Source organism: Chenopodium album, chromosome 15 (genome assembly GCF_948465745.1).
Source record: "Chenopodium album chromosome 15, dcCheAlbu1.1, whole genome shotgun sequence".
In the NCBI taxonomy this organism is placed as follows: domain Eukaryota; kingdom Viridiplantae; phylum Streptophyta; class Magnoliopsida; order Caryophyllales; family Amaranthaceae; genus Chenopodium; species Chenopodium album.
This window is the reverse complement of record NC_137848.1, coordinates 48047099-48190191: the sequence shown is the minus strand read 5'-3', so window position 1 is coordinate 48190191 and position 143093 is coordinate 48047099. Positions and strand designations below refer to the sequence as shown.

The 143093-nt window shown below is 35.5% G+C and overlaps 16 protein-coding genes, 1 long non-coding RNA gene and 2 pseudogenes across 17 annotated transcripts; 6 read left to right on the top strand and 13 right to left on the bottom strand.

Annotated features, from left to right (window-relative positions):
• Positions 1-18588: 18588 nt before the first annotated feature.
• Positions 18589-20222, bottom strand: LOC145582401 (zeatin O-xylosyltransferase-like). The gene has a single exon (XM_081639399.1). The coding sequence runs from the start codon at positions 20205-20207 to the stop codon at positions 18804-18806; it is 1404 nt and encodes a 467-aa protein (XP_081495525.1). The 5' UTR covers positions 20208-20222; the 3' UTR covers positions 18589-18803.
• Positions 20223-32394: 12172 nt separating this feature from the next.
• Positions 32395-34007, top strand: LOC145582400 (zeatin O-glucosyltransferase-like). The gene has a single exon (XM_081639397.1). It carries the CDS (start codon positions 32465-32467, stop codon positions 33884-33886), a length of 1422 nt encoding a protein of 473 aa, XP_081495523.1. The 5' UTR covers positions 32395-32464; the 3' UTR covers positions 33887-34007.
• Positions 34008-34545: 538 nt separating this feature from the next.
• Positions 34546-36166, bottom strand: LOC145582399 (zeatin O-glucosyltransferase-like). The gene has a single exon (XM_081639396.1). It carries the CDS (start codon positions 36017-36019, stop codon positions 34616-34618), a length of 1404 nt encoding a protein of 467 aa, XP_081495522.1. The 5' UTR covers positions 36020-36166; the 3' UTR covers positions 34546-34615.
• Positions 36167-42326: 6160 nt separating this feature from the next.
• LOC145581330 (zeatin O-glucosyltransferase-like) lies at positions 42327-43749 on the bottom strand (annotated as a pseudogene).
• Positions 43750-54615: 10866 nt separating this feature from the next.
• On the bottom strand, positions 54616-55472 carry LOC145582398 (uncharacterized). The gene is made up of 3 exons (XR_014099871.1): positions 55411-55472; positions 55269-55331; positions 54616-54710 (listed from the first exon to the last, which is right to left on the bottom strand). It is a non-coding gene; the product is annotated as an uncharacterized LOC145582398 (long non-coding RNA).
• Positions 55473-57352: 1880 nt separating this feature from the next.
• On the top strand, positions 57353-58954 carry LOC145582396 (zeatin O-glucosyltransferase-like). Its single transcript, XM_081639395.1, has one exon. The coding sequence runs from the start codon at positions 57368-57370 to the stop codon at positions 58790-58792; it is 1425 nt and encodes a 474-aa protein (XP_081495521.1). The 5' UTR covers positions 57353-57367; the 3' UTR covers positions 58793-58954.
• An 813-nt stretch (positions 58955-59767) lies between these two features.
• On the bottom strand, positions 59768-63632 carry LOC145583252 (uncharacterized). Its single transcript, XM_081640446.1, has 2 exons — positions 62440-63632; positions 59768-60075 (listed from the first exon to the last, which is right to left on the bottom strand). The coding sequence occupies exons 1-2, from the start codon at positions 63457-63459 to the stop codon at positions 59980-59982; spliced, it is 1116 nt and encodes a 371-aa protein (XP_081496572.1). The 5' UTR covers positions 63460-63632; the 3' UTR covers positions 59768-59979.
• Positions 63633-67210: 3578 nt separating this feature from the next.
• Positions 67211-78919, bottom strand: LOC145582395 (transmembrane emp24 domain-containing protein p24delta7-like). The gene is made up of 4 exons (XM_081639394.1): positions 78613-78919; positions 76085-76294; positions 67775-67851; positions 67211-67629 (listed from the first exon to the last, which is right to left on the bottom strand). The coding sequence occupies exons 1-4, from the start codon at positions 78823-78825 to the stop codon at positions 67485-67487; spliced, it is 645 nt and encodes a 214-aa protein (XP_081495520.1). The 5' UTR covers positions 78826-78919; the 3' UTR covers positions 67211-67484.
• A 701-nt stretch (positions 78920-79620) lies between these two features.
• On the bottom strand, positions 79621-81344 carry LOC145582394 (zeatin O-glucosyltransferase-like). Its single transcript, XM_081639393.1, has one exon. The coding sequence runs from the start codon at positions 81275-81277 to the stop codon at positions 79862-79864; it is 1416 nt and encodes a 471-aa protein (XP_081495519.1). The 5' UTR covers positions 81278-81344; the 3' UTR covers positions 79621-79861.
• A 2266-nt stretch (positions 81345-83610) lies between these two features.
• LOC145581329 (uncharacterized) lies at positions 83611-85042 on the top strand. The gene is made up of 2 exons (XM_081638352.1): positions 83611-84355; positions 84411-85042. The coding sequence occupies exons 1-2, from the start codon at positions 83611-83613 to the stop codon at positions 85040-85042; spliced, it is 1377 nt and encodes a 458-aa protein (XP_081494478.1).
• Positions 85043-85168: 126 nt separating this feature from the next.
• On the top strand, positions 85169-87824 carry LOC145581328 (uncharacterized). Its single transcript, XM_081638351.1, has 2 exons — positions 85169-85537; positions 86313-87824. The coding sequence occupies exons 1-2, from the start codon at positions 85169-85171 to the stop codon at positions 87822-87824; spliced, it is 1881 nt and encodes a 626-aa protein (XP_081494477.1).
• Positions 87825-87860: 36 nt separating this feature from the next.
• On the top strand, positions 87861-88526 carry LOC145581327 (uncharacterized). Its single transcript, XM_081638350.1, has one exon. It carries the CDS (start codon positions 87861-87863, stop codon positions 88524-88526), a length of 666 nt encoding a protein of 221 aa, XP_081494476.1.
• A 5735-nt stretch (positions 88527-94261) lies between these two features.
• On the bottom strand, positions 94262-96044 carry LOC145582393 (zeatin O-glucosyltransferase-like). The gene has a single exon (XM_081639392.1). The coding sequence runs from the start codon at positions 95910-95912 to the stop codon at positions 94482-94484; it is 1431 nt and encodes a 476-aa protein (XP_081495518.1). The 5' UTR covers positions 95913-96044; the 3' UTR covers positions 94262-94481.
• Positions 96045-98761: 2717 nt separating this feature from the next.
• On the bottom strand, positions 98762-100283 carry LOC145582392 (zeatin O-glucosyltransferase-like). The gene has a single exon (XM_081639391.1). The coding sequence runs from the start codon at positions 100190-100192 to the stop codon at positions 98762-98764; it is 1431 nt and encodes a 476-aa protein (XP_081495517.1). The 5' UTR covers positions 100193-100283.
• Positions 100284-109261: 8978 nt separating this feature from the next.
• Positions 109262-111505, bottom strand: LOC145582391 (zeatin O-glucosyltransferase-like). The gene is made up of 2 exons (XM_081639390.1): positions 111133-111505; positions 109262-110687 (listed from the first exon to the last, which is right to left on the bottom strand). Exon 2 carries the CDS (start codon positions 110666-110668, stop codon positions 109931-109933), a length of 738 nt encoding a protein of 245 aa, XP_081495516.1. The 5' UTR covers positions 110669-110687; positions 111133-111505; the 3' UTR covers positions 109262-109930.
• Positions 111506-112529: 1024 nt separating this feature from the next.
• LOC145582390 (zeatin O-glucosyltransferase-like) lies at positions 112530-114144 on the bottom strand. Its single transcript, XM_081639389.1, has one exon. It carries the CDS (start codon positions 114142-114144, stop codon positions 112720-112722), a length of 1425 nt encoding a protein of 474 aa, XP_081495515.1. The 3' UTR covers positions 112530-112719.
• A 6187-nt stretch (positions 114145-120331) lies between these two features.
• On the bottom strand, positions 120332-122941 carry LOC145581326 (putative disease resistance protein RGA3). Its single transcript, XM_081638349.1, has one exon. It carries the CDS (start codon positions 122939-122941, stop codon positions 120332-120334), a length of 2610 nt encoding a protein of 869 aa, XP_081494475.1.
• A 2009-nt stretch (positions 122942-124950) lies between these two features.
• On the bottom strand, positions 124951-127566 carry LOC145581325 (putative disease resistance protein RGA3). Its single transcript, XM_081638347.1, has one exon. It carries the CDS (start codon positions 127564-127566, stop codon positions 124951-124953), a length of 2616 nt encoding a protein of 871 aa, XP_081494473.1.
• Positions 127567-131972: 4406 nt separating this feature from the next.
• Positions 131973-134342, top strand: LOC145581324 (protein FAR1-RELATED SEQUENCE 5-like; annotated as a pseudogene).
• The last annotated feature ends 8751 nt before the right edge of the window (positions 134343-143093 follow it).

Here is a 143093-nt window from a genome sequence, read left to right as displayed (position 1 = left end):
TCACTTTATAATATCAATGATTAGTAATATTATTATTAATTTGGTCAAAATCATGTGGTATTATTGTTAATTAGTGTTAAATGATATCATAATACTTACATTATTAAGTTAAATTATCATTATTGGATATCTTATTGGGTACCCGATAACTAATCCGAAAATCCGGGTACCCGAACTTTTCGATTCGGTTTATGGATATCACTTTTAGTGATATTGGTTATTGGTTACCTGAACCATTAGTACTAATGGTATGGATACCCGTCCCATACTCCCATGCTCACCCCTAGTATCACTGGATGATTAAATAGTACAATTAAACATTCAGTGGTACTATGTATGTAACACCCCCGATTTACTAACTAACAATAAATAAGAAATAAAGGAAAATAAACAACCTTTAATTAAAAATTGCGGAAGCATACACCTAAATTGGAGGTATTACTATCCACTTGACAACCTGTCAAGTGTCAAGGTTTACAAAATCCCAATAATTATAACTCAATAAACTAAGTGATCTATTCATACAACTATAATTTACAACCTCGTTATAGACACTAATTAAAACACTTGAGGTCCTTTAGATTCGATCAATTGATTAACCTACACACTTGACTGCTCACCATTAAGGACGAATTTCAAAATAGATCATCGCAGGGTCACCATAAGAAAAAGATATAGCCGCAAACACAAATAGCACAACAAAACAACACACACGTCAGCTAAAAGCTGAGTAATCACGACATACCAGAATACAAAAAATAATAGAATAATTAACATTACTAGTTCACTTAAACAATGTAGATTGAAACTACATTACACATTGTAATATGAAAATAACCTCTGTCAATCCAACCTCGAATAATAGTACGAACATTTATTCAATTAACTCATCTATCCCATAAGTGTGTCATGCGTGCTCTTTGTTGTATACCTAGCCTTGGACATGGGTAATTCAAATAACAAACCAACAAGTATAAAAATTTAAATACTCTCAATAACCAGAAAACACCTTAAATCATGACCAATATGGGTCAAATCCTACTGTAGGGGACCATAGAAAAAAAAAATAAAGATTGTACCTCATTCTTAACTCATGATTATCATCTCCTTTTACTATCATGCCAAGGAGTAAGGTCTATGATGAATAAAAAGTAATACCATAAGTGCACGGTGTCTGTTGTTAGCAGAGACTTAGCAAATACGGGTCGAATCCCACAGGGAGATAGGTTCTATTAGTTTTTGTCCAATTATATAAACTATTTCAACAAACGAAGAGTAATTTGATGATCAATTAACTAAAGTAGGACAATAATGAAAATAAGGTTGTTCTCAAATAGATTAAAGTCTAGGGCATACGTTCGGTCCACCATGCTTTTACCAATCCAAGAAATGCAAACAATCCATTAATAAACAAATTATGTCGAATAATTAAAGCACTTGTTAATCCTACGGCCGGGAATTAACAATTACGAATTAACATATGTAGTTCGGTCGCTAACATAATCAAATTCGCCAATTGTAATTAAGCCTCTAAAAATATGATCTTTCAATTCTAATTTTTATTAGCTAAATAATCAACTCATGATATTGGCCAATTACATGAATCAAACAATAAAGCAAAAATCAATTGGAATTATTCAAGCCCTAATCCATAAATATATAAATAATTAAGCACAATTAATCTAGGTATAAACATGGCTTCCCTCACTTAGCCCTAGAAAACGACTACTCACTCATAATTGAAATAAACAATACAAAGGAGATAAATAAACTAGAATTCATAATTAACAGAATAAAGAACGAAAGATTGAATGAAATACCTCAATGATTGAATTAATGGAGAATAATAAACTAGGGTTCTACAATGGAGAGAAAACTAGGAAGCGTTTAATCTAGAAAAATAAAGCATAAGAGGCAAAATAAAATCCTCTCCTGTATTTATATTTTTGCCTCATCCTAAATAAAATAAATAAATAAATACATAAACTATAATGCTATTGGATGATAATTGATGACGTGGCACGATACTCGACTTGATCACGTTAAACGACCAAGAAACGCTAGATCTGCAACGAGCTATAGCTCGTTCATTGAGTGAGCTCTCACTCACTGATATCGTGAAAGATAGAAGGGCCGAGCTATAGCCCTCTAACGAGCGAGCTATCGCTCCCTCGTCGAATGTAGCTACTGCCTTGGCGAGCTATAGCTCGCATAGGACTTTGCATATGGCAGTGATGAGCTAATATGCGAGCTAGCTGGCGAGCGATAGCTCGCAGCTTCCTTGGCTTGCAACATTACTGAGCTAGTACTCGAGCTTAGCTCGATACAAGAATGCTTAGCAACTCGAATTTTCAATGCACCAAAGGTCTAAAAAGATCTCGAACTTGCAATAGGGACTACAAAACAACTTCGATTTGCTTCAAGGAATCTACATACATATATAAGCACAAGGTTAATGAATCATCAGCCTCAAATCAACATCCCTCCATCCAATGACTATTCGACAAATGCTGAATTCTTCCGAGAGCGTCCAAATAGCTATGAGAACTACCTGAAACATTAAGAAAACACAAACGGAGCATAATACAGCACGATAGTGATAACCTATGCATAATTGACTCTAAACTAACGACTAAGAGACTAAGAAGTAACTAAAAAAACAATGAAAAATGTGCCCAACAATCCTATACAAATATGTTTTATCAAATTCCCCCAAGCTAAACTGTTGCTTGTCCCTAAGCAACACTAGACTCAAGATGGAGAAACAAGACAAACAAGACTTCCAAAGAACCAGAATAAGACCGACTCGACTCTCGAACAAACAATCAAACCAAAGTTAGCGAAACTGAAATCTGGCTCGGATACATATAGAACCACGTAGCATTCATAGTCCTCCAATTAACTCTCCAATCTAGAGGCCACAAACAGTCTCTTTCCAAGCTAGTCTCCGCCGATTTTCTGTAGATATGCTGAAGTTGAGCACGAGAGGTGCTCTACCAGCTTATGGTTATAACAAACGCTCAACCTATACCATGTCGACTCGAAATGCAACAAATACTCTTTAACTTTGACTCAAAACTCAGTTCACTCAATCATAACTTATGCACGAAGATCAAGAGGTCTTTATGAGGGTTGTAATGGGGCTAGGGTGAGAGGTAGGATAAACATTTTGGGAAATGTGAGAGTTGAGCTAGCTGGGAGAGTGGTAATAATAGTATATAATAACAACACAACCAAATGCATGTCAAAGATAACCTTGCTTAGAATCTAACCTCTCCATACACCATAAAAACCAAAACAAAAATCACTATACACCAAAGTAATTTGATTTCCTCTTCTTCCCTTCTTTCTTTATAGTTTTTTATTTATTTATTTATTTATTTTTTATTTTTTTACAACCTTGAGCTTCCATTCAAAATCTCCTTTATTGCACCACAAAGCATACATTTAGCCAAATAAAACCACAAATCACAAGATAGACCACTCCCCCAAGCTAGGATTGGGAATAGTAACCAATTGAGGCCAAAGGCTTGTAATATGGCTAATTCAATGAAGGGTAAAGCTCAAAATGGGTAACAATTAAGGAGAAAATGTACAAAAATAACATCTGGAGGCTCAAATAAGAAAAAGAAAGACCTTTATCATTTCAATCATGCACTCATCACAACCAAATTACTACGAGTCTCAAGGCAAAATCAAGATCAAAATTACACCAGGAACTATCACACACAAAAAAAATATAGACTGTTATAAATGTGACAGTCAATCAATCATGTTTCAAAAACTCACATTGGCTTAGGGTCTACAAAAATATCGACTAGCTAGACTCAAAAAGAGCAAAACATCTTTCCACAAACCAATTAGTCGCAGGCTACATTGCTACGCAGTTATCAACATATAAAGCACACCGACCGAATTTCAAAGTCATAACTATGATGAAAAGAAGCTTAAGAGAGTCTAATCTAATCCGCACACGGTTCAAAGTCAAACAAATGGAAAATAGGCACAAGAAAGTATTATTCGAAAACACAACTAAACTAAGAAATCAATACATTTTTTTTCGTTGCACGTAAACTCCCACTCCTAATGAATGGTACAAACCGTACAACAATCCTACTAAAGCAAATAAAACTGCACTATGAAAGCAATTAAAGATAGACATCCCTACCCCAAGCTAAATGAAACACAGTGTCCTCACTGTGAAAAATGCATAAGGAAAAAAAAGGAAAGGGAAGAAAAATTGCTCACTGATCAGGAGCTAGACCGGGAGCAGCATCACCGGTAGTAGGAAGAGGTTCCTCTTATGCAGTAGTGGTGGCAACTGTAGCGGGTTCGTCTCCTCTAACTAAGCGGCGTAGGCTCTTGAGCTCCTTGCGAAGCTTGACTACATGACCCTCGATGATGTCGAATTTCTTAGATGCCTCCTCTCGAAAGGAGGTGAAAGAATTCAAAATAGCTTGTAATGCCTCCTCTATAGTCAATGAAACATCAGTAGTGGCTTGAGAGGAAGTTCTTGTCTCTCTAGGCTCGACATTAGTAACATGTGGTGGTGCTTGGGTGCCGGTCATCTGTGGTAAAGGTTGGGAACCTGACTGACCAGCATTCGCATGGTTTGGAGCAAATAACCATGAATCATCACTGTTTAAATGAGCCTCGATACGTGGGAGGTAAGAGTAGCGCGTTTTCCGCTGTCCTTTCAAATCCCCCTTTAAGCACCAAACATAACGAGTATCACTCCCCCTTCTCTCCAACTCAATCCATTCAAAACGTTTCATCGCATCAATATCCAATGACTTATGTTTTGAAACTGGAGTCTTACCCTTAGTCGATAGTCTCAAGGACTTGGCAATACAAGTAATAAACCCCCCATAGTGGATTTCACTAGATTCATCACGAACATTGAGAAAAGAGCGAATTAAGAAACTCCCATAATCTATATGACCGTGTTTTTCCAGATCATCACTCATTAAGAACCATAGGTGTCGGAGGTCACTAGTGCATACTTGACTCATGTCTTTCTTAGGATAAAAAGCACCCTTAATCAACCGGTGAAGCATCCTCATGGTTGGATTAATAATTGACGATGACTTGCTATGACTAGCTCGCCAATCTCCCCTATCAGTAATTTCAGACCAAAATTCATCAGCATAAAATAGATTCTCCTCCTTGATGAGACCATCAAGAAAAGTGTCGAAATTGTCCAGATGAATCACTCCTTTTTGTTTCCAACCAAAGACCTCGTTTAACCTATCAATTGACATTTGGTGTTTCTCTCCATCAAGTTGAAATGTTATATGCAATTTAGGATAAGTTTTCAAACACCCATGGACTTCAAGAGAAGCCAAAAATTCATATGTCCAGTCTTTATAGGTGTACTCCTCAAAGCTTAGGAATTTCTCCCATGAACAAGAGGATAAGGCCCATAGAATGCTCCCATGTAAACCTAACTTTCCAGCATCTTTCTTTGAATAAAATAGTGTAGGTTTTACGGGACGGGTAAGGATATTGTCAAATCGGCGCTTATGTGCGGGGTCAGGGAAAGAAGGTTGGCTTTCAAATTGAGGTGGGGGAATAGGAGGGGAAATTGTAGTTGGGGAGGCTAATGGTAGAGGGGCTTTGGGCAGGGGTTTGTTCTTGGAGATTGGCTTGCTTTGTGGTATTGGTTTAGTGGCGTTTCATTTGGGATTAGTCCTCCTAGCTGCAGTCATGACTAAAGAATAATCACAGGAACTACTGCACAGCCTTCAACACTTCACCAATTAGAAAGACAAACCAGAAAATCACAAGATTAATATTCAAATCAAGTTCAACAATGTGCAATAAGAATCGTCCAAAAATTAATCAAGAATCAATAATCCAGAGTAACAACCCAAGCTAAGGTATATGTCCAAACAAATCACAATTCACAAATAAGTTCAAAGATAGAGAAGAAAATTGATCACAAAACCTTTTTAAACTTGTCGATTAGGCCCAAATCTGATGTTATCCCCTATATAAATGCTAAATAACAAGTCCAAGACTCCAATTTGCTCCAATATGAATGAAATCAAAAACCCCTATTTCAATTGAAAAAGTTAGGGTTTGCACAAGAGGTGTGATTTGGGGAGAATAGGTGAATTGGTGGTATTAGGGTGGTTATAGGGTGGCTAAAAGAGGAGCTATAAAACTCCTTGAGCTTAGACTGTTTGATAAAACATATTTGTATAGGATTGTTGGGCACATTTTTCATTTTTTTTTTAGTTACTTCTTAGTCTCTTAGTCGTTAGTTTAGAGTCAATTATGCATAGGTTATCACTATCGTGCTGTATTATGCTCCGTTTGTGTTTTCTTAATGTTTCAGGTAGTTCTCATAGCTATTTGGACGCTCTCGGAAGAATTCAGCATTTGTCGAATAGTCATTGGATGGAGGGATGTTGATTTGAGGCTGATGATTCATTAACCTTGTGCTTATATATGTATGTAGATTCCTTGAAGCAAATCGAAGTTGTTTTGTAGTCCCTATTGCAAGTTCGAGATCATTTTAGGCCTTTGGTGCATTGACAATTCGAGTTGCTAAGCATTCTTGTATCGAGCTAAGCTCGAGCTATAGCTCGAGTACTAGCTCAGTAATGTCGCAAGCCAAGGAAGCTGCGAGCTATCGCTCGCCAGCTAGCTCGCATATTAGCTCATCATTTCCATATGCAAAGTCCTATGCGAGCTATAGCTCGCCAAGGCAGTAGCTACATTCGACGAGGGAGCGATAGCTCGCTCGTTAGAGAGCTATAGCTCGGCCCTGCTATCTTTCACGACATCAGTGAGCGAGAGCTCACTCAATGAACGAGCTATAGCTCGTTGCTGCTCCAGCATTTCTTGGTCATTTAACGTGATCAAGTTGAGTATCGTTCCACGTCATCAATTATCATCCAATAGCATTATAGCTTATGTATTTATTTATTTATTTTATTTAGGATGAGGCAAAAATATAAATACGGGAGAGGATTTTATTTTGCCTCTTATGCTTTATTTTTCTAGATTAAACGCTTCCTAGTTTTCTCTCCATTGTAGAACCCTAGTTTATTATTCTCCATTAATTCAATCATTGAGGTATTTCATTCAATCTTTTGTTCTTTATTCTGTTAATTATGAATTCTAGTTTATTTATCTCCTTTGTATTGTTTATTTCAATTATGAGTGAGTAGTCGTTTTCTAGGGCTAAGTGAGGGAAGCCATGTTTATACCTGGATTAATTGTGCTTAATTATTTATAAATTTATGGATTAGGGCTTGAATAATTCCAATTGATTTTTGCTTTATTGTTTGATTCATGTAATTGGCCAATATCATGAGTTAATTATTTAGCTAATAAAAATTAGAATTGAAAGATCATATTTTTAGAGGCTTAATTACAATTGGCGAATTTGATTATGTTAGCGACTGAACTACATATGTTAATTCGTAAGTGTTAATTCCCGGCCGTAGGATTAACAAGTGCTTTAATTATTCGACATAATTTGTTTATTAATGGATTGTTTGCATTTCTTGGATTGGTATAAGCATGGTGGACCGAACGTATGCCCTAGACTTTAATCTATTTGAGAACAACCTTATTTTCATTATTGTCCTACTTTAGTTAATTGATCATCAAATTACTCTTCGTTTGTTGAAATAGTTTATATAATTGGACAAAAACTAATAGAACCTGTCTCCCTGTGGGATTCGACCCGTATTTGCTTAGTCTCTGCTAACAACATACACCGTGCACTTGTGGTATTACTTTTTATTCATCAATTTTTTTGGTATCATTGCCGGGGAGACGGCTAGATTCTTTTAGTTATAGTTTGATTGTTTGAACTGTTTCCATTGTCCCATTGGAACTTCTAGTTTCAATTGGGACATTCTCATTGCTTTCTTTTCTTTTTGTTTATGCCCAGGTCAAAACGAACAGGTGATTTGATCCCTACGGATCTGGACTTGGACAAGACCCTTAGGCAAATCAAAAAACAAGGGAAAGGGAAGCGAAAAAAGACCCACTCACAGAAGAGCTCTACAACACAGTCTGACACACGCAAAGAGATGACTGATAATAGGTGATGTGTTCCTTGACAAGACGATCGAGGAAGGGTATGATTTTCTTGCAAATCTTGCAGCCAATCATTTTTCTTCTCCAAGAATGCGAGTAAAGAAAGGGAAGATGGAAGTTGAAGCCTATTCAATCTCGACTTCTCAGATGGCTCAATTAACTGCAAAGATTGATGCATTACAGGCCACTCAAGACTCCTCTCTTGTATACGTTAATGCTATGTCTTCTCAACCTCTGCAAATTAATTTTTTTTGTGAATTGTGTGGTATACAGAGTCACTTTAGATATCAATATGCTTAGAATTCTCAAGATACCAATCAGATGGAGCAGGTGAATGCCTTTCAACAAAGGCAACCAAATGACCCATATTCTAACACATTCAATCTAGGTTGGAGGAATCATCCATACTTTTCATATAAAAGCAACAATGTTCAAAATCCTTAACCTCAGCAACAGTGGTCACAGCCTCAAAACCCTCAACCTCAGCAATATGTTGTAAGGCCTCCATTCAATCAACAAGGAGCCTCTCATCATGCTCCTCCGGGTTTCAATAGACCACCTCAACAACCTACTCATGGAAATGCTAGCACTCAAGAGCCTACTATGTCTGACCTCATGAGAATGATGACATCCATGAAGCAAAACACTGAAGATAGCATCAAGGAGTTGAAAAACACGACAAAGCATTTAGAGAACCAACTTGCACAAGTAGCAGGTACCAATATCCAAAGGCAACCTGGCCACTTACCAGGACAACCTGTCCCTAAGGAGATCGCTAATGCTATCACCACTCGTAATGGTGTAGCTATGAAGGACCACAAATGCCTATTGATGATGCAAATCTTGAGAAGGAGAATAGCGAGGTCGTAGAGAAAGCCTTGGATGATGTTCCCACCTCGAAGGATGGGAAAGCTAAGACAAGTGATGCCGAGAAAGAGAAAAATAAAGGTTCCGAGCCTTCATCCATCGAGCCAAAGCTGCCATTCCCACATCGAATGCAAAAGACCAAGATATATCAACAATTTGGTAAGTTCTTGGATTTGGTCAAGAACCTTGAGGTAACTGTTCCTTTTACTGATTTAGTATCTCAAGTTCCGATGTATGCAAAGTTTTTAAAGGAAATGATTACTAAGAAGAAAGACTTTGGTGGTGTAGAAACAGTTGCTCTAACTGCAGAGTGTAGGGCTATATTGCAAAATAAATCCCCACCTAAGCTTAAGGACCCTGGTAGTTTTTCCATTCCATGTCATGTAGGTGCATTATTCATTGATAAGGCTTTATGTGACTTAGGTGCTAGTGTGTCTGTTATGCCTCTTTCTGTTTGTAACAGGTTGAATATGGGAGCTTTAAAATGCACACAAATCACCTTGCAAATGGCAGATCGTTCTATAAAATACCCTTTAGGTGTTTTGGAGGATGTCCCCGTTCGGGTTGGAAAATTTTTCATTCCTGTTGACTTTGTAGTTCTGGATATGGAGGAGGATAGAAATATCCCGATCATTTTAGGCAGACCTTTCTTGTGTACTGCAGGTGCTGTTATTGATGTCAAGTCTGGGTCTCTTACTTTGTCTGTTGGTGATGATACAGTGACTTTTAATCTAACCAATGCGATGAAGTCGCCTATGCTTGAGAATACTTGTTGCAGGATTGATGAGATTGTGAGAGATGATACGCCTCGTGAGTTAGCTAATGATCCATTAGAAGCTGTTCTCACCCTGAAGGTTTCTGAAGGAGAAGGAGATGCAGAGATTGACTCCTTGATTCGTGACTTGGATGCCCCTAACACTGAGGGGTTTGAGGTAATGGAAACTATTTGTTCTACTTCTGAGTCACAAGTAAAAAAGGTAGAGTTAAAACCTTTGCCTTCTCATCTTAAATATGCATTTCTTGATGATAATGAGGAATGCCCTGTAATTGTTAGTGCTAAACTCGATGATAGCCAAGTTTCTAAGCTTTTGACTGTGCTTTGCATGCATAAAAAGGAAATTGGGTATAGCATTGACGATCTTACAGGGATAAGTCCTAATTTTTGTATGCATAGAATCAATTTGGAAGAAAATCATCGCCCTTGCATCCAACCACAACGTCGATTGAATCCTAATATGCAAGAGGTGGTGAAGAAAGAGGTAATGAAACTTCTTGATTCGGGCATCATCTACCCCATCTCAAATTCTAAGTGGGTGAGCCCGGTACAAGTCGTTCCTAAGAAAGGGGGGACAACTGTTGTTAAAAATGATAAGAATGAACTAATTCCTACTCGTGTTGTCACAGGTTGGCGTATGTGTATTGATTATCGCAGGTTGAATACGGCCACCTTGAAAGATCACTTCCCCTTACCTTTTATAGATCAAATGCTTGAAAGATTAGCAAAACATAGTTTTTTCTGTTATTTGGATGGATATTCAGGTTTCTTTCAAATTCCCATTCATCCAGAAGATCAAGAGAAGACAACGTTCACATGCCCCTATGGTACATTTGCTTATCGCAGAATGCCATTTGGGTTGTGTAACGCCCCTGCGACATTTCAAAGGTGTATGATGGCCATTTTCTCTGATTTCATTGAGAACATCATGGAGGTATTTATGGATGATTTCAGTGTTTATGGTTCTGACTTTGATATGTGCTTTCATAATCTTTCTAAGGTGCTTAAACGTTGTACTGACGTCAATTTGGTCTTGAATTGGGAAAAGTGCCACTTCATGGTCAATGAAGGAGTGGTACTTGGTCATCTTATTTCTGATCGTGGCATCCAAGTTGACAAAGCAAAAATTGAGGTGATTGAGAAACTTCTCTCTCCCGTGAATGTCAAGGGTGTGAGAAGTTTTCTTGGTCATGCAGGGTTTTATCGCCGATTTATAAAAGATTTTTCGAAAATAGCGAAACCCCTCACTCAATTATTGCTTAAGGATGCCACATTTGAGTTTACTGATGCTTGTATGGAGTCTTTTAACAGGATTAAGGAGGCATTGATAACTGCTCCAATCATACAACCTCCGGATTGGGATTTGCCATTCGAGATCATGTGTGATGCGAGTGACTATGCTGTGGGAGCTGTGCTTGGACAACGAAAGAACAAGGTTTTGCATGCCATTTACTATGCTAGTAAAACCTTGGATGAGGCTCGGATGAATTATGCCACCACAGAGAAAGAGCTCCTAGCTATTGTGTATGCTCTTGACAAGTTTCGAACTTACCTCATTGGTTCGAAAGTGATCGTCCACACTGACCATGCCGCTCTGAAGTATCTCCTAGAAAAGAAAGAGGCTAAACCGAGCCTAATTCGATGGATTTTGCTCCTCCAAGAGTTCGATTTAGAGATTCGAGATAAAAAGGGCGCAGAGAACGTTGTTGCAGACCACCTCTCTCGATTGAGATTTCAGTCTACTTCGAATATCCCTATAAATGACTCTTTCCCTGATGATCATTTATTCTCTGTTTCTTCTATATCTCCATGGTATGCTGACTATGCTAATTTTTGTGTAGGTGGTTCACATCCCCCAGATTTGACTTACCAACAACGTAAGAAATTTTACCATGATGATAAGCGGTACTTTTGGGATGATCCATTTTTGTATCGTAAGTGTGCTGATGGGATGTTTCGGAGATGTGTAGCAGATTGGGATACTCATGGTATCCTTTATCATTACCATAATCTACCTTCCAGTGGACATCTTGGTTCTACTGCGACTGCTTATCGAGTACTTCAATGTGGTTTCTATTGGCCATCATTATTCAAGGACGCTCGTATCTTTTGCAATGCATGTGATAAGTGTCAAAGAACAGGGAACATATCGAAGAGGCAAGAGATGCCACAAAATGGAATTCTTGAAGTTGAGCCTTTTGACGTATGGGGAATTGATTTTATAGGACCATCCCCTTCCTCTAGCGGGAATCGGTACATTTTGGTTGCTGTCGACTATGTCACTAAGTGGGTCGAAGCTATTGCGTCACCAACTAACGATTCAAAGGTCGTTAAGAAGTTATTTAAGAAGATCATCTTCCCGCGTTTCAGAGTCCCAAGAGTTGTTATTAGTGATGGTGGTTCTCATTTCCATCAACGAACCTTTAAGGCTCTTCTCAAGAAACATGGGGTTACCCACAAGGTTGGCTTGGCCTATCATCCTCAAACGAGTGGCCAAGTTGAGGTATCCAATTGACAAATCAAGAGAATCCTTGAAAAGGTTGTCAACAAGTCCCGTAAAGATTGGTCATTGAAGTTGGACGATACATTGTGGGCATTGCGAACGGCCTACAAGACTCCGTTAGGGACAACTCCGTATTGGTTGATGTATGGCAAGGCATGTCATTTACCGGTCGAAATGGAATACCTTTCACAATGGGCCGTCAAGGAGATCAATTTAGACTTAGAAAAGGCCGGTGAAGCGAGACTTCTTCAACTGAATGAGTTAGATGAGCTTCGACTAGAAGCTTATGAGAACCATAGGTTGTATAAGGAGCAAACGAAAAAGTTTCATGACAAGATGATTCAAAAACGTGAGTTGAATGTTGGTGATAAAGTTCTGCTATACAATTCACGACTTCGACTCTTCCATGTAAGCTTAAGTCTAGGTGGTCCGGACCTTTCACCATCACTGAGGTTAAAGATCATGGAGCTATTGAAGTTGCTGGTGAAAATGGTTCCAAATTTAAGGTGAACGGACAACGTTTGAAACTCTATACCGAAGGAGCTTTCATTGGTGGATTGGAGACGATTTATCTCTCCAACCCACAGAATGATACTTGAAGTTGAGGTAAGAAGTCGAGCTCATGACTCTAAATGAGCGCTTATCGGGAGGCAACCCGATATTTAGCTTAGTTTAGTTTAGTTGTTTTCGTAGTTTTTTTAATTTTTGAATTCACTTGAATTCGATTTTTAATAATTCCACTGATTTCTTGCACTACGATGCTAAAGATTTTTAGAGTGGTGTTCAAGATTTTATTAAATGATTTCAGGTGGTTTATGGATGTTAAGTACAGGGGTTTAATGACAAAGGTCAGAAGCTGATTTTTCGTGCAAAAACAAACCAGCATGCAAATAAAGAAATTGTCAAAATAGACCTTTGTCCACTCTTTCAGCCATAACTTTAGTTATAGAGGTTGGATTGATATGATTCAAGTTGGGTTGGAAACTATACTTGAAGAGCTTTCCAAAAGTAGGTCACACGCCTATATATGACTTACGAATCAAAAGTTACAAGCCTGTGAAGTTGACGTTTTACCTACAGCGCAAAGCAGCGATATCTCGTGAATTAACTCGCATAGATCGAGAGCAATCAGCAGCCTGAGCGATAGCTTACTCGATGAACGAGCTATAGCTTGTTGCTACTGCACCCCACGGGATGCCCGAGCGAGAGCTCCTTTACGAGTGAGCTATAGCTCCTCTTTTACAATAGCTCCTCTTTTACAACCCATTAGCAGCTCACATGTTCTAAGTCTACACTAGGCGAAAAATAGGGTTGGCCACCGGTTCAAAACCCCCCTTTGCCACCGGTTTTGAACCGGTGGTTAGTTGGGGGGTGGCAAATCCCAGAAGAAAGGCCACCGGTTCAAAACCGGTGGCAAAACTGCTAATTGCCACCGGTTAACCGGTGGCAATACTAGGTTAAGGCCACCGGTTAACCGGTGGCAATACTGTCCCAAAAAATTAATTTTTTTTTTTTTTCATTTTTTTCACTAAAAATCAGTATACACTTCAATATTGAACATAATATACATTAAATACATAAATTAAATCTGAAAAATTACATAAATATACATAACTTTGCAAAATTACATACATAAATTACATTAATATACCTATTATAAATAATAAATTAATTAAATCTGCAAAATTTAAAAAAAAAAAAAAATAAAATCGAGATCCAAACAGCAACGAGCATCCAACAGCAACGACAACCAAATCAACCCACACCCACCACGACAGCAACCACACCCACCACGACAGCAACCACACCCACCACGACACCAAACCCACACCCACCACGACAGCAACCACACCCACCATGACACCCAAACCCACACCCACCACGACACCCAAACCCACCAGCAACCAGATTAAACCACAACCAAATCAACCCACGAATTCCACCAAAAACAACAAAAAAACAAAATAAAAGTAAGAAAAGAGAGAAATTACCTCGAATTTCACCAAAAACCCCCGAAATTATGTTGAATGTCCGTTATAAAGGTCAAAATCGACCATGAAAACTCTAGATCTAGAGTTTTCATGGTCGATTTTGACCAAAAAACCGTTGGCGGCAATAGTAGGTGTCGTCGGCGGCGGCGGCGGTCGAAAGAGGTGAAGAGGAGGGAGGGAAATCTAACAAGAAAGAGAAGGAAATCGAGATCTTCGTTGTTGTTGTTGCGGTTTTAAGGAGAACGAACAGGAAGAAGGAGGAAGGAGGAAGGAGGAGGAGAGAGAAAGGAGGAAGGAGGAGGAGGTTTTAAGGAGAACGAACAGGAAGAAGGAGGAAGGAGGAGGAGGTTTTAAGGAGAACGAACAGGAAGAAGGAGGAAGGAGGAAGGAGGAAGGAGGAGGAGAGAGAAAGGACGAAGGAGGAGGAGAGAGAAAGGACGAAGGAGGAGGAGAGAGAAACGGCTGAGTGGTGGCTAGGGTTTGGGAAAGGGGGTGGGTTTTATGGCCGTTTTTTTTTTTTTTTTTTTTTCTAAATAGAAAAACCACCGGTTTGAACCGGTGGGATTAATATTTTTCCCACCGGTTCGAACCGAACCGGTGGCAATACTAATCCCTCAAAATCCCGCGCATTTTTTCCCCTATTTTTTCCACCGGTTTTTGAAAACCGGTGGCCATTGGGCGATGCCTTTTTGCTTTTTTCTACTAGTGCTATCAGTCTATAACGCCGAGGCTCAAACCAAGAACAAAATAATAATTTTCAACCTTTTAATCTCATACCTTGATCAAATAACCTTTCACTGATTAATAAATAATATCTCAACAATGACACAAGTTCCCAAATAACATAACAATTCGATTCATAAATATCTCAACTCTATATAATACTAGTACCCCAAATATAATTAATTCTCAACCCAAGATAATACTCTGCATTAATAACCCTAAAACCTCAATAAAACAATACTCCCTATAGCAACAACATTATATAACCTAACACAGTTGTACAATCAATTATATACAACAAAAATAATATAATATTTAAAATTAATCAGATCATATAATATCATAATAATTAATCATATATTCATACAAGATTACTAGTAATAAATAATACAATTCACACATAATTATACAAAATATAATACAAACAACTCCAATATAAGGTTTGTGTGATTACCTTCGGACGAAGCAAATTACTCCATCCAAATTTGACATTGTATACACAACAGACCCATTGCAAAACTATCCCTACTTGTGTATACTTGATGAGACTTGAGCGGTAAGCAAAATTCACATTGGAAGGTGAAAATTAATTGATTTACATGATCAAAATAGTTATATGGATGATAATACATCATAATAAAAGATTCATCAGCATATTTGATTAGAAATCACACGCAAAAGTGAAGGAATGCAATTTGGTACCTTTAATATATATATATATATATATATATATATATATATATATATATATATATATATATATATATATATATATATATATATATATATATATATATATATATATATATATAGGGTCAGGATTCAGTGAGAACCACCCTCTATGTGAGAACTCATCCCTTATGTGAGGACAAATCTCAGCCATTAGATTGTATTAAATCCAATAGCTCAGATTGTTCAACTAGTAATGGCAATAATGTAATTCTTAAAATAAACACATCAGTCCACAAAATCCAAATAATGTACAATTTGTATACTCCTCTTTCTCTCTCTTCAAAGCTTGAAGCTGGGATTACAATGGAGACTAATAACTGAAGATTGACGATTTCTCTCTTCTATTCTTCACTGCTAATTTAACAAATGAGCAAAAACTTAGTTGTTCATTTGTTAAATGAGCAAATACTTAGTTGTTAATTTAACAAATAAGCAAATAGTTAGTGCTCTCATTTGTCAAATGAGCAAACATTTCTTTAATCGACAAGCATTTCTTTGCTCATTTGTGAAATGAGCAACCATTAGTTTGCTCATTTGTCAAATAATTAATTACTCATTTGTAAAATAAGCAAGCACTTCTTTGATCATTTAATTTGAGAAATAAGCAATCAATTTTTTGATCATTTAACAAATGAGGAAATAGTAAATACTTAGTTGCTAATATCACAAATGAGCAAAAACTTAGTTGCTCATTTGTCAAAATGAGCAAATATTTCTTTAATAATTCATTAAATCAAAAGCATTTCTTTGCTCATTTTTGAAATAAGCAATAATTAGTTTGCTCATTTGTCAAATAAGCAAATAGTTAGTATAGTAACTCATTTGAAAAATAAGCAAACATTTCTTTGATCATTTGGAAAATGAGCAATCAATTTTTTGTAAATGAGCAAATAATTAGTTGCTCATTTGTCAAATGAGTAAATACTTAGTTGCTAATTTAACAAATGAGCAAACTTGGTAGCTCATTTATCAAATGAGAAAACATTTCGAACGGAAATTTATCGAAAATCGCAAAAAAAATTGACGAAAACCTTAATTAATAAAGAATTCAATTGACGAAAACTTTAATTAATCAAACTAAAATCAACGAAAATCAAAATTTAATCAATAAAAATCAAACTAAAGTCAACGAAAATCACCTTGATAAAGAATCAAAGAAGCTTGAAGAAGAATTGATAAAGAATCAAAGCAAATATCAGTAAGAAAGGGAGTAGAGAAATTGAAGGAGGAGAGAGAAAATGGCGCGTCCAATGAATGAGGAGAAAGAATACGCTAGAAAACTATTTTTGAAATTATGTTTGATTGGGATAAATTGTAGCCATTGAATGCAATTGATCCAACGGTTGTTATATTTCCTCACATATAATATGATTCTCACATAAGGGATGTGGTCTCATAGGATCATATATATATATATATATATATATATATATATATATATATATATATATATATATATATATATATATATATATATATATAGGGTTTAAGAATATAAATCTTATAGCTCATAAAAGAGCCCGACTAAAGTAATATGAGGTTTTATAAATTTATTAACTAAAAAGATATAATTTAGAATATAAGAAAATTCTAATTTTTATATTTTATAAAATTACAAAATACACGTGTATTACAATATATCCTTCTTAAAACAAGTTTCGTCCCCGAAATTTAAAACAGAAAAATTTAGGGTATTACAGTCTACCCTCCTTAAAATAATTTTTGTCCCAAAACTAAAAGTAGAAAAAAGATAACTTTTCTTTATAAAATATTTAGATAGAGTACTGAAGTATTAGGGTTATTACATATTATCACCCTTAAAAGGGAGTTCGTCCCCGAACTTAAAGTTAGTCACATAAAAAGAAACACATAGCAAACACAAACTGAGAAACACAACTAAAACGGCTTAGCCTAGGTCAATTTTAATCCTAACCCTTAATTAATAGATTCATTCCAAAACCAAAGCTCGCTGGGATATGAGGATCCTTGTGTAAACCCCACAACTATATATTCATCCAGTGGTACTAAGGGTCTGTTCACTTCAGCTTAATTTCAGTTCAGTTCAGCTCCTAATTTTCTTCTCTCATAAAATATTCATTTCATCTCTATTCAGTTCAGTTCAACTCCAGTTAGTATAGTTCAGTTCAATAAATGTGAATAGACCCTAACTACGTGTGGAAATAGTATCACTATATAGTCAATGATATTATATAAGCTTTCAGTGGTACATGTAAAAGTGGTCTCACTTACCAATCTCTCTCCTCTTTTTTCTCACCCCATGTGCTTTTCAATATTTTAGTATTTGTTATGCATTAATGCATATCAAACCTACATTAGTGCTTCCTCAAAGATCCCTTTCTCGTACTAAACCAAGGGAGTATGCAGTAGTCAAGTTTCACATAGATGTTTGGAAAAATTGTTGGGAATAATCCCACCTTTGGGGCATCCGCGAAAAATAATCTCACCTTTGAGATATTTTTAAATAATCCGACCTTTATACTAAATCCGCTCAAAATGATTCCAAGTGACTTTTTATTTTTTCTTTAGAAAATCTAATTTTTTTTTAAATTTTTTTTTTATTTTAATTTATTTTATTTGACCAATCACAGTCCACGTGTCATGTAACTTGTTATAACAGGTTACATGACCGGTTAGGACCGTTTTGAGCGGATTGAGTATAAAGATCGGATTATTTAAAAATATCTCAAAGGTGGGATTATTTTTCGTGGACGCTCTAAAGGTGGGATTATTTCCAACAATTTTTCCTAAATGTTTTCTTGTATAGAATATCTAAAAGTAAATTCACACTACACTCAAAATAATGTAACTATAGATTGTAACTTCTATTGAAATTGAACTGATTTGCCGAAAAATAAAAATGGCAACCAACTATATTGATTTCCTTAGATAATTAAGACATAACCGAATACGAACAAATCTAAAACAAATGAAATCAAACCGATTGATACTATTAATTAAATGGATCTTACAAAAACATTCAAGATTGATTAATACTGCTAATTATTATTATTATTATTATTATTATTATTATTATTATTATTTTGATCTAGAAATTTTCGAAGGTCTACAATAAGGAAAAAAAATTAAACCCGATCCAAATGACGCTAAGTAAGAAAACAACTCGAAGGTAGCATTATCCAGAGATATGCGCAATAAAAGCATCTCTTTCTAAACTAGAAACACCACCTTCGGTAACTGATCCTCTAACATCATCGCCTAATTTTGCAGCTCTATTCTTTATCTCCTTTCCTTCTTGTGATGCCATCAATGTTTTCACCACATTCTCTATCGTGCTTGACTTTACAATCTCACCGCGATGTTCCCAATCTCTCACCATTACACCATTCCTTAGAACATTGCTAACCAAAAACGCGTTCTTTGGTTGATCAGAATGCATAGGCCATGCTAGAATTGGCACACCCATACTTATACTTTCCATACACGAATTCCACCCACAATGACTCATGAACCCGCCAACTGATGGATGAGCCAAGATTTCTAGCTGTGGCGCCCAATCTTTTACTACTATTCCTCTATCTTTTACTCTTTCTTCATAATGTACAGGAAGTTGAGGCTTTTTCTCTTTACCAGCTTCTGCAAAAACGTTGTTTGAATCTGCTTTTCGGAGCACCCAAAGAAACTTCTCTCCGCATCTTTCCAACCCGTTTGCCAACTCTTCGATTTGATCATCAGTCAATGATGTCGTTGACCCAAAAGACACGAATATCACCGAACCCTTCTCTTGTTCGTCTAACCATTTAAGGCAATGATGTCTATTTTTGCCACCTTCACTTTTGATAACAACCGGATGAAAAGGTCCTAAGGCAAAGTATTTTATATGTGGCGTTGTTAGAGATAGCCTCTCCAACAATTGAACATATCTACCGTCTATGACTCTTGAGGTGTTGTAGATCCAACCCGACTCGAACCCGAGAAGTTTCACTTGATTGAGAGCAAACTCCGTCATAGCTTGAGTATGACATCCATCTATACCCGGGATACCTTCAAGGATATCATTTGAATCCAACTGAAACGGCCTATCTTTCTCGGGCATGCTACTCCATGCATCGGCGAAAAAGGTAAACGCGGACGTAGGAATGAAGTTATATGTTTCACCATTCGAAATGAGCTTAATATCTTGGACAACATAAGCCATAAGAATGTCATGGATGACTACTACTCGGTTATACTTGACCGAGAGTTGTTGCAAGAGGTTTGACACGGGTTGTCGAAGATGCATGGAAGCCTCCAATAGGGGTTGGAAGTGTTGAGGAAAAGGGACTAAGAGGTCGGCATTTGGAGGAGGTGAATCATAAGGAGGAAGTTCGAAATCGTGGAAGTGAATTTTTGTTAAGTTTTGCGAGTCCCAACCATTGAGACGGAGCTTAGCTTGGTGGTTATGGATGGAGGAGCCGGCGTAATGGACTGGGATTCCGTAGGAGGTGATGAGGTGGGAGAGGTGGAGGAGTTGGTTGAGATGGCCTTGGATGGGAAGAGGTACCATCACTACTACCACTTGAGGATTTTGGTTATTCATTTTGAGTCACTTTGTTTTCTTTGGGTTGGTTGAGCCTTGTTATAATTTATAATTTGTTGAAACTTGCAGTGCGCACAAAGAAATTTAAGTTGACTAGTATGTATGAGTCAAAAAGTTTAATTGGTGTAGCTTTTTTGTTGTTACCCGTGTGCTTCCAGTTTTGAGATGTTGGCTTCGTGTGAGTATCCCAAAATAGTGATACTACCTCCATTTTATATTATTTATAATAATTATTTGACATAAAATATTAATAGAAAATGTTTAATAATTATAAATAATATTTTTTTTAAAAGAAATAATTACAAATAATATAAAACAAAAGTAGTATAAATTTTATTTGTCATTTACATTCACTTGTTGTATAAATGTCAATAAAATATGGTTGGGGTTTTGTTTTCGTAACGGTTGATAAAAAAAAATATATAAATCAGAAGGTCATCTAATTCACCAAAGCTTCCGACTTCGAATCCAATTCACATAGTCCACTTAATTTATGTTGGGTGAGTCTCTAACAATAAGGCTCAAACACAAAACCTACATTAAACGACATTAATCTGCTTATTTTATTTTAAGAAACGGTTGCTTTGTTTAGCACATGAGCCAACCGACCCTTATTGGTGTTAATTAAATGAGATTTATTGATTGAAAATAAATAGATAAAGAAGAAAAAAATGAGATTGTCTTATGGGGAAATCAAACTCTTATGTAGAGCCAAAGTGAGTTATTATTATTATTATTATTATTATTATTATTATTATTATTATTATTATTAGTATTAGTGGAGTTTAATTGTTACCTAATAGTCAAATATAATGTTTTGTATTTCATATACGTCACAAACTGATCTACTACATTATTATATTCAACCATTTGTAGAGAGACTAATGTTATGCAAAAGTTAGGCTTGCTAGTAAAGTGATTCTAATCTTGTATAGTATGTGGAGCTTTTGTACTGCATCTTTTTGAAAAGTTAGTGATAAATCTGATCATTAATGCAATCATAAAATAAAAATAAAAAAAATAGCAATCATAAAAAAGCGGTGTTATTTGTCGGCCAGAATGCCAGATCTAGACGATGTCTAGACAACTTGTATTCGGAATCTTTTTGCATCTTATTATCTTATCAATTTATCATCAATTCAATGCTTTAAAATTCTATAGCAGTCACTTGAAATTAAAAATGATTGCCACAATTTTTAAAATTCGATGCCTGTAATTTATAAATTTAGTTTTAATTATTAACAAAATTGAAAATTAGAAAATTAAATTAAACTTTTTCAAGAAATAAATAAATTACCCGTCAAAAAAATAAGAAATAATTAAATTAATTTTTAATTAATATTAACATTTAAAAATAATTTAAAATAATTATTTTATATTTAAAAATTTATGATTGTCATTTTTCAAACAATAACCATAAAATCATCCTTTAAGAATTAAAGAGATAAGGCTTTGAATTTCACTAATCTTTTTTAAGGATGGAATTTGTAAATCCCCTTTAAGGACAAGCTTTCTCCGATGTAAAAAATAAATTAAATAATAAAAATAATCCTTAATCATTTAGAATGAATAAAAATTAAACATCAGCTCTTTTTGTTATGAAAGTTCAAACTCTTAAATAAATCTAGCATAGTTGTAACACCCCGTCTAAAACAGAAGGCGAGATGTTAGCGAAAATACCGTCAAGACGGAAATGTCACTCTAAAGGTTAATAAAAACTAAAGGGAATAAATAAATCACAAAAATAAATAAAATAAATTGATCAAAGAAAACTTTGAACGAGGCAGGATAACCTCAAACCGACTATCCCAAGAAAAGAGAAGTTTAAAAGATAACAAAAGAAAGTAAAAACTTTTAAGAACAAACTAACACTCTGCTCTCAGCCCCGACTCAATAGGAACTATTTTTCACCTGCAAATAACATTTAGATTCCACAATCAGTGGGGAGTAACTAGCAGTTCTCCCAAAACTTGTAGAAACACAAAGCTAAGCATAGAGTAAAGCATAGAAGCAGACAAATTAATAATACAACATATATACATGTCAAGCAACAACTTAATAATATAGACAAGATAAACATGATAAGATACATGGATAGGAATATAGTTAAAAACATGCAACATGATTATAATACAAAGTATATTGAACAATGTAAATATATTACCACAAAATTTCAGAGTAAGAACAATAATAGCACCTAAAACAGAACGATAAACTCATATAAACAATGATTAACACTTTTTAAAGGTTCTTTAAAAAGATTAAGAAAAACTCATGTCTAGACTTAAGAAGACCTTCTCAAAATAGTAATAATTTTAAAATAGGGAAATTTAACTTTTCGAAAACTGATCCATAGTGAGGCAAGCATATAAAATAAGAACGCCGGTGAATCCCGCAGCCCACCACCAAAGGTTTGTCAGGGCGAACTTACAGACGATTCCGCAGCCGTGTACGTTTGATAATGGCTAAACTCCTAGTTTTCCTACTCGAATTCCGCAGCCCGAGTAGTTCCGGACGACAACAATTAACCTAGGAAATTACATCTCAAATTCCGCAGCGCGCCCAAGATGTTGGCATGTTCCAACCATTGAATTCCGCAGCACAATGGTTGTCTTACACTCACGAATCATATAAAACAGTAAAAATAGTTCTTCAAAATCATCCAAACACATTTAGGGATCATCAACCCCAGTTTAAAAGACTGTAGGTCTTTACTTCTAAGACCAAAATTCAACGAGAATCCTTCAAAAGAGTTTAGCTTCAAAATTCTTCAAAATATACAAAAAATCATTTATATATCAAACTAGGTGTCACTCTTATTGTCTGGATTTGGGTACGAAGCTAATTATGATAAAATATCACAATACACTCCGTACATAACCCTTGGTGAAGCGGTGCTAAAAACAGTGTTATTCTACTTTAAAGCACAACGACGTCGACAACTTACTTAATAACCGAAAATGGCAGCAACCATACCACTTCGTTACACTTCATAAACACACTCAAATAATGCCAAAATGATAAAATAAAACTATGGCATATTAATCTACATATTAGGCAATATATAGATACAAGATAAGCTTAAATTTATGACTTTAACATGGTAAAAACAACATGACAACGCAGCAGCCCCGAATCAGAATTTCAGCAGCATATTGCACAATAAATTCACTAAAAACCAACCTTAAACCCATAATTGATCTTAGCCCATTAACATACACATTCTAAAAACATAATAGATCATGATAGGCACAAGATTAGGCATAAAAATGAGGCAATACATCACTTAAAACAACTCAATTTCCACGGTTAACAAAATGATCTAGCATTAGCACCTTTGCTTAGTTCTAGCTAGGCTTATATTAATATCAAAAACTTTCCCATACATGATAATTAAACTTAGGGATATTCTTAACATGATACCAGATTATTAATCAACAAGAAAGGCCTAGAAACCAAACAAATTGATTGACTAGGGGTTGTAGGAGTACACGACAACCTCAGTGAGTATAGCAGCAACAATTGGGTCCTTCTAGTGCTTAAATACATGGCATAACTTCCCTAAAATATAATTAAACAATTTAAGAACATACCCATCATGATGCTACACCAATTAGGGTACAAAAGCAACCTAAAACTAGGCAAATAGGGTTGTAAACCCACGGTACAATGACAGCAATTACATAAGCTATTTCATTGAGCATTAGGGTATAAATCATTCTTAAAAACCACCAAAACACAACAATAATTTATGGAACCAAACCTTAATATATATACTACTTCTAGACATGATTATCTAGCTAGCATAAAATCCAGCAATAAAAATGGATAAGTGACCCTTATTTCTCACGCACAAAACATCACACAAACATGAAATTCTAGCACCTTAAACTAGTACATAATTAACCTTAAGTAACACCCTAAAAGTGTTACACAAAGTAGTAAAAGTGTTACTATAGACAATAGATAATATTTTAATGGGTGATACATCCGTCCATTTTACCTAAGGACTTATGTAATAGTTTGGATAACGTATGATAACACTTTTAAAAGTGTTACTATAAACTCTCTCATGTAACACTTTTTTATATTATTAGTACCACTGGTGTTATTTTTTTATCTCTTAACACTTACTTATGTTTGGTATCACTTTATCATACATTGTGTATCACTTTTGCAAACTAATGTAACAGCTTGGTGATTATTAGGTAACATTTTTCAATCATCTTTTAACTTATAGTATCACTATATTCAACATTATGTATCTCTTTTTGCAAACTAATGTAATACCTTGTAAATTAATAGGTAACATTTATTATTATTATTATTTAAAATATGAAACTTTTTTTATTTTTGTCAATATATATAAGTAATATTAACATGTACAACAACCACGAATGTGAAATTAACATATACGATAAAAAATAATTTGAACTGATATAATTTTATATTTTCTTCTAAAAAATTCCACACACACCAATTTTTTTTGTTTGGCTAAACAATCTAATAAGCCAAACAAAAACAAAGTCAACAGTAACAAATTTTCGATCCCGGGAAAAAAATAGAAAAAAATGTTTATCTAAGTTGATCTTGTATTATTTATCTCCCCAAACATCCACAACTACATATATACAACTAATACAAGCATGTTTCTTGTGGCATCATTACTTGCTACTCCAATTCTTCTTCTTGATCTATTTGATCCCATAACCACCTCAAATAAGTACTCATGAAAATCATTAAAAGTATTACAAATTATCATCAAAACTACCTGTCCAATACCAACACCATAAATAAAGCGTCCTACCATTATAATCATGTAATCAGGTTCAATTATCGTAAATAGAGGCCCAATAAGATACTGCACAGTAGTTGTGACCAACTCTTTTCTCCAACGTATAAAAGGATTCAAAAAACACCACATGAAATGACAAGAAATAAACAAGCAGCTTCAAACAAAGAGACAAATAATTAGCAACCTGAATTGCTATTGCAGCATGAAGCTATGAATTCATACATTAAAAGTCGTTCAAAAGAATCTGCATACCATCTTTTAATTAGTAATGTTTGTACCATACCAACAGATTTATCCCAATCTTAATCAGAATATACAGAGTATCAAGATCCAGAATTTGGAAAATAATCTTTTAATTTGTATGTTCTGGTTGAGAGTGAAGCAGAACGAAAATGCGAGGTAAATAATGAAACAGAGGTCCCCTGTTATCCTCACCACTAAGGGGGCGTTTGGTAGCAAATTAGTAAATGTAAGGAAATGGAAACAAATTAAGAGGGGAAAGGGTAATATATAGTGTTGCCCTTACTAGTTGTTTGGTATTACTAAAGAAACGTAAACAATTATAACTAATCCCTTTCCTTTTGTTTGGCATAAATAACTTGGAAACAAATAGCTTTTCTTTTATTTTTTGTTGTCTTGGCTAACTTTTGCTATACATTATACAATGTAGAGCAACACTAATTACCATAATATACATATATATATATTTATTTGAACCGATTACCATAATATATCATATGCTAGATATAGGCAAAGTCACATAAATTATTGATTACAAAAGCATTGAAATTCTAATATTCTCAAATTAAAAAAAATAATTAAAAAAAAAGCATTCAAAAACCATTGAAACATTAACTCCAATAACAACTTAAAACAAAACTTTCTACTTCTACTCTTCAAATCTACCTTGTTCTTTCCCTTTACCTTGGCCTCCTTCGCCTTTGTAAAACGTTTTCCGGATTGAGTAGTGGAATCACTTGCGGAAGAATGAATCGTAGAAGCCTTTACTTTTGCCATTTTTGAAGGAGTTGAATGATCATCCTCTATCTTCTGGGACGTTTTCCGGATTGACTTGTAGAAGAATAAGTATCCGAATGAGTAGAATTCACATCATCTTCTTTATCACTCTCGACATTCAATGGTTGCTTATCAATCTCTTGATCCATATCTTCTATAGCATCAACAAACAACTCACTTGCATCTCCGGTAGCTTTGTCTTTTGCGTATATCTCCGCAAGAGTTTCATAGTGAATGAATGGAACTCCAAACAACCCCTTAGCTTTCTTATGAGTCTGCCATATAAGAGAATACACACATACAATTCTAGAACCATATAGTCGTATTCCTAGTGCTTTGGTCACGGTCCCTGGAATAGTGAGGGGCATGGACTGTAAGGTCCATTATGTCAGTCCGATTAGCAGTCATGAAACCTTAACAAAGAGAAGCCTCCTCGGATTGACATAACTTAGGGGTATGGGGGGTCTTCTGATTGTTTGCTAAAACTATATATATATATATATATATATATATATATATATATATATATATATATATATATATATATATATATATATATATTATATGCACCTATTAACATGTTTTGGACAAGAAATTATACATTTTATAAAACAGGTAGACAGACTGCTCCGATACAGCAATACTTGTACATGACAATGCTACAGCATGATACAGCGAAGTGCAAAACCTTGGATTAACTTAGCATGATTCTATATTATTTGGAAACACTCTTATTTATTGTCACAACAAAAGATAGAAACATTCTAATTTTTTATGCTCTACATGTGGAAGAAATAAAGAGATTAGAACTGGTTAGTTCTCTTATTGATACAGATCAGAAAAAAAAAATTGCATCAGAATACAATAATAGTTCATAATTTCATATATGACAGAATAATGCATCAGAACAGAATATAAGAACATGAAACATATGTATTTTTGTATCTAATTCAAGTCTAAAACATGAAACATATGTATCTTATAGTTCAGTTCCCACAAGTTACCCATCAATAAACACTAATATCACAAACCATAAATTACCCATCAAAAACCAGCAAAACAATAGCAATCAAGTAACAAATATCAATCACTGTATCACTATGCATCACACCCATGAAATGACAAACATGAACAACAACCTACACCACATACACATAAGCACATATAACAGTTTGATATCGAAAAGAACACTGCCTTTGAAAACCAAACCAACCAAAATCAAAAACCAAAGCCATTTCAGTAATCAATTTCAAACAACTGTAGTTTTTCTAGCAATTTATACCAGTTCATCTTACTATAACTAATAATCACATGAAATTGAACAAAAATTAATAATCTAGAGCAAAAATTAGAGCAATATACATGAAACAGATCAAAAATGAACAAAAATTAAAACCTAATTTCAGACAAACGAACGATCAAAATGAACAAACGATCAAACAAAAACCTAATTTCAGAAACAATAATCAATCAAAAAACACGAAATCAAAAGAAATAGAGACCTTGAGAGGAATATCATCCTTGTGAGATATAAAATCATAATACAAACTATTTGAACGAAAAATATACAAATTCAACACATAATCAAAATCTAGGGTTTTTTTCTACAAAAAATTGAGAGATAACAAACCTGAGATTGTGGATTCTTGGTGATTTGAAGTATATAATTGAAAAAAAGTGAGCGAAATTTGGAAAATTGTTGTGAAATTTGGAGAATTGTTGCGAAATTTAGGAATTCACCGATCAAAAATGTCGAAGGAGAGAAGAGTTTGGTTTTTTGTGATAGAGCCAAATAACGTTAATTGTTTCCCCAAAATTTAAAAGGGTGGAAACGGTTACCACAAGGTAACGGGTTTTGTTTCTTTACTTGTGAATCAAACACATTGTAAGTGTAACGGAAAGCTAATTCCGTTTCCACATCTTTAAAATACTCATACCAAACACCCCCTAAAATATAATCAGCAGCAGCAAACTCAACATCAGCTATCGGTGAAAACCATATTCCATTTTTCATATAGACTACTATTCCGATCCCTTCATAGCTAATAAAAAGCAATATACCAGCCTTTTTTTTTTCTTCCCAAATTCATTTTGACCAGGCCTTTTGCTCGAGGTGCTGGGCTTTTATCAGTTTTATTTCTTCTACACGCACTAACTCTCTTAGGGGGTGGCTTCTATCACTCGGTATACTAATTTTCACCTTGACCCATATGGCAAATAATGGTCTCTAAGGTCTATCTTCTAAGATATCCCTTTTTAAAGTCATGTTTGAAGGTTTCTCATTCAAAATATTATACCAAAAATGGGAAGCAAAATCATTTAAAAGAACATTAACACATCTAACTTATATTCTAAACCGACCCTCTTTGAGGATACATGGCCTATATAACTATCAAAAATAAGAGTGTTACAACATCAGTGCAAAAAAAAAAAAAAAAAAAAAAAAAAAAAAACCGAAGTAAATAAATAGAATGCAGAGTATGTGAAATTAACTGAACACGTGCATACACAATAGTCAAGACAATAATCTAGTGAAATCAATTTCCCCTATCCCTCTTTCTTTATCTAATTAGGGTTCTAAATTTGACCAAGGTAAGATTAAATTGGATACAATTATTTTGATTAATAATAAATGTAATTCGGATAAAAAAGTGTAATTTGATTGAAATAACTGAAATTCGATTGAACGATTTGCGTTAAAAAAAAAATTGATTGAATTTTTCTCCTAAAATTAGAACTTTGTAGTTTTTTTTAATCAACCTAAATTCAAATCAAAGAACTGTAATTTATGAATTCTATGATTGAATTATTACTACAATTTTAAATAATTCGAATGAATAAATATTGCAATTACATAGACAAATTCTTCTAGGCCAACCAAACTACCACAAGAGAAGAAAAATTCGAAAGCTTACCTGTATAGTGCAGAGATGGCGGAGTGGGGCAACGGAGCGGTGCGGCAGTTGGCGGTGGAGCTGTGGGTGCGGCGGTGGAGCGATGATCAGTGTAGAGTAGCTTGAGATATTGAACCTCTGACATTAACTTTGAGAGTCTTATTTAAAAAGGTAGGGATTTGATTATAATCACTTAATCAGTAAATCGTAATATCCCTCCTTTTGTAAAAAAAAAAAAAAAAAAAAAAGAAAAAAAAGGTTAACCTTAGTGTTACCATAAAATGTTAACAATATTGAAAGTGTTACATTGTAATGTTACTTATGTTAAAAGTGTTACATTAAGTGTTACATTCTTAAATAATGTTACTAAATTGTTACTTAAAAATCTATTAATTTTGCATTTCAAAAAGTGTTACCAAAACGTGTTACAAAACTCAAATATGTACTTGTGTTAAATCACAACAAATTCTAATATAATCAACTCTAATTTGCACCTAGCCTTAACTTATCCTAGCCATGTTTTCTAAAGCTTGGAATAGTGCTATTTACCTCTTAAATGAAGGCCATAAAATTAGATTAAAGTGTAGCAACGATTGCCCACCCTAATGCCCAAACGAAGCTCTATTTACCCCTTTTTTCTTGGTGTTCTTGAGGATGATTGAGGGTCTGTTCTGTTCACCTTATTTTCACTTATTTCAGGTATAATAAGTTCAGATAAGTTCAGATCAGGTTTAATAAGTTCTGATTAGGGTTACCCAAGTACAAATTACAACTAAAATAAGTTTTAATAAGGCCTAATAAGTTCAGGTAAGTTCAGATAAGTTAAGATAAGTTCAGATCAGTGAAAATCAGGTGAATAGAACTCACCCTGAGTACTCGAACTTGAGGGGGAAAATAGCAGCAATTTACCCACAAAAAACCCTTGATAAATACACGAAAATTTGAGGGAATTTGAGAGGAGAAAAACGCTGTGAAAGTGCAGCAAAATCACATTCAAGAAGCCTTGGTTTTGGTACATAAAAGTTGGGAAATATCAATTATCAAGTGTTTTGGACAACATTTAATTGGTGATTGAATGATATTGATTGAGGGTGTAATTGGGGGATTACTAGGGTGGAAAACTAAGCAGCAACAAGCCCTTGTATAACCGTGAGAAAGAGGAGAAGATGGGCCTTAAGCAACACTTGTGATTACAAAGCAAAGCCCTAAATTAAGGATGCTAATTGGACTATTTTAGGAGGATTAACTAAGAACTATCATGGGCTTAAGGAGAGCAAATAAACAAGGTCAGACAAGCCTAATTAGACAGTTAATTACTAGTCCAAATTCTATCTCGAGCTAATCCTAGTTGGCCTGAAAATCGAGGAGAAGAAATGAAATAAGAAGCAAATAAAATACACATATAATAACACTATTAATAATAATAATAATTGATATTATCATCAACAATAACAAAAATAATTATAATAAGAACAATAATAATCAAGAATAATAATTTAATCATGATGCAAAATAAAATATAAATTTTATAATATAACAGAAATCAGGAAGAAAAGATGAAATATGAAGTAGCTAATAATGTATATATATATATATATATATATATATATATATATATATATATATATATATATAATAACCTTATTAATAATAATATTATTAGCAACAATATCAAAATATTTATAATAACTAATTCAAAATTCAAAATTTAAACGGAAATCAAAGTGTTAGTGAAAATTGCACGTAAAACCTTAGTTTAAATTAAAATTACGGGGTGTTACAATAGCCGTCTAAGAGGGTGTGCAAAGACACCCTCTGCACAGGGCCTCACATTATGGAGGCCCCCCAATTATTTATTTATTTATTTTCACTATATATTTCTCACATCCATTAATCCTACTCTAATGCATTCTTTATGAAACTTTAGTAGTTTTATTATTGCAAATTTATAGCTTTTCATCTTCTAATCTCTCATTAAACTTGTATTAACTTTTTAGATTTCCAAAGTTTAAGCTAATTAATTTTTTATTTTTTATTTATTTATTTATTTTACATTAATAATAAGAATTTTACATTTTAGTTGGTTTTTACAACACCCTAAGTTAGATTAAACCTGCATATATGACATATATACCTCCATTTTTTTTAAGTTTTACACATGTACTATTCACTAGGTCAAAGTTTAAAATTTTGACCATGTCTAATTCTGTATATATGAAAACATTATCAAGTTTGATCTTATTAGATTTTTATTGATCTGAAATTTTAATATATCAATATTGTGTAATTTTTACTCCATACTAATGCACAAAAAAAGAAATTAATGGTCAAAGTAACGATTACAAATCACGTAAAATGCAAATGGGTAATAGTTAGCAAAATAGTGGTAGTACAAGTAAAAAAAAAATAAAAAAATAAAAAAATAGTTAAAGAGATCATAGATGTGTTCTCGGGGGTTTAAATAGTCAAGCTACGATACTTTTGCTAAAAAAATTATCGTAACGATAAAGTTAAACTGCATACTTGATAGGGCCAACATTTTGTGGTAGCACGGGGCCTGCAAAGTATTTAAAACTGCCCTGAAATCTAGTTCACATTAATTTATTGTGAACCTTAGAGACACTATGTCAATTACAGTCGTTTTAGGTGGAAAAAAAGTTATTACTATGTTAAAATAAAAGACATTATATATTATAAAAGCCAGGTTATTTTTTTTTTCTTTTTTTTTTTTAAAATAAAAGTCTATACTCGAAGTGAATATTTATTTTAAGTTAGTACCACAGTCCACAAGGGAACAAAGAGAGTAAAAACTGTACGAATGATTGGTCGACAAATTGACAAGCTAAGTTGTCTTAGACACACACTTCTTGATCAAGCATTCTGGCCGATAATATTCAATAATTCAAACTTTATATTCTGGCACGATATTATCATGTTTGCCAAAGGTTGTCTTAATTGTTAGATTTCGGAAAAACTCCTCAAATTGGAGTGTGTACCATTGATAGATATTATATTTATAATAATATTTGTCGCAGATTAAGATAGATTTTATGTATATTTGTATCCTTATTGTACTAGGTTTCTTAATGTGATTAGGCCTAGCATTGTACACTCTATAAATATTGATCAATGGTACACACTCTAATTTGAGGAGTTTTCCCGAAATCTAACATGGTATCAAGAGCCAGCATGACACTAAGGTTACGGGTTCGAATCTCATCCACCCCTCCTTTAAAGGGAATTAATTCACACTAGGTATGGGTGGGCCTGTGTTGTATCCACATTTCAAGTCCAAAGGGCCTTTCATATAAGGGGGAGTGATAGAGTATAAAATATATTCTTAGACCTCAACCATCAGCTTAAGCTTTTGATTGAGTTGGTCCTTTAACATTAATGATCATTACTTTAGTACCTTCCCTCCTATAAAAAATAAATAAATTCATTACTTTAGTAGTCATCAAATGACACAAGTATTGTGAACATTAAGCCAACATTCCTTCAGTTGTAAACATTATCCTTCCAAAAACCACCAAAACTTAACCACATTAAAAATGAACATCCAAAATGGAAACCTTGAACGCTCAAAAGTGGTAGTGGTAATGGTACCACTACCAGCTCAAGGCCATCTCAACCAACTCCTCCACCTCTCTAATCTCATCACCACCTACGGGATCCCAGTCCATTACGCCGGTTCTACCTCCCACAATCGTCAAGTGAAGCTCCGGCTCAATGGGTGGGACTCAAAAACCTTAGCAAAAGTTCATTTCAATGACTTTGAACTCCCTCCTTACAATTCACCACTTCCAAACATCGACCATCCTAACCCGTACCCAGACCACTTGCGACGCCTTTTTGAGGCTACGATGCATCTTCGTCGGCCCATGTTTCATCTCATCGAACAACTCTCAGTGAAGTATAACCGAGTAGTTGTCATTTATGACTATAGTATGGCTTATATTGTTCAAGATATTAAGCTCATTCCGAATTGTGAATCGTATTGCTTTTTTCCAACATGTGCTTTTACCTATTTTGCTTGTTTGTGGGAAAGAATGCCCGAGGAAGCAAAACCCTTTCAGATAGACCCAAACGATATTCCAGAATGTATACCTTCTCAAGAGGGATGCAATTCAAAAGAGATGCAAAAATTCATGGCTAATCTCTCGAAATGTTTGGGGTTCGAATCGGGGTGGCTTTACAACACCTCAAGAGTGATTGACGAAAGATATGTCGAATTGTTGGAGAAGCTATCTTCAGCAAAGGGAAATAATATAAAGCATTATGCCTTAGGGCCGTTTAATCCCATTGTTGTTAAAGGCGAAAGTGGCAAAAATAGACATCAGTGCCTTAAATGGTTAGATGAACAAGAGAAGGGTTCGGTAATATATGTGTCTTTTGGATCGATTACATCATTGACAGATGATCAGATCGAAGAGTTGGCAAACGGGTTGGAAAGATGCGGAGAGAAGTTTATTTGGGTGCTTCGAAGAGCAGATCCAAAGGATATTTTTACAGAAGCTGATAAATGGAAACAACCTCAACTTTCTGAAGGTTATGAAGAAAGAGTTAAAGATAGGGGTACGATAATTAAAGGCTGGGCTCCGCAACTAGAGATCTTGGGTCATCCATCAATAGGAGGGTTCATGAGTCATTGTGGTTGGAATTCGTGTATGGAAAGTATTAGTATGGGTGTGCCAATTCTGGCCTGGCCTATGCATTCCGATCAACCAAAGAATGCGGTTATGGTGAGCAATGTTCTAAGGATTGGTGTAATGGTGAGAGATTGGGAACACCGTGGTGAGATTGTAAAGTCGAGTGCAATAATGAATGCAGTGAAAACATTGATGGTGTCAAATGAAGGAAAGGAGATGAGGAAAAGGGCTAAAGATTTAGGCGAATTGGTTAGAAAATCAATTGTTGAAGGTGGTGTTTCTTATTTAGAAAGGGAAACTTTTGTTGCCCATATCTCTAGATAATACTCTTATCTTTTATCAATCTTGTTTATATTGTTGTTGTGTGTACTTTACTATAGTTCATTTAATTTGGATCCATGAGTTAAATTTTTTTACTTTTGTATGATTACATTTTGAGAATTGTAGAGCCATAATTTTGGTTAGTAGTACACACATTAACCATGAATGCTTCTTTTGGTCCCTTTTAGTTGATGATAATATCATTTTGAATGATTCCGTGTATTTTAGTTTAGGCTATGTTTGATCATGTATTTTAGCTAGTCTCAATTAATCAATTTAAGAGTTGAAATCAAATTTTAATTTTGGTTTGATTTGCTCCAAATCTTGTCAATTTCAATTGAAATTAATAACAATCTACTTTTTTTTAACTAGATTTTCGATGCTCCTAGCTGGACTGCATATTATGGTATATATATCATATATGCTCCTGGTGCATTATAGATATGTTTATACTCCTTACAACAAGATTGAAGAAACTGAAAATGAAACCAAAATTATAAACATACAAACAGAATACAAATATCAAACACTCGTCCTAGTGAACCAGAGTAATGCATTGGAAATTCTGAAGCGAATAAAAAGGATTTTCATCACTAATAAAGACAAATATAAGCGAAAGTTGCAACATAACAAATATAGAAATACAGGGGAAACCACTAAAACCAGGACAATTGAACCATATACTAAAATTTTGCATTAAAATCTACTTCATTTTTTTTACCTCTTTGAGCATTATCTAGTGATATGAGCAATGAAAGCATCCCTTTCTAAACTAGAAACACCACCTTTGGCAACTGATCCTCTAACAACTTCGCCTAAATTTGCAGCTCTTTTTTTGATCCCCTTTCCTTCCTCTGAAGCCATCAATGTTTTCACTGCATTCTCTATTGTACTCGACTTTACAATCTCACTGCGATGTTTCCAATCTCTCACAATTACACCAGTTCTTAGCACATTACTCACCAAAAACGCGTTCTTTGGTTGATCGGAATGCATAGGCCATGCCAGAATCGGCACACCCATACTTATACTTTCCATACACGAATTCCACCCACAATGACTCATAAACCCACCGGTTGATGGATGTGCTAATACTTCAAGTTGCGGCGCCCAATCTTTCACTACTATTCCTCTATCTTTTATTCTTTCTTCATAATCTATAGGAAGTTGAGGCTTTTTCACTGTATCGGTTTCAACACACACATTGTTTGAATCTGCTTTTCGGAGTACCCAAATAAATTTCTCCCCGCATCTTTCCAACCCGTTTGCCAACTCTTCGATTTGATCATCTGTTAATGAGGTTGTCGAACCAAAAGACACATATATCACTGAACCCTTCTCTTGCTCGTCTAGCCATTTAAGGCACCGATTTCTGTTATTGCCGCTTTCACTTCTGACATCAACTGGATTTAAAGGTCCTAAAGCAAAGTACTTTATACGTCCCTTTGTCAAAGATAGCTTTTCAACTAATTTGACATATCTTCCGTCAATTACTCTCGTGGAGTTGTAGAGCCAACCCGACTCGAAACCCAAGTACTTGGATTGATTCACCACAAACTCTAACATCTCTTTTGTAATGCATCCCTCTTGAGAAGGCATACATTCTGGAACATCATTTGGGTCTACTCGAAAGGGTTTCGCTTCCTCATGTATGCCTTCCCATACACTAGTGAAATAGGAAAAAGCACATATAGGGTTAAAATTATACGATTCACCATTCGGAATGAGCTTTACATCTTGGACTACATAAGCCATACTATAGTCATGAATGACTACGACTCGATTATACTTGACCGAGAGTAGTTGCAAGAGATTTGACACGGGTTGTCGAAGATGCATAGAAGCCTCGAAAAGGGTTACTAAGTGTTGGGGAAAAGGGATCGAGAGGTCAGCATTTGGAGGTGTTGAATCATAAGGAGGAAGTTCGAAGTCATGGAAGTGAATTTTTGTTAAGCTTTGTGAGTCCCAACCATTGAGTCGGAGCTTAACTTGACGGTTGTGGGAGGCAGAGCCGGCGTAATGGACCGGGATTCCGTAGGTGGTGATGACATGCGAGAGGTGGAGGAGTTGGTTGAGATGGCCTTGTGCTGGTAGTGGTACCATCACCACTACTACTTTAGGATTTTTGTTATCCATTTTTGAGTCTTTTTTTTTTTTTTTTTTTTTTTTTTTTTTGGGTTGGCAAAAGTTGAAGTTCCTTAAGCGTTGTTTTTATGTATATATGTTGAAAACTTGCAGTGCGCACAAAGAAATTTATTTGAGTATTCAACTGCGAAATTGCCACTGAAGTGGCCTCAATAATGAGCCAAAAGTTTAATTAGCGTTGCTTTATTTGGGTTTGATTTGCTAGTATAAAGTAATTCAACCACTTGTACACTAATGTTATCAGTAAGTCAAATTTTGTTGAAAAAAATAATGTTATGGGAAAGTTACGTTTACTTAAATAATTCTAATTTTGTACGACGTCCAAAATTGGTGAATAAAATAATAAGATAGGACTATTACAAATTAAAATCATTTATTCATATTTAAGGACCAATTTAATTAAAAGTTAAGCGGATAGTTGAGGTTCAGGAATATGTTTTATACTGTATGCCCCTCACACAAGGACCTTTGTGTTATGTTGACTTCGATACCATGTTAAAATATCAATTCAACTAAAAACTTGTTTGTTTGGCATCATTTTTGGTTTTCAGTTTCCTGTTTTTTTTAAAACCAAAAACCAAAAACAGGAAACAAGAAAAAGGTGTTTTCACTTTTCTGTTGTCAGTTTTCAAAATTATCATGATTTTATTAAGTTTAAATAATTTTTGATTCATTATGGGATGTATATCACATACTTTTAAAAACAAAAAACCAAAAAACAGAAAACCACAACAATACCAAACAAACCCTAAGTTTCTGGTTGAGCCCTAAGAATATATTTGGGTTAAAAACCAGAACATCAAAATGAAGGTTATAATTCATGCATAAAAGATGTGGACTTATAGAAATCTGACTATAGTTGGAACATTATCAAATCACAAAAGCGGTGTCAAAGCGTTTATATTATACTTAATGAAAATTTCAAATTGATGTACTAGACTTATTACTTTTTTTTGGGCACGAATTCAGGCAGGCCGAGTTGGGCCTGTAATGCCAAGCTTTTTCTACCATTTCAAATTTTATGACTCAAGAATGTGAAAGTACAAGTACCATTACCACTCCACCACTACTTGCCTACTTGACTCCACTCTTAAAGAGTATGTTTGGTAAGGGTATTTTCTTATGATTGAAAATAAATTCAATTACATCATTATTGTTATCCAGTGTTTAGTTGGAATTTAGAAGGTTTAAGTATTAAGTATCAATTATCATTAATATTGGTTTTCACCTATTTTGTTATAGCTCTCTAAATCTAATTAAGGAGACATTTATTCTTACCCTCTTGTTAAGTTAAAGTGGTTTTTTACCATTACTAAAACAAAGTAACAAACAAATCAAAAGATAAAGGTTCAAATAATTTCTTCCCCCTCTCTTATTTGTTTCTTTTTTGTTCGTACTAAACGTATCAAAAGAGTGTTGTTCATTGTCATTTTGGTTTTCACTTTTTTGATAGTGAAGTTTTGAAGGTTGGTTTTTCGATGTTTTATATATTTTACTTTTATGATATAACAAACATAGGTGTTCTGTCTTTATGTTTGCCTAATGACCTCACTGAATGCGTCATTTGCAACATTAGTGTCCTTAGTTATCAGTTAGGCAATTTCTAACAAAATCATGCCAAAACTTTGCTCTAAACTAGGAGTATTATACGGGATAGTGTCGACACCGTTAGAACTTACCCAGTAGAATAAGTTATAATGTTATTCCAGTAATTAATTATATCGGCTTACTCTCCATAATGGCCTTCATCACGGCCACGTGGAGAGCTGTTTCTGACCACGTAGATACCTGCTACCTATAAAGTCAACTTGCTACCTATATCGATAGGTGGCATCAGCTTGGTTATCTTCCTATATATAGCCAAGCATAATTTACTATTAAGGTACGATCTCTCTCTCTCTCTTATTCTTCTCATCTCTTTTCTTATTCTTCTTATCAAATTGCTAACTTTAGCATCAGAGCGGTTATCCTCGGATAATCCCCCGAGTTAAATTAGCTAATTTGTGTTGACTGTGCAGGTGCTTAATTGGATGGTAAACCCTTACGATCCCAAGACTCACATCATCGGAACTCACCCGGAACAAGTATCATTTGTACTGTTACATGCAATTGCATGCAACTGTCATTTGTAGGCTACTAGGCTAGATCTGAATACATGGTGTCTATTCACTATTAGATAAGATAAATTGAAGTATGTATGAGTAGGCAAGACTAACGATTATTAGGTTTTGTTCTTTTAAGCTGAATTGAACAAAGAAATAGAACTGAATAAAACTGGAAACAAGTCCAAAAGAACAAGTTATTAGTAGGATTTGATAGATTTAGTTGGGTTATAATATTACTCCGTAATATTTATTATACAAGTATAATTGAAGGATGAGTTGTTAAATATCGAGGACTAATTCACCACACAACTTCAAAATTGGTTACATCTAAGACCAATTACTACTAAAGATTATTCCCTCTGTTATTTTTTTTAGAGGAATTTGTAAAAAAGGACCTTTTAAAGTGGTCGACTTATTGTAAAAGAACCTTTTAAGTGAAAAGTTGTGAAAAATGACCTTTTAAATTGTATTGTGTTTTTAGGGGGTACTTGGGTGAGCTTTCTTGGTGGTCAATGGCGGAACTCCGACGTTGACTTTCACGTGTTAGTCACATGAGTTTTGGCCGAGTCGAGTTCGAGTTGCTCGCAAGCTGCTCAACTCAATTAGCAACCCTAGTTGAAGGTTTGAAACATAGGATCCGAATTTGTGAGTATGTTTTGACTAATGACCTCACTGAATGCGTCACTTGCAATATTAGTGATCAGCTACATAAAATCATGCCAAAGTTTTGCCTAGTATGAAGCTAAGAATCGTCAAATTTGGTATACTATTATCATATTTTTACTGAATTAAAAAAGTGAATAAAAAATTAATTTGCTGAGTAGATTTTAATTTCAAATTTGTCAATTCACCCGCATATATGCAATCCATGATTGGATTTTGTTTCTCCACTAAACAAAACCTACCTCTCGACAGTTTTCAAAGACAATATTATTCAAAGACGACAATTATCCTCCCAAAATTTAACAATATCTATTAGGTTTGCAACAATTTTTGTTTTTGTTTGTTTCATATATTCCCTCTAATTTTAAATATCTGCTCTATTTCTCCATGTGCGGAATTTTAGGAGAAATTAAAAAAAATAATAAAATATAGAGATAGTAAGTAAGTGGAAAAATAATAAAATTTGTAAAAATCAAATTAGTTGAGAGAATTGGAGGAAAGAAAATATGAAATTATAAAATACTCCGTATGATTTATGTTGGGTCTACTAGTTGAGAGAAATGAATTAAATATTGTAAAGTTTTCCAAATAAGGAAATAGAGTAAGTATTTAAAAAATGCCGGAAATAAAAAGTGAAGCAAGTATTTAAAAACGGATGGAGTAATATTTTTAACGCTTTTATACACTCTTTTACTTTGTCATTTTTTTTTTGGAAAATTTATTCAAAAGGATCACTTAAGCAGTCTCTTTTGTTCAGAAGGACCTAATAAGGAAAAAGTTGTTTAAAAGGACCACAAAAGGCAATTTGAGTTGTTGAGGGGGACCAACGCCGATTTTCAGGCAAGTCAACGCGGACTCCGGCGTTGACCATCACGTGCCAAGCACGTGCTTCATTATTTTAAGGCCAAATTTATTTTTTTTCCTTTTTTTTCCCCTCTTTTCCACTAATTCCCCCCAAATTTCTCCTTTACCCCTTATTTTTCCCTTTCTTCTTCTTTCTCACTCCTAGAAGCACAAACCATGAATCTAAACCATGAACCAATTTTTTTTTTTCCTTTTTCCACGATTTCCCCCATTTTTCCCTTTAACCCCAATTATTATCCCTTTTTCCCTTTATTCTCTCTTCCTCATTTCTATAACCTTAGATTATATTCAACCCGTAATTTTGCATTTTTTTTTCCAAACAAATTCATCCACACTGCAATTGAGGATAATCGCACAAGGTAAGCATTGTGGGTTTAGGTGGTTGTGGGTTTGTTAGGTGTTTGTTTGGCTGTTTGGTGGAGATGCGGAGGTGTGTTGGGGCGGTGGCCCAGTTGCTGCCGGTGGTAAAGTGGGAGGAGGGTTAGTGCGTTGTGGGTTGATATTGTGCTTGTTTGCTGCTTGTGGTGAAGTTAATGTTCATTAGCCATTTAACGTGATGCTTTGACCTCACTAACAATGGCAAATAAGAGTTAATGCCATGAATAATGCTTCTAGAGAAAGAAAGGAGGAGAGAGAATGAAATTGAAAAGGGTTAAATTAGGGTTAATTTGAAAATTAGAGGAAAATTGTGGAAAAGGGAAAAAAACAAAGTTTGGTGAAATTAATGAGTCACGTGCCATGCACGTGACGGTCAACAACAGAGTCTGGCGTTGACTTACCTGAAAATCGGCCTTGGTCCCCCTCAACAACCCAAACTGCCTTTTGTGGTCCTTTTAAACAACTTTTTTCTTAATAGGTCCTTTTGAACAAAAGAGACGACTTAAGTGGTCCTTTTGAACAAATTTTCCTTTTTTTTTTCCTTACAATACCTATTTCATTATGTACTCTTTATCCTCTTCTTAATTTCACAATACCACTGTTATTATAAGCGGTTTTCATTTACCAATATTTTGGCATGTAGTCGCTCAAACACTATTTGGTATTTCCTCTTAACTTCACGATAGTTCATTCCCTTAGAATCGCTAATACCAATAGAGGTTCTATTAATCGTATAACTAAAATTGCCATCACCATTAACGGTTTTGCTCTGGCAAAAAAATAAAAACAAAGCTTGAAACCACACCTACGAGGACGTTATGCACAAAATTAATTTATAAATTGACGCATATAAGGAATTAATTTACGTTTTAGCATTATTTGTAGAAACCACTTCATTTATTTATTTTTGTTTCGATTTTGTGTAATGTTGATTTTAGCTTTTTGATTTTTTATTTTAATTTAACTTTCATTACATTGTACTGTACTATGAGAGTGAGGGATAGCTCAAGTGATTAGAGCTTCCCTCTCGGTTCCAGGAGATCATGATATCGATTCTTACCCTCGCCCTTGTAGCTCTCTAAACACCAAAAAACATTGACGGTACTATAATAGGGATTCTACATAGCGATGCTCCATAGAAGGTACTGTAATATGCAGTCAATCTCCACAAGCATAGAAAATAAATCAAATTCATACTATACTCAAAATAAAGTAACTAGATTGTAATTTCGAATGAAATGGTCAGATTTGAAGCAAACCAACCCAAGAACAACGTTTGATTTTAAGTCTTAAACTGATTAATTGAGAATAGTCATGTTGGAATATAACTCGAGAATCAATCGAGCTTTGCCATATAAGCTAAAGGATAAACTACTTGTGTTAAGCAAGGAAGAATTGAATCGGTCAACTTCAACTGGGCATATCTTTCAAAGTACTTTGAATTTTAAAATGATTCAAGTTGGAGGTGAAAGAGTGTTTCAATATATTTCCAACGATGGGTCATAAGCTTAATTCCGATAAGAATCTAGGAAGTTACATGTGTTTTACATACTATGAGCTGTCAATGAATAGGGGTTGCATGTCCGTGCCAAATATGGCACATTTGTGTAGCTGGAGTTCCAGACGACCAATAGTTACTGGATGTCTGGATTAATTTATCTAGGTTAGCACATCTGTACCATATTTGGAAAATATGTGTTAACCTGATACTTAGACCCGATATATGTCGGGGTTATAAATGCCCATTTGGGGTTATTTTGTTATATATCCACAAATTGAGAGAATCACATTGAGAGCTAGGGTTCATGTTCTTGAACCCTTGTGCTTTAAAGTGGAAATTGGTGAGAGATTACTCTTGTACACACTAATTGAAATCAATACAACTAACTATTTTTTGTTTTGGATGGGTTTTATAGTTCTCAAGTAATTGCTTGAAGGATTTTCCCACCTTTCAATTTCTTGTCTCTCTTACTATCAAATTTATAAATTGTTACTCGTATTTGCTAACTTCAATTATCAATCATTTGCTTTACCAAGACAGACCATGAATAACACATAACCTGAACTAAGAATACATGGAAATATGGAATCAATCAAAATGTTTTTATTAACTAGATAATGAAATTGAACTAGTAGAAGCATTCATAGTCAACTTGTATTACTAACCAAATTTAGGGAGTCTACAATTTTGGATATGTAACCGTACTAAAAGAATCAAACCTTATTTAATGACCCCTAGTAAAGTATAGATGGCAACCATTCAAACAAAGTTGATAAAAGACATAACATTATCTAGAGATATGGGTAATGAAAGCATCCCTCTCTAAATAAGATATACCACGTTCAGCAACTGATCCTCGAACTGCTTTGCCTAATACTTTATCCCTTTCCTTCATCTCCATTCCTTTCTTTGAAACCATTAATGTTTTTACTGCATTTTCTATCTCACTCGACTTCACAATTTCATTGCGGTGTTCCCAATCTGTCATCAATATACCAATCCTTAGCATATTGCTCACAAAAAATGAGTTCATCGGTTGATCGGAATGCATTGGCCAAGCCAAAATCGACACACCCATGCTCATACTTTCCATACATGAATTCCATCCACAATGACTCACGAACCCACCAAGTGATGGATGAGCCAAAATTTCTAACTGTGGTGCCCAATCTTTCACTATTATTCCTCTATCCTTTATTCTTTCTTCATAACCTGAAGGAAGTTGAGGCCTTTTCACTCTATCAGCTTCTGCAAAAACATCGTTTGGATCCGTTCTTCGGAGCACCCAAATAAACTTCTCCCCGCATCTTTCCAAGCCATTTGCCAACTCTTCGATTAGATCATCTCTCAATGATGTTGTTGAACCAAAAGACACGAATATCACCGAACCCTCCACTTGTTCGTCTAGCCATTTAAGGCACTGATTTCTGTTTTTGTCACTTTCGCTTTTGACAACAACGGGATTAAACGACCCTAAGGCATAATGCTTTATATTCTTTCCCTTTGCTGAAGATAGCTTCTCCAACAATTCGACATATCTTCCGTCAATCACTCTCGAGGTGTTGTAGAGCCACCCCGATTCGAACCCCAAACATTTTGAGAGATTCACCAGGAATTCTAGCATCTCTTCTGAAACGCATCCCTCTTTAGAAGGCATACATTCCGGAATATCATTTGTGTCTACCTGAAAGGGTTTCTCTTCCTCGGGCCTACTTTCCCATACACTTGTGAAATAGGTGAAAGCACAAATAGGAATAAAGTTACGCTTCACCGTTTGGAATGAGGTTAACATCTTGGACAACGTAAGCCATACTGTTGTCATGAATGACTACTACTCGGCTATACTTTATCGAGAGTTGTTTCATGAGGTGAAACAAGGGCTGTCGAAGATGCAATGTAGCCTCTAAAAGAGGTTGCGAGTGTTGTGGGAATGGGTTAGAGTGGTCGATGTTAGGAGAAGGTGAGTTGTAAGGAGGGAGTTCGAAGTCATTGAAATGAATATTTGCCAAGGTTTTTGAGTCCCACCCATTGAGTCGGAGCTTCACTTGACGGTTGTGGGAGGCAGAGCCGGCGTAATGGACTGGAATCCCGTAGGTGGTGATGAGATGTGAGAGGTGAAGGAGCTGGTTGAGATGGCCTTGAGCTGGTAGTGGTACCATTACCGCTACAACTTTTGTTAAGTGTTCAAGGTTTTCATTTTGAAGGGTCATTTTTGTGGGAATATATGGCTAAAATTAACCATATCACATATTTATCTAATTTGAAAATAGATTAATAAAGTGAATGTAAAAGAGATGTTCTAGGAGAGAAAAATGGTTGTGTGATGGCAAAATGAAAGGAGAGTATTTTTGCAAACAACATGCTACGTTATTTCTTTAGATAAAATAGTTTCAGCCATTCGTTGTTTAGCATTAAGTTATTATATAATGCATAGGTTGTAAGTTGATAATTAATTTTAAGTATTTTCTATTCGCGTTTAAGTTTATTAGAATTAAGAAAGTTTATTTTCTTATATTTATTATTACCTTCAAGTGGTTATTTGTTTATCCCAAAATATTATTTATCTTTGTGAGGTATCGGTTTCATATTATCTAGTAGAAGCCACATTTCCGCTGCGAGAGCTGTAATAATTGGTATCAGAGCCGACGTCAAGATCTTAAGTGGTAAAATAGTTTGAATTTGAAATTAATTATAATGGCATCTACTAGTGGAACAGTTAAAGTTGGGAAATATGAAATCGAAAAATTCAATTGTAAAAATGATTTTTCCTATTGGAGAATGCAAATGAAAAATTTGCTGGTATCACAAAAGTTGCATAAGGCATTGGCGGAAAAAGAGCAAAAGCTCGGGGACATGAAGGATGAGGATTGGGAAGAGTTAGATCTTGAAGCACGAGCGGCTATAATCTTATGCCTTGAGAGGGACGTTGCATTCTTGGTAAATGAAGAAGCAACAGCCGCTGGACTGTGGACAAAGTTAGAGACTAATTTCGTGACAAAAACTCTAACAAATAGGATCTACTTAAAATCCAAATTGTATACATGCAAGATGGATGAAGGCACCTCAATCTGGGAGTATATTAATAAGTTTGATAGGATTATATCATACTTGAAGGATATTGACATGAAGGTAGATGAGGAAGACCAAGCACTCATGCTATTGCTTTCATTACCGAAATCCTATGAAAATCTGGTTCAAACATTGATGCTTATGGGTGATACTCTAACCATGGACGAGACTAGAACATCACTTTTAGCGGACGACCTTCTAAAGGTTGCTACAAGCGGAATGATGTTTGGTCATAGAAGAGAACACAACGAACAAGCTCGGGGATTGTTTGCAAACAGAGGAAGGACTAATGAAAGAGGGCGAGGCAAGGGAGGAAAGTTTAGATCAGAATCTAGACCTCTTGCGGAAAGTCCATGTTTCAAATGTGGCGAGCTTGGTCATTTTAAAGTTAATTTCCCAAAGAGGGTAATATTCAAGAAGAACAACAACGACAACTCCAAAGGAAAACAACATGAAAAACAAGAAGCTAGTTTTGTCTCAAATGATGAGGATGATTATTGTTACTCAGCTTCAGAACAATGCAATAAGATATCTGGTAAATGGATGCTTGATTCAGGTGCATCACACCATATGTGCCCAAACAGGAAGTGGTTTACAACTTACCATAGTTTGGATGGTGGTACTGTTTTAATGGGAAACGATCATGCTTGTAAGACTGTCGGGTTAGGTACTATCCGAGCCAAGATGCATGATGGAACAATAATAACCTTAAAGGATGTGAGACATATTCCAGATTTGCGGAAGAACCTTATTTCTCTTGGTTTATTAGAGAAAAATGGTTGCAAAATAATCTTGGAGAATGGAGTTTTAAAAGTTGTTCGTGGTTCCTTGGTAGTGATGAAGGGAATTCGTCACGGTAATATTTATCCTCTTTTAGGGACAACTGTTACAAGTGATTTAGCAGTTGGAATTGGTGGAAGTAAAGACCAAACAAAATACACGAGGATATGGCACATGCGCTTTGGGCATGTGTCGGAAAAGGGTCTATCATTGCTTAGTGTACAAGGTTTGTTGAAGAACATGAAGAAGCCACGAATGGAATTTTGTGAGCACTGTGTGTATGGAAAAGCACACAGAGTGAAGTTCTCTACAAGCAAGCACAAGAGCAGAGGATTGTTAGACTGTGTGCATACGGATGTTTAGGGTCCGGCTAAAGTTTCTTCCAAAGGTGGTTCCAGGTATTTTGTTACATTTGTTGATGATCATTCTAGATATGCTTGGATTTATTTTCTTAAGCATAAGAATGAGGTATTCGACATTTTCAAGCGGTGGAGAGCAATGATTGAGAACAGAACAGGTCGAAAGCTAAAAACTATACGGTCTGATAATGGTACCGAATACAGTCTGATAATGGTACCGAATACACAGAAGGAGATTTTAAGAAGTTTTGTGATCAGGAAGGCATTGTGAGACACTGGACGGTCAGAGACAAACCACAACAGAACGGAGTCGCGGAAAGACTGAATCGTACACTACTTGAGAAGGCAAGGTGTATGCGCTCTACTTCTGGATTAGGCAAAGAATGGTGGGTGGAGTCGGTTGCTACAGCTTGTTATATAGTAAATCGATCCCCACATTCTTATTTAGATGGGGACACGCCGTATAGGGTGTGGTCAGGGGAACATGCAGATTACACAAGACTTAGAGTCTTTGGGTGCACGGTTATTATCATGTTAAGGATAATAAGCTTGATGAAAGAGCTAAGAAAGCAATCTTTTTGGGGTATCCAAAAGGGGTTCAAGGCTATCGTCTTTGGAGTGTAGAAGATTCTAAATTTGTAATTAGCAGGGATGTGACCTTTGATGAAAGATCTATGGTAGCTTTATTGAAAACTATGGTGCCTGATGATGGTGATGTTGGAATGACCATAAATACTCAAGTGGTGGAAATAGAATCTAAAAACCAACAAGATTCTAGTCATGTTCAGGTGGAGCATCCTGGTGTTTCTCAAGAAGAGGAAGAGGATGATCTGGATCATGAGGAGATTCAGCAGGAAAATGCACATGTACTACAATAGCGGCAGCAGGATTCTTTGGCATCCACTAAGCCAAAGAGAAATTATAAATTAGTTCAGAAGTTAGGGTCTGACAAACCTCTGAGGCATTACGGGCAGGTAAACTTGGTAGAATATGCACTCTCGGTGGAGGATGATGAGCCGGTCACCTTCAAACAAGCTGTCAAAGATAAGGATAGCGAGAGTTGGTTGGTTGCTATGGAAGAAGAGATACAATCTCTTCATAAAAACAAGACATGGGAGGTAGTCCCATTGCCCGTGGGAAAGACTGCTATTGGTTGTAAGTGGGTGTATAAAAGAAAAGAGGATCCTTCCAAGTTAGATAAAATAAGGTATAAGGCTAGGTTAGTGGCCAAGGGATTTACAAGAAAGAAGGTGTTGATTACAATGAGATATTTTCTCCAGTGGTAAAGCATAACGACTCATCCATGAACCTAAGACATAGTCGTGGTGACATATACACAAAGTGTGTGTAAGACTACTGAGTGTAGGTGACATGTTTGACTCGTGTCATGACCATGTGACTAGACTATGTGATTGGACTTAATTAAGGACTAAACATGACTATTGTCATTAATAAATTGATTAAACCGATTAAGTAATTGATTAATTAGACTCGTTGTGAAGACTCGAGCAGAAACTGGACTGTTGCCACACGCTAAGGACCAGCGCCAGACGACAACATTGTCGCCTGGCGCTAATCACTAGCGCGTGGCGCTACAGTCCAAACCTCTGCGCCATTGCTGGAACATTGGTCTGGGACTGTTTCCAGTATTTTTACTCTAAAGGGACAAGCCTAAAAAGTCGTACTAAGTCAAGTTCGATCAATTTGTTTAGACTTTAATCATTTATTAATTAATTAATTAATTTAGCAAAGTCCTTTAGTCATTAATTAGTTCATTTAAACTCATTCACAAGTCAAACAAACGGTTAGTGGAAACACATATAGGTTATGCACAAGCAAATAATGCACAAGTAGTCAAATAGTCACAATATGATGCAATGAGTTTGCAACCTAACCATGGCTCTAGTTCTCTAAAGTTTGGGATATGGGTTAGTCAAAGAGGGTCCATGGTTATGAGTCCGGATGCACCACGCAGAAGCCTTACCTTTGGAAGGGTTGGCGCGAGTGGATGAGACCCCGCGAGTTAAACTCGCTTCCACGGTTTGGTGAATTCAACAAACTCGGATGTGCCCTTCGTTGCCAGGAGCGTTCGATTGGGTAAATGGAGCATGAATCCCCAGAGGGTTATGGCCATATGTAGAACACATATGGCTTTCAGAAAAAAGGGAAAAACTCAATCAGGAAGTAAAATCGAGCAAACAGTACTAGAAACTAGTCGAAACAAGAAGGTAGATTTCTGGCTCGGTATTGGAGGAATTCAGCGCCAAAAAATAGCATCTGTCGCCAGACGATGCCTCTGTCGCCAGGCGATAGAGCCATCGCTCGACGATGATGTTGTTTTCTCAGCGCTAATTCCTACATGCCTCGGCAGCTTTCTGTTCTTGAATTTTCCAGTTTTTCGCAGCGTTATTTCAACTTTAGTTGTGAAAGATATTTCCCTAATTTCCTACGTGTAAAAATCCTATATTTTTTACGCATTTCGGATGGCCTTTCCAATGCGGACCTTTTTATGCATATGCCACAATGTTAATCAAAATTACGCACATGAAATACTTAGAACTTTTCGAGTCTCATCCACTCATTCTAAATCATTGCCAAAGTAAATTTTAGGAATTAAAATAGAAATCCTTCCCAGTGGAGTCGCAAAAAAACTATGGGGAATATTTCAAGCATCCCACACTTGAGCCCCACTGTGATCATACACTTAAGCATGGTGGCGTCCAAAGGGAAGGAAGCTAAAGCAAAAGATTCGCCAACAAGTTTTAGGAACTTGTAAACCGTTCACAGGGTGAAGGTTACACCCCTTAACGATCCAGGAGATCGTTAACTCCAATAGGTCTGGAACCATGACTGGAAGTTCGGGGATGAAGGTACAAATACAACCTAAAAGAGATTAAACCTGCCCTATATAGGCCTCTACTTTATTCTTCTCGTATTCATGTGCGCTTTCTGACTAACATACACCCATTAGATTAACCCTAAACCTGTTTAATCTATGTTGGTTGAATTTAATGCACAAGCAAAACTATTATTGGCGATCACTTGAATTATAATCATATTAACCTAAACAAGATTATTAATTATCTTATTAAGCGTGATTACAAGTATAAATTCCCTTTAATCGTGCAAGAGAGGGCGTGATCAAGCAATAACAACAATATATATCAAGCAACAATAAATAATCTCAATCATAATCATCATCATAATCTCATCAAAGCTTAATAATAATAGTAAAATCCTAGGCATGATACTAACATGATTAATAACAAATCTAGCATGTCACTAAGCATTAAAAATCAAAGCTTTATCCCTAGCATGATACTAACATGATATAAAGAAAGAATAGGAAGCATCATAGAAACATGCATGATATTAGAAATCTTAGTTATTACCCTAAAGATGATACTAGGAATCATAAAGACATCCTAACATGATACTAGGAATCAAAATAATCAAAGCATGATTTCTATATCAAAATAATAATTAAATTACTTACTTAGATGTCTCGTATCTGTTTCTAATAACAAAATACACGCGTTAGTAACTTCAAGGAAAATAATAAACAAACAATTAAATTAAATAATTGAAATAGAGATTTGGGACCAAACCCTCAGAAATTATCAACCTTTCACGTCTAGGGCGAAGGCAACTCCGAACTTGGCTAGGTGTGACTAGGAAATGTGTATGTGGAATTTTGTGAGAGGGAAGGCTTAGAAAAAGAAAGCTTCTAGCTTTAAAGAGATAATAAAGAGAGAATGTTGATGATTGATTGTGAAAAACGGAGGTCTAGGACCCTATTTATAGAAAAATAGTTCGGAAACAAATCAAGTCCTATTCGGAATAAAATTGGCATATGTTACCAGGCGACAGGATTAGCGCCAGGCGACAGATGTTAGCGCCAGGCGACAGATTTTGTCGTTTGGCGCTAATTAAAAGATAAAACGCGCTTTTGTACGGAATCCTCTTCTTAATATGATTAAGCAGCGAATTCCGTGTTCATCAAATTAAAATCAGGTTTATCATAAAACACCTATTTTATCCTAAATAAAACTCCTTGAAATATAATTATCAATCCTAATTCCATTAGAATTAAAAGGAACCTTCCTAGATATTCTAGAAGATTAAAATCAATCCTAACAACTTTAGGAATAATAATTAATAGGCCCTCTTTTAGATCATTGGGCCGCATATAAAATTCATTTCGAGCCCAATTTAGTATTTAGACCATAACTTCCTCATCATTCATCGGAATTGGGCTTATAATATATCGATGGAAAGCTCTTTTCGAGCCCAATCTAACTACACTATTATTGGACCCTTATCCTGGACCAAACTAAATTGGACTGGCTATTTTCATAAATAGAGTAAGAAAAGAAATGTTTTCAAAAACAGAAAGAGAGATATTTTAATAAAAACACCCACATCATTAGACTTTTCACACTTTCACCTCGTTCGATAATCAAATGTCGTGAAAGGTATTCATCACTGGGTTTGGTTTTGGGGAGACACGTTTGGGTGTCTACAGTTGGCGATCAATGTTACAAGCCACAGTGGCTCTTTCTACGACAGAAGCCGAGTATATGGCTATGGCAGAAGGAGTCAAGGAAGCATTGTTGTTGCGGGGACTTCTAGATGATTTGGGTTTGAAGCAAGATAGTGTGAATCTAAACTTTGATAGCCAAAGTGCTATTCACTTGGCTAAGAACCAGGTTCATCACGCTCGTACCAAACATGTAGATGTAAGGTATCATTTTGTACGGGATGTCATAGAGGAAGGTAGTATTTCTCTTATAAAGGTGCATACAAATGAGAACCCTGCAGACATGTTAACCAAAATTGTCTCGGGAAGCAAGTTCCAACACTGTTTGGAATTGCTTAATATTATCTCATGTTAGGTAATACGTGGAGAAATAAATTGAACTACGATTGGTTTGATCCCGATCGAGGGTACGTAGGCAATCATTGTTAAATGGTGCAACCGGATAAGAATAACGCAATTTGTTCGTCCAAATTTGAATGTTTTTCAAATTATGAATGAGGTGGAGAATTGTGGGAATATATGGCTAAAATTAACCATATCACATATTTATCTAATCTGAAAATAGATTAATAAAGTGAATGTAAAAGAGATGTTCTAGGAGATAAAAATGGTTGTGTGATGGCAAAATAAAAGGAGAGTATTTTTGCAAACAACATGCTACGTTATTTCTTTAGATAAAATAGTTTCAGCCATTCGTTGTTTAGCATTAAGTTATTATATAATGCATAGGTTGTAAGTTGATAATTAATTTTAATCATTTTCTATTCATGTCAAAGTTTATTAGAATTAAGAAAGTTTATGTTCTTATATTTATTATTACCTTCAAGTGGCTATTTGTTTATCCCAAAATATTATTTATCTTTGTAAGGTATCGGTTTCATATTATCTAGTAGATGCCACATTTCCGCTGCGAGAGCTCTAACAATTTTTTATTGGTCAAGTTTTGGTGGTTGGTTTTGGAAGAATAATGTTTACAAATGAAGGAGTCTTGGCTTTATGTTTGTTTGTTTCCTATGATATCAATATGTGTGTCGTCTAATAACTACTTAAATAGGGATCATAAAGGCAATCTATGACAATACCGTGCCATAATATAAAGTTTACATTATGAATATTTTATAGGCCAAATATAGGATCTAGATGGTCTGTGACAACGAACTTGTCAACTTGTATACAAATTTAGCTAGCTCTTTCGTATTGTTTTTAGTTTCTTTGTGTGGATTTACAAGTTTAGGGGGTGTTTGGTATCAAATTAGTAAATGTAATGGAATGGAAACAAATTAGGAGGGGAAAGGGTAATATATAGTGTTACCCTTACTAGTTGTTTGGTATTACTAAGGAAACGTAAACAATTATAACCAATCCCTTTCTTCTAGTTTGGCATAGATAACTTGGAAACAAATAGTTTTCCTTCTATTTTTTGTTGTCTTGGCTAACTTTTACTATACATTATACAATGTAGAGCAACACTAATTACCATAATATACATACATACACATATATATATATATATATACATACATATATATATATATATATATATATATATATATATATATATATATATATATATATATATATATATATATATATATATATATATATATATATATACATACATATATATATATATATATATATGTGAACCGATTACCATAATATATCATATGCTAGATATAGGCAAAGTCGCATAAATTATTGATTACAAAAGCATTGAAATTCTAGTATTCTAAAAATAAATAAATAAATAAATAAAAGCTTTCAAAAACCATTGAAACATTAAAACTCCAATGACAACTTAGGACAAAACTTTCTACTTCTTTTTAAGAAGATCAATTGTATATTGTTTCTTCATATTAGTTGGCGCTTGATAGAAGATGTGAAGCTTATGTTCTTCCGCCATGAGAATTGTAGCAACCTCTAAAGTTTCGGATGGAGAAATTCCATCTAACTTCATCACCTCATCCAAAACCTTGTTCACTTTTTCATCCATCATTTGCTCTCTTTCTTCCGCTTTAGACCATGCACTAGCCATAGTCCCAAGATTAACATTGCTATTTTCAAATATCTTCCCAAAATTATTAGAAACATCATGGAGGGAGGCTACCAAATCATCATCATCATTCCTACACAAACTCTTCAAATCTACCTTGTTATTTCCCTTTACCTTAGCCTCCTTTGCCTTTGAAGCACGTTTTCCGGATTGAGTAGTGGAATCACTTGCGGAAGAATGAATCATAGAAGCCTTCACTTTTTCCATTTTTGAAGGAGTTGAATGATCATCCACTATCTTCATGGGACGTTTTCCGGATTGACTTGTAGAAGAATAAGTGTCCGAATGAGTAGAATTCACATCATCTTCTTCATCACTCTCGACATTCAATGGTTGCTTATCAATCTCTTGATCCATATCTTCTATAGCATCAACAAACGACTCACTTGCATCTCCGGTAGCTTTGTCTTTTACATAAATTTCTGCTAGAGTGTCATAATGAACGAATGGAACTCCAAACAACCCCTTAGCTTTCTTATGAGTCTGCCATATAAGAGAGAATACAACAAGATTAATTCACAAGGCAGAATTGTACTGAAAAAGACGACACTCCATAAAAGACAGTAGTTCTGGCTGATAACAAAGTAAGAAGACCCCAACTTAGCAACCATCAGCACACAGCAAATTCTGTATCTCATACCTGTATGGAATAAGTTTGTGATCAAGGGAGCTAATTTTGTGAAAAAGTGAGTTTACACTGATAACATTTAAGTACATTATAAATGCTTGATAAAATTTTGGTCTTTCCATAAATTACCATATGTTTAAACTAACCAGAAAGCAAGCAAACAAACAAATATCACAAAAGATTAACAGCACCAACCCACCAAAACCACAACATCCTAGCTAGATCTCTTCTATTCCCTGTTATCCAACTACTATACAAATAAGAACAAACACAACTTTGTAAATAGCCAAATCATATAAACAACAAATGAATGAAAACAACTTAAATCAATAAATAATGTAACTTGTACTGATCAAAAGTAATGAATAATAGCAAAGAAACTATCATTAGTAAGCAGCTTTCCATTTGGTTTTATAAGGGCATTGATAAGAAATTCCTGATAGCACACATAAGTACTATATCAGATAGTTCACTCTATAGCTAGTAGCCATTAACATTTACTAAAAGCCTCTAAGAAACCATGTGATGTAAAGTAAGTCATTTGAAAGGATGAGAGCAGTCGCTTAAGTTTCTGTAGATGTCTATATACTCAGCAGAAGGGAGTGGGGGCAGCAGCAGGGAAGCACTTCAAACACAAAAACAAAAAACTGTGTTCAACCACCAAGAATGTGCCAAAATCAAGTATCCAGGAGAGCCTTATGCAGAATGATTATCCCCAAACAGTTCCCTATACTTAATCCTGTTCTGAAAACCACTTGTTCCTAAAACATTTGATCGTTAACTCTGAAAACTATCGAATAACATAGGCTATCTATCCAGTTGCTGCAATAAACTAATGTATAAGGGACATAGATCTGTTTCAATTTTATAAAATAATAACACCATATATAATGATAGAAGTTAAACCCTGTATATTAGGAGCAAATATTACAATATGTCAGAATATTTTTTTATGAAAAGATAAAGGTATGGAGATCATCATCAGAACACAAATTTACATCCTTTGTTCTGATTGATAACCCCAACTTAAATTTCTGCAGTCTAGTTTTACTCAAGTCAAACTTTTGCTTTAACTTAAATGCATCAGAACAGCCCACCTTTAATATGTAGTATATGTATATGTATAACAGAATTGCATCAGAATAACCCACCTTTAATATAAAATTTGACTCAAGTAGCAAAGTTACCACATATTTTCAAACGGAGAGGGGCAGTGGAAGAGAGTGGGGGCAGCAGAAAGGAAGCAACAAAAAGGGAAGGGGAAGGGGCAGCAACAGGGGAATAACAAAAAAGGGGAAGGGCAGCAGTAGGGGAATAGCAGAAGGGGGGCAGCAGCAGATAATACAAAAGCAGAGGACAGAACAAAAAAGAGCAATTCATACCTTTACCCATCTGTCGAACACCGACTTATCTACTTGTAGAATCTTCTTCTCAACATCCCATCCAAATCCTGAGGTGGATAACATTTCCGCCAATGCACTATATTTCTTCGACCAATGCTTGATCCTCGACTTAATGTGGGGAACCGCTCTCAAGCCGCAATTAGGAAATACACCATTGATCATGTCCTCCAACTTATTCATGTAACCATTCTTAAACCCATTCTCACACTTCCACTTCGGATCGCAACTCAACTCATGTAAATATCTTATTAGAACCGCATCTTCTTCATACGTCCAATACCTTTTATTTTTACCTCTGCCTCGATTGCTTGCCTCACCCTTAGCTTGACTAGCCTCCATCTGGAAAAATTGCCGATTAAAAGGCATATTAGAAGTGAACAGAACGAATTACAAGGCTGATTATAATAGAACATATCATACATAACAGATTATAAGGCATATTAGACAAAACTGAACATAACATATTATAAGGCATATCATACTTTTTGTGTTATTGACCATGTCTACCTCTCGCCCTCCAATCGTTAAACATATCTTGGGCTAATGTGTTTATAAAATTGGTCCAATGATCTGAAGTAGCAACACTTGTAATAAATTCCCTCTCATCATCAGAATCACTCTCGAAATCATCATCGGATTCACTCAATTCATCTTCTTTTATATCATCCGTAGGCATTAATTTTCTAATTAGATTATGCAATAAGCAACAAGCCATCACGATACGTCCATGAGTTCGAATAGGGAAAAATGAAGGACTTCTAAGTATACTCCATCTTCCTTTAAGTAGGCCAAAACATCTCTCAATCACATTTCGCGCCCTAGCATGTTTCATGTTATAGAATTCCTCGGCACTTTCGGATTGTCGATCCGTCCATTCTTTTAAATGGTATCTTTGACCTCTATATGGAGCAAGAAAACCCTCACAATTCGTATACCCCGCATCAGCCAAATAATAATTACCTTCAAAAAAAAAACCTTCACTTACCTCACAAAAACTAACAAAACATATATACTCACAAAAAAAAAGACCTTCACTTACCTCGAGGTACCCTAAAACCGTTTGGTCTAGAAAGAGCATTTCGAAGTACACGCATATCATGGGCCGAACCTTCCCAACCTGGAAGAACATAAATAAATTGCATATTAGGTGCACAAACACCCAATACATTCATAGCAATCGTTCCTTTTCTTGTTCTATACTTTGGTTGTTCTTGTGAAGGCACATTTACATTAATGTAAGTCCCGTCTAAAGCCCCTAAACAATTCTACAAAAATAGGAAAAAATATTACTTACAAACAAGCAAAAATAAGAAAATCCTAGTAATATACACTAGTATCACAAACCATAAGCAAAACAATAGCAATCAAGTAACAAAAATTAGAGACCCAATATGCCTTAAAAACCAGCAAAGCAATAGCAATCAAACAACATTAACAATCTGCCTCAAAACATAGCTGATTATTTACCATTGACTTTTTCTAAACAAAGTTGATTTGAAAAACAAAACATCAGTAAAGTATTACTATTAAGCATAAAATCGAAATTTGGGGGAAAAGAAGCCAAATAATAATAGCAAATTATAATAGCATAAAATCGAAATTTGCAGAACAAAAATTAGTAAGTATTATTTCATCAACACTTATAAAAGAAGCCAAATAATAATAGCAAATTATACCATTCTAATCTAATTTAAGCATAAAATCGAAATTTGGGGGAAACACAAAATAAACAACAAATTACATGCAATAATAGCAATATATACCATCTAATTTAAGCATAAAATCGAAATTGATATCATGTTAGCAATAATGTCATGAAGCAAAAAGCAGGAGATTCAATTGAGAAAAATAAAACTCAAATAAAACTGAAAAATTAGGACAGAAAACCCTAGAAATTAACACCATAAATCGAAAATAGCAATCAACACAAACAAAAAATATAGATCGCAAATCAAATTAAATAGCAATCTTTCGATATACAGTAGAAAAATCAAAATTAAACGCAATCAATCAAACAAAATTTTTATAAATTCAACACAAACTCAAAATCTAGGGTTCTTCAACAAAAAAGTGAGAGATCAAACCTTGAGATTGTGGATTTCTGGGAATTTGAATTACGAAAATTTAGGGTTCTTCAGCGAATTTGTGGCTTCGATTGATCAAAGTTGAGGATTTTGTAGGGAGATCTGTTGTATGAGAGGAGAGAGAATAGATAGAGGAAAGAAACGGGATTTGTTTCCCCAAGTTTTGCAGTGGAAACAAAGTGGTGGAATGGGTTAGTGGAAGGAAACGGTTTCTATTACTTAACTCTATAACCAAACATCTTCTAACGGAAACGGTAACCCGATTCCGTTTCTAGCCCTATAAAAAGCCCATACCAAACATGCTCTTAACCTATTGTGTACAGACTTTCAATTTTAATTATTAGGTCAAGAATTTATTTTATTATTAAAAAAATAATTCACATAATTTGACTCTGTTAAAAAATTTTACAAATACGCGTTGGAACAAAACTTATTTACGAATACATAGTCCACATTGGCTTAGAAAGTGGAACCAACTAAGTAATTGTCTAGTTATACACTCACTCCGTTTTTAAAGGGCATAACTTTCCTAAATCAGTCGTTTTTTAAATTTATTACGCTTTTACATAAAAAAAATATTAAAAAAAAACCTATCTTTCTCATTACATGGTCTCATAGTGTTTTACTGTACTTTTTTTTTTTTTAACTCTCCAATAACCCCCCTTGAATTTAGAGGTTCTGTTTAAAAAAAAATAATTTCAATTCAATAAAAAACTAAAAATCAATTAAGTTCAACATTTGGAAAAAAACCATTCAAACTTTTGATTCAATAAAGTCATAATAATTGAGGCTGCGCCGCCAATGGCAACAATAAATTTCTTTGTGCGCACTGCAAGCTTACAACAATTAGGATCAACCTTCAACTCTTCAAGTCCAGCCACCACCAAAAAAAAAAACAAACATTCACTGAAAATGGAAGGACAAAATTGCAGTGAAACTGAAAATCAAAATCCACAAGTTGTAGTGGTGATGGTGCCACTTCCCATGCAAGGCCATCTAAACCAACTCCTCCATCTCTCTCACCTCGTTACCTCTTTCGGGATACCGGTTCATTTTGCTGGATCCGCGACCCATAATCGCCAAGCAAAGCACCGTCTCCATGGTTGGGACCCTGATAGTTTAACTAAAATCCATTTCCATGACTTCCAACTCCCTCCGTACACCTCACTTCCGGCTCCTTCTAAGCCCGCCCACTCTATTCCGTATCCTACGCACCTCTATCCACTTTTCGAGGCTGCTGCACAGCATCTCCGTGAGCCTGTTTCTCAACTCGTGCATCAACTGTCAACTATGTTCAGGAGAGTCATTGTAGTTCATGATATTGTAATGTCTTCAGTAGTCCAAGATGTAATATCTATCCCAAATGCTGAGCTCTACTGTTTGATTCCTATTTCTGCTTTTACCCTTTTCTTTAATTTCTGGGAAAAATTAGCTGAGAAACCTTTTCAGCTAGATTCAACAGATATCCCAGAATTCCTTCCCTCCAATGAAGGGTGCACTCCACCAGAGATAGCCAGGTTTTCGACAAATCAAGTTAAATTGCTGAGGCCGGAAACCGGATGGATCTACAACACATCCAGACCGGTAGAGGGCAAATATGTTGAATTGTTTGAGAAGCTATCACCAAATGCTGAGAGAAAACATTTTGTACTTGGACCTTTTAATCCAGTAGAGTTTAATAGCAGAAGTGGAGAACAAAGACATCAGTGTCTAGAATGGCTGGATGATCAAGAGCAAAATTCGGTGATATACGTATCTTTTGGATCATCAACATCACTGAGTTACGAGCAGATCAGGGAATTGGCAATAGGGTTGGAAAGAAGCGGGCAAAAGTTTGTATGGGTAATTAGAAACTCTGATACAGTTGATGTTTTTGCAGAAGGTGAGAAGAGAAGACCTCAGCTACCAGAAGGGTATGAAGAGAGAGTGAAAAACAGAGGAATTGTGGTAGCAGACTGGGCGCCACAGCTAGAAATTCTAGCCCATCCGTCAACAGGTGGGTTCATGAGTCACTGTGGGTGGAACTCGTGCATTGAGAGTATCAGCATGGGAGTGCCCATAGCAGCATGGCCTATGCATTCTGACCAGCCAAGGAACACTGTTTTGGTAACAGATGTTCTAAAAATAGGTACACTGGTGAGGGATTGGGCACACCGTGATCAGTTGGTAACGTCAAGCACTATAGAAAACGCAGTTAGCACATTGATGGCTACAGAGGAAGGACAGCAGATGAGGAAAAGAGCAACTGACCTTGGTGATGCTGTTCGAGGATCACTTGCTAAAGGTGGTGCTGCACATTCAGAAATGTGTTCTTTCATAGCTCATATCACCAGATAATCATCTAGCTAAACATGCTTCAGCAAAAGAAAACATGGATAATTCTATGAGGACATGTTTATTCATCAATGAATGTTTTAATTTAGTTTTCTTGATCATGGTACTGGTATCTGGTAAATTAAACTCATAAAACGCCAGAAAGGTTGCAGTCTTTTTTTTCCACATTACTTCAATTTATATTTCTAACTTATGAAAGTGGACCTTAGATTATTGGTACAAAAATAAGGATGTACCTGTGCCTTGCCAAATTCTAAACTTTAGAAACCTACCAAATCCAGTGCTGATGCCGTATTCATATCATCATTGATGTACCATGTACCAGTGCATCAGACAAATCAGCACCTCTGTACCAATTCATTAGACAAAGGAGCTTTTAACATTTTAGCCTTTTAGGTTCTACAGTTCAGGTAGACAGTCTCTCATCCAACAAAGAATATTGACTGCATCATATGTATATCACCACTTCTGTGCTGCAGTGCCAATGCATCAGATATCTTAAATTTATAGTTCACGCAGAACATTATCTCATCAAAACACAGAATATAGAGTGCATCATATTCATATCCCCATTACTGTGCCAATGCATCAGAATATCAGATATCTTAAACTTATAGTTAATGCAGAACATTCTCTCATCCAAACACTAGATATTAGCCATATCGACAACAAGTTGTAGGTTGCAGCTATAGTCCTGATGTCCAAACTCAAAACAGTCAGCTCTAAGTCCACTGAGGATACTCCTGTAAACAGGAAGCAAGATTTGTTCTGCAACTGTATACAGACTAAAGTTACACAAGAACCATGGCCTGGAATACTAAAGTTTTTCTTTTTCAAACGGGCTAGTTTTAGACCTGAAATTCAAGGAGTATACCGCAAAGATGATCACCATTTGTTTCCTTTGTTACTGTTTTCATGTTCTTGAACAAGTAATAGAAAGAAAATAGAACCAGGAAACTGAGCTAAATTATGCTTCAATAGACCAAAACAACATAAACTCCACTCAATAGAAAACACACAGGAGTTTTGTTTTAGAAATACATAATAGAATAACACAGGCCCATTGGCCATCAAACAAGAATACATAAAGCAGCAGGTATGCTACACGCCAATCACTCTCAAAGCCTCAACCCCTTATTTTAGTATCAAAGGATAGAGATGGGGGAGATTAACTTAGATGATAAATCATATCAGTCCTCATCATGGTGCCTGCGCTGGTGGTGGTGATGATACTTCTGACGACGCTTCTCATCATCATCATCAGAATCATTGTCAGATTTGTGACCCTGCCAAATTTTATACAATAAAATCATGAGTACATGCCATATATGAAAAAATCCAATACATTGTTTAACTAAATGTTACTGACAGGATTGAGATTCAGCCATCTAATTTTGCAGTCATGAGAGGAAGAAAGAATAGATACAATCATACCACATAAGTTTAGCTCAATATTTAGCATGTTATCCAAAATATATCAAGTACTAAACAATTAAGATTCACCAGAATAATATTTTATCCTTGTTATGGCCACATTTTTTTCAACAAGGAGAATTTAGTTTCTTCTGATGTTACTAAATGTAAAATTCATGCATTTTAATCTCTACATTCAAATCATAAGACACAAAAGGCAGTTTTAAGCTTCACCAAAATATGTGCAGAAGTGTTTGCTAAATCACAGCAAAACTTTTAAGTACAGTTATTATATTATGGAAAAGTCCACTACCAACCAAAATTACTTTGTACTTTTTCCGTTTCACAATACATGCATCACTTTGCCTTTTGAAACTATTCAAATACCAACTTTGACATCGTTTTATGACTAATATGAAAAGTAAATATCAATATTTTAATTGTTGAAGGTTAATGTTAATTATATTTTCAATATATAAACTATTAATATTTTTTTCTACTATATAATTGAAGTAATTAATTATCAAAGTTATATCGTGGGCAAGCTTAAAAGTCAAAATGGTGCATCTATGGTAAATAAAGGAAGTATATTTTTTAAAAACGTGACAACTTTTTCTAAACATTCTGAAATACAAAACTACAAGACAAAGGAACTAATAATTAAGTGAAAAATTTGAAAATAACCACCTTTAAAAAACCACTATCTGATTTTAACTACTTTCATTTCTTTGTATTTAACCACCTTTAAACAGAAAAAATTATAGTTTTTAATTTCAGACTAGTGAATCGTGAGTGGGGCCTAACTTTTAGGTTCCGGGGGGTCATTTTTGCCCTTAAGATCCAAATTGAGCTCAAAATTGTAAGAAGAAGAAAAAAAGCAACAGAAATGTCTCATTTTAATTGCTAAGAAATGTGTCAATTTGCGAGTAAAATTAATCGATTAAAGTTTTAGGGATAATTTTAGTCCTTAAGACAAATCAAGCTAAGAAATGTAAAAAAAAGCAACAGAAAAGCCTTGTTTTGCACAAAAACCATTAAGTGGTGGTAAAAGCTACGAAGTATATTCTTTTACTTTTAATGGTGGTTTAATAGGGAAAAAAAAAATTAAAAATTAAGGGGTTCATTTTCAAATAGTGGTTTTTTAAAGGTGTATATTTTTAAATTTTCCTAATTAAGTTGGAAAAAAAGACACAAGGAACCTTGCACATCCCAATGGGTGTGCACCACAAGCTGCCTGGAATCATAGATCAAAGTGACAAGGAAGCAAGGAATAAATATCTCAATAAATAGAAATAGATGAATTTTAAAATGTGGAGAAGCAGCTGAACTGCTGAACTTTAAGATCACCTCAGGAAAGCAAAGAGTGAAGCTGAAGTTTTCACTTTTTTTATCCTTGGTGAAAAAGGGCAATTGTATAGAACCTAGCAGAATCACCATGATACAAGACAATGACTTTTAATTACCACATACATTGACTACGCCATACAAGACCCTTAAATGTTAATCATATAGGGGCTCTCATCCAATCCCGAAATTAATAGCTTAAAAATATTTGTTCTGTACCAGTGATGGGGCAAAAAATTGTCAGTGTCTCAACTCTCAAGGAGATGTAAACTAGGGTGTTAAGGAATTATAAAGAGAAAAATTAAAAAAGGCACAGCCTGTGAACAAGGACATGTTCATTCATCAAGACATTCCTTGAGGACACTCAGTTGTCACCATCCAATCCCATATTAAAATGCAAACACTAGACTAGCCTGAAACTGCTGGTTCCCTGACTTCCCTCTTACCAAAATATATGGTCCATATCATGATTATAGGATTAGCATTTTCATACTACATTCAACTCTATCATGTGTGTTTGGCCACTAAGTAATGTCTATTCAAGGCATTCAACTTTGCTATGATACTACATTCATCAATCGCTAACTAATTAAGGTTCACGGCCAAAATTCTATTCATGTTCTATATTCTACATCAATGCTCTTAACTTTGGTAAGTGATTCGACTGAGCTACCGAACTACATTCTAACAACAGCTCAAGACTTAAATTCTACGAGATATTGACATTTAAATACTGCCATATCCTTGATCATGTATTATATGCAGAACCATGATCGAAATCAACCATTTCTTTAAAATGTAAGAGATCACAAGATAACACAGGAACAAAACCAAAACTGAATTCACAAACACAAAATATATAATCAGAAACTTAGAGTAAATGGGCTGCTTACATATTTCTTGCGGCCATAACCTTCATCTTCATCATCACTCTTTCTTTCATACTTAGGCTTCTCATACTCAGTCCTACCATAAGATGATCCACCATATCCTTCTCCTTCCTCCCTTCCATACTTAGGCTTCTCATATTCAGTCCTTCCTCCACCATACCCAGATCCATATTCTGGAGCCGGAGCTTCATATTCAGTCCGCCTCCCATACCCAGACCCATATTCCTGAGCCGGAGCTTCATACTCGGTGTTTCTCCCATACCCAGACCCATATTCTGGAGCCGGAGCTTCATATTCAGTCTTTCTCCCATACCCAGATCCATATTCCTGAGCCGGAGCTTCATACTCAGGTTTCCTTCCATACCCAGATCCATATTCAGAAGTCGGAGCTTCATACTCGGGTTTCCTACCATACCCAGATCCATATTCAGAAGTCGGAGCTTCATACTCAGATTTCCTACCATACCCAGATCCATATTCAGAGGTCGGAGCTTCATACTCGGGTTTCCTCCCATACCCAGATCCATATTCCGAAGTCGGAGCTTCATATTCAGGTTTCCTCCCATACCCAGATCCATATTCAGAGGTGGGTGCTTCATATTGAGGCCTTCCACCATATTCTGAGCCACCACCTATCCCCTCACCTTGATGATAACCAGGTTGGGGAAGGTGGGGCTGATACCCCGACCCGCTTCCATAAGCGGGAGCGGGTTGGGGTGTACCGCCGTAAGTGATCGGCGGGCGAGATCCAGGGCGGGCATAGCTCTTGTACTCCTTCTCCTGAGCCTCCTCGCCGTAGGCTGATGGCTCGGCGTAGGATGAGTAATGAGGACGATCGTAGTCAATGCCTCCGCCATCGCTGCCGGAGGAGGAAGGAGGGTAGCAAGTCTCATGGGAAGGAGGGAGAGGGCGGCCGTAGGTGAGTGCTTGGTCGTAACCTCCGCCGTAAGGGGTTGGATCGTATTCTTCGAAGTCATCGCCGTCGTAGTCTCCGCCACCGCTGCCTCTTGGGTAGTACGACATCGTTTGTTGGGGTTGATTGATTGGTAATTGAGATCTGGTAGTATTTTTCTGGTTTTTGTTTTGAAATTGATTGGACCTTTTTGAAGGGTGTATAAATAAATAGGAGGAATGTGAATGAGAGTTGTATGATTTGTAATTTTTGTATGGTGCGGAGAGTTTTTCTTTTTTCTTTACATTTTTTTCCTCCTTTACCAAAAATAAATAAATAAATATAAATATAAATAATTCCCTCAAAAAAAATCCTAAAAAAAAAAAACCCCTCAAAAAAATATATACATAAATAAATAAAAACTATATTTTCTTTAAAAAAAAAAAAAAAAAAAGGAAAGTCAACTATGTAGTGGCCTCTACATCTCTGCTTATTAACCACTTGTGCCCAAACAATGCTCGGCTTTTTAAATTCTAATCTTTATCTTTCTATATTCAGCTAATATAGATTTTCTTATGTGGTTGAAACATTAGAAAGAAGAATTCACAAACGAGGGACAATGTGAGTAGAACACACCCTTACTATGAGAGAAAAAGTTACGTAAGGCCTTGTTCAATTCATCTTAAAAAAATAATATTAAGTAAAAATAATTTTAGTTCAATAGAAAGAATTTCAATTCATTAAAAATAAGTTCAATTCAGTAAAATCCAGTAATTTTAAAGAAGAAATATAATAGAAAAGCAATAAAAATAATTTCAGTTCAGTAAAAATAATTTAAGTTTAGCATAAATAATTTCAACTCAGTAAAAATAATTTTAGTTTAGCAAAAATAAGTTGAAGTGAACGGTGCCTAAGTGGTTATTGCTTTATTTTACTATATAAGTCTTGTTTGGAATTAATACCTTTGGTTTATAATTGATGACACGATAAAAAAAAAAAAAAAAAAAAAAAAAAAAAAAAAAAGAAACAATATGATACACTTGTCAATATGTTAATAATCTATTTGAACAAAGTATACGAATAAGTGTATTGGTTTGACTGGAAGTTTGGAACTTTTTAGCTGTTGAAAAATCAATCCAAGTGCTTGTTTAATTAACCTTCAAAAGTGTAGTAAATAGAAATTCATGAAAAATTGCAAAAGGGGTGGTCATTTGGTTGACAATGAAATGTGAAAATGGGGAAATAGAAAATCATGAAAATTTGAACTTCTCACAAAACCTGAAGAAATATATTACCACATCCCGTTTAGCCAATCAAAATTCATAGGAACTTCAAATTCTCATGTTTCAAACGAAACAATATTACAAAATTCCTAGGAATTGTAAGTGGGGAGTAATTTCCCATGTGATATGATTCCTATAGGAATTTACTTTTCATATCCCCAAATCTACAAGTGGTCCGAATCATATCGAAAATAACCAATATGGTCTAGAGACTAGATATTTAAAAAAACGGTTTTTGGTTTAGTTTGGTCCAAAACTCCTTAAAATCAATAATAGATCGAATCGGTGTTTTTTAAAATTATGAATAACACTTCTAGAATGTTTAGTTTACATTCAATATGCTATATACTTTTATATTTTTGAGATATTTTAAGTTAAAGGGTCAAAAAGTTTATAAAAAAAAAAAAAAAAAAAGTTAAAGGATCAAAATAGGCATTAAACACTCATTATTTTTCTTATACTTATTTTCTATTTTTTTTTCATAACACTAATAAAATATCTAAAAAAAAAAAAAAAAAACCCTATAATTAATCTAATTGGCAAGACTACAAAAATAATAGGCTAAGAGATCTCTTTAATAAAACCTGTTAATTTGCACCAAAAAAAAATAAAAAAAATAAAAATAAAAAATGTTAATTAGACGACGGAATTCTTTGATTAAAAAGATCAAATATTACTAGTGGATCTTTCTACTCATCGTTACAAACATTAAATAGGTCTCTTTTATATTAAAATTGAATGTTTTTAAGAATATAATTATCTTATAAACTAGAGATCACTTATAAACGATGACAAATCCCTTTTTCTATATATTATAGAGAGAATGTTATTATGCAAGACACGACATAGGTTTCTTTTGACCTCTTACTAGAGGTGATCATTGACCAGACTTTGCCTAAAAAATCGTCCCATTTTGGTTCAAGCATTCGAGTCAAGTCAGGCCAAACTTCGAGTTGAAACAGCTGTGCCCGAACCCGCTAAATTGGTCTTAAAAGAAAAGTTTTTTTTTTTTTTTGGGGGGGGGGGGGGAGGAATCGGGTTGAGCCAAAATTTTAACTAAAAGTCGATTAGTATTTAAATAAGTGAAAGTGTATATAAAGGTATACTAAGAAATAATGTAATTAGAGGGGAATGTAGAGAGAAAAATGTAATGTAGTTTATAAAGACAAGCTAAGAAACACTAGCAATGCATTCACAATGTTAGATAATTATGATCAACAAATTTGTATTTCAACTTTTGTTCAATTTGCTTTGTTATAGTTTTATTTTTTTTAGTACTTTGTACTCTATGTTTTATAATCTCTAATGATATGATGGGGTTGAACATTATATTTATGTTGTAAACATAGCCCATTAGAATTTTTAGAAATGTTTGTAGATATGAAGGGGCAATTTTTATATATATATTTATATAATCCACAATAAACCTATAAGGCCCTGTTCTTTTGATTTTTTAGGCAGAGCAGAGCAGAGCAGAGTAGATTAAATTTCAGGATAGCCGAGCCGAGCAAAGCCGAGCCGAGCAGAGCAGATTTCAACATTATTATTAATACTATTATTAATGTTATTATTATTAATGTTGTTGTTGTTGTTGTTGTTGTTGTTGTTGTTGTTGTTGTTGTTGTTGTTGTTGTTGTTATTATTATTACTATTATTACTATTATTATTATTATTCTTATTATTATTAATACAATTATTAATGTTATTATTATTAATGTTGTTATTATTATTATTATTATTATTACTATTATTATTAATACTATTATTAACGTTATTATTTTTAATGTTGTTGTTGTTATTATTATTATTACTATTACTATAACTATTTACTATTACTATTACTAAGTGCATATACCATTGATTTAGGTGAGTGAAAACATAAATACATGTATACCATATTTAACATATGTTAATAGTAGAAAGATAAAAGACAACTGTTTACTTATATTTATTTCACAAAAATTTTAAAATAAAATGATTTAATGAGTAATAATGATTTTACTTATAAATTTGTCTTAATCATATATTTTATACCCTAAATATAATAATGATATACAAAGTACTACTTGAAAACAAACTCTTTTTTTTAATTCTTAAATTGTATGGAAAGATTTGAAAAATAATCCAACTCAATGAACTAATAATCAATACCCGCATACATATAATGTTTCTACACATTGTGATTCTAATATCAAATATTTATAAAAGAAATTGTTATTAATTGTTATTATTATTATTTATTTTTTTTGAAAGAATTGTTATAATTATTAGAAATTATTAATTAATAATATTATTAAATATTAATTCTTAATAGTTTGAATTATTAAATATTAATAATGATAACTATTATTATTAATTATTATTATGATTAATAAATATTAATTATCATTAATATTAATAATTATTAAAATTATTTTATTAATAAATTATTATAATTATTCAAAATAATAAATTATTATCATCAATACAATATTAATTATTATTATTATTGAATATTAATTATTATTATTGTTATTATTAATTATTATTTGAAAATAGAGTAAAGTAGAGCATAGCAGAGCAGAGCATATTTGATTTGAGCAGAGCAGGGCTCAACAAAGCAGAGCAAAGCAGAGCAGAGCAGCTCTAAAGAACGGGGCCTAGGTGTCTTATGATTAGAGAAATAAATTAAATCGCGAGAATCAAATAAAAGTAAAGAAATATTAGACAATTAATTAGATGAGTGTGTTCAAATGTTCGAAAAAACTTGTATTGCACATAAAAAATTATGATTGGGCTACATGTTTTTTTAACTTGAAAAATGAATAAAAAAAATTAAAAAAAAAAGTATATAAAAGGTGTACACCTCCTCATACATTGATTATAAAATTATATTAAAGAAGTTTCTTCCTCTCAAAATATGATTTAAGATGCCACAACTGTAATACAGCTACAAATAGGACAAGGATGATTGAAACTAAACTGAAGGTTGCCATCTTTGATTTGGTAGATTTATTCAATAGTTGCATTTCTTCTTCCCTAGAAACACCAAAACAAGAATGAATAGAAGAATAATTTTATTCAAATTTTTTTAAATATATTTTTTTTAAGATTAAAAAAATAATAATAAAAAAGTTAATTAAGGACAATATGAGAAAATGGAAATATAAATGTTAGCTCTCACCTTTCGCGAAGGTAAAACATCTCCTCATGTATGGATTTCACAGTATCGTACAATTTCCTTAGCTCAACGTCCACTAACTGCAAAGGAGGTAGGGAGAGTTGTACCAAAGACAAGTAAGAGTTACATGTTGTACTTTGATTCAAAAATATTTATCAAATTCAAGTTAATTACTTAGGGATGAAGAGCAAATATATTATCTATTGTATCGATAACCTAACTTATACATGCCTTTAGGACCAATACAAAGGTTATGAGAAGTGAGAGCAACTCCATTTGAGATGCACCTCACATATCATACTTAATAGTTATGGCATTATATAGTCTCGTTATTTTTTATCAAAGCAATGTTATTGCCCATTTCCTTATTTCCTACACCATTACACACACTAGTAGAAAAAACTAAATAGGAAGCCCCAATTGGCAAGCGGTTTTTCAAATCCGCTTCGAAAGACCCAATTTTTTTTTAAAAAAAAACTCTTGTTTAGAATGGCAAGCGGTTTTGGCGTGAACCGCTTCCCATTACAAGTATTGGCAAGCGGTTCGGGGTTGAACCGCTTCCCATTTGTTATAATGGTAAGCGGTTCAACCCCGAACCGCTTGCCAATTCAAAAAAAAAATGCGGGAAAGATTGGGCTCAATTCCTTAGTCAAAATTTTCGGCAAAATTTCAATCCCCCCAATTGAAACATACATGCAGTAGCTGCTCTCTCCTCTCTTTCACTCCCCTCTCTTTCTCAGCCATACTCCTCCACCACCACGCCTCCGCCGCCACCACTCCTTTCACTCCCTTATCTTTTTTTTTTTTCGCGGGTTTGTATGTAAGTAGCTGCGAATGGACTGTGCGAGCTGAGGGTTGCTGCGTTCGTGTGGGTTGCTGCGCTCGTGGGGAGGTGTTGCTGGTGGTTGCTGGTGTTTTCGTGGGTGCAGTGGCTGGTGCCTGGTGGTGTGCGTTCTGATTTTTCGCCCCACCACCACACCTCTCTCTCTCTGCCCTAATTGAAGCTACTACCTCTTTCAAAGGCACAACAATTAACTCTCACTCTCAAATTAGGGTGAGCTCTTGCTAAACTTTACTTCAATATGTATTAATTGTTTGTTTATTCCAAACTTTAAAGTTAGGGTTTCAAATTTAGTGAACACATTTATCTTAATTGTTTTATTAATTGTGATTTTTTTCCATAAAGTATGTTAATTGTTACTTTAATTGTTTAAATTTAGTGAACACATTTAGTTAACATGTTAATTAGTTTGTTAAATTTGGTTAGTAAATTATAATGTTTGAATGGATTGCTATGAATGAATGAATGGAATGTAAACCTTAGTTTGATTTTAGGTAATTTAATTAGCAATATATGAATGAATGAACTTGTGTATTGTTAGTTGAATGTCATATAAATGCAAATTATTGAATGCTTGCATCATCATTTGCCTAGATACCCGTTCGAGTCTTTCTCATTAGGAGAAAGTCTTGAATAGTCCCCGGTTGGGACTGTTCTTGGACGTTTAATCTCACTTAGGTAGTGAATGTATGTCTCTTTTTCGATTTTAAGGAAATCTCGGCTTATCATTTTCTCACCATGTTCTCTGGGTGCATATGTAGGTAAGTAATTACCTACATTGTGTACTTGGAGAACTGGGGGAAATGCTGCCGGATTTTCCTTAAAATTGAAAAGTTGACATACCTTCACTAGTGAGATTAGACGTTCAAGGATGGGTTAGGTTGGAGTGATAAGGACCTTTTGGGAGCATTCATTTTTACGCGATATGGATGAATTATATGATATATGTACTTTGATTAACATAATTCATGTTACATTTATACATTATTTGAAATGTGTCGGTATATTTAAAGGCAATTTAAAACGACAATGGATCGCGGTTGGATGTATGGTAGACGTGATACATTCGAATTCTTTAATGGGCTTCAAGAGTTTTGCAAGAGTGCTTCACAGTATCAGCTCAGTACGGGTGAAAATTACCTTTATTGTCCTTGTGTCAATTGTAATAATGTCACAAGGGTCGATAGTGTTGATACCATCATGGCTCATGTACAATGTCATGGGTTTAGGCCTCAATATCATGTGTGGGTTTGGCACGGTGAAAAGGGATCGTATAGAGAGAATGTTGTTGGGAATGAGACGCATTGTAAAAGTGCCGAGATTCGTGTGGAAGAGGAATATGGGAGTGATGATGATGGAGATGGGGATGAGATCGAAGATGTTGGTTATGATCACTTGGATGAGATGATGCGTGATGTTGAAGGTGAATTTGGTGACCGATCTGATGTATTTGACTCATTATCAGAGGCTGCCAAAAAGCCTTTGTATCCTGGGTCCAAAAAATACACAAAACTCTCAGCCGTGCTAACACTTTTTAATATTAAGTCGAAGCATAACTGGAGCGACACTAGTTTTACTTCTTTGTTGACTGCGTTATGTGACATGTTGCCTGATGGGAATGAACTTCCTAATTCCTACTATTATGCAAAGAAACTCATGTGTCCATTTGGTTTGGAATATAAGAAGATACATGCATGTCCTAATGATTGTGTTCTGTATCGAAATGAATATGAAGAATTGGAGGAGTGTCCACGTTGCGGTGAGTCGCGCTACAAGCAAACAAGCTGCAATGTTGGTATGAATGGACCTCCTGCCAAGGTGTTGTGGTATCTTCCCATTATTCCAAGGTTAAAGCGTCTATTCTCAATACCAAAAGATGCTAAGAACTTGAGATGGCATGCAGAGGGGAGAAAGAAAAATGGTTTGTTGAAGCATCCGGCTGATTCTCCACAATGGAAGAACATCGATATGAAGTTTAGGGAATTTGGTGATGAAGTTAGAAATTTAAGGCTTGGGTTGTGCACGGACGGTATGAATCCATTTGGCACTCTTAGTACCAAACATAGCACATGGCCGGTACTTTTAGTGATCTACAACTTGCCTCCGTGGTTGTGCATGAAACGGAAGTACATAATGCTTTCACTTTTGATAACGGGGCCAAGGCAACCTGGAAACAACATAGATGTTTACCTTGAGCCCCTTGTTGATGATTTGAGAAAGATGTGGGATGAAGGAGTTTCCGTTTTTGATGCCCATAAGAACGAGATGTTCATATTGCGTGCTGCCCTTATGTGGACCATCAATGATTTTCCCGCATATGGCAACTTGTCCGGGTACAAGAACAAAGGGAAGAAAGCATGTCCCATATGTATCGATGACACACCAAGCGTGTACCTTCACAACTGGGGCAAAGATGTGTACGTGAGGACCCGAAGATTGCTTAGGCGCGATCACCCATATCGTAGGCAAAAAAAGGCCTTCAATGGGAAAGTGGAAGAGGGGGTTGCACCTAGGGCATTGAGTGGAAAAGAGGTTTATGCTAGAGTGAAGGGTATACCATGTGTTTTTGGTAAAACAACGAAACCAATAGACCCACATGCTCTTTTTAAAAAGGAATCAATCTTTTGGAAGCTTGAGTACTGGAAAGAACACGATGTTAGACATTGTCTCGATGTGATGCATATAGAGAAGAATGTTTGTGATGCAATTGTTGGGACAATTATGAACATTTCTGGAAAAACAAAGGATGGAAAGAGTGCACGATTAGATTTGCAAGCTTGGGGGGTTCGTCCGGAATTGTGGGTTAACACAAAGGTAGTGAAGGCAATGGTAAAGGAAAAAGGGAAGCGAAGATGGTGGACAAAAACGTAAGGGGAAGCGCAAGGACAAGGCCACGGGTAGCTCAAAGAAGAAAGTTGATGGAAAAGGCAAGAATAAAAAGGTTTATTTACCTCCAGCTTGCTACACATTGTCAAAGGAAGAAAAACGAAAGTTTTGTGCTTGTTTGTATGACATTAAAGTTCCATCTGGGTTCTCGTCAAACATGAAAAGATTTGTGTCCTTAAATGGAGAATTGAAGTTGACAAGTATGAAATCCCATGATTGTCACATGATGATGCAAGTATTCCTACCGATTGCAATTCGTGGTATTTTACCGAAGCACGTGAGAGAAGTTATTACAAGCCTTTGTTCGTTTTTCAATACTATATGCAGCAAAGTGCTTGATCCCTTTACACTTGATGCGCTCCAGGCGAATGTTGTTGTAACTATGTGCAAATTTGAGATGTATTTTCCACCGTCACTTTTTGACATAATGGTGCATTTGATTCTTCATTTGGTTCGAGAGATTAAGTTGTGTGGTCCAGTCTTTATGAGGTGTGTTCTCACCGGTTCAGAGCTTAACATTTCCATTATTCAAGCGTTCATGAGGTAATGCAATGCTACCATTCCTAATGATATTGTTTTCTTGATATTTCTGAATGAAAACAATGCAAATACTAATAATTTTCCCACATTACTCTTATGAAGGTCACTACAGGTGCTCATTCTTAGTAAACCCAATTCTCAGGCTGCAGTTGGGTGGTTATGCCCCGAGCAGACCTCCGAAACCAGATGCTTACATAACCCTCGTGAGGTGGTAGATTACCTTGCGCGGAGTTTGAAAGAATCAACGCATGCGGGAGACAAGTTCATATTAGCCCCATGCTTTGAGGAGTACGTTTAAATATGTCATAATTTAGTTCTTTGTTAAGTATATATGTTGACGTCTAACACTGATGGATTGTTATTTGGTGAAAATATATATGCAGTTCTCATTGGAGCCTTATGGTGGTATGTGTTGCTAATAACACAATCTACTACTTTGATTCAGCTAGTACTTGGCCACCACGGAAGTTGCTAGTGCAGAACCTACTGAATGGGTAAATATTGATTCCTGTTGTTGAATATCCTCACCTAAGTTATTGAGTATTTATGTTTCTTACTTTGAACTTATTTTCCTAAAGTGTTATGAAGAAGCTAAATTGTCGTTCTGTTGCGGGTCCAACGTGGAAATATGCAAAGGTAATGCTTTGAACAGTGCTTTGTTTAGTAAACTTGGCTTCGATTATGGCTATGCATGACTAGATTACCTTTGTGTCATGTAAGTGTGCGCAACAAGACAACGGAGTTGATTTTGCCCTATACGTGATGAGGTTTATGTTTGCCATAGTCAATTGTTGCACGGAAGTTCAACACGTTGAGGAGGTATGGGTTTTTTTTTTTTTTTTTATTCTCCAGATCAATAATTGCTTCCATGGCAGCTGCAGCAGCCACGGCAACAGCAGCAGCAGCCCAGGCAGGTGCCCAGGCAGCTGCTGCAACATGGCAGCAGACCAGGCAGCTGCAGTAGCCACGGCAGCAGCTCAGGCAGGTGCCCAGGCCGCTGCAGCAGCCACGGCAGCAGCCCAGGCAGGTGCCCAGGCCGCTGCAGCAGCCACGGCAACAGCCCAGGCAGCTGCAGCAGCCACGGCAGTAGCCTTGGAAGCAGCAGCAGCAGCCCAGGCAAGTGCCCAGGCAGCTGCAGCAGCCACGGCAGCAGCCCAGGTAGGTGCCCAGGCAGCTGCAGCAGCCACGGCAGCAGCCCAGGCAGCTGCAGCAGCCCAGGCAGGTGCCCAGGCAGCTGCAGCAGCCCAGGCAGGTGCCCAGGCCGCTGCAGCAGCCACGGCAGCAGCCCAGGCAGCTGCAGCAGCCACGGCAGCAGCCCAGCTAGCTGCAGCAGCCATATGGCAGCAGCGTTGGTAGCAGCCCGGGGAATGTGGTAGTATTTTATGAACTTGGTGCGTAAATGAAAGTGAATTTGCCCATTGTGGTAAAATTTTTTGAACTTGTTGCATAATTGATAGTGAATTTGGTAATGAAGTCATACATGTCATATTTGGGCCATTTTGGGTAAATTGCGTCCTAAAACTAAGTAAATTGTTATTTTGATGTGATTTCAAACCTTATACACCTAAGACTAGGTAATAGTGACATTTTATGAGAAAGAAATAGTCCATTTGATAAAAAATGTAGAAATTGGGCAAAGTAGTAGTCACATATGCCTTATTTGGGCCATTTTGGATGAAATCCGTCCTAAAACTTAGTAAAATGCATTTTGATGGGATTTCAAGCCTTAAACTCCTAAGACTAGGTAATATTGACATGTTATGATAAAGAATTAGTGCATTTGATAAAAAATGTAGAAAATGGGCAAAGTAGAAGTCATATAGGCCTTATTTGGGGCATCCATGGATAAAATGTGTCCTAAAACTTAGTAAAATGTTCTTTTGATGTGATTTCAAGTCTTAGACACCAAATCCTAGGTAATATTGACATGTTATGATAAAGAATTAGTGCATTTGATAAAAAAATGTAGAAAATGGGCAAAGTAGAAGTCATATAGGCCTTATTTGGGGCATCTTGTATAAAATGCGTCCTAAAACTTAGTAAAATGTTCTTTTGATGTGATTTCAAGCCTTAGACACCTAAGACTAGGTAATATTGACTTGTTTTGATAGAGAATTAGTGCATATGAAATGTAGAAAATGGGAAAAGTACAAGTCATATAGGACTTATGTGGGGCATCAATGGGTAAAATGCGTAATGCTCTTTTGATGTGATTTGTAAATGGCATAATGCTCTTTTGATGTGATTTGTAAATGGCATCAATTAGTCCTAGCTAGCTAATTATTTTAATTTTTTTATAATAGTCAAGTGTTATATATATAATGTTTGTTTTTTTTTTCCTAAAGGTTTGCGCGATTCAAAGGGAAGACCCGTTAACAAGCAAAGAAATCGATGAAATTCGTGACATGTGGGCTTATTTCGTGACATTTGATGGCATCTATTAGTATTGTCGGAGTGGGTGCACACACACCAAATTAATTAGTGAGCTTGAGTTTATTAGTTATTAGTATGATGAACATTATTTTAGTTAGTATATGTTTTTTTTTTATATTAACATTAATTATGATTAGTACGTAGCTATTGATGGTGTTATATATCTTTACACATTTTGTTGTACTTACATATTATTGTTAATTCAATATTACAATGATGTTACTTTTGATATGATATATATATGTAATTTTTATTTCATGTTATATTATATTGTATTATTATTAATAATATTAATATTAATATTAATAATAATAATATTATTATTATTATTATTAATAATATTAATATTATTGTGACAGGTTCCTATTATAATTAAGACATGACTATTTATATTAAAACAGGTCACTAATTATATTATTTACAAATTAATAATAATTTTGGAAAAAAAAAAGAATGGCAAGCGGTTTAGGTTCAGAACCGCTTCCCATTTGAAGATAATGGCAAGCGGTTTGGCGCCAAAACCGCTTGCCATTACAATTGACATAAGAGTATGTCATGTGTAATGGCAAGCGGTTTTGGCGCCAAACCGCTTGCCATTCTCATCAAAAGGCAAGCGGTTCTGAACCGCTTGCCATTTAAATGGTCATTGGCAAGCCCCCCATTAGGGAGCGGTTCAAAACCGCTTGCCATTGGGGGGTTTGAACCGCTTGCCAATTTGTTTTTTCTACTAGTGACACTGTTGGTGAATTTTCAAGCCCATAGTATTGTAGTTTATACTCAATAGTTTGTCATCACTCATATTACAATGGAAGGAATTTAAAAAATCACTAGAAGAAACACAAATAAGCTCTGATACCATGAAATCTTATAAGGTAAATACATGCATCCATAAGATATTATTCAACAAGGAATACAATTGTTATATAAATGGCATAGTCCTAAAATTAAAGGATAATATAGAGCTTATAAATATATATACTAAAAATGTATAGGATCTTGCTAACGAGCGCCCCGGGGCGTTAGATAAGGAATAATTATATTGGTTGAAATAGTATTAAGTTAGGAATACATGACAAAATTACGCATTGCTCGGTGTAATTAATGTTAGTTTTACTCTAATATTTCCACTTTTAATTCTCTTATCTAACGTCTCGGGAGCGCTCATTAGCTTTTACCAAATATATATTATCAGATTTTACAAAGCTACAATGACTTATAACTACCTAACACCTTGGAAAATATTATCTCACAAATTGACAACTAACATTAACATAGGCAAATAAAACACCTTGTTATGGAGGCCCTCATTGCACTTACAAATTTGTTTACAAGCAACTATGATAATGATTAATACATTATGCCTTTTAGTGAGTTCCACTAAATATGTAAAGTACATCACAAATTATTAATTAATCACAAAAAATTAAATCATATATATACTTTCATATGTAGATTGGATTTTTATTTTTAGTTTTTTATTTTTATTTTTTGTATTAATAACAAAAATAATTGTACACTCCTATAAGCGTCAAATCAATGGTAAAATTGTTTAAGCTAAGGGTACGATAATTATACAAGCAAACTCATGTAGGAAAGGAAAGAGGGAAACTTACATCAATTTGACCTTTACGTGCTACATTGTACCAATCCCTAGCATCAATCCCTGTTTTCCATTCAAAATCAATTAAAATTTTGGATGGAGGATTATTATATGGAGCCCAAAAGCAAGTCATATAATCCCCAGTTTCGGCTGCTGTGAATGCAAAGATGCCTGATTCTACTACATCTTTGTAGTGGTAATGGTTGCCTCGTGGTGATGTCACCTGCATCAAATTTACAGGTGTTTTGAAGTAGGTCAATGACGAAAAATTAGGTCAATAGTGGGAAACCGATTAGATGTAGTATTTTACAGCATTGTACTCTTTATTAGGCAATTTTTAACAACATTTTGTCAATTAGGTAGTTTCTCAACAAATTTGTGTTTTATCAAGTAGTTTATGACAAAAAATATTAATAAAAAGTTGAACTGAACTGAATTAATTAAACTGAAGTGAAACGTTTGAACCAAAAAAGTTTTGCAAAAAAAGAAAAAAGTATGTAGTATAGATTAACAATTTGCCACACATTATGTGATACAAGCAAGAACCGTTACTCCCTGAGTCACTTATATAATTTAATCTTTTTTTTTGTGTTAATAACACACTTTATATTTTTTGAGTGACACTTTTTTTTCTTTAAAAAAATATTACTATCTCTTATGTCATTTTCTTCACTTATATGTTGAAAAAAAATATATATCCTCTTACATAACTTTTTTTTCAATAAATTATTTACTCCACTATATCAAATTAGATGGTGCACTCGGATGCACAATATTCATGATGGATCTAGTGAATTTATCAACCTATGTTATTATTAGATTATGCCTTAAATCAGTTTATCCCCTTCGAATTGAAAATAAAACAGTACACCAAGGTGCACCATGCACATGGTGCACCTAGAAGACGGAAAGAATATATTGTTGTTTGATAAAGAACATAATTATATTTGACAAAGAACATACCTATATATGTTTGATAATATGTTCTTTTATGCTATACAAAGAACGTACAACATGTTTTTAAGGTTTTAATAATACAAAGTATGTTATTTGAATTTGGCTCGCATGTTCTTTGAATTTGACTCAGATGTTCTTTGAGGTGATGAGTGACGCACAATTTCTATTTTTTTTTTATTATCATAATCGTATTAATTTTTTTTATTTATTATCGTATGTTCTTTGAATTTCATCAGTGTGTTCTTTGGTTATGAATTATATGTTCTTTATATTATAACTTATGTTCTTTCCACATATTTTATTTTTGAATTTTATTTGAAAATGAAATCTTAAATTATTTTTAGTTGAAAATAATTTTACAAAGAGAAAACTAAAATTATTGTGGAAAATTGAATTTTTGGAGGCAAAACTTTATTTGGGGAAATGATATCTTTGGTAAAGATTTTTTCCGTTAATGTGTAATTTTTCATGAAATTCTAATAAAGTTTTTATTATGTTGTTTTTTTAATGTCTTTATGTTCTTTAATAATGCATGTTCTTTTTCAAACACCAGAATGTTTTTTTTTCAAACATCTGAATGTTCTTCTCGCCTTTTTATTTTTTTTTTGTTTAATCGGGTGCACCATGCATTACCTTCGAATAACTATCACCATGCTCTCTTTGTTTTTGAGCCTACCGTATTTTAATTATTAGGAATTAGGATCTTTTACCAAAATGGCTAATTTGACAAAAGTATTTATCAAAATGGCTAATTATAAAATTTAATTCCCAAACTAGATAAATTAATTGATTTGAAAGGATATTATTTATTTCTTATTTCCATTGGACCATTTTAGTAAATACTTTTATCAAATTAGCCGTTTTGGTAAATACTTTTGTCAAACTAGCCGTTTTGGTAAAATATATCTCACCCTATCATTTTATGATAAAACTTTATATTTAATTCCTGAAAATTCATTTTCTATTACAATTGTTTTTCATCAAAATAAATGGAGTTTTAGTGTTGCAATAAAGTGACCATAATTTTGTTTCAAAAAAAAAAGTACCATAATTGACTATCAGAAGTACTTGTGTGGACCTGGTCCACAATAATATTATTGTGGACCCGAGTTTTATACACACGCAATTGACATTATATTGAACATAGTGACCCTTATTTTTAACATAGTAACCTTATTTTTAACATAGTAACCTTTAATAAAAGTTGTATAACGTTTAATACTATTGTGAACTTGAAGTACGACGTTATGACCCTAATTTTAACATAGTGACCTTTATTATTTATATTGACCTTATAAAATATTTCATTAAAAAAATTAACCTCTTATAACCTATATATTACCAAAATGACTTTTATTTTCAACATAGTGACCTTCATTTTATTATAGTGACTTTTTTTTTTATTAATAAAACAACCATAATTTCTCTAATATTAGTGGTCCACAATAAATTAGTGTGAACCAAATCCATTTAAGAATTTGTAATTGACTATTCAAAAAAAAAAAACAAAGTTACCATAATTGAGGGTTAACCAGGTAAAAATAGTTTAAATTAAGAGAGAGAAAAGGAGGGGATGGTAATTACGCGAGCAGTGATGCGGTGATTGTCGGGAACAGGGTGACCATCATCAATGGGGCTTATAACCTTATACTTCCCTACTGTCATGGCGTCGTGCTTTATCTCTTCCGATATACATTTTGTTGCTCCCGATGACACCTCAAAACGCAGCGCTTCACTAACATTTGAACTCAAAACGACGCATAGCATTACAAGAATTTCAATTATGAAATTGGGCATGGTTGTCCTTAATTTCTAGGGTTTTTGTTTTTAATTTTTTTGAGGAAGATGATTGAAAAATGGTGATTTGAAGAAAATTAAGAAATTCAGGGTTAAATTCAGGTTATTCCGTGATGTATGAAATAATTCCATTTTTATTTGTTTATTAAGTGTTGAGTTAATAATTTTACCATTTTTATAGGAAGTGGAGTTGAAGTTTTCATCAGCTTATGTTATTGCCGTCACCATAAGGTTCGCTTACTAATTTCTGTTGCTTTTTAATGGTTGTAGTTTGATAATTGTGTGTCATGTTTTAATTTGTTAATTACTGATAATTGGCGCAATTTGCGTGATTCATTTGATTTCATGGTATTTCTTTTCAGAAAATGGGGAGAATTGAGGGATAAAGGAATAAAAATGTGGGGAAAGTGTGAATGTTGGCCCCACTTGACGGAAATTCCGATGGATTACCCAAAGAAAAACTTGGGGATATTCTCATAAAATTTCAATTTGTGGGAAATAAATTCCATCATCAAAATCATGGAAATTTAACAAATTCCAATTTGGTTCACCATCTTATTTTAATACCCTTGCATAAGGTCATTGCCATGGGTGAGTGATTAATTTTATGTTCCTGTTTCTGTTGTTGGTGATCTAGGTTGTGTGGTTTGTTATTGGCTTGTTCCCTTGCAAATTTGAAGTAAAACTGAATTTCTCAATTCATTTTAAGACTACCACACTGAATATCTCATTTTGTTTTCAGATCTTAGAAAGGTTAAATTGAAGTAAAGTTGGTTTGGGTTCCCTAGAAACGCGAAAAAGTTAATGCATGATAAAATATGATACAATCTCTTTAAGATTAATAATGTGAATTGAAACCTATCTAGCAAAGTAAGTTTATTATACCAAGTACTGTGATGAATAAAATTAAATTGAAATTACATCAAGAATAACATGTTACTGAGTAGTAAGCGCGGTATCCATGGTCTCTGTTGCTGAAACATGTAGCTAAGTTATATCTCTTTCACCGTGTATACAAGGCTTATTCATAGATAGGTCATGTTGTAATATGAGCAATGAAAGAATCCATTTCTAACTGAGCTGCCCCACCTTTAGCAAGTGATTTTTGAACAGCTTCACCCAGTTTTACAGCTCTTTCCCTCATTTTTTCTCCTTCCTTCGTAGCCATCAATGTTTTGACTGCATTCTCTATCGTGGTTGATGTTACTAACTGAGCACGCTGTGCCCAATCCCTCACTAATGTACCTGCTTTTAAAACATCTGTTACCAATAGACCGTTCATTGGCTGCTCAGAATGCATAGGCCATGCCGCGATGGGCACCCCCATGCTGATACTCTCAATGATTGAGTTCCACCCGCAGTGGCTCATGAATCCACCTGTTGACGGATGGGCTAGAATTTCTAGCTGGGGTGCCCAGTCTCTTACCATAATTCCTCTGTTTTTCATTCTCTCTTCAAATCCTTCGGGTAGCTGAGGCCTCCTTACTTCATCTTCTGCAAAGATATTACCTGTATCCGAGTTTCTAAGTACCCATACAAACTTCTGCCCGCTTCTTTCCAACCCTATTGCCAATTCCATGATTTGCTCGTAACTCAGTGATGTTGATGATCCAAAAGATATGTATATCACAGAATCTTTCTTTTGTTTATTCAGCCATTCTAAGCATTGATGTCTCTGTGATTCACTATTGTTTTTCAATTCCACTGGATTAAAAGGTCCAAGTACAAAATGTTTTGTCTCAGAATTTGATGATAGCTTCTCCAACAGTTTGACATATCTGCCTTCTATTGGTCTTGAAGTGTTGTAGATCATTCCGGACTCTATTCCCAAATATTTGAATTGCTTAGCAACAAATCTGTCAATCTCAGGTGGAGTGCACCCTTCACTGGAGGGAATGCAATTTGGGATATCTTCTAAATCTAGCTGAAAAGGTTTGTCAGCTATGCTTTTCCAGACACTTAAGAAATAGGAAAAAACAGAAATGGGAAGCACACTGTAGGATTCAGCATTTGGGATGGATTTTACATCTTGGACCACAGAAGCCATCATGATATCATGAATAACAATGACTCTCCTGAACATAGTTGAGAGTTGCTGTAACAGTTGAGAAACAGGTTCATGAAGATGCATAGCAGCTTCGAAAAGGGGATAAAAGTGTGTTGGAAAAGGAATAGCGTGGCCGATGTTTGAAGGAACCGGAGGTGAGGTTTCATAAGGAGGGAGTTGGAAGTCATGGAAAGTGATTTTAGCTAAACTTTCTTTGTCCCAACCATGGAGACGGAGCTTTGCTTGGCGATTGTGGCTCGCCGATCCAGCAAAGTGAACTTGTATTCCATTGGAGGTAATGACTTGAGAGAGATGAAGGAGTTGATTGAGATGGCTTTGTGCTGGAAGTGGTACCATCACCACTGCAACTTGAGAAAGTTGTTTTGGGTTATTTTGGTTATCCATTTTGGCTCAAATTTTGGGTGGCTGAACTTGGAGCTGGAGGAATGTAGTTTTATATTGTTTACAACTTGGACAGCACACAAAGTGGTTTGTCTTGATGTGTTCAACAGCAGCCAACAGACAGCAATTACGCGGTCTTAATGAGTCCAAAATGCTGGCAAGAAGGTTTAACATTGTGTTTTATACTTTATTTTGTTAGTTGTTATCATAATTCATACATATGAAAAAAAGAAAAATGATAGTCGCTTTCTATTTTTTATGTCTCACCAATTTAGTCATCTTTTTTAATGCGCTAACTTAAAGTAGTAATCCTAATATGAAAGAATTCATCAATTATTGAAACTTGATTGATTAATAAATTATTTTACCTCTAATAATTATCCATTAGTTATACAAGTGAATTTGTATGTGCTTTTGTTTCAAGTGGCCGATTATTGTGAAATTTCTACACATTAAGTTTCTGTGTGGGTATCTTTTCGATTTCTCATTGGACAAAACTTGATGCTCTAGAGAAGATATCTTGGATCATAGGTTATATAATATAGGAGTAATAAATCTATATCTATACTTCTATACTTCTATACTTAGTATTTAAAAACACAAACCATCACCCTCATAATGCCACATGCAAATTATATTTTTCACCAATGCCATATGTCATCTCATTTATCCTTTTTCATATTAAAAAAAAAAAATACACTAGCTTTAATTCAATACATGAATGAATGTTTGGTTCACTTTCCCCCAACTTAATATCTTCTACAATTACATTCAATTTTCACCCCTTTTTCTCCTTTATAATTATTCATTTTCTAATTAAAAAACATATATTATAGAATTAAAAATTATATTTTATACTTATAAACAATCCGTGCATTGCACGGGCCAAAAGGCTAGTTAATAATGATATATGATATATGCTGATAGAGATATATATAATGAGCTGAAAGTGAGAATATTAAGTTAAATCAAACATTAAGTACACCGTTTAATGTGTGATTTTGTCACATATGTCTAAACTAATTCTAATTAGGACGTTTAAGATCTTATTATAATGATTAATGATAAAAGCAGAGTCATGTGAACAAACATAATCCAATAATTCCATGTGCTTGTTATCTTTTGGAAATCTAGTTTTATGATACTATATGGTTGTGACTTTTGTCGGTTGTAATCTTTTGATTAGTTGATTATTCCCTCAATCCCTTAATACAAAACCTCTTTGTAACATTTATTACTTACATAATAAAGAGAAAGAGGCTTTGTATTAAGGGACGGAAGGAGTATCTTGTTTTATAAACCTATCTTGATAAACCTTGGAGTTAAGTCTAACATGGTAGCTGGGGTTGATAAAAAGTTGGGTCATAGGCTTCGGTCTATATGTGGTTCAGTGGTTGTTTATTTGCTGACAATTCTCGCTTGGCCATGTTACCCCCGTCTGCTGGGATTGGGTTTGTAATATTGTATTACATGCTAGCTGCTCTTGCATGTGCTGAGTTTCTCCTTCTGAGCAATATCCTATATCAATATACCCCCTTCATTCCAAAATAAATGCATCAATAAATACTATTTCAATGCTTCAATATAATTTTTTACTAATGTATATAAACAAATCCTACCTCGTTTTGAATATTGATACAATCAAACTTAGCACGTATGTCAACGCATTAGTTTGTTCCTTAATATACTTCGTATATAATCGATTATTAAAAGTATAAAAAAATAATAAAAAACTTTAGTCAAAATTAGTACTCCATATATAAATAATGCAAAAAGTCAACATGTGAATATTTTCTTAAAAGTTGTTTTAGATTCATCTTATTGTAAAACATATCAACTTTCATAATTTTTACTACTCCTTAATAGATAAGTAGAGACATTAATGATCAATCTTGTGCATTAGCAAGTGTGTTAGTCAAACCAATGCATTTATTTTAAAATGGAAGAAATTTATGCATTGTGATAGCACAGAGGATTTCTTATTGGTTGTTTCTTAATTACAAGTATTCTAGAGCTCTCAAAAAAAAAAAATCAGTAATTAGTGAAATACAATATTTTTGGGATGTCGTGTCTTGTGGAATACCTTTTGTATGGGGAGATATGCGAAATACAGTTTAATCCCCATTTCGCCACAACGCCGCCATGAAGAGTCGCCGGTAAGGACACACACAACTTCGCGACAGACGGATGGTCAATCCTCAAGTCACGCCGTTAGTACAAGAACTCAGTGGCAGAGAAGTTCTCAAGTTGAGGGGCAAGCAATACGAACTGTGGTTCAGTTAAGGGCATCACCGTTCACACAGGGTATCTTGGATCAGCCAATGGAAAAAATCAAAATGCCGACTTGCAGGTATGATGGAAGAGGGGATCCCAGTCGGTACATAACGTCCTATGAGGGACACATGATTTTGTACTCCAATTCAGATGCCGTTTGGTGTAAGGTTTTTCCAACCACTTTGATTGGGGCTGCGGCGGATTGGTTCAACAATCTGGGAAATGGAACAATTGATAGCTTTGAGAGGCTAACAGAAATGTTTGTGGGGCAGTATATCAGTAATAGTGTGCGGCAGAGAACTTCAGGAGAGTTGATGGCGGTGGAACAAAGGCCAGATGAGTCTTTGAGGGATTATATCAGACGGTTTAATAATGAAGCAAATACAATTCCCAAGTTGCAACAGGAGGTAGCTGTTATGGCTTTGATGAACAGCTTGAATGACTCTGAGTTTAAGCGTTACCTCACAAGGAAGAATTTGCCAACATTGGCAGCTGCTTTTAACAAAGCACATGAACACATCAAAAGTGAAGAATTAGTGAAGGCGAGTAGCAAGAATGTGTCTGCCGGTAAGGGGCAATATCAGTTTAAAGGTGCAGCCTCTGGAAGTGGAAGGCCGAGAAATTTGACCCCTGGAAGGGGGGAAGGAAGTCGGCAAGAGGTTAGGGCTGCAAAGCCACCGATGCGATACAATTCATATACACCTCTGAACACACCTAGAGCGGCAATTTATTCAGTGAATCAGAACAGAGAGGGATGGACAAGACCAATCCCAATGAAGGCAAGGCCGAGAGATGTCAAAAAGTACTGTATGTTTCATAGAGATGTGGGTCATTATACTGAGGAGTGCACGCAATTTGAAAGATAATATAGAAGAGCTGATAAGGAAAGGACACTTAACTCAGTACCGGTTGAATGTAGGAGGAAGTCAACCACCGTCTCGGCAGATTGAGAAGCAGCAGTTAAAGGCAAGGCCAGAGAGGCCACAGGGTGGAATAGTCCGACAAGGGGACGGAGGAATGCCACCGTTATCAACAGGAAGAGGAGTAGATGTGATAACGGGAGGGCCGGTGCATGGAGGAACAATTAGTGGGGCTATAAAGCACCTGTCCGAGCACCGTCATATAATAAATGCCCTAGATGTCGATAACCGTCCTCGGCCAACTTCAATCCCTGACGTGGTGTTTACGGAAGAGGATGCAAGGGGAATTGTTTTCCCTCATGATGATCCGTTGGTTCTAATAACAAAGATAAATGGGGCTGACATCAAGAGAGTCTTGGTTGATGGTGGTAGCTCGGCAAATGTATTGTTTATGAAAGCTTTTAATAAAATGATGATTGGAAGGCAATATCTGACGCAGGTATCTTATCCGGTTATTGGCTTTAATGGATCAACGGTGAGGCCGGAAGGAAGTATTGTTCTACCAGTGCGACTGGGTGATGGGCCGACAACAAGGGATGTCATGGCAGAATTCCTAGTAGTCAACGTACTATAAACCTATAATGCAATAATCGGTAGGCCGATAATTCATGATGTGCAAGCAGTAGTGTCAACTTATCATCTGACGATAGCTTATGTGTCGAATTTGGGAGCTGTAGAAAAGGTTCACGGAGGTCAGGTAATGGAAAAGTCTTGTTATGCAACGGCTTTGAAAAATCTGGTTGGGAATGGCCTGATACCGAGTAATCCCAAAAAGGAAAAGGAGCCAACGGTACAGGATTTGGCCATGAAAAACTTTGATACGAGGCCGGAAGCGACCCCAAGGCCGTCACCAGGTGGAGAAACGGTGCAGGTTGAGTTACAACCAGGTGATCCGAGCCGGACGGTCAAGGTTGGGGCGGATATGGATGTTGATATGAGATGTCATTTAATAAGTCTGTTACGTGAGAACGCAGATGTCTTTGCTTTCTCGGCCAGTGAGATGCCAGGGATACATCCTGAGGTGATGGAACATAAGTTGAATGTGGATAGAAAGTTCAGGCCGATAAAGGTAGAAGAAACGCAATTTCTCAACTGAAAAAATAGAAGCCATACAAGCTGAGGTTAATAAACTCTTAGTGGCAGGGTTTATTGAACCATGCACATATCCGGAGTGGTTGGCGAATGTTGTGATGGTGAGAAAGCTGACAGGAAAGTGGCGAATGTGTGTAGACTTCACCGACTTGAACAAAGCTTGTCCCAAGGATTGCTATCCGTTGCCTCGGATAGATAGATTAGTGGACTCCACTTCCGGCCATGCTATGCTCAGTTTCTTGGATGCGTTCTCAGGATATCATCAGGTTAGTATTCATAAAGCCAACAGGGCAAAAACGACCTTTATAACAGATGCCGGTGTGTATTGTTATAAGACAATGTCGTTTGGGCTGAAAATGCAGGAGCGACATATCAGAAGTTGGTTGATAAAATCTTTGAAAAGCAAAGGGGGCGGAATATGGAGGTATATGTGGATGATACGATTGTTAAGAGTAAGGAAAAGGAGGATCACATAGCAGATTTGAGGGAAACATTTGAGACATTACGGAAGTATCAGATGAGGTTGAATCCAGAAAAATGTGTGTTAAGGGTCCGATCAGGGAAGTTTTAGGCTTCATGGTCAGTGAACGGGGAGTAGATGCAAATCCTGATAAAGTGAATGCGGTGCTAGAGATGAAGCAGCCGAAAAATATTCGAGATATACAAAGGTTAACTGGCAGAATGGCAGGGTTAACGCGGTTCATCAGCAAGTCAGCTGATAAGGCCCTCCCATTTTTCATGGTTTACGGCAGATTAAAACGTTTGAGTGGGGAAAGGAGCAAAGTGATGCACTAGAAGTGGTGAGAAAGCATCTGAGATCTCTTCCGACGGTTGCAAGGCCAGAAAGGGGAGAACTGTTACAATTGTACATCTCGACTTCTCCAAAAACAATAGCTGCAGTGTTGTTAGTAGAAAGGAAGAAACAGCAAATGCCGATATACTTTGTTAGTTATGTTCTGAATGCGGCTGAACGCAGATATCCTGTAATAGAAAAAATGGCGTTGGCAGTAGTGATGGCGGCCAGAAAATCGAGGCTGTATTTCGATGCTCATCTTATAGATGTTTTGACGAATCATCCATTGGAAAGGTCACTGCATAAGATGGATACGTCAGGCCGATTGTTGAAGTGGGCCGTGGAGTTGTCGGAGTATGAGTTGTATTATAAGCCCAGAATATCAATAAAGGCTCAGGCCCTGTCAGATTTCATTGTAGAAACCTCATACAATGATGAAGAGGAGGAGTTGGGAACTTGGCAGGTATCGGTGGATGGTTCAGCAACGTCAACATGGTCAGGGGCAGGAATAGTGATAACAGCTCCGGATGGGAAGATTTTTGAGTATGCAATGAAGTTTAAGTTCAAGGCCACCAACAATGAAGCTGAGTATGAAGCAACTATAGATGGGATTCAACTGTCAATAGCAGCAGAAGCAAAACGACTAGTTCTGACAACTGATTCCCAATTAGTATCCAGTCAATATACCGGAGAGTATGAAATACGAGAGCCGACAATGATAAAGTACCTTGAAAAGATGAATCACTTAACAGCACAGTTGCAATATTTTGAAATTAAATTGGTACCGAGGGTACAGAATGCACAGGCCGATGCCCTAGCACGATTGGCCAGTTCAAGTTTTAATGACTTGGAAAGAACAGTTATGGTGGAAATCTTGACGCAGAAAAGTATAGATGAAATATCGGAACAAGTTCTCTATGTCAGCAACGGCACCCAGTGGTTTGATAAGATATTGGCATATCTTCTATACGGAGCATTGCCACTTGATAAGAGGGAAGCAAAAAAGTTGCGAAAAGACAGTATGTGGTTCATTATGCACCGGGGTCAGTTGTATAAAAGAGGCTTCTCGTTACCGTTACAGAGGTGCATAACCGATTTTGAGTCTGCCAGATTAATTGAAGAAATACATGAGGGTACTTGCGGCAACCATCTCGGCGCAAGAGCTCTGTCACGAGAAGCAATGAGAAGAGGGTACTATTGGCCAAGTATGAATGAAGATGCCATTCAATATGTGAAAAAATGTGAAAAATGTCAGAAGTTTGCACCTGCTATCAACTTGCCGCCCAATGATTTAATGCCGATACTTAATCCAGTTCCTTTTGCACAATGGGGAATGGATATAGTAGGGTCGTTTCCTTCAGCAACGGGTGGAAGAAAGTTTCTCATAGTGGGAATAGATTATTTCACAAAGTGGATAAAGGCTGAGCTGGTAGCAAAGATAACAACATCGGAGGTGAAATTTTTTATCTAGAAAAGTATTTTTACAAGGTTTGGGTTGCCAACGGCAATGGTCTTTGATCATGGATCTCAATTTGATTGTAATCCAGTCAAAGATCTATTAACCATGTACAAGGTGAAGTTTGCATATGCGGCAGTATGCCATCTGCAATCAAACGGCCAAGCGAAAGCAGCAAACAAGCAAATAATAACGGCAATAAAAAAGAAGATTGAAGATGCAAAGGGTTTATGGGCTGATTTAGTACCAGAAATTCTGTGGGAAAACAAGACAACGGTCAGAGAAGCAACAGGGGAGTCACCCTTCACCTTAGTATTCGGAACAGAAGCAGTAGTGCCAGCCGAAGTGGGGTTGCCGACATTCAGAATTCAGCATTACTGCGAAGGGCAAAATGATTTGTTGTTGCGACAGCAGCTAGATTTCCTTCCAGAAGTACGAGAGAAAGCAGCAGTTAAGTCAGCTGCCTACAAAGACAGAATGTCAAGGGCATATAACAGACGGGTCAGTTATAGGCCTTTGAATAAAGGAGATCTCGTATTGCGAAAAACAGCAGCAACAGGAAAGAGTAATGAGGATGGAAAGTTAACGGCAAATTGGGAAGGACCATATCGGATTAGAGATATGGTAATGCAAGGGTCTTTTTACCTGGAAACAATGGATGGAAAACCGTTGAAGAACGTTTGGAATACGACAGTACTCAAGAAATATTATGTGTAAGTAAAATAATGTAAAATCCTTTTGTAAACGATAAAGCTGATATTAGCAAAAACAATATCAGTGATGAATACAAGAAAGTTATCAGAAATTGTGTTGAAAACAGGCATCCTCCACTTAACAGACCACCGTTAAGTGGGATGGACAGCTCAAAATCGCTTCCGTGAAGTTAATGCGCTTACAACCTGATCAGTCGTAATCATTAACTCACGAGGTTGCTGGTTCAAAATATAATACCGGCAAAATCAATTCGGGTATATGCACACAAGAGGCATAGCTTTGATAATGATCGCCGAGAGGGTACCTAACTGGCTATGAAAACAGTGCAGTGGGTGACCGATATTGTACTCTGAGCCAGCAACAGGATCGCCGAACTATTGCATATAATTGTAAAACAAATATATATACACTAGGGGGTAAGAGATAAGGATAAAGGATGGCGCTTTCATTGCTAGTTGTAACTGGTAAGTTAAAATTGGAAAAAGCTGATATAGTTATAACCGATGAGTTGAAATTGGAAAAAACAACAATTGATAAGATCGTTTGAAGTACGAAGCTGATATAGCTATGACACTTGTATTTAACTAAATCGCTGAGAATTGAAATTTTTTACAAAATTTTAGTAAGTATAAAATTCGTGATAAAAACAGGGGTAGATGATAATTAAAAGTGATATGATTGTTAATTATGAGGTTGATACAACATAAAACACTGATGTTCGAGAATAATACAACATGTTCACAATAATCAAAGATGACAATCGACAGGCATCACCACAAAAAGGGTATATGCCGATAAAATAGCATTGTCAAAAAATAGTCTTAGACAAAAGCAAATAATAACATATTTCAAGTTAAAGCTGATAAGGCCCAATTATGCAAGACCCACAAGAAGATCTCAGTGATGACTGCCCGCCCCTTCAAGCTTGTGTATTTTCGAGCACTGGAGAGTTTAAGATACTGGGGTCTGAGGGGCCGTCATCTGCATTCGGCGCATAGTTGAAGAGGTCTGCCTCAGCAAATTGTTGTTGCTCAAAGCCGGAAGGAATCTTGTAATCTTCATCATTAAAATCCTTTTCGACCTTAGCCCAGTCCTCTTTCTTCCAGCCAGCAACATGGGCAATACATCTCTGAGCAGCTGTCCACCCCCCGTCAAAACGGTCTTGGAGTCGCGTGCAGAATTCTTGGGAGGCCAAGTAACGACCAACTGCTCTTTGCCGAATGCCAGGCTTGTCAGCTTCCATCTTCCGGACGTTTTCTTCAAGGTTGTGGATGGTAACCTTGGCATCATTGAGATCTCTCTCAAGGGTAGGAAGGCGCTCAATAGCTTGGTTCTTCTCAGCAATCTGAACATTTAACTGTTGAACTTCCCTTTCAAGTCCCTCAAGCTTGACAGCTTTAGCCTTGAGGGCCGTCATCTCAAGATCATCTTTTTGTTTGGCCTCTTTTAACAAGTTTAGAGCCTTGTCAGCATTGTCTAAGGCCGTTTGCAGTGCATTCTGATTGGCAGAAGCTTGATGATGTTGCTCTTGGTAGTAACGGTACATCTCGACGAGCTCAGTACCAGACATAACGGCCTACATTTATAAAAGAATAAAGGTAATAAAACATGACGGTAATGGGTATATAATAAATAATAAAGAAAAACTCTTTAAGAAATATATATATGCGTAAATAAAAATGATAATAATGATAGATACCTTCATCATGTTATGCATGTGAATAGCGGCAAGAGGGCCAATGACACCTGCAGGCATGTCCACAGGAGGAGTCAGGTTGCACAGAAGACGATAACCAAGGTTTCTTCCTTGCGTTGGATTGTCAGTAAAGAGTGACTCATTTCGGTACACATCAAGATCGGGCTGCCACCGATCTCCAGAATGGTCGGCAGGGACAGAAAACCCTCTAAGAACTTCTTCAGGAAACCTCCCATCAGGGCGCTCAATCCATTGATTAGATCGATAGATGAGGTCGGGAATACTGGTGTCAAAACCGCCGACAGCAGTAGGTTTAACCTGAGCTATCGGTTGACTGGTAGTGTTAGGCTGAGTTGGAGGGGGAGATTCAGGAGTGTTGGTAAGATCCTCAATCTCCACCCCTTCCATCATTCTCTTAACGGCTGGCCCAGAGCTTTGAATAACCGTTTTGTCTTAAACTTCAGTTTGCTTGGGGGAAGGAGGTTTCTCCTGGTTGTCAGCTTGGTTTTTCTTTGCGGCACGCCCTTCAGTTTTTCTTGGGCTGTTAACTCTGGCGCCACCACCTCGCCGGTTTCCTAGAGATGTCAGCTTTCTCTTCTTGGCGTTGTCATCAGCCATTCTTTCAGCTTTTCTCTTAGCACTGATAGCAGGAGAACTGCTGCAATATGTGGCAAGAGTATCGTATGAAGGCTTGGTGGCTTTGGGACAACGCTTTATAACCTTCTTTCCGTCGGCTGACAACCCAAGTTGTTTGTTGTCCAACTTATCAACACTTGAAATTTTAAGAAACAAAAAATGTGTAGCCAAATTTAAATTTTACTAAAAAAAAAAAATGAAATGGGTGAAAGTAAAAATCAGTGCAAGGGCATAAAGTTAATAAAAATGAATGAGTTAATACCATAACTGTCAGTCTAGCAAAGACCGACATGGGATAAAGGAGCGTTGCCGAGAATGTAACCTATATTCGGCACCCACACCTTAGGGGTTAGACGGATTTTACCATCACCATTATCAGATTCCAGAATGTCAAAATGGTTGACAGCTCTACGCTCATGTTTGCCGAGATCTCTCTCGGGAATAGATTCAAACCTAGGGTGAGGTTGAAAAAACGTCCTCCTGAGTGGAAAATCCTCAGGAACCGACATGAAGAAAAACTTGTCTTGCCAGCCTTTACGGCTTGACAATTTAGGGTGCATAGTGTATTTACGGGGTTGGGTGTATAAGGACCACCACCCTTCCGACTGGCCATCTCTCTTTAAAGTTAGCAGCCGTCTAAACGCGTTGAGGGTTAACGGGTAATTTCTATACAACATAACCCATATAAGGGCAATAACGACACGGATGGTGGGAGGAGTTAGCTACACTAAGCATACGTTCTAAGCCTTCAAAATTTTGGCAACAAAAGGATGAAGAGGGAATCGAAGGCCGAAATCAAAGTGTTTTGCGTAAACGGCAACATGACCAGCAGGGCAATCCAACACTGAAGACCCAGAAGGTGGAAGGGTAAGCTCATACCCATCAGGGAGTTTGTAGAACTGTCTGGCACGCCGGCAGTAATCTTTTTCCAGTGCCGTTTTCCTAAAATTGTCACTTATTTTAGCTTCTGCAACTTTGCTGTTAGTAGCCAAAACAAGGGGTTGTCGATACTCAGCACCGTCTGTCTCAGAATTATACCCATCATCTAAACTTTCTTCTTGAATAACTTCTGCGGTCATATTAACAACATCATCTCTACTCTCGATATTAACGCTACTTTCTTGGGCCTCGTCGTCGCCAAGAATAGAGTTAACGGCAGATTCGTGAACAGGAGAAGGATGATTTCTTTGAGGGTTTGGAGGGACTTCCATATCATCTGATTCAGTGGAACTCACAACTTGAGCTTGCCTAGGTTTCTTACTGGACTCAGCCTCTTCAGCAGCATCACGGGCAGTAACCTCAGGCTGATAACTGGTACGTTTTACTCTCGGCATAGTGTTTATACCAATATTACCAACGTTAGTGCCGTACTGATCAATATAACTTTTCTCGGCAAAGCTGCGTAAATGATAACGGACACTAACAGGCTCAATATCAAGAATCTCAATGTTGTCAGGGATATCGGGATTATTGGGTCGAAGGGCCCTCTCTTGGTCAGCAATAACTTTGTGACGCAGAAAAGCACGTCTTTGCTCCTCAGCAGTTAGAGGTTGAAAGGGGTCGTCAATGTTATCAGAAAGAAGATGAATTGCCCTTATTTTTGCTGATATCTTTTCCCAAAGACTGCCTAATAAGACGACGTCTAACAGTGCTAAGGCTAGGTAATTCCTCTTCAATGCTATTCTCAGACATTTATAAAAGCAAATAACCCAAAAATTGCAAAAAAGAAAAACATGCAAAAATTAGAGTTAGGGTTCGTAAGTACCTTTGACAAAAGACGACAAAAACCAGAAGAACGAAAGGTAATACCCTCAAGTAACGCAGTTATGAGTGAGAAAATAAAGTCACTGCAGCGAGTTGGAAGACAAGATGTGAAAGCGAAACTGAAAATTCCTTAGAAAAATGAACGAGAGAAAATGACGAATGAGAAGCAAATGGCGAAATATTTTGATCTAAAAAGAGAACTGAAACGAGGTTGAAGTGACATACAGTTCAGAAATCCAAACGGCTATAAATAGACTAACGTTTTAAAAAGAAAGGGCTAGATTTGTGACACGTCGATTAGACCAAATAAAATTCCCGCCTATTTAAAACATAGAGGACTTTGTGAATTCTAGAGGAAAACGAAGTTTTTTCGCTCCCTGTTATTTTATCAAGTAGACCTTGTCTGCTTACGGCAAACAAAGTCACTTGGGGAGGAAAACGGAGTTTTTTCGCTCCCAGTTATTTTTCTCAAGTAGACCTTGTCTGCTTACGGCAAACAAGGTCACTTGGGGAGGAAAACGGAGTTTTTTCGCTCCCAGTTATTTTATCAAGTAGACCTTGTCTGCTTACGGCAAACAAGGTCAATGGGGAGGAAAACGGAGTTTTTTCGCTCCCAGTTATTTTATCAAGTAGACCTTGTCTGCTTACGGCAAACAAGGTCACTTGGGGAGGAAAACGGAGTTTTTTCGCTCCCAGTTATTTTATCAAGTACACCTTGTCTGCTTACGGCAAACAAAGTCGCTTGGGCAAGAAAACGGAGTTTTGGGAACTGTAAATACAACAGAAGTGATATATATACCAAGGAATTTCAATAATATGTTACCTTTCAAATTACAAGAAGTCATCCTAAATATTACATTACACAGACATAGAGAAACGCTAGACAGAGTGCAAGAAACGAATTACAAAAACCCAAGCAATACCCTAAAGTGAGAACATTAATTTGTAATCTAGTGTCCTCACTTGGGGGGCTAGTTGTATGGGGAGATATGTTAAATGGGCCGACATCTTAATAAATACGGATATGGACTCAACGTAATTATCAAATGGCCTGATATGTTCCATAAAGCAGACATGTTGGCTTGTCGATACTCGGCACGTGATAGCAGTAGCTTGACACTTGGCAAGAAAAGCTCTGCATGTCATGTAGCCACCTGTCATAAGGATTATTATAAATAGCAGGTTAAGCTTCATCAATGAGGTTAGCAATTATTACTTTCTCTCTCTCTCTCTTCTTTCTCTCTCTTAGTTCTCTTCTCTTTCTAAAACACTTTCTGACTTTATCATCGGAGTGGTTATCCCCGCATCACCCCGGAGTTAGCTAATCTCTGCTCATTGTGTAGGTTCTCACCTTGCCGATAGGAGTATCAGGATCTCAAGCTCGGGTTCTCGGGTTGTTGGATCCAGACAGAAACGCCTTTCCTTAGCAATATTTTTGAGATGGATTGTCTGGTGGAGTAATAGTTTTGATCCAGCACTTGACTTTGAAAACAGATGCTGCATTTTGCTTGTTAGATGTCAGGTTCCTTAGAAGGAATCAAACATCAAGAGTAAAGCTTATGATCCAGAGAAAGGTGAATATGCAGTTATGTTTCGATGTTGGAAGGAATTTTATCAAACATAAAAGAGATAGGATTGGATATGATGTACAGAGTTAACAAAGTCTGTTTGATTGCTTAAAAGTTACAACAATAAACATTTGCAAATCTGTTGAATTTCTGAAAATTGAAATTTAGGAAGACATGGCACAAATGCACGATTATCTCATAGAGCCTGCCCAAATCAACCAAGTGCTGCGTTAAAACTATGAACAGATCCTCTGTAATCGAGAATCCTGCAGTGAACAAATCAGTTCATGACACTCATCTTGTGATATGGGATATGAAGGAGTCCATTTCTAACCGAGAAGCACCATCTTTAGCAACTGATGCCTGAACAGCATCACCTAGTTCTGCTGCCCTATTCCGCATTTCCTCTCCTTCCTTTGATGCCATCAATGTTCTCAACACGGTGTCTATAGTACTGAATGGCACCAGCTCAGCACGGTGTTTCCAATCCCTCACCAGCACAGCTATTCGTAGAACATCTGTCATAAAAAAGGCATTCCTTGGTTGGTCCGAATGCATAGGCCACGCTGCGACTGGCACTCCCATGCTGATGCTCTCCATGGATGAGTTCCACCCACAATGACTCATGAACCCACCTGTTGATGGATGTGCTAAAATCTCTAGCTGAGGTGCCCAGTCTTTTACTACAATGCCTCTGTTTTTCACTCTATCTTCGTACCCTTCGGGCAGCTGAGGCTTCCGAACCTCACCACCTGTAAAAATATCTCCAGTGTCCGCCCTTCTAAGCACCCATAGAAACTTTTGTTCGCTTCTTTCCAATCCTAATGCCAACTCCATAATCTGCTCATCTGTCATTGATGTTGTCGATCCAAAAGAGACGTATATCACCGAAGCTGTCTCCTGTTTGTCTAGCCATTCCAGGCATGTATGTCTATATTTTCCGTTTTTGCTTTTCATTTGCACTGGATTCAAAGGTCCAATTGCAAAGTGCTTCATCTTATTATTTGTTGATAGCTTCTCCAACAGTTGAATGTATTTACCTTCTACCACCTTAGATGTGTTGTAGAGTCTTCCTGACTCTAATCCTAACATTTTTCGTTGGTGGATCATTATGTTTAAAATCTCAGGTGTGAAGCACCCGTCATTGGAGGGAAGAAATTTCGGAATATCTGAATCTAGGGGAAAAGGTTTCTGCTGTAATTTTTCCCAAGAATTGAAGAAAAAAGTAAACACTGATATAGAAATGAAGGAGTAGGTTTCAGCATTTGGGATAGATTTTACGTCTTGGACCACAGAAGCCATCAAACTATCATGAATCACAATGAGCCTCCTGAACTTGGTTTTAAGTTGTTGTAAGAGCTGGCAAACAGGTTGACGTAGATGTAAAGAAGCATCGAAAAGTGGTTGCAGGTGCCTAGGAAAATGGTTGGAGTTGTCCGGGTTGGGAGGAAGGGAGTCGTAAGACGGGAGTTCAAGGTCATGGAAATGGATTTTGCTCAAACTATCCGCGTCCCAACCTTGGATGCGGAGTTTGGCTTGTCGGTTATGGGTGGAGGATCCCGCGTAGTGTACTGGTAATCGGTAAGAGGTTATGAGGTGAGAGAGGTGGAGGAGTTGGTTGAGATGGCCTTGTGCCGGAAAGGGTACCATCACAACCACCACTTCGGCTAGTGTGCGATTGAGGCAACTTTGCTCCCTGTCTTCACAAGAATTGTGGCCTTCCATTTTCGGGTGAGATTGCTGGAACTTTACAATATTACTAGTATTTTGTGTTCTTGTTGGCTGTTTTTGTTGCCTTACATATATTGTGAGATTGCTGGAACTTTGCAAGATTTAGTTTATTTTATTTTTACACATAGTATTAGTCAATAATATAGTGGGGTAGACAGTGGAGCCATGGTGGATGATCTCCACAAATCTTTGTACAGTAGTTTTCAAAACAAACTAGGACTGAAACTCTACATGTTCTCTGATTTGCTCCTCAAGTTGTGTATTCCTTTTTCTCACTCAATCAACTAGTAAACGACCAACGTCACACTTCCCCTCCTTTTTTTTTTCAACTTTCAACGTTTCTGCAATGTATTGTACACTATTAGCACATTTTTGTGGTTTATTATACTCCGACAAAATCATACAGTAGTAATGTGGGAGCAACTGGATATTTTACTCTCTGCGGCCTATAATATAGTTTAGTTTTTTTTTTTTTTTTTTTTTTTTTTCTCTCTCTCTATTTTGAAGATATAAAATATTTTTTTCATTTTCATTTTTGGATAGCATATAAAGAGCATTATACCCTCAATTTTTTAACTTTATTTATTATACTTTTTAAATTATCCTTGAATTTTGAACATGTCTTACATTTTTTTCCACTTTATCTCTATAAATTTTGTCTATAATTGCACTTTCCACTTTTATTAATGTATTTCATCCACTTTTCCTCCTATTTCTTAAATACCGTGAAAAAACACAAACAAGAATTATATTACTGTATCAGACGGAGGGAGTAGTAAATATCTGATCTTGAAAATTGTGTTGTGTATTAAACAAATAATTTCTCTCCTTTTTACCACATGTCATCGTCGGACGAACATTGACGGTGTTAGAGAGCTTTCTCCATTGAAGCAAGAAGGTGCAGCAGAAATTTAGTTTTTAAGCTAGCGCAATCAATAGTGAGCTTCAACGGAGGAATTAGTGAGCTTCAATGGACAACTACCATTTTCTCCATTGGATTTTAGGGGCTTCGCCGCCAAATGAAACTAAAATCCTGAGAAAAATAGAGAAATCAAGTGCATGGTTTTTTGTCCGTCCTCCTCCCTTAAATCTACTTGTGAGCTTCAATTTCTCCATTGGAACCTTTAAAGGGTATGAAAGGAAGAAGAACGATAAATTGGGCAAGAGAGCAAATGTTATAAAAGATCTCCTATTTGAATAACATGAAAGCTAGTGTCAATGTTATTTTTACCCCTAAATAAACAGCTTAAAGTACGTTATACCTCTTGATAAACATTTTAAGTTTATCATTGTGATAAATTGTAATTTGCTCGTAATATGGGATAATGTTGGATCCGTCTTAAACTCTCGATGTCTATTTTATTAATTTTTTTTTTTTTAATGATCCAAGTTACAAATTGACAAATGTGGAAGAAATGTTCCACTAAAAAAACAGTGTTAGTACATAATAACGCGTCACTTATTGATTTAGTTGAGTGATGCCCAATTTGATTCATATAAAGTTCTTGAAAGCAATTAAGAAATCAAGCTTGTTGTGATGATTTTTGGTTAATGGCTGATTATGGAAATCGCCGAGGACTCGAAGTGAGTCTAGTCTCTTGGGTACATGCAAACCAATTTTGTAATTTGATGATGGCGAAAGTGACGATTGTAAAGCTATTCTTGTCTGATCCTTGAACTATGTGCTCAATAACTAATCAAACTAAATTACTACGGACTTCAAAAAACTATATGCAATAGCTTGGTGTTTTAACTGTTTTTGACTAAAATGTGAAACATGAACTAATCACATAATCAAATTTATATGTTCGATTTTCATTGATGTCGATATTAAAGAAGTCTACTTAATTAGTTTCCTGTCAATTTATTATCATAAAAAATTCAATGATCCTTGTGTAGTTGTGTTTGTTTTGTTACGTTATGTTAGTCATTCCTGATAGAGTATTAAACATATTGCTAGTTATACTTTGTTGTATAAATGTCAAATTAGATTCAAGCTCATTTCAATAATAACATTTTGATGATTTAGGGACGCATATGCCAAATGTATATTCCCCATTTAATAGCAATTTTTTTTTTATTAAGTTTTGATTGTGGATCCTTAAGCCACGGAGCCACAGCCGGGTATGTATTTGACATAATGACTTATCTGAATATTATTTAATACAATAATGAGATTGATTGTGTTTTATGATTTGAATTATAGTCTAACTTTTAAATTAATATTCCTTTCCTCCCATATGCCTATATATCTTAAGATATGAAAATCAATTAGAGATGTACAACAAGTATGACAATGAAATTTCAGCTCCATCAATTCCTGATCAAATGATTTTTGATATTTTATTTTATTTTAGAGACTAAGGGACCTATAATTATTATGTTTAGGCTTATATTAACTAATTACTAGCTGTTGAATGATTCAAATAATACAAATTTAAATGTAAACGCACATTTTATGATTTAGAAATAATCAATCACATTAGTACTACTTGTGAATGATACATAAATTTACTTTGCACTTACACAAATTATTCAAGTTGTATTAATTCAACGTGCAATTAACCAGCTCAACACAGTATCATACAAAACCATATCAAATCCCAAATTGAAAATTCAACGTTTTTGTAAGTAATAATCGTTTCCGTTTTAATTTGACTTTATCTATATCTGAATTCACATAAAATAGTTAAATTGAATCAAACTCGGTCTTAATAAGATCCAAAATAAGATACATGAAAAATTAACTTGTTTTGAATTTAATCCAAAATGGCTCGACAGAAACCCGACCCATGCCCATTAATTGTTCTCTTTGTAGTGAGATTGATTAGAAAGAGTTGGTATCATCGGGTAATATAGGCTATGAAAGCATCCCTTTCTAAACAAGAAACACCACTTTTAGCAACTGATCCTTTAACTTCTTCACTTAATTTTATAGCCCTTTCCTTCATCTCTTTTCCTTTCTCCGAAGTCATCAATGTTTTCACTGCATTCTCTATCGTACTAGACATCACAAGCTCACTACCGCGTGACCATTTCCTCACCACCATACCAATTTTTAGCACCTCGCTTATCAAAACCGCATTCCTTGGCTGATCCGAGTGCATAGGCCAGGCCGCAATTGGCACACCCATACTAATACTTTCCATACATGAATTCCAACCACAATGACTCATGAACCCGCCAACTGATGAATGAGCCAAGATTTCTAGCTGCGGCGCCCAATCTCTAACCACCATTCCCCTACCTTTAACTCTTTCTTCATACCCTTCTAAAAGATTAGGCCTTATAACTTCATCACCTTCCTTAAAAACATCGTTCGGATCGGCCCCTCTTAGCACCCATATGAACTTTACACCAGATTTTTCCAACCCTTTTGCTAGCTCATCAATCTGATCATCCTTCAGTGACACTGTCGAACCAAAAGACACGTAAATCACCGAGTTTTTCTCTTGTTCATCCAACCATTCTAAGGAAAAATGTCTATTTTCGACGCCTTTTGTTTCGATTTCCACCGGATTAAAAGGTCCTAAGGCAAAATGCTTTACATCTTCCTTCATCGAATGTATAGTCTCTATTAATTCAACATACCTTCCCTCGATCACTCTGGACGTGTTGTAGATCCAACCCGACTTCAGCCCCAAGAGCTTAAACTGTTTTCCTATAAACTCCATCATCTCTCGTGACATAAACATGTATTCATCTTTAGGTATATGATCCGGAACATCACTCGAATGTAGCCGAAACGGTTTATGGTCTTCCGGTATGGTTCCCCAAGTTTGTACGAATGTTGCAAAGGCGGATATTGGGTTGAAAGTGTAGACTTCCGCATTTGGGAGATGTTTAACATCTTGTATTACATAAGCCATGATAATGTCATGAATGACTACGACTCTATCGAAATCTTTTGAGAGTTGTTGTAGGAGTTGAGACACGGGGTGGCGGAGATGAGTCGAGGCCTCGAAAAGGGGTACGAGGTGTTGAGGGAAAGAGCTAGTGTCATTGAGGGCAATGTTAGGAGGGGATGGGTTATAAAGAGGGAGTTGGAAGTCATGAAAATGAATTTTTGTTAGAGTTTTGGGGTCCCAACCTTGGAGTCGGACCTTCGCTTGGCGGTTGTGGGTGGAGGAGCCGGCGTAATGGACCGGGATTCCATAGGTGGTGATGAGGTGAGAGAGGTGGAGGAGTTGGTTTAGATGGCCTTGTGCTGGTGTTGGCACCATTACTACTACCACTTTGGGGTGTTGTTCATTGTGGTTGTTTAGGCCTTCCATTATATTTTTTTGTTAAGAAGTTTAATTTTGAAGAATAAATAATGTTGGTTTTTATAATGTTACAAAATCATGATAATTGTGAAGATGCAAGTTGTTTGTGTTTTTTATTGGTACGTGGATACGTGATTGTTGTAAATTCTAATGATTTGTATTTATGTAATCACTTGCTGCGTCATGGTCCTCGTGGGAACATGCATTAAGTTGGTTAATCGATTCGCACGTCTTAACAACAAATAAAATGCTAATGTTTTGAATCTTTTGATCTTAATACATCAAAAGAAATGAGTAAACTTTGACTCATTTAATTAAATATCTACTTAATGTAATGTTGTAACTACATTGTTTAACGAAAATTCTTCTTTGCATTTTGTGAGACCTTAAATATAATGCACACATTTGTTCATCAATATATTTTAAGTTACAAATACAAATCAAATACCGCATGACAATAAGCGCATGGAAATATTCCCTCGTACCTGAGTTAATTAGTGTATCATTTTGAGTAATAACACCAAGAGTCATTATACAACCTTTATTTTGTTGGATTATGTGTGCCTGTTAAAGTATGTAGTGTTATTAACGACATATTATTCGAAAAGCATGCATCAACTACTACAATAAAAGTAAAAAAAAGTGATAGATTAGTAACAACCTTTTATAAAACCTTACTTCTAATTATTCATCATACAATTATTTTGTTAATAAAATTATATATTTATCTCAAGCCGTGTTGTAATACTATCAAAATATCAAATTACTTAAATTTAAGATTGTATATTAATTAATTTAGTAATAAACTGATATCGTATACGTAAATCTCATATCGTAGTAATAAGTAATTAACTAATGACCCAACAAATTACTTAAAATTAAGATTGTATATCAATTAATTTAGTAATAAATTGATCTCGTAAATGTAAGTCTCATATTGTAGTGATAAGTAATGATCCAAGATATCGCATGTACCAATAATCTATACTTAGTATTTAAAAACTCAAACCAAAAAGACATGTGTCCTCATCCTATTACACTTCTCCATCTTCTTTTCCAAGCCAATGTGCCACATGTCATCTTATATGTTTAATTTTTTTTATTACAATAGCTTTCTTCACTCTTTCATTAAACCCTTCATCTTCATCTCCCATCTTCAATTCAACCTTTTCATTTTCTTATTTAATTTTAGCTCCCTTCACCTTCTTTTTTACAAAGCTTCATTTTGAATCAAAGTCTAAAAAGATAATTTTCTTTAATCATGGTTTTGTTACACATTACACCCATACTAATTTATTAATATTTCCTCACTCATCTCTCAATACAATTATCTATGAACAACCCGTGCATTGCACGGGACAGAAGGCTAGTTGATTATATAATTATTATATCTTGTGCAATCATATATAGCATATGAATAAGATAATTAATAAAGTCAACTAAAATGAGAAGATAGATGGAGCTTTTATTTATTTATTTATTATTATTTTTTTTTTTTAGGGAAGAAGATAGATGGAGTTGAGTACCATTAAACACTATATCTAAATTATTTCCTCAAAATATTGGACATGACCCAAGAGTATCGACACAATTTTACAGGTCATTTACAGTCAACGACTAACAACTGATTTTACCGAACAGATGTAGATACAACCAATGATTAACCGTCCGTACAAACAACAATGTTAACAACTAGTCAAACCAGCCAAATTAAATCGCCAGCAACCAATAACCAATTGTCAAATAAGACCTTAATATACTGGCCCTAATATTAGGCCCTGTTCTTTTGAGCTTCTGGGTAGAGCAAAGCAAAACAGATTTTATTATTATTATTATTATTATTATTATTATTATTATTATTATTATTATTATTATTATTATATCTCAAAAATTGACAAAGTCAAACAACCTACAAAAAATTAGTGGGAAGCCGAGATACAATATGGGCCCCCACTCCTCTAGCTATAGCAAATCCTATCATAGTGAAGATATGAGCTGCAGCACGTGTCCCAATGTCCTGAGTATTCGAGAACTTCTGGATTCGCTTCAGCAATGCAACAACCTCCTTTTCTAACTCCCCAAGAGAAGAGAAAGGAAGGAAGCCATATCCAACTGCTCGACAACTGGATTCGTACTTGATCCGCTTCCGATTGGATGCATCAGTCACTACCCGTTCAGGAACAAAGTCAGATAGTCCAGACTGTGTCAAAGGAGAAGACCCTGTCAAGTCAACACAAATATTGCGGCCACTATCCCAGGAATAAAGTAACACATTTGCAGGTCTGAGGACCCCGTCGTTCCCTCCAGATAACCCAATGTCCACAACCTTTCTAGTTGAAATCCCTGACCGATAGCAAACATCAACAAGGGTATCCCGAACAACATTATGCCGATGTTTAATGCCCACAATACCAGCACAAGACACCGCATGATCACCGAAAATATCCCCAGCAAAAACCCTTGAACAAGCAGAGCACAACGTCGTGATAGAAAACAATGGAACACCCAACCGGTAGCACAACACACAGCGATAAGTCTTGACGTTCATCGTTTGACCCAACCCCGAAATAGAGACCGCCCGAAGCCAAGAAGAGGTGTGATCTCCCTGCTGTGATTTTCGTAATGCTGATTGTCGAGGAGTTAAAGAATAAGCAAATTCTGCAAAAGCGGTAACTTTTGTGAAATATATATCTGCCAATTTCTTTATGAGTTTAGGGGCAGCAACCTTACTAGGATTACTTAAAATGTCAGGCTCCACTGTTCCATTAAACAGACTCAACGCATCCTCAAAGGCTCGTCCAAGACCAACAATGCCAGCATGCCGAAGAAGCTGTGTCTGCAACCAAACCGACTGCAACCGAGAAGCAAGAAAAGCATAGTGACGAACATCACCTGCAGAATAAACACTAAGCCCTCCAAACGCAAATGGTAACGTGGCAAGCCGCCACTGCCAATCGCCAAACCCAGGCCCCGAAGCAGTAACAATACGCTCCAAGGAAAATCGAAGAGCCCCATCGAAAGTGCGCTGAGCCGCCTCAAAAGTACTAGGAGGACAAGTACGCAATGCAAAGTAGAGTTTAGAAACTCCGGTACATACCCTAAGTAACAACAGCTCACACTGAGAATCATCCAACATAGTGACCTTATCCATAAGGGCAATGGTCTTGGTCACCCTCTGCATCACAAGCTCACCACTAAAACCAAAATCGGAACTAGCTGGACCACCAAGCAACTTAACACCACGCAAAGGTCGAGCAATATTAGGTGGAAAGACACCCACAAGCCTGCTTCGAGGGTCTTCTATAGGCCAGAAAACTTCAGTTTTTTCCACGTTAAGACGTAACCCAGAACGAGGTCCTTCCTCCATAATCAACTGCAGAACCTGCCCCACCACCAACGTGTCACCAATAATCGTGCCGTCATCTAAATACCAAGCCTGAAGACATACATCAAAAGTCTCTCTGATTTTACACACCAAGGGTTGTAAAACCAAAGCAAAAAGCAAAGGACCAAGGGGATCACCCTGCTGCACCCCTTGAGACGACCATAAGGTTTGGTCCCTATAATACAACCTGGCTGGATTAGAATAGCAGAATTCAACCCATCGCGAAATGCTCGGACAACGGCGACATACCTCACGTAACATGACCGAACGATCAACTAGATTGAAAGCATTTCGAAAATCCAACAACAACATAGAAAGACCAACATCAGAACCACAGTCCTCAATCAACCGATTCACTGCATGAAGAATTGCCTCACCACTTGAAGAAACCCCAACACCAAATTGAAGGCCATCAAAGTAACTCCCTAAAGACTGACCAATCATAACATCACCCACCTTCAAAACTAGACGCCGCTTAACCGTACCCATAGCAATAGGACGGATACCACCACCGGGCTTGACAAGTGGCGTAAGAGGAGCACTAGCAATGTAATCTCCTAATTCCATAGGAAATCTTCCAGCTAGAAAGAGATTAACCACCCCGATAGTAGAGTCAACCAACTCATCTAAGATTGCCACAACTGCACCACTCAAGCAATCCATAAGATGTTGAGCACGCAAACCATCCCTACCACATGATGTGCCACGAGATGAAGGTGAAGGTGATCAACAGCAGAAGTCGTAACGAGATGAAGGTGATCAACAGGTATATCAGGCAAGGATGGAGCTGGAGACGAAGGGTGCTTTGACTGTAAATCCGCAAGAGTGGCGTCATTATAAGGAGCAACGCCTGAAGAAGAAAGAACCCGAACTGCAGCAGTGTAATGGCCATCGTAAATCTTCCTACGACACTGCTTAATATTACGCTCTTCCAAATCAAGGTCCTCATCATCAACCACAGACAAAGTAGGAGAATCTTCTACCAAAATTTCCCTCACAAGTTGCAAATTACCACCCGCTACACTCCAAGAACAAATAGCACGGGAAATACTCTCTTCCTGATGCCTACGTCTTATCGAAGACCGAGACTCATGACTACTCCGCGGGCAAAAGATTTTAAGGATGCAAAGAGGTAACACCAATAAAGAGACCCAATTAGAAATGTCATTAGGCTTAGACATCACCTTATCAAGAGCACCTTTTAGAACCCGAGAAAACTCCAAACGACACTTGGGAGGGATAGACTTAACAGAGCGAAACCCCTTAGAGAATAAACAATCAAGGAGAGCCACATCAAAACCACCGTTATGATCTCGCATCAAACCATCCACAGGACCAACTTGAGCTGGAGATCGAAGAAGGACCTTGCGGCTTGGTGAAATTATGAAGCACAAAACGAACAATACCATCTTCTTCATTAGGGGGTGACACATCCTCATCCCTACCATGACGACACTTAGAACGTACCGTTTGCGTTTTATAGCAAACTCCACATAACCAAATCCCCACACGCCTAAAAGTAACTTCTGCCTCATTATAAACAACCAAATTAGAAGTAAGAGAATGTCGGGTGATATCTCGCGCACCGATACAACAATGACGATCATTAAGATGCCTGATTAGAGAACGTCGAGTAAGGCCATTTCCACTCCCATCTTGACAACCACTAAGACCCACAAAGGGACAATGAAACTTCACAGCGGCACCCGACATAGGCTGGAAATAACCTCCCAAGAGACACTTGGAAACTGCCACTTATACCCCTATAAAGCTGCCTGAAAACTGCACCCAAAACACACCAAAAACACCACCAAAACGCACCAAAACAACTGGCCAAAAATTGACCTGAAAAACCAGTCCACAACCAGACTTAAACCAGAGCCAAAACGCCTGAAAACTGACCTGAAATACGCCGGAAAATGCACCAGAAACTGCACCCAAAAGCAGTCAAAATTGCACCCGAAACTGCTGCAAAACACAGCCGCGAGCAGTAACAACCTGAATTTTGCCTCAATATCGACTAGTATTTTGCCTGAAAACCAGCCTAAAACCAGCCCTCAAAACTGACCCAAAAGCCGCCTGAAATATGCACCAAAATCGCTCCAAAAACGCACCCAAAATCACGATTGAAAACAGAGTAGAAACAACCTGAATTTTGCTTCAATATCGACCAGAATGTCGCCTGAAAACCAGCCTGAAACCAGCCCGCAAACAGCCCTCAAAACAGACCCAAAAGCCGCCTAAAAATTGCACCAAAATTGCTCCAAAAACGCACCCAAAATCACGACTAAAAACAGAGCAGACCACGCTTGAAAATCACACCAAAATTGCGCGGAAAACTGAGCGGAACCACGATTGTGAAAACACAGCTATCGACGAAAATCACACTTGAAACCGCCCCGAAAAAGCCTACAAATCGTTTGCAACCTGACCAGCAATAGGGGAGGGAAGCTGCTGCCGGAAATCAGCCAGAAATGGACGCGCAACCTCTCAGAAAAATGCCGCGAAACTGCCTGAATTTCGACGGAAATTCACCTAGGAGTTGCCTGCCAATAACCCAGAAAACGCCCTTCGCCTGAAACCTAACACTTCGCCGGAGAAGAAGCCGGGAAACTGACGTGGAAGCCGTTGATGAAGCCTAAAACTACCCAGCCCTAATCGCCCCAAACCGATAGAATTATTATAATAATAATTATTATTACTACTACTGTTATTAATATTATCGCATTATTATTATAATCATTAAATATAATTATAATTATAATTATAATTATAATTATTTAATAATTATTATTAAAATTAAAATTATTATTTTTATTAGTATAATTAAAAATTAATAATTAGTATTATCTTTAAGTATTAGTTATTATCTTTAAATATTAATTTTTATTATAAAAAATCAATTATTATTATTATTATAATTAATATTATTAATATTAAGTATTTATTATTATTACTATTATTATCATTATTATTTTTTTTTTGAAAGAAGTCCCAAAGGACACTAAATTTCATTAATATAAGCCATACGGCATCTACAATTGACAATGAACGATAATGAAAACGAATTTAACAAAATCAAACAAGAATTAATCGGGGAAGGGCTAAGAATCCAAATACATAAATATAACAATTCGGCATATTCTCGATTCGTTGTCTCATACAACTTTTTGAGTGGATTCGTCGTCGCTTCACAATTTTGTAAGAAAGTTAATTCTTGTGCTGATTCCGTAACCCGAATCCGAGCCCTAATCAATAGTAGCCCCGCACAACCGGAGACCAAATTAAGCACAAATAAAACCTTGTCTTTCGAAGGAGTACGAAAAACCTTGTCTTTCGAAGGAGATCGAAAAAACCTTGTCTTTCGAAGGAGATAAACCCTTTCTTTCGAGGGAGACATTATTGTAACCTAAAACAAAAGGCTTAAAAGAAAATAAAGATTGGGGCTTTCCACCGGTGAAATCCGATGGAAGCCCCTTGAAAATTGACAATGGAGACTAGGTTTAGGAGAGAGAAAAGAGAAAAGGAGGCTAGGGTTTATGTTTTCTATTATGGTTCTTTGAAATTTTTATTATCATTATTATTATTACTATTATTATTAAATATTAATTATTATTATTAATATTATAATTATTAAATATTAATTATTATTATTAATATTATAATTATTAAATATTAATTATTTATTATTATTATTATTAAATATTTATTATTATTATTATTATAATTTAATATTAATTATTATTATAATTATTAAATATTAATTATTTATTATTATTACTAAATATCAATTTTTAATAATATTATTATTAAATATCAATTTTTAATAATATTATTATTAAATATTAATTTTTAATAATATTATTATTATTAAATATTAATTATTTATTATTATTATTATTAAATATTAATTATTATTATAATAATTCAATATTAATTATTATTTTTAAGCAGAGTAGAGCAGATTTCAGCAGAGCAGAGCAACTCTAAAGAACGGGGCCTTAGCAGTCTAAAATAAAATAACGTGAATCATGATAGTGAGGGATAACTTAAGTGGTTAAAGCTTTCTTTCCGATTTTATTAGATCGATTCTCATCCCCGTCCTTGTGGCTCTCTAAAAAACAAACAAACAAACAAACAAACAAAAAAAAAAAAAAAACGTGAATCATGTGGCAATATTGTAGAAATGTAGAGACAGATCCACATCAAATACTGTACTTTACACAAACTAACCGGATCTCAGTCCAATAACACCAGCTTTTGTCCTTTGACCACATTATTTTTATTTTCTGCACTTGAACTTTCAATGAAATGTAAGTCTTAAAGTTTCCGTATTTTCTTCTTTATTTAATTGCATTTCCTTATACTTTTATGATTTTTCTTATTCAATTTTTAATTCATATGAGTTCAATTACTACTAAAATAATTTGAGATTAGAAGTTGTTTGAGTTTGTAATTTTGAGAATTTTATGAGATAATAAAATAACAGAATTCTACAGCCTGAAATTTATTATTTTGAAGAAATTGTTAAGAAATCGTTCATACAAGAATTTGCTACTTAAATCAAGCATTACCCATTTTTTCTTTTTTAAAATGGGATATAGAATTGCTTAATATGGCTGATTATGTAAATTGATAATTTGATGATCTAGGTATACACCAATTACTGATTTACTATGTATTGACTATTGAGCTGTAGCGTAATTTAATAATGGGATAAGATTAAGTTAATTGGGCGTTTTTCGATGATAACTTGGTATTGTATGAACAATTATTGAGATCATATCAATGGAGATGTGTTAGAGCAGTTTGTTGTTATTTCCTGTATAAATTCATCCATCATTTTCGCGGTCATTTGCTAAATTCAGTTTTAGCCGGTTAACATTGTTGTGCTTGAATGCTTGATGTAGTTATCAAAGGTAAAGGTATAGATTTTAGACTAATACAAGTAATATTAAAGTATATAAACTGTGTTGTCAAACTTGACATTTTTTGGTTGTGAAAGAATGTTTTTGAGCAATGTATTATGTGTAACGAAGATACGCTAGTTAGGAGTTACGGAGTACTAAGCTGCTGATATGGACCATATGGTGACTGTTTTGGTGTGGATAGACCAAACGGCAAGCGCGGATCAGGAAGTTGTTTCTACTTCTAATAGGAAGAAAATAGTTAGAGCCTGTAGGTATAGAAGAAAATTGTAAATAACTTAGCAAGTGTTTTTGATGTTGAGAGTTCTAATAGTTAATTGTTGGTTACCTCAGAATGAAGATCAACTAAAATCTTTGATTTTGTGAAAAATTGCAGTTGAAAAATTATAGCCAGTCGCAATTATGTTACTTGATCTTCATCTAACATCAAGTTATTTCGAGCATTTAGTAAATTTCATTAAAAACCAATCACTACATGAGAATCTCAATTATAGCATCTCTTTCAGTTCATTAGAAGTGGAGATACCTATAACTGACAGCCTGCAAGGCATCTTATCTTCTTGGATGATAGTTTAGGAGGTTTGCATTTGTTACTAAAGTTCTCATTTCTGTAAAGCCAAACTGTAATATTGCTTCAGAAGAAAAATGCTGGACAATTGCTGCTTCCTGTCCTTGATGATATTGACAGCTAGTGATATTTCAAGATCTAAGTCAGTAGCTGTTCTTATACAGGTACGCAAGAGTTACATCATTTGCTTGTTTCTGATACTAGACAGTCTGACATGACTATGGAGGGCCCTTGACATTTCGAGATGAAAATGCAACATCTTCATAGAATCTTTGAGTATGACACTTGGACATGTTTCAGTGCTCTACATTTTGGTAGCTGAGTTTGAGTAACAAAATTTAGCTGGAAGATAAGTAAGCTCTCTACTCATGTTATTTACCAAAATTGTTTTTGAAGTTTTATCTTGTGATTTCTGTTCCTGAAAGAATGATGTTGTTGGGTTGTAAACTTTGTGGAAACATAAGTAAACTCTTATTGATCTATTGACATGTTTGCTTCCCTGCGATTGCAAACTTGAAATAGGTAGCTTGCCAGGGGTGGGGGATACACGCACATGGGAATTCCATGTGCAAAAGTGTCATATGTAAAATACGAGGAATTTTTTTAGTGTGATACTGTGCTTGTTTCTGACCAATTCTCTGGTCATAAGAAGTCTATGTCAATTAGGCTCTTTTAATCCTATTAGACCTTCTTAGACTTGAATATGCCAGTACTACAATTGCAGTTTTGTGCAAGATGAATGTGCAACTTATGCTCTGGTGCATTGATTTGATAGTGTTCAATACACAACAAGACCATAATACAGAAAGAAACAATGATTATAGGGTGCTTACCCTACTTGTGCCTTTGTGCTGTGAAAGAAATTTTCATCTGCTAATATGAGCAATGAAAGAATCCATTTCCAATTGAGAACTTCCATCATCTGCTACTGAGGCTCGAACAGCTCTGCCTAGTTCTGCAGCCCTTTCCCTCATCTCTTTTCCTTCTTCCGATTTCATCAATTTTCTTACTATGTTCTCAACTACAGTTGATGTTACTAGCTCAGCTCTGTGCTCCCAAGCCCTGATTGACAAACCAATCCGTAGGACTTCTGTTATCAAAATGCTGTTTCTGGGTTGGTCAGAATGCATTGGCCATGCTGCCATTGGCACTCCCATGGTTATGCTCTCCAAGCATGAGTTCCACCCACAGTGACTGAGGAACCCACCCATTGCTGGATGGGCTAAGATCTCAAGCTGAGGTGCCCAGCCTCTCACAATAATTCCCCTATTTATCACTGTTTTTTCATATCCTTCTGGCAGCTGAAGAGTTTTAGCCTCATCTTCTTCAAATAAATCGCCTTTATCAGCATCTCTAAGAACCCATATAAACTTTTGCCCACTTCTTTCCAATCCTATTGCCAACTCTTTGACCTGCTCATCAGCCATAGATGTTATTGTTCCAAAAGAAACATATACCACAGATTCTATCTCCTGTTTGTCTAGCCACTCAAGGCATTTAGGCCTACAAGTGTTCGTTTTTCCTTTTGCTTCCATTGGATTGAAAGGTCCAATAGAAAACAGTTTCTTGTTAACATTCGTTGATAGCTTTGACAATAGTTCCATGTATCTACCTTCTATCAATCTGCATGTATTAAAAAGTCTTCCAGATTCAAATTCCAAAAGCTTGTGTTGATTTATTATAAATTTCTCAAACTCTGGTGTGAAGCTCCCTTCTCTAGAAGGGATGTATCTTGGAACATCAGAATCTAATTCAAAAGGTTTTTCTATAATGGACTCCCATTTATTAAAGAAGATGGTAAAAGCAGATACTGATAGAAAAGTATAAGATTCGGCATTTGGGATCAATTTAACATCTTGCACTACGGAGGCCATCAGGTTATCATGAATGATAATTATTCTCCTAAACTTAGATGAAAGTTTTTGTAAAAGTTGAAACACAGGTTGACGGAGGTGTGAACAAGCATCAGAAAGTGGTTGGAGATGCTCTGGAAATTTGATCCAGGCATTGTTTTTTGGGGAAAATGAGCTGAGAGTAGGAAGTTGGAAGTCATGGAAATAGATGTTACCTGAACTTTCCAAGTCCCAACCATGGACACGGAGCTTCACTTGGCGATTGTGCACAGTTGATCCAGCAAAGTGAACCGGTATGCCATAGGAGGCTATAAGACGAGAGAGGTGGAGGAGCTGATTGATATGGCCATGGGCTGGGAAGGGAACCATCACCACAACTATTTGAGGTTGTTTAAGGCCAGTTTGACAGCCTTTTTGTCTTTCCATTGTGCATAAATTTTAGGATGTCTTTGGATGGATCTTGATAGCCATTAAAACCTTAAAGATATAAGGGGAAAAAAAATCCTTTGTTTAAATATATGTTTGTTTATATATTTTGGGGACAGGACCTTGTATGGCTTATCTAAAAATGCTTGTTCCACTAGTCTATTGGAATGAAAACAAGGTAAAGTTTCTCTCCATAAAATGTGGTATCTGGTATGTGATATATTGTGTCTGCATGTGTATGTGGTTGCGTGCAGATTTTTTTTTTTCTTCCATTTTTTTTTTTTTATTTTTTTTTATTTTGTTTTAAAATTATTTTATTTTTTAAAGGTACTAAGGTTATATGAGAAAAAGTCTGGTTTCTAGTGTATATAAAAGTATCATAAGATACTTATTCTATTTTGGAATCTTTGGGATTTTTTGTGGAAGCTGACCCTTTTTGTGTTGGGTTGTTCTGTATTTATCTTATTTTTGACAAATTGTGGGTAAGATGAGGACTGGAGATACAATTATTGTGGTCCAATGCCTTAACAAGGAGATTTTTTTTTTTTTTCCCTGATATCTGAATTACAAAGTAGTTATAGTCCATGACAACTTTTAGGCTATGAAGATAATGGAGAAACAAGGAGACCATTATATTGACTATTGAGGAGTATAACAAATAGATTGGGTAGTCCTGGAATAATATAGTGAAATACACTTGTTAGCTCTGTAGAAAGGGAAGCCAAACTTTCTGACTTGTGAAGGATGAATTTTTAATGCTTTCGATGTGGATTGTGTTTTGTTTCCGTTGTGATTGATTTGACCAGTCAAATGCAACTTAACATGACAGAAGTATGGTAACTTGCAAGTTAACAAGTATTTACATACATAAACAGAACTTTTTATGAAAGTGCTACATATAATTGCTTTTCATCATATAAAATTATGGTAGGGATCATCATTGTCTCTAGGCTTTCTCTAGTATCTATCTTAGCACAGGCAATCTTAATCACCAGAACTAGCAAGGGGGTTTATACTAGGAAAGTGACCAAAATAAAGATTTAGGGTTGTGATCTATATCATCCCAAGGGAGACTCAGAAGGTTGTTGCTGGTTGCTTTGTAATTGTAATAGCAGAAAGGCTCAGAGGCCTGATTATTGGTCAACTCTTAATACTCACATCTCCATGAATTTCAAGATTGGTATCGTACCTGAGACTAATGATATCATGTTTTTTGTATCATACAAACTTATACATCAGTAAGTCTAGATCCTAGCTAGGCAAAGTTCATTTATTATTTTAGTACATTTCACTGATTGAGTTGCCCGCGATCATATCTTCAATTATGTTTCCAGCTATCCAAGATTTTCTTAGGTTGTATCCTCTTTTTTACACCATTATCTGGTTATGTGAGCGATGAAAGAATCCATTTCTAGGCGAGAAGATCCACCTGTAGCAGTTGATCCTCGAACAATGCCTCTGAGCTCTGCAGCTTGTTTCCTCATCTCCTCACCTTCCTTTGATATCATTAATTTTCTCACTGCATTTTCTATTGTAGTTGATGTTACAAGCTCATTTCTTTGTGCCCAATCTCTGACTTCTATACCAAATTTTAGTACTTGTGTTACCAAAATTGTGTTCCTTGGCTGATCAGAATGCATTGGCCATGCTGCAACCGGCACTCCCATGCTGATGCTCTCCATGCATGAGTTCCAGCCGCAGTGACTCATGAATCCTCCCGTTGATGGGTGCGCTAGAACTTCAAGCTGAGGTGCCCAGTCTCTCACCACCATTCCCCTGTCCTGTATTCTGCTTTCATAACCTTCTGGTAGTTGAGGCCTTTTCACATCACCTTCTACAGAAAGTTCTACTCCATCAGCACTTCTAACAACCCATAAAAACTTTTGCCTACTTCTTTCCAACCCAACTGCCAACTCACTAATCTGCTCCTCTGACATTGATGTTGATGTTCCAAAAGAAATGTATATTACAGAATCCTTCTCTTTTTTGTCCAGCCACTCGAGACATTGATGTCGGTTGTAAGTGCATCTACCCTTTACTTCCACTGGATTTAAAGGTCCGATCGCAAAAGGCTTCTTGTTAGCATTTGTGGGTAGCTTTTCCAGTAAGTCCATATATCTACCTTCTATTGGCCTGCATGTGTTGTAGATTCTTCCACTCTCGAAGTTCAATACTTTGTATTGCTTTGCTGCATAGTCTGCAAACTCTGGTGTAAAGCACCCTTCACTTGAGGGAATGTTATTTGGGACATCAGAATCTAGCTGAAATGGTTTGTTAGTTATTGACTCCCAAATGTAGAAAAAGATGGTGAAGGCAGAGACACTATGGAGGGCATATGACTCAGCATTTGGGATTAATTTTACATCTTGAACAACTGTAGCAATTAAAGTATCATGGATAATGATGATCCTCCTAAACTTAGTTGAGAGCTCTTGTAGAAGTTGGAATACAGGTTGACGGAGATGAGAGGAAGCATCAAAAAGTGGTTGGAGATGCCCAGGGAATGTTGTGTGGGGATCGAATTTGGGAGGAACTGAGATTAAAGGAGGGAGCTGCAAGTCATGAAAGTGAATTTTGCTTGTATTTTCAGGGTCCCAACCGTGGAGGCGCAGTTTAGCTTGGTGATTGTGTGTTGTGGATCCAACAAAATGAACTGGTATACCATATGAGGCTATGAGGTTGGATAGATGGAGAGTTTCATTGAGATGGCCTTGCATTGGGAATGGTACCATGACTGCTGCAACTGAAGAATTTTTAAGGTGTTTTGGTTGATCATTTTGATTGTAAATTTGGTGTGCCATTTTGATCAATTCTTAGGCTGGAAGATTTATCTATATGAATATGAACAGCCTCCAGCAGTCCAGTTCTTCACATTATATAAACTTACCTAGACAAGCGGCGTATGCACAACTTGTGTAGTACATGCTTTTGGGTGAAATAAAATTTTGTTTATTGCAATCCAGAGTTGAAAATTTTGCATTGTTAGTTTCGTATTGCTTTTTTTGTTTCTAATTGGGAGCACCTCTTTTTGCTCTTTTTTTTTTTTTTTTTTGCAAATGCTCATCACTTGCCTATTTTGGGGATGGGTGTACGGTGTACCTACCTACCTATAACTTTCTAGATGGAATGTGGAGACTGGATTTCATTTTATCTATTGTGGATTAAATAATTAGGCTTTTGTGTGTGAGGTTTAGCACATTAGGCTTATGATTAGATTAAATTATCTTATAGTGGCACATAAAGCTAGATTAGTGCTTCCGTGTTCTCTTTAGTCATTGACTAAATAGCAAGGTATATTATAGTCCTAATCATGATTGAATGTATAGTGCTTTCGTGTTCTCTTGCAGTTCCTGTATCTTGTATTTTATATTGCTCAATTATTTGTCACTTAGAATATAATAAACGATAGTCCTAATCATGATTGAATGTATAGTTACCTTAATTATTGATTATTATTACACCAAAGTGACTACCCATGAGCAAAGCTGCAAAATACTTATCTAATGCTCAAGTGGTATACAAGTAGGTAAATCTTTTCTTTTTTGTTTACAGATTCAAGTCTTGGTTCAAAGAACTAGGTTTTCTTAGAAATGACCATAGGATTATTGTAATTTTTAAAATCAGGTTAGGAAGCCTTGACTAGTTCCTAGAGGAGGAGCAACCGATCTCATCGCTTTGGATGATATACACAACATCCATGTTTTGAACTTTAAGACCATAAAAGAGAGACAAAACATTTGACTCTGTTATTTTCAAGATCCGTCACTGAACATAAAGGATCCATACAAACCATATGATGTTGGGTGCATCACTATCTGTCTATCTTCCCAAAAACTATGAGGCATCTGCATCTCGAAATCATTTTAATGATCAGCAGTGACATTGAGGATTGTTACATCTTGTAATAAGGTCTTATACCTATCTCATTTCATTGTTGGTTAGTATTAAGACACTACTAAAGTTATACTCAATCAAGGAATATGCTTTAGTTTTATGTTGCATTGTTGCTTGCTTATTGAATGTGAATGACCAAAAAATTACAGCCGCTGCACTGATATGATATATTTGTTAGCTACAGTTGTTACATGACTTTTATCGTTTTCTACCACATTAGTTAAGCTGCAATTTGAACAGTAGTTGCTCTCAAGTAATTGATTTCCAACTGATGTTCTCTTGTGCAATATTCTATGAATCAGACTGCTCCAACAGTCCCGTGCTTCTGTTTTACTGATGCAGAGTCTGAAAACCAGATCAGCTTGATGCAGGGCAAAGCAGTATCTGCGAGTAGATATGTCAAATTGTTGATTAATTTCTTGTGTAAAACCGATGCTATCTGCTGAGACAATAGCCTAGCTAGCTGTGATGCTATTGCCTAGATGTAACAAGGTATGTCACAAATCTCATAATATATGGTTTTGTTGTCCCTCTCAACTCTTCCAAGGAGGGTGAGGGAAGTTTCCATTATGATAGTTGTGGATTGATTGTTTGAGAATTGAGATTGATACTTGTATAATGAATGTTGCCCTCTTTTATCTATGTATTGAAAATCTGAATTATAGAAACATAAACTATGAATTGATTTATGGAAACTAGAGTAACCAAGTGATTTATGAATGGCTGATTTATTGATTGTTATTTTGAAGGAAAAGCTGATGTGATGGAAGTTAATGGATTATTTGTGAATTATTTTTATATGAAAAAATTGTCAAAAATAATACAAACTTTGAGTGGTCCGCTAAAAATAAGTCAAACTTTTGATTAATTCTAAATAATATAAACTTTGGGAGGTGTCCGCTTTAAACAAGTAATTTAACCTGTAACCTCACTGACCGGTAATTTTTTTTTCTTCTTTTTAATAAATTCGTTTAACAATGTAATTAACTCTTAATGACAACTTCAATTAACAATTAAAATATTTTTAAAAATTTTCTTCAAAAACATATTTTTTTTTTTTTAAAAAAAACCATCTCCTCCATCACCAACCACCATCGCCGCTAGCCTCCCTCCTTCTCCTTCGGCGCCGACCGTGCCCAGATCTTACTCCCGGTGTTGGTCGACCCCCTCCTCTGCGCGTCACCATTTTCCTCCTTCCCTCTTCCCGACGCTGGCCTGACCCATCGTCCTCCCTCTCCTTTCGAACCACCATCATCGAATCCTCGACCATTTCCTCCGTCTAAACCTCCATCAACGAAATCCCCTCCTGCACCGCGAAAAAACCACGAAACATCCCCCTCCTGCCCCTGAAACCTACAACCGACCCTTCCCCATCATCGAAAACCCTAGCCACTAGGGTTTCAAAAGTGGTGAAAGCGACAGTTTGGGTTGTCGATGGTGGGGGATAATGGTTTTGTGGATTTGTCTAGGAGTCGGCGAGGGGAGAGAGAGGGGTAGGGAAGTGTGGATCAAGGTCGTTGGCGCGAGGGTTGTGGCTGGGGCGCCGGCAATGGGTTGCCGGTGGTCCAGGCGCCGGGAAAAGGGGTGGCGAGTGTGGGGGAGGGGGTTGGTTTTTTTAGTTTTTATTTTATTTTTTTTTGTTTTTAATAATTATAATATTAATTAATATTATTTTACATTTTTTAAAAATTAAAAACATTAGATAATTTTTTAAAATTGAATTAAATTGTTAAACAAATAAAACAATGACACGTGTCCCATAAAACTATTAATCAAGTCACCAATTGGTCATAATTTGATTAAAGTGAATACTTTACAAAGTTTGTATTATTAAGAAATAATTAAAAGATTGACTTGTTTTTGGCAGATCGCTCAAATTTTGTATTATTTTTGACAATTTTTCCTTTTTATATTTTATAGGTGTGAAAATGAGATTGAACTTAGCGAAATCTAAAAAGTTATGTAAAACACAAATTCTTATATGTGGTTGCAGGGGCGGGGCAAACAAATCAGAGGCCCAGTGCGAGTTCTGAAAATTGTTCTCGTGTCTCATAATACGCTGAAATATTTTTAAACTAGGTCCCATGTCATGCACGGTATATTTTAATTTTCATTATTAAATTAGCATTATATTTAATTTAAAAAATTTCTAAAACTATTGTGAATAATCTTTTACCAAAATATAGTTATTTTCTTCTTATTTCATGTCTTTATAAAAATTTAAATATTGAATATCACGTGAAATAGTTGTTTAGTACTTTAGTCAAATGAGTAATTTTAAAATTATATCGAATGACTGATTTTTAAAAACAATCGGTAATTAGCGACTGATAATCATTTTTACGGTCGGTAATTAGCGACTGTTTTTAAAATCATTCGCTAATATTTCAATTTATCAACTGATTTGACGCCCGTCGGTAATATTGATCGCTAAAAATGCGTTTTCTTATAGTGGTCTTTGATCGTATGGGTAATTTTAAATTTTCAAAGACAGATGATGTATCCTTTTTATTTCTTACTATTGATCAAAGAAGTATTTATAAATTATATATATAGACTTTTTTTTTTCCTAACTCAGTAATTATTCTTATCAAGTGTATGGAGATTATATATTCTTAAAAAAAAAAAAAAATCTCAAAGATTGCGTTTTTAAGGTAATTATATGTTGTCAAAACACATACCTATAGTAGTTGCACATCCATCTAGAATGTAAAAGATCTTAACTTATTTTTTACGGTTAACTATGACACTTATTATTGTATATAATAATTTCCTAAAATATAAAAGTTTTAATAAAGGATATTTAAAAAAAAAAAAAAAAAAAAAAAAAAAAAAAAAAAAAAACTAAGGATACACTATAAATTGACACGTGTCATTGCTGGTGTGTCTTTTAGTATATAGTATGATTGATTGATACTAAAATTTTATCTTAATGTAGTAAATTACTATGTAAAACTTATGGATGTTTTAATAAATTCACTTGGAAGTTATTATGGAGTATGACCAGTATGTAGATAAGAAAATGGGTTCAGCTCAAAATAAAGATAGGAAAATGGGTATGAGGATTGAGGATTGAGGAGTGAGAGTATATTTCCTCAAAAAAGAAGTTACAGCTGGCAACAACTAAGGGTCTGTTCTCTTCAGCTTAATTTCAATTCAATTCAGTTCAGCTCTAATAAGTTCAGTTCATTTAAGTTCTTAATTTCCTTCTCTCATAAAATATTCAGTTCAATTCAACTCCAATAAGTTCAGCTCAGTTCAGTTCAGTAAATCAGAACATGCCCTAATAGAGTTACAAAAATTATCTTGAAAGGAGATTCGAACCCCGGAATTACAATTTGAAAACCTAAATCCTTACCTTTGAACCATATAATCTTTTCATTTCATTACTATCAAGTTAATTATATATATTTAATTTCGGGACCCTGTGCCGTCGCCCAACTTGTACCCTCCTCCCCGTCGCTCCTGTGTGGCTGGCCACATGATATGACCAGCCATTATAGGGGTTACTTCGTTGGTGTAATAGGGGTTACTCGGTTAGTGTTAAAGGGGTTACTTCGTTAGTATTATAGGGTTACTCGGTTAGTGTTATAGGGGTTACTCACTTAGGCCCTGTTCTCCTCACCTTAAAAAACTAATATTAAGTAAAAATAATTTCAGTTTACTAAAAATAAGTTCAGTAAAAATAATTTCAGTTTAGTAAAAATAAGTTTAGTTCAGTAAATTTCAGTTTTCTTAAAGAAGAATTGTAATAGAAAATCAGTAAAAATAATTTCAGGTCAGCAAAAATAATTTCAGTTCAGTAAAATTAATTTAAGTTCAGTAAAAATAATTTAAGTTCAGCAAATATAATTTTGTTTCAATAAAAATAATTTCACTTCAGCAAAAATAAGGTGCAGAGAACGGGGCCTCGATTAGTATTTCTGGGTTACTTAGTTAGTGTAATAGGGATTACTTTGTTCTTCTGTAAGTGGCCACACGGTTTGGCCAGTCATATACAAGACGGGCTTATGTAGTGCTTGGCTTGACTATTTGTTTGTCTACGAACATCTTTTGTTTTGCATAAATTGTATTTTGTACTCGTATTCATTATTGCATATTTACATCCTTCGTTTCTTAACAGGAGATGCTACTGAGTGGTAATGCATAAGCTAACCATGAATAAAAACGTATATGTATGGTTGAAAGTTAATTTACCATGCATATTGATACGACACTTTCCCTTACATAATTACATGTTACATTTATCATCTCTATTGTTATTAATTTTTGCCCATTAAATAGATTAACTGATGAAGGTAATGAGTTGTAGACTTTATTGTTATGCCCATGCTTGAATTATTCAAATTAACACATGACTATTAAAAAATTTAAAAACATTAATATGCCCATACATGCTTTGTAAAAAAAAAAAAAAAAAAAATTAAATCACTTTTTTGACAGTATTATTCAAATTATCACTACGTACTCACTTGACCACTCCTTTAGAAATACACTAGATGACAAAGCTGACATACAATCTTGTTTCAGGAATTAAATAACTTAACCAAACACACCACTAGTATATCTGTGTTCTTATGTTTATTTGTAGGCATATACAATTTTTTTTACTCCGACTTTAACACAATAACCCGAATTGCTGATAAAAGTACAACATACAATCAAAGTAAACAAAGAACAATGAAAAAAGGTATTATTTGTTACAGGTAAAACCCTCACTTTGGGAGTAAGATAAAATCATGTAACTCCTACAAAGTAATTAAAGGATAGATACCATATTACCATAGCATCAACCATTATATTGTACAGAAAAACAACTCAGACAAATAAATACCCTTGAGGCGTTAAGTATTCAAATAAGCTTGAGCCATAAACATTCAGACCAAAACTTTGCTCCAACTGCCGGCAGGGTTGAAAAACGTGGTCTCAAATCTGTATAACAAATAATTGAAAATAGAAATTATTATGTTGAAAAAATTAAAAGTTGAAATGAATCCAGAGGAAATAAAAAACTATCAAAAAATAGACACTAATAGAAGTATCATATCAAATTATCAATATTAGTGAGTATAGAAGATGGGACCTTTTTTTTTTTCAGTGGCTTTGATTTGGAGTAAATGTAACGCCATCAAGAACGAATTTGGAAATGTGTTGTATGAGAGAGTAGTCTTCTCCATCTGGTACCGCGCATCTTTTTGATAGGTTTGGACATCCCTTGATACAGAGTTCTAGCAGAGAAATGAGTTGGCAAAATGATTTGGGCAAACCCAACACATTTGGACAATCTTCTATAAAAATTTCCCGGAGAGAGGTAAAATAACGAAAGCAATCTGGAAGCTCCACCAATCCTTCACAGTTTGTAATCTTAAGATACTGAAGTGAAGATGCAACAAACTGAATGTTGTTTGGCAGGCTTGCCATTTTCACATTCGTGATGCTCAATAGTCGGAGACTTTGAAGGCCTTGAAAATCCATTCCCTTGTTCATATCGAACTCTTCACAATTATTTATCCGTAATACTCTAAGACCAACAAGGTACATAATACTATTTGAGAGGCTTGTTAGTTTTGGACAATCCTTGATGACCAAACTTCGGAGGGAGGTGTGGTGCCCAATATCCCATAACAATATTAGGCTCTTGCATGATAAAAAAGCCAATTGTTGTAAAGAAATTAATTCATGAAATTTGGTGTCAACTAAGCTCTCTTGGCATGTTGTCACTGTGAATCTCTTTAAACTTTGCAACTGATGTATATTCCTTGGTAGCTCTTTTAATTGCTCACATCCATGAATATCACAAGTTTCCAAATTTAGTAGATTGCATATTGTATTTGGAAGTGATTTCATGATTGGATTAAATGACAAGTCAAGATATCTTAAATGTTTCAGGTTTCCGATCGACTTTGGCAACTCTTCAAAACAAAAATATCCAAGATTCAAGACGCGTAAATAGCTGAAATTGGATATAATACCCTCTAGAAGGGACATACTTACATGTTTCATTTGATAACCAAAATGAAACGTTCGGGCTTTCTTTGCTCCAAGAAGCTCCATAGGAAATTGTTCCTCTGCTAAACTCTCAGCTTCCTCATATCCCCATACAATATGCCTAGCAAAGTTTAAGTCCGTCAATTTATCAAAAGTTACAACAACTAATTCTTCAGCCATTATGTTCAATGCTAGATCGTGCAAAAGATCATGCATTTTACTAGTGCAAAATAAACCCACTATGTTCACACTGTTCTTACTATTCGATTTTTCAACCATGAACTTTGATGTTAGTTCCATTAAGTAAGAGTATCCCAAGGCATTGATATCCTTATTTCTCTGATCCAGTGGCAACAATCCAAGTGCACTCCACATATATGGTATACCAAACGAATTATATACATGATCCTTTCTGAACAAGGACAAGTAAGCAAAACATGGTTTTAAGTGGGATGGTAATTTATCATAACTTAAGTTTAACAGTGGTAAGACATTACCAAAATGTTGCTCCAATTCAGATAAACTTTCCATATCATTAATTCGTTCCCATTCTTGTTCTTCCCTCACACTTCTTAATAAACTCCCCAAAGTCTTCACAACAAGTGGGATACCATGGCATTTTTTAACAATAGACCTGCCAATTTCACAAAGATTCGGATATTTGCCTTCCTCACCTTCCTTGAATGCCAAGTGCTTGAACATTGACCAACAAACATTAATTGGAAGACTATCCAAGTTATATGGTTCGAATGTTTGAGTGATAGAAGCAACCTTGGTGTTTCTTGTGGTGATCAAAATTACACACCCCGGATTACCAACAGCTAATACATTCTTTAGCTCTACCCATATAGCAAAGTCCTCTACCCAGACATCATCCAACACTAGCAAGTATTTCTTCCCACTTAACAAACTATGGAGCTTTTTCACCAATATACTCATATCTTGGTTAGGAGTACAGTCACCCGAACCATCTTTCAAAATGTCCTCTATGATCTTGGATATGCGAAATGTGTCTGAAACACATGCCCACAACTTAAGATCAAAGTGTTGGACATCATGATACACCAACTTAGCTAATGTAGTTTTTCCGATTCCACCCATCCCAACAATAGGAAGCACTGAGAGCTCACTAACATCATTGACACTTCCCAATCTTCTTACAACATCTTGCTTAGCCTCATCTCTACCCATAACAGTCGAAGTACACACATAGGCACTTCCATCTAGAGGATCCCTGATACTATCCCTTGACAATTCAACTGGTCGCTCAGTCAAACCAAATTCATTCTTCTTATTCACTATGTTTTCTAGCGTTTCACGAAGGTCTTTTATTTTACGACTCAAATGAAAGCGGGAAATGATGGGATTGGAAGAGGAAAGGTAGTACCTGAGCTGACGGCGAAAATGACCTTCATTAACCTTGCGTAGCAGAGCATCAAAAGCCACTTCATCCAAGAGATCGTCAATATCATAAACAACGTTCTTGAGATCCCTCAGCCAAAGTTTCATGGCCTTGTTGGTGAACTGCTTCTCTTCGGCATCGTGGAGGACAGCACAAATAGCCTCCATTTTCTCGGCTATTATCTTGAGATCTTTCTTAGCAGACTTGGCTGCTTTGATCTCTTCAGTAACATGACTAATGGCAGCATCGCCGGCAAATGAAGCAAGCTTTCCAAGAATGGATTTGGCAACTGGCAAAATGATTGCTTCCGCCATTTTTTGTGAAATGATATGAGAAAGATCAAGCTAATTGAGGAAGGTTTAGAGTGGGAGTGAGCTATTTTGCAGGTGTGTGTGAATCTGTAAACATTATACCCCTGCCAAAATTTAAACAATTAAAAATAATAAATTAATTACAAGTGGCCACTTATAAAATTAAGGGCTTGTTTATTCTTGTACATGAGATTAAAGTAAGATTAGTGGGTGGATTTATTATGTAAAGTGGATGCTTTTGGGTCAATGCATTCATGAAAAGGTAGATAAGCTAGCATGGAGACATGTCGCACATGGTTTCACTTTCGATTTCCCCAAACAATTAACCTTATTCTAAACGGCTACAACTTCAACGACAAAAATGATTTTATTAAACATAGCTCTACAAATTAAAATTGATCATAATTTATCAATAAACAAGAAAATTGTACGAACGTTTAAAATATACTCGCTGAATTATTATTTTTAATACAACGGATTGACTAGCTTGAAGTTTTGGGTGGTTGAATTCATGGAGGAAGTGAAAATTCATGAAAATTTCAATTTCCAACGACTTCCCACAAAACATAAGAAATAAATGGCCCCCAAAACATTGATATTGCAGGTTTCATTTGGTAAGTGTGTTGGGTTTGAGAAGTGTGGAGAATGGTTCAAGGAGGCTAAGGGGGTGCATAGCTTAGGAGTTTAAGTTATGGGCTATTGCTTGGTGTTAAGCAATGGTGGATAACAAAGGGCTGACTTCAAATGGACATATCTCAAGATCTAGAAGTGATATTGAGATGATTCAAGTTGGAGGTGATAGCTTGTCTCAAGAGCTTTTCAACGACTGGTCATAAGCTAAATTTGGCCAAGAAACGAGAAAGATATGGCTGTTTTACGAGAAGTTGTCCAGTAGGGGAATATGGAGCGGCCGCTCCTGTCTGGTGGAGCGCCCGCTCTTTTGAGGCTCGTTTTGGCTATTTTCTTCCAGTTTGTTGGAGCGCCCGCTCCACTGGGTTTCTCGGGGCTCTGTTTTTCCGCGATTGAGCCTCGGTTTTATGGTCTTGATTTCTCCTTTGTTAGTAACTTAATTCTTAGCCCTTAGATTATTTGCCTTTTATTTAGCATTATATATACTCATTTTTGTCATTGTAGAGGAGTAATATATAGGATGAAGGGGGAAAGATGTAAAGAGAGAAAGCCTCATGAAATACCCAAACACTTAGGGTTTGAGTGTTTGAGAGGGTGAGTTTGGGATGGGAGCTTTCATGGTGATTGGAAGCTTGTAAACTACATTAATCTTCATCAAATTGTTACTCCATAGTGGATTGGTGGGTTTTTCTTCCGGTTCTCGGGTTTCCCACGGTAAATTCTCCACTGATTAACGTTTCATGGTGATATTTTTATTTAACGTTTTTTTACATGAAGTGTTAATTGATTAACTGGTGGTGAAATCTAATTTTTTTTTCCCCCTTTTTTGGATGGTATTTCTAAATTAATATCAAAATGGGTGTTTAGTTCAAAATATAGTGTTTTAAGAGGTGGTAAAATACGAATTTTTCTATTTTGTTTCAAAAAAAAAAAAAAAATGCAAATTATTCTATTTAAAAAGTAGATTTTGAGATGAACCTAACTAGATCCCATATAATTATATTTTTCATTTAGATAAGTCACAAAAGATAGTCAAACAATATTGTGCATATAGTGTAAAGTCCCAAATAATGCGACTAAAAAATACGGGGAAAGTATAAGTTTCGATTAATGTTTACAAGGTACATATTGGTATCTTTTGTCAACAAGGATCAACATATGCTACCTACATTAATATGAAATTTAATTGTGGCTACAATTCTTTTTATTTTTTTCGAAAGTTGTGGCTGCAATTCTTTGTGTCAACATTTAAGTTAACTTAATAACAAATGGCAGCTTATGAATTATGATTACATCATGTCCTCTAAAAAATAAAAATGATACTCCAATAATCTGAAGAAACAAAATACACAAGTAGTGGGCTTAAAAACCGCAACCTTTTTTCAACGACTATGATTTGGAGTAAAAGTAACACCATCAAGCTCGAAATTGGCACAATGTGATATGAGAGAGTAGTCTTCTCCGTCTGGTACAGCACATCTTTCTGATAGGCTTGGACAACCCACGATGTAGAGCTTTTGCAGTGAAGTAAGGTGGCGAAATGAGTTGGGCAAACTCAACACATTAGGACAATCTCCTATTGAAACTTCTCGGAGAGAGGTAAAACAATGAAAGCAATTCGGAAGCTCCTCCAAACCTCCACATTCTACAATAATGAGATATTGAAGAGAAGTTGCAGCCGATTGTATACCACTTGGGAGACTCGTCATTCTAACATTGTTGATGTATAATAGTCGGAGGCTTTGAAGACCTTCAAAGGCCTCTCTCTGATGGTTCAAATCTAACCCTTCACAACAATGTAGAAATAGTATTTGGAGGCCAACAAGGTACTTCATACTATTTGGAAGACTTGTCAATTTTGGACAGTTTTCAATGTACAATCTTCGGAGGGAAGTTAGGTGACCAATATTATCGCTGTTCCAAAATGATTTCAATCTTTTACATGAATCAAAGAATAAGTGTTGTAGAGAGCTCAATTCATTGATCTCAACTAAGCTCACTTGGCTTGTTGTAACCTGAAAATTCTTTAGGTTCTGTAATTTATGTATATCCCTTGGTAGCTCTTTTAATTGCTCACATCTATGAATAAGAAGTGTTTCTAAATTCAATAAATTGCATATTGTACTTGGTAGTGATTTGATGATGGGGTTATAAGACAAATCAAGATATCTCAAATGCTTCAAGTTCCCGATTGACTTTGGCAACTCCTCAAACCAAAGACTCCCAAACTCCAAGATGCGTAAGCAGCTGAAATTAGATATAATTCTTTCAAGAAAGGACATACTCACATGTTGTTTCATTTCATAAACAAATCGAAATGTCCGGGCTTTCTTTGCATTGAGAAGCTTTATCGGAAACTCTTTATCTTTTAAATCTGAACTATTGTATCCCCAAACAATATGCCTAGCAAAGCTTATATCCGTCATCTTATCCAAAGTTACAACAGCCAATTCATCCTCCATAATGTACACGGCCAAATCATGCAAAAGATTATGTATTTTACTTTGGCAATAAATTCCATCAATACACATACTCGGTTCTTCAAAAAGAGACTTTGATGCCAATTCCATGAAGTAAGAATATCCGTAGTCTTCAATACCTTTGTACTTATTATCTAGAGGCAATAAACCAATTGCGCTCCAAATGTATGGTACAACATTTGAATGAAGAATTGAATCCTTAAGAAATAATGAAGCGTGAGCAAAACATGGTTTTAAGTGGGACGGAAGTTTAACATAACTTAACTTTAAAAGCTGCAAGACTTGATCATATTGCTGTTCTAGCTCGGCAAAACTATACATACTATCCACTCGTCTCCATTCTTGCTCATTTCTCTCATTTCTTAGCAAACTCCCCAAACTTTTTACAACAAGAGGGATGCCCCGGCATTTCTTATTGATAGACCAACCAATCTCATGAAGGTTCGGATATATGTCTTCTTCGCCATCCTTAAATGCTAACTGCTTGAAAATGGACCAACAAACATCCATCGGAAGACTGTCCAAGTCATATGATTCACATGTCTGAGTGATGGAAGCAACCTTGGAGTTTCTTGTGGTGATCAAAAGAACGCTCCCAGGATTCCCGACGGCCAACACGTTCTTTAGCTGTATCCACATTGCAATATCCTCAACCCAGACGTCATCCAACACAAGCAAGTACTTCTTCCCACCTAGCAAAACATGGAGCTTTTGTATTAATAGATCATCCAATTGTTGACTGGATGTATTGTCACCACTCCTGACTGCCCCGCTTTTCAGAATGTCCTCCATGATCTTTGGTATGTGAAACTTGTCCGAAACACATACCCATAGCTTAAGATCAAAGTGGTGGACATCATGATACACCAACTTAGCTAATGTAGTTTTTCCGATGCCACCCATTCCTACTATAGGAAGCACTGTGAGCTCACTAACATCTGTAACATCTATCAATATTCTTATAATATCCTGCTTAGCCATTTCTCTTCCCATAACATCTGATTCACACACATAGGCACATCCATCAAAGGGATCCCTAATACTATCCCTTGAGAATTCAAGTGGACGCTCAGTCAAACCAAATTCATTTTTCTTATTTACTACGCTTTCTAGCGTTTCGCGAAGATCTTTTACTTTGCGACTCAAATTGAAGCGGGAAATAATGGGATTTGAAGAGGAAAGATAGTACCTGAGCTGCCGGCGAAAATGACCTTCATTAGCCTTGCGTAGCAAAGCATCAAAGGCCACTTCATCTAAGAGATCGTCAATATCATAAACAACACTCTTGAGATCTCTCAGCCATAGTTTCATGGCCTTATTAGTGAACTGCTTCTCTTCAGCATCTTCAAGGACAGTACAAATAGCAGTGAGCTTATTGGCTATCTTATTGATGTCTTTTTTAGCAGACTTGGCTGCTTTTATTTCTTCAGAAATAGAGGACATGGCAAGATCGCCAGTAAAAGAAGCGATCTTGCCAAGTACAGATTTAGCAATCGGTAATATGATTGCTTCCGCCATTTACACATTTATTTTGTGAGAAAGAGGAAACCAAGAAAGTAGTAAAGACAAGAAATTAAGTCTAGCAAACACGAAAGACAATGGAGTAGTTACGTGATACTCTGTAATTAGATAAATAAATTAATTCTGTAGGGCCTTGGTTAGCTGTACTATTCTAGTAGTTGAGGACTTGACTTGAGGCAACCCAAGTATATTAAAATGTGGAAGACCGGAGGAAGCATGCTACTGCCATACCTCATATGAGCAGCCACCGACCCACCACCCCATAGGAGGGTAAAAAGTCATTTTCCCTTATATACAAAATAAATAAATAAATAAATAAATAAATAAAGACTAGTAAACTCTCTCTTTATAATTGGACAAGTCAACTCTCGATAAGTCAATAACGAATGCTTAATTTTTGTACTTTATGGGAAGAAAAGACAGCTGAATATATTTGTTTTGAAACAAATAGCATGGCTAAGTTATAAATATTAACATGAATATAAAGTACCATCAAGTATGTAAATAGTACCTCTTTTCTCTCTTCAAAACCCTAGCCTCCATCGTTGAATTTTAAAGGGGTTTTGTTTCTTTAAAGTTTTTTTAAATTTTATAATAATGCTTCCTTTTTTTTGGAGGAATTTTTCTCCCTCGAAAGAAAGGGTTTTCGATTTCCTTCAAAGGATAAGGGTTTTTCGACCTCTTTTGAAAGACAAGGTTTATCTCCTCTTTTTGGGGGAGAAATTTCTTAGTTTTGAATCCATGATATTAGATCTAATGAATTGTCGTGAAATTATTTCGTTAGCCTTGCGTAGCAAAGCATCAAAGGCCACTTCATCTAAGAGATCATCAATATCATAAACAACAGGATGTGCCCAGTTAATCTCTTTGATTGATTTACAATGTCAATCTTTTTCGCCAACTCATCATATGTACTAAGTGGCTGATGACTCAGATGCGGAATTCTTACACGTAGGATAACGGTTAATTAACGATGCAAGTTTAATCAGTGACTTCGTTAAAATGCATGTACCTTGAAGGTAAAGCGCTGTGTATATTAATTGAATGTGTACTGAGTATTAAATGCTAGTTGACTGGTTAAAGACCCTTGATCAGAGTCTGTCATCATTTATGGGTAAATACTACTGTAGTAATATCCATAATGTGAGACTGTGAGAGTGCCTTTTTTTTTTTTTTTGGGAACGTAATATGTGAGATTGAGAGTGCCTAAGATTCTAGACTCTTTGGATATTATGGGTAAATAACTAAATGTCCATAATGTGTACTTCGTATGAAAATCCATGTTATTATTATTACTCCGTATTATTTATTATAATGCTTGTTATTTACTCCGTCTATTTCATATTAATCTCAAACACTAGCGGTTGAAATAAAAGGTGTCGCTAGGTAAAAGAATTATTTCTTCATAACATAATTAATAATTTTTGTATACGAGTAATAATAATAATAATATTATTGTAATTGAGATTGGTTGGAGACATAAAAAATTATTTTGGGTCCAAATCAAATAAGAAATGTTTTAATTGTAATGAAAAAATTCCTAAAATGAAAATGTTGAGATTATTACTAATCGAAAAGGGTATGGTTTAATATAGGTTATATGTTGTATTAGCTACTTAATCCATTTTTTTTACAGTCGCATTACTTTGAAATTACAAATACCTTGGCATTTTTCGGAAGTGGCAGAGATATAGAGAGGAGAATGATTTGGGTATTTTTATCCCGCCTCGTGGACCAACCTGAGCGTGACACGTGTATCTCTAGGGAGAGCCCAAAGTGGACCTACAGGGGTTCAACACGTGATAGGCAGATACCCCCAAAAGGAATTGGCGGCCTTCAAGGCCCAATTCCCGAGAAAGAGTCGCAAAATGGCACAGCCCACTAGTCCTAGGTCAAAATGTTCTAGGTAAGGGCACAAATCCCAATGACCCTATAAATAGGAAGATTCCCCCCATTTTGGGGGCACGTTCAATCATTACATCATCTACTACTCTTACAACAGAGAAAACACCTGATCTCGGAATCCGAAAAGATCAACTATAACTTTCCGTACTTTTTACCTCTCGAACACTTTCTAACTTGATCGTCGGAGGCGGAACTCTGATCACCCGGAGCTTCCATTGTTTTGTAGGTATAGCCGGTCAGGAACCAGAGTTAGTGACGTAACTCTTCCGAGGGACACAAAAAACCCAAAATAGAAATATATATAAAGCATTTCTATATATATGCTTGTTTATTATACGAGATAACTTGCTGGGTAATTGAGCTATAGTTAGTAAAAACTCGGTATTAACTCGACTCAAACTTGAGATTGACTCGAACTGTTAATGAGTCGAGTCGATAATCTCAATAATCGGCTCGAAAATGCGTGATAATCTCAAATTACTTTATAAAATGTTATACTCCTTCCGTTTCTTAATAATGGCATCAATACGTAATAAGATTGGCACAAGATTTTAAGAAAATTATATGGTGGGGACCAAAAAGAGAATTTATAAATATTAGTTAGTTAAAGATGTATTTGATTCATTGATGGTTAGTAAGAGAGTAAAATTTTTATAAAAAAAATTAGTGTAAGTGGGGTTGGTTGGAGAGATAAATAATAAAATAGTTATAGGTCCTTACTAAATAAAGAAGTATTGCAATTATTATAAAACGGATGAAAAAAGAAAGAGTTGCTATTATTATGAAACGAAGAAAATATCTAATATAAATATTATTATATTATAAAGTATAATTTTTTTATTAATCATAATTATTAATTTTATAATATTTAAATAAGTATGTACTCATATCATCACAACTATATTTCATATATTTACGATATTAAAGAGAAGGAACAAATGTTATGGTATATAGTGGGTTCTACCAAGACCAAATCATTAATTTAGCAACCTACTCGATATTAACTCGATCAAAACAGACCCGTTTCAGCTCAAATTGATACGTTTACTAGTCGATTCAACCGACCCCAAACTCGAACTCATCTCGGATAAACTCATAATTATTGGATATAAGGGTTAGATTGTATGTACTTGACAGGTAATATCCCTACCTTATAAAAAGTGGAAGAATACTCTTATGAACAATGTAAAGACTATTATACCCTTAAAAGAGTTTATTTACATATTTACCCTCAAATAAAATTTTGATCAATTTGGTCTTCAAATAAAAAATTTTGATCAATTTTACAGTACGTTTCCTTTATCGAGGAAGTATGGGCTGCTACCTGGTATGGACATCCTCTGTCCAATACCAGAATATAATAATAATATATTTTTTTTTTAAAGATAAACTAAAATGGGAAGGTAAAATGCAAAAGTGTAGGGTAAAAAAATAGAAGCTTGTTTTACTCCTTGTTTTACACCATTCATCAACAATCCCTGCCAAATTCTTCCTATCGGCGGTGTTCCTGTAGCTCCTGGGTGTTGTGCGGACCACCAAGTTTTTCCCTCCATCGCCATTATTTTCCCTCGATTTTCCTTGCCCTCCACTCCCATTGCTCCAAGAGTATCATCTTACTCCGAATAAGGTAATGTTTTGAGTGTGGAACCTGTAATTTAGTTTGTAATTATTTTTTTTGGGGTTTTAAGCTAGAGTTTTATTGTGTTGTTCTGTAGCTGTTGATGGAGTTATCAGATCCAGGTGTTGATGTGGTAGAAACCGAAGAGGAGGAGGGAACTGAAATAATTGAGTTGGAAGCGGTTGAAACTGAATTAATTGAGGTTAGTATTGATAAAATTAAGGTGACGGATTTGATATATTAACGTTGGATTAGTTGTATTGAAAAAAAAATGATAAGCATTCTTGTATCGATATGTTGATGTGACGTTATCTGAGTTGTAATTGTTGGATTTAGGCTGAAAATTTGGTTAGTTAAGCCTAATTCGTAATGTTTGTTGCAGTTGTTTTGATTTTTGGTTTGGTAATGTTTGAAGGTTGTGGTTGTGAAGATGTTGCCTCTTTGTTGCTCAAAATTAGATTCCAGAGAAGATATACTTCAAAAATGAAAAAATGATTTATATATTATTTTAGACACACTTGTTTAGAGTCTTTGCATAATTATATACCCTAATTGAAGAAACTGTAACTGTGTTAATCAACCAACAGATTACCAAAGAAACAGGTCAATAAGACCTAATCTGATAGCAAGATTAGAATATAATGTATTAGTTATGAAGAGACTATATTTGCATGATTAACAAGTGATTTATGCAACTCTATTATACACTGTATTTTAGTCTGTGGTTGCGATGTTGTTTCTAAATTCTTTTTTAATGTTGTTTTGATTGTTGCTTAATATCAGTTTGATAGTTTGGTAGTTAAGGCTTAGCTCTTTGCTTCTCTTTGCTTAATTTCATGATGGTTTGCTTAGTACTCCAGTCCATGATGTAGTGAATTGTATTGGGGACACCACATCGACTCCTCTACGCTGTGTTATGGAAAGTAATGATGGTCAGTATGAGGATGTACTAGACCATCCTGAAGCAGGTATGGTTTTCAGTTCTTGGGAGGAAGTTGACAAATTCTTCAGGAAGTATGGGAAGCAGCGGGGCTTTGGTGTTTTCCGGGCAGCTGGGAATTACAAAACCCATGATGGGAAAACTGACAAGAGTAAGAGGTGGAGTTACATATGGAGGTGTGAATGTGCAGGGAGCCAGATATACGGCGTCGTGTAAATGGGAAGAGGGTTTATGGTGGTGGGTTGCCTTTAGAATTAAACCGAGGGAAGACGAAGAAATGTGGGTGTCCAGTGGAGATGAGGGCAGCTTGTAGAGATGATGGTTCTTGGGTAGTTAGGAAGGTTGTTGTAAAACATCAATATCATAATCCCACTCCACGAAAGTCCCGATACATTTCAATGTACCGGCAAAATGAAATAACTACAGCGGTGAGGAGGAAGTTATTTAATTCCTGTAATGCCGGTAGCCAGGTAACACAGCTGCATCGTAGTTTGGCAAAGGAGCAGGGTGGAGTGGAAAATATGGCCCTGACAGAGTGGGATTTACGTAATGTACTTGCTCGGGAGAAGAAGTTGAAAATGAGTGGGGGTGATGCAAATGCGATGCTTGCTTATTTTGATAAGATGAGCTCTGATAATCAAAATTTCTTCCATAAGTACAGATTAGACGATGAGGGAAGGTTATCAGATGTCATGTGGGTGGATGCAAGGAGTAGGGTAGCCTATGCGGAGTTTGGGGATGTTGTTTGTTTCGACTCAACGTACGTTAAAAACGAATATCAGATGCCCTTTTCGAAGTTTGTTGGTGTAAATCACCATGGCCAGACTATATTGTTAGGTTGTGCCCTTGTATCTCATGAGGACACAGATACGTTTGTGTGGCTTTTCAGTAACTGGCTTGATTGCATGGGTGGTTTGGTTCCTGGTGGTATTTTAACTGACCAGTGTGCTGCAATGAGGAAGGCTTTGAGTATTGTTATGCCAAGTGCCAAGCACAGGTGGTGTTTATGGCATATTCTGAATAAATTTAGGACGAAGCTGGGCAGCTATGCTAAGTATGAGGAGTTTAGTGATGTGCTTCAGAATGTTATCTATGATAGCTTAAGTGAAGAGGAGTTTGAGGTAAATTGGACCGCAGCAATTGAGTCGTATGGTCTTCGAAAGGACGATTGGCTGGCAGGTTAGTTCTTTTTGTAAATATGCTTCTTGTTTTGTTTTTATGTTGTTGTAATTATAATACATGTGTAATATGTGTAATTATTTTTATGGCAGGTCTTTTTGAGGAGAGACATATGTGGATTCCTGCATATATGAAACACCTATTTTGGGCGGGAATGAAAACTACTTAGCGTTCTGAGAGCATTAACAGCTTTTTTGACAAGTATGTGAAGAGGGATACTCGTTTGTTCGAGTTTGCAGAGAGATATTGTGATGCCATGGAAAACAGGGCAAATGCAGAGAAAGAAGTGGATGCAATTAGTGCCATAAGAGTGAGGCAGCTTATAACCGGATTTGCGTATAAGAAAGCATTTCAGAAGGTGTACACTAATGCTAAATTTGAAGAGGTACAGGAGCAGGATACAAGGCTTATGTATGTGAGTGTGGTAAGGAAAACAAAAATATCAGAAAAAGTAGTGGAGCATGTTGTTGAAGATAGAGTGTGGAAATTTGTAAAAGAGTTGAAGAAGGAACTTCCAACCTTGAAGAAGAGAGTGTACACTGTCATGTTTAACTCAGAAACTAATGAAGCATCATGTGAGTGCAAGTATTTGAGTGTCACGGGATCATGTGTAGGCATCAGTTCAAGGTGTATGATGTAAATAATGTTACTGAAGTGCCATCTAACTACATAGTTAGGCGTTGGCGAAAAGATGTGCATAGGCGTCATACTCGTGTGAAGGTGGCATACCATGACCCTACCAAAACGGAAGAAGTAAAGCGGTATGATAAAATATTAACCCGCTTTGACAGTGTATGTTTGAAGGCAGCCACTCGATCGGAATATGTTAGAATGACATTTGATGCTATCTCAAAGCTTGAGAGCTGTTTGGATGTTGCCATAGAAAAGGAAGAAAAGGACCAAGAACAGGAGAAAGCCTCAGGTTTTGCATCATCTCCATCTGTGAACAATGTTTGTGGTGATGAAGTTAGTAATGAAGGTAGTAATGAAGTTAGTCCAACAATCACATGTGGTGTTGGGAACTTGAACTTGTCTGTGGTCGGGCTTGAAGACATTTCCGTCGACCTTCAAGTGGCTGGTGTTGATAAGACTCCTCAAACAGTGCTGCAGACATATCATAATGTTACTTAGAATGTGAGTACTTCAGTGAATGAAGGTTCCCTTCCCCCTGCTGGGGCAAAAGCAATGTCAGTTGGGGATCCTATTTCAAGGAAGAAACCAGCACATAGACCAAGAGCTCAGCGATTTCTTTCTTGTTTAGAGAAATGTGGTAACAGATCGGGTAAAAAAAACAGGTTAAAGGTGTTCCACCTCCACTCAACACTGAGGTATGCCCCTTTTGGATAACCCGTGACAATGTAAAAGCTAACATAGCTTACTTACTTGTCTTTGGTATATGTCTATGCTGTGTAGGAGACATTACATGACATATGTCAGGTGAATGAAGCAATTGCAGCTGAGAAGCCCAAAAGAAAACATACAAGGAAGTCGAACAAAAATGAATCAGCACCACCACCTTCTTCTTTGATGGTAAGTACAGCTTCTATGATAATGTGATATTGATAGTAGTACAAAGGTTATAGCTGCTGTTTGGGAAATAATACCTTGTTTCAAATAACAGGTTCAGGAAACAAATTGTTGGTCATCAAATGCCCAGTGGATTGGTGGTATTGGTTATGGGCCTAGATTTAGTGAATTGGGTTACTTTACGAGGCCAATTCAGTCATGCCCCGATTGGATACTGAGGGATGTTCTCCCATTTACTTTTACTGGTAGCAGCATGGTGACCCCGTCTTTGGTGTATGCAAATCCAAATGGAACTCAGTAAGCAGTTCAGTGCCTTAGCTCGGGCGCTTTGATTTTCTGTCTAAATGGCTAGCATATATGATCTGATTTTTTGTCTAAATGGGAAACAAAATTAATTGGTAGCTATGCAGTTTTTAGGATGTAATTTTTTGGGCTTCCATATATAATGATCTGGAGTTGTTGATCTTAATTGGTAGCTATGCAGTTTTTAGGATGTAATTTTGTGTTGCAAACTAAGGTTATTGTATATGCTAATTATTACCAGTATTTTAGGATGTAATTTTGTGTTGCAAACTAAGGTTATTGTATATGTTAATTATTACCAGTATTTTGGGTAAATCAAGGTTCTTTTATTTGTTTTCAAAAAAAAAAAACAAAAAGGTTCTATTATTTAATTTTGCAATGAGGTTTAGAGTACATAAATATAAACTTAAACATTAATAAGGTTGCACTTTGATTACCAAAAACAAAAACATAAATATAAACTTCAACATTACTAAGCATTTACAGTTTTTATCACAATACTAACAATGATTGAAATGATTACATATAGCACAATTGAGCTGCAATCGTTTTTTCTTGGAACATCCCTTTTATTCTTCAGCTTTAGAATTTCCTTTGATAGCCTATCATTTTCAGTTTGTAAGCAATGCATTTTTGCCTTGACGATGCTTAACTCTGTAGAAAGCTTTTGCTTTTCTGAAATAAGGACGTTGGTGACATCCCGTTGCCAGTCAACAACCTCATCATCCACCCACTCAAAGAAGTCGCAACCCTTTCTTCCTGTTTCGAAGTCATAAAATTTGCATGATAGAAATTTCCTTCCGGGGTTGTCGTGCGTCCAACTAGTCCTCTTTGATGCCGGAAATCCACATTCGCAGCGCTTCCTTGCCTTATTAACTACTAAAGATGAAACTTGTGGGGATGTAATGTAGTTGTTGATATTTGATATTTGAAGTATTGGGGGAATGAAGAAGTTTGAAAGGCGAGAGAGGACGATGATATCATACACATGAAGCGGAAATTTGAAAATTTAAGCAGCTTTGGCAGGTGTGGGCCCAGTTTTTCGGTGGAATATCTATAATAACTCAGATACTGTTATTTGTAGTTCAGAATATGTTTATTATAATCCACATACAGTTATTTATAATATTAATTATGTTACTATATGTTACACTTTGTATATGTGTATGTAATACTTTGTATATGTAAATAATTTAATATTGTTATTAATATATCAAATACCACTATCATTGATTCTTAAACAAGCATCTAATTGAAAATACTGCTATTTTTTCAATAAAATATCATTAATGTATCATTAATGTATCATAAACAAGCATCTAATTCAAAATACTGCTATTTTTTATACGTATAGTTATTTCATACTCTTATTTATAAATAAAATACAACTACCTTTAACTTATAAACTAGCATCTTCAATCTCCCACTTAAACTCAAAAACTAGCATCTACATATGAATATGATATATAAATATGATTCATCAATACATAAATATGATATTTAAATATGATTCATCTATCCTTCAATCTCCCACTAGAGCCACTAGTCAAACACACGTTGATATTACTATTGATTACTGAACAAGGCATCCGGAAGCTCTACACTTGAACTTTAAACTAGGCCAGTAGTTCGATCATGCATCATTCATGCATACCGAAGTGATAATTTAATATTGTTATTTTAAATAAAATACTACTAAATAAAATACCATTAATAAACTATCATTTCTCATTCATTAATGTGGGCAAAGCGCATGTGTCAGTAATATTATTATTTAATACTGTTATATGTTAAAAAAATACAATTATGTTTTCTTTATAAACAACCAATGAATATAAAATACTGCTATATTTACATTAATAAACTACCATTTATATGTACGGAAAGCGGAAGTTTCAATAATATCATTATTTATAACTGTTATATGTAATTAAAATACGACTGGTTTTTATTTATAAACTACCATTATATATATAATACTGCCATAGTAATGTCATTATTAATGTAGGCAAAGCACATGTTTCAGTAATATCATTATTTATTACTGTTATATGTAAAAAACATACAATTATTTATAATTTATAAACAAGCAATGCATATAAAAAACTACTATGTTTACATTAATAAACTACCATTTATATGTAGGCAAAGCGGAAGTTTCAGTAAAATCATAATTTAATATTGTTATATATCCTTAAAATACAATTATTTTTTATTTATAAACAAGCAATGCATATAAAATACTACTATGTTTATATTAATTAATGAACTACCATTTATATGTAGCAAAGCGCAAGTTTCACTAATATATAATTTAATACTGTTATATGTAATGAAAATACGACTATTTGTGATTTACAAACTACCATATATATAAAATACTGCTATATTTTTATATGTGTTTATATGTATCATTCATCATTAATTTGTAAACTATTTTTTATATGTGTCATTCATTAATAACAGACAGCTATCTTTACTTCATAAAGTACTATAAAATAAATCATTAGAATTATGACTTGGTGCACCATTAGAATATTATGAAGCATTTCACAAATTCATAATAAAATACGAAGTGATATTATTATAGTCCAAAAAGAATAATACAAAATGAAGTACCAATTACATACCGAGATTGCAAGGAAAAACTAGACCGACTAAACCAATACTAACCATGTAATTAAGACTTCTAGTTAAATATGCCTTCTACTTAATTATATATGACTTGTAGTTATATATGCCTTCTACTTAAATTAATTAGTAAATATAACTATTTATATATGACTTCTACTTATATATGCCCTCTAGTTAATGTAATTATGTAATATTGACATTTACCTAATATAATTATATTTGACCTTTAGCATTAGTGATCCACTACACCAAAAACTAGATTAGAGATCGCAAAATATAGAACGGTTACCAAAGGTAGGCGTTCTCCAGAAGAATATAGAACGTATTTGTATAAGAGGCGTTCTGTAAGTTAATTCATATGGAACGGTTAGCATAGTTAACCGTTCTCTATTTCTTTCACCCAAATAATTAAAAATAATAATTAATTATTGTGGAGGATATAGAACGGTCATCTTGATAACCGTTTTGTATTTTTTTAATTATCTTTTTTTAATTTTAAGAGGAAAGTATATACAGAGTGTTATTAAAAAAAAAGAGAGAGAATTTACCAAATTAATCAAAGGCGGGCAAGGCGGCTATAAGGTTTTTCACTTTCATTTCACTTTCACTTCCATTCCACTAAAAAATACCTTTGCTTAATATTCTTAAAAAAAATACTCCATACTTCTTGTGAATTGCTTCAAGTTGACCAACAACCTCCCATTGCATGCACCGCCACTTACTGTTTCGCCATGCCGCCGCTCCACCGCCGCACAATGTCTGCAGTACCACCACTTCACTGAGTCACCATTACATTGAGGTAGGTTCGAATTTTATTTGTCATACAGTAATTGAATTTTGATAATTTGTCAATCTAACCACATAAATCATTTGAAATATGAAGGAAACAGAATTAAATTCATAGTTTTCATCTATTAAATTAATTTGCAATTCGAATTTAGGTGATTGAAAAAAACATCAAGTTCTAGTTTTAGGGATAAATTCAATCGATTGTTTGTATGTATATATTTCAACCGAATTGCAGTAAGTTGAATCAAATTACCCTTTTTTTTGTCGAATTTACATTTATTTCAATAGTAATAAAATAATTTTAGCCAAATAATCTTACCTAAGTTCAATTTAGAACCCTAATCAGATAAAGAAAGAGGGGTAGGGGAAATTGATTACCACTGGATTATTGTGCTATATTAATTTCAAATAATTTGTAATATATTTTAGAAATATTGATTCTCTTTGCTTTTCTTTCATAAAAGGGTTGGTTATGAGATCTTGTGATTGAAACTATGTGATGATAAAATCTGATTCTAGTAATGTATAAGACTAGTCATGGTTTTTACTATGCTTACAATGATGAGTAAGGAGTGCGTTTTTGTGGAATTGGTGTAGCTGATTGTGAAGAGAGAAGAGAAGGGAATCATAACATGTGGACTGTGGTACTGTTAAAGATGAGTGAGTTTTTTATTCTTTGTACATTGTTGTTGACGTATGACTTTGTTGCTAAATCATCTTGGAGGTTTGTGTCTCCAGATTTCCTCTTTCTAGAGCTTCCCCCACCTTCAGTGGTTTCAGCGGCTATTCTGTTAGAATTGAACTTGTATCCCCTATGAATGTGACTTGACTTCTCTATGTTTATAGACTCAGAGCTAAGGTGCATGGTTGCTCCAATGTTTCCCCTGCTAGAGTGATAATGCTTAATGGCTTATGATGCTAGAGTTTTTCTTACTGAGCACCTTATTTGTGCACTAACTTTGGCAAGTTCACCTTTATCTCTTTATGTAAAGGAGGCTTATGTACTGTCCTGCATTTGCCTGCTTATGCAACTCTTACATCACTTCAGGTTTCATTTTCAGTATCATGCCCTCTATTTTCAGTTTTTTTTTTTTTAAGACCTCCTTTATGTCAAAAACTTCTTTCTCTGTATGCATCAGTCCCTCCTCATCTTGATCTCCAAGTAGATGTTCTATAGTCCGTGCTTTCGGAATTATAACTTTTGAGTAATGTGTTTCCAACATTTTTCATCTTAGTATTACCATCTATTAAGGGCTCAAGCATCCCGAAGAATAAAAAACAAAGCTCCTCTTCAGAGGCAAAGAAGGAAAAGTAAAAGGTTTTACTTATTTTGTTTTATTTTATATATTCTCTTTTATATTTTTCTAACATTGGATGAAGTAGTCAAGAAAATCCTTTGTATTTATGGGGCTTTAACTTATGTGCTTGCATCACGGTGGTTCTTTCTGAGGTATGGTATGTAGTTGGATATCTGTTAGAAGAATTGTTCCTAGCTTTTCTAGGGGCTCATCTCAAGAGTTGTGTTTCTCTAGATTTCCCTATTCAGACGTAATTAATGACTGGAACTTTCTTCATTTGCTTTCCGAGTCTCCAAATGCTTCCTTATTATAGTACACTTTCTTGTAGTGACTGGATACTACTGAGAATTATTACATTTATTTCAGATTCTAGATGCTGTTAATTGAGTTTTCTCATTAGCAACTTTAATAAAATGAAGTACTGAACTTCTATCTTGCATCCCGTAATAATTTACTTCTATATCTGTTATGAAACTTAGTAATTAATGATCATGTCTCTATCAAATTTACTAATTTCTCTTTATCAATAAGTTTATGTTTCTTATTTGAAAGTAATAAACAGAAAACTTTGTGTCGGTTGCTTCATTTTAAATTTTTTGTTTTGTTGCAGTAATTAAACTTTTGAGGTAACACATTCTTTTGCGAATTTAATTTTGCAGCAGAATAAAAGGAAGAAACCAGTAGAAATGGACAAGAAACTTGGTGTCAAGTGATTAAAACTTACTACTATCATGAAACCAAAAATTATTGCACCCTGTCGCCATTATCTCATGGGAAGCTGCCAAGAGGTGGTTATATGTCGCTATGTGAGTTTTTTTTTCTCCTGTTCAATTTTGATTTGAAATTAAATTGATAGATTATTTATTTTCACATTTGGATCATTAGCATGCTTTTGTTTACTTGCATTTGGTGGGTTATATAATTTTTACTGTCACAATTGATTTTAAGTTATATATTTTGTATCTTCTGTCTTGATCTGCAAGTGGATGCTCTATAGTCCGTGCTTCCGGGCTTTTAACTTTTCTATCAGTAACTGCTTATTTCTTAAGATCGTCATGATTTCCCTTAAATATCTATTTAGGTTGTTTGTAAGATGTATACTATTATATTCTTTCACTAATTATGGTTCGGGTTCTTGTTTTGGGCTAGAAACTTCTACTGTAGACCTGTCCCAACCTTGTGAGCATGGGTATGAACTTAGATCAGATATGTACTAGATGTCTAGATGTGGCATTGACAGAAACTATTATGCACATGGCTGTTATATGTCTTGAGAGCAGCCTTTTTTCTTTTTTTTTTTTTAATAAGATTGAGAGCAGCATTGTTGGTATCAGCTGTTCTTCTTAAATTAGATCAAAAAAGATATAATTATGTATATTTAATTAGATGAATTTATTGTGTATATTATTAACTACTAATATGTATGTATTCTACATTGTTTTGTAGTATTTTAAGCAAGTTCCTCCTACATATTCTCAAAAAATGATCGGCGAGCTTAGGGAAAGGTGGATTTCATATGTTTCGGATATTATCAACCAAATGACGACGACAATGATATATCTGAATTGTAGATCAATATGGTATTGATATATCTACGCATAATTTTTTTAAATCAACATTAATTAGAAATGTGTTTTGATATTTAACTCACGTATTTATTTGTATAGAACAAATTCTGGATGAATGAATCAATTTAATTGTGGTTGGATGTTTTAAATTATATATATGAAGCATATTTTGATGTCTTTCGTCGTATATGGAAATATTTTTGTTATTTTATTATACTGAAATTTATATTGCACACGTACAAGATCATGAGTTTATTTTACATAGGAAATGTGGAATTTTTCTTACAGGATAAATGTACAAGATAAAATTCAGGAATACAATATATACAGGTCTAAAAATGAAATACAAATATAATACAAATTATCAAAATACAGGAATAATACAAGATAAAATACGTAAGGGGTAATTTGAATTATCAAATATATATATGGTTGGATTTTTTTTTTAAAAAAAAAAACATTAAAGAACTGTTATCTAACTCAACCGTTCTCTATTGTAATGCAATATAGAACGGTTAAGTGGCCTAAACCGTTCTATTTTCCTTCCTTAGTGTACGATTTTAAGAAGGGAAAAGAGAACGGTTGTGACTAACAACCGTTCTCTATTTGTCCATATATAATACGCCTAACCGACCCGTTCTCTATACTTTATACATCGCTTAGCAGAAGAACGCCCCTAAGGCGATCTATAAAGCCTATAATAACAGTTCTCTAAGGCCTTTTTTGTAGTAGTGATCTTAACCTCCCCACCATTGTTTAGAAATCGACTAGTTAAGGCGTAGGAAGTGATGATATCATCGCCTTTCAAATCCCTCTTGCTCGGTATGTGCATCCACGTACGACCCATCCTTTATTCCAGCTTGTTCGATGGTCAACCAGTCATCCAAGTCTTGACCATTAAGCCATAGCCTTACTCGCTAAAGATCAACACGATTATCAGTCCCCCAACGTGTGCACACCGTTTCCATCGGAGTATCATTCCTTGCTCTAAATTGGAAGGTGTTGCGACGTTCAAACAAGTCACAAATATGGAAAAGCTTCCTTTCCTTAGTAGTTACACCAACTGGGTTCACCGCTACCGCTTCCTATTCCTGTAAACATTTTTCCGTTACAATTGTATTATAAAGAACCTACAACTGTGTTATTGTTGAGTGGCAGGTAAGCTTACTTTGTTATATGCGAGGACAATTTCATCCTTGCAGAAAGCCCTTTGGTACTGTGTCTCGGTCGGTGTAATAAGCTGACCCCTGTGGTACAGCCGGAGGTCCCTTGCTTGTACGCCCGCCGTTTTTGCGTAATGTAGGAAAATCGAGTTGAATGTCTGGTCAATTGGAAATTTGTAGGTGAGGCCTTCATCGTCAACGTCACCACCTTTGATAAGTAAGTCATACATAGCCAGGAGTGACAATCCAACCAAAACAACACTATCACCTGTTTTGTCTTTGTGATCAGATGATGAAGATGACATGTTTGACTGAAACCAAAAAAAAACGAGAGGGAAGGTCAAGGTCTTCGACGTTGGGGAATTGCAAAAGAAATCAGTGGAAAATGAAGTACGTGGAAAATAAGTAGTAGGAAATGAGCTTTAGTTTTTGAGACGAAATGAATAGTAGGAAATGAGCTTTTAGTTTTTTATTTGGAGATGAAATGATAGCCACTTAATTGATGTGTACTTGAAAGTTGTAAAATAAGCATATACTAAAGGAGCATTTAATCCATTACCAAACAAAAAGTTAGAAGTTGTTGCCTTTTTATTAAATAAA

Excerpts from the sequence above, each read along its gene's own strand:
- LOC145582401 (XM_081639399.1), bottom strand. The coding sequence starts at position 20,207 with ATGAATAACCAAAATCCTCAAGTGGTAGTAGTGATGGTACCTCTTCCC.
- LOC145582400 (XM_081639397.1), top strand. The coding sequence starts at position 32,465 with ATGAACATCCAAAATGGAAACCTTGAACGCTCAAAAGTGGTAGTGGTA.
- LOC145582399 (XM_081639396.1), bottom strand. The coding sequence starts at position 36,019 with ATGGATAACAAAAATCCTAAAGTAGTAGTGGTGATGGTACCACTACCA.
- LOC145582396 (XM_081639395.1), top strand. The coding sequence starts at position 57,368 with ATGGAAGGACAAAATTGCAGTGAAACTGAAAATCAAAATCCACAAGTT.
- LOC145583252 (XM_081640446.1), bottom strand. The coding sequence starts at position 63,459 with ATGTCGTACTACCCAAGAGGCAGCGGTGGCGGAGACTACGACGGCGAT. Across the intron at positions 60,076-62,439 it reads GTTATGGCCGCAAGAAATAT|GGTCACAAATCTGACAATGA; the intron begins GTAAGCAGCCCA and ends AAAATTTGGCAG.
- LOC145582395 (XM_081639394.1), bottom strand. The coding sequence starts at position 78,825 with ATGCCCAATTTCATAATTGAAATTCTTGTAATGCTATGCGTCGTTTTG. Across the intron at positions 67,852-76,084 it reads CACGTAAAGGTCAAATTGAT|TTAGTGGACGTTGAGCTAAG; the intron begins GTAAGTTTCCCT and ends CCTCCTTTGCAG. Across the intron at positions 67,630-67,774 it reads ATGTTTTACCTTCGCGAAAG|GGAAGAAGAAATGCAACTAT; the intron begins GTGAGAGCTAAC and ends TGGTGTTTCTAG.
- LOC145582394 (XM_081639393.1), bottom strand. The coding sequence starts at position 81,277 with ATGGATAACCAAAATAACCCAAAACAACTTTCTCAAGTTGCAGTGGTG.
- LOC145581329 (XM_081638352.1), top strand. The coding sequence starts at position 83,611 with ATGCCGACTTGCAGGTATGATGGAAGAGGGGATCCCAGTCGGTACATA. Across the intron at positions 84,356-84,410 it reads GAGAGATGTCAAAAAGTACT|ATAATATAGAAGAGCTGATA; the intron begins GTATGTTTCATA and ends GCAATTTGAAAG.
- LOC145581328 (XM_081638351.1), top strand. The coding sequence starts at position 85,169 with ATGGAAAAGTCTTGTTATGCAACGGCTTTGAAAAATCTGGTTGGGAAT. Across the intron at positions 85,538-86,312 it reads GAAAGTTCAGGCCGATAAAG|ATTAAAACGTTTGAGTGGGG; the intron begins GTAGAAGAAACG and ends GGTTTACGGCAG.
- LOC145581327 (XM_081638350.1), top strand. The coding sequence starts at position 87,861 with ATGGTCTTTGATCATGGATCTCAATTTGATTGTAATCCAGTCAAAGAT.
- LOC145582393 (XM_081639392.1), bottom strand. The coding sequence starts at position 95,912 with ATGGAAGGCCACAATTCTTGTGAAGACAGGGAGCAAAGTTGCCTCAAT.
- LOC145582392 (XM_081639391.1), bottom strand. The coding sequence starts at position 100,192 with ATGGAAGGCCTAAACAACCACAATGAACAACACCCCAAAGTGGTAGTA.
- LOC145582391 (XM_081639390.1), bottom strand. The coding sequence starts at position 110,668 with ATGGAACTATTGTCAAAGCTATCAACGAATGTTAACAAGAAACTGTTT.
- LOC145582390 (XM_081639389.1), bottom strand. The coding sequence starts at position 114,144 with ATGGCACACCAAATTTACAATCAAAATGATCAACCAAAACACCTTAAA.
- LOC145581326 (XM_081638349.1), bottom strand. The coding sequence starts at position 122,941 with ATGGCGGAAGCAATCATTTTGCCAGTTGCCAAATCCATTCTTGGAAAG.
- LOC145581325 (XM_081638347.1), bottom strand. The coding sequence starts at position 127,566 with ATGGCGGAAGCAATCATATTACCGATTGCTAAATCTGTACTTGGCAAG.